The following is a 144,179-nucleotide window of genomic DNA, read 5'->3' as shown; positions in this document are numbered from 1 at the left end:
AACTATGGCTGAAAATAAGAGTTGTAACCAAATAAGGTATATAAAACTTTTATTGCGGTAAAATGGGAGTGCATACAGTGCACGGTAGTATGTCATATATTGCATCGTAATGGTACAATGAATCACAGTCTCATCAAAATAGCCATAAGTACATGTAACATAGTAAATAAATACATAGCATCTTGAACTGACCCTTTTCGCGAGATACACTCGTTTCTTCAGAGTAAATGCATAAGAAATAGGTCTAAAAAGAAAGAGACATGCTTGTATTGAAGAAACGGCAAACAAGAAAACAATAAGGTAAAAAGCGTATAATATATATGAAAAATATACTGTAAATATGAGGAACTCAATAAAGAGTGCCAAATACTCACAGGCCAGTGTATCTGGGATCACAGTGGGCTGGTTGGGGTGGAGGCGGGGAACGTCTGACCCGGGAGCTGAAGGGTCCAAATGGGCCAGGCCAACAAGAAGGCCCATGGTAGATGAGAGACTATGTCTTTCAATTCTACCATTGACTGCAAATAAATAATGTCGTACATAATAAATATTACTAGATATAGTAATATAATAAATAATATCGTACATAATATATATTGCTGGATATAATATTCACATATCGGTAATGGCGTATAAGTTACATATCGGAATAATAGATGTTGAAAGTAATAGTGAGGATAAAAGATGGGAAATTTGATATAACAAGAAAATTAATGTAAGATGCATGAGAATGGGGTGTCAGACATGTGTTAGTCGGCAAATAAAAGGGGGTATATTAGGTGAGGGTGCTATAAAGAGTGGGATATACTTCCAACTCTGTCATAGAACGATAGACTGTTAAATAGTGTGATGTGAAAAAGATCATAATACCAAAGGTGATCAGTAAATGAAATAGTCCATAAATAATGTGAAGATATTGTTGTGGGAATGGGACAAAGGTTAGTGAAGTAAATGTGCAGATAGCTGGGAGGTGCTATTGGACAAATGATGGAGACATGAAATAAGTGAGGGGGAATGTGTGAGAAATGAAAAAGCACCTCTAATGAGAAATAAACAGCGGATAAAGGGACGTGATGTGAAAAGTGCTTACCGTGTTGGTGGATAGCTGATAGCAAGGAAGAAATGTGGGAACGTGAAAAGAAAAACAGAGAAGTGTCCCAGAGGTAATCTATCCATGGGTGTCTCAGGCAGGTCGACTCCATAGGATCCTAGTATCATGTGGCGGGCGGAATGAAAGATGAAAAACAGGGGCTTGCACCGGCCGTGACCAGAAGAGGTGATTATTTTATACTAATCAACTCACAACACATCTAATTATTAATATGTAGATGCACTTTATTTCATGTAAAATAGTGTTTGGTGCACTTTAACTTGAATTCTCACAAGAAACAGACATATATGCACGGATACATTGAGGGTTAGGGTTAGGGGCCACAATGTAGTGCACAGTGAACAAGATTAGAGATGTTTTGGATGAATACTGTTGTCTCTTGACTTTGAATAGAAGTAAAGGATGCTTAAAAATTGGGCCTTTGGTGGTGCCAACGATGCCTTGACACCATAACCCTATGAAAGTACTGGTCATGAAGGCAATAATTGCCTTTGTAAGGAAAAATATTGCAATGATATGCATCTGGGAAACAGGTGCACAAAAATTGTTGTTTGGGTGTTGGCGGAGCCATAGCACTATAAGCCCAAAGAGCTGGTGTTGAAGTAAGCGAAAAAATTAAGAAGATGTGTATCTGTGGATCAGGTGAGCAAACATTGTGTTTTGGGTGTTCGGCGGAGCCTCCCCACTGTAAGTCCAAAGAGCTGGTTTTGAAGAAGGTGTAAAAATTATGAAGGTGTGCACCTGTGGAACAGGTGCGCAAACATGGTATTTTTGGCGTTGGCGGAGCCTCCCCACCGTAAGCCCAAAGAGCTGGTGTTGCAGAAGGCCAAAAAAAAAAATAATGTTTTCTAGTGGAAACTAAAATGAGGTTCTGTGAACCTAAACAGAACGAAAGGAGGGTTGGAGGGTGGCACCCTGGTCCAGGCTTAAACTGAGGCTCAGCTGCCACATCGCAACGATAGACTAGTCTACAAGGTCTGCATCAGGTGCATCACAGCTTGATATCCACGACTGATTCATTTTAATGAATGTCAAACGGTCGACTGAGTCGGTGGAGAGTCTTGTTCAATGGTCTGTGACGAATCCTCCTGCTGCGCTGAATGCCTGTTTCGATAGGACACTGGAAGCAGGGCAGGCCAACAACTCCATGGCATACTGGGCCAGTTCTGGCCAGTGGTCTAATCTTAAGACCCAGTATGCCAGTGGATCGGATTCGTCACATGAAAAGCCCTCTGTGTCACTTTGTGCCCTGGCGTAATCGTCCACCATGTGATGCAGATGCTGTCGATGCGATGTGGCAGCTGAGAGGCCTGGGTGGTGAGGACTAAAAAAAGACCGAAAGGCATCCGTCAACCGCACGCCTTCTCCAACGCTCCTCTCGGGACCCGCAGTAGAGTCCATGGTAGGTTGTCCCCGCCCCTGCACCCTACGGGAGTCGGAGAACCAGAAACCTCTTGAGACTGTCCTCAAGGGATTTGATCCTGTGGACTCTCTGGGTGGATGGGAAAAGCTCAGAGACTTTTGACTTGTACCGGTGGTCAAGTAGGGTGGCCAACCAATAGTGATCAGTCTCTTTAATGGCCTTGATTCTGGGGTCCTTTCAGGCTCTGAAGCATGATGTTTGTCATGCGTTGCAAATTTGCAGAGGCCTGAGAAGCTGACTCCTCGGGGTCACTCAAAACGACATGATCTTGAACGTGGTCCTCCTCCTCCCAGCCACGTACTACTCCAAAGTGTCCCAAGGGAGTCAAACTAGGCCTTGCATATTGCAGCATGTCTTCCTCCTCCTCCTCCTCAAAGCCTGCAAATGTTCCAGAAGAATTGTCGTCCTCCTCCTCCTCTTCCACCCCTGGATCCTGCTCGGGCCTCTGGGAGCTAGGCATAATGGGGTCAGGATAAAGGGGGCCTTGAGAGGCAAGGAAGTCCTCCTCCTCCTCCTGCTGCTCTGCCTCCAGTGCCCTGTCTCTAATGCCACGCAGAGTGTGCTCCAACATAAACAGTACCGGTAGGGTGTCACTGATGCATGCGCTGTCCCGGCTGACCATCCTTGTGGACTCCTCAAATGGCGAGAGGACAGCGCATGCACCCTTAATCAAAAGCCACTGCCGTGGCGAAAAAAAGCCCAGGTGCGCTGAGCCAGTGCTGGTGCCGTACTCGCAGAGATATTCATTGAGGGCCCTCTGCTGCGTGTACAGGTGCTGCAGCATAGTCAACGTGGAGTTCCAGCGGGTGGGCATGTCACAGACTAGGCGGTGTACCGCCTGAAGTGACTGCACACCCTTCTTGTCATCCTTAGCACATCCTGCATTCCCAGGTACGAGTTCAAAAACTGCTGTAGCACGAGATTCAGGACATGCGCCAGGCATGGCATATGGGTCAACTTCCCTGCCGAAGGGCGGCCAGGAGGTTTGACCCATTATCGGAAACCACCATTCCTGGCTGCAGCTGGTGTGGTGTCAACCACCTCTGTGCCTGTGCCTGCAGAGCCCCAAGAATCTAAGGGGCAGTGTGCTGCCTGTCCCCTAGACACACAAGCTGCAGCACTGCGTGACACCTTTTGGCCTGAGACATAGAATAGCCCTTTGAACGCTTACGTGCTACCGCATCATATTCAAAGGACCATTCTGCAGAGGAGGGCATGGAGGAGGATGAGGAGGAGGAGCAGGAGGGGGTAGAAGTGATAAATCTTCCCGGATCAGCAACACCACCAGCTGTTTGCAGACGTGGGGGCAATACTGGCTGCAGCACCGAGCCCTGGCCACAATCCCTTCCGCTGGCAAGCAGTGTCACCCAATGAGCAGTGACAGAAATGTACCATCCCTGCCCATGTTTGCTTGACCAAGTGTCAGCCGTCAGGTGTATCTTACGGCTGACTGACTTGGCCAGGGACGACACTACATTGCCTTCCACATGTTGGTATAGGGATGGCAAGGCCTTACGGGCAAAGTAATGCCGACTTGGAACCTGCCATTGTGGAACTGCACATTTTGCAAAGTCGCGGAAGGGAGCAGACTCTACCAGGTTAAATGGTAAGAGTTGCAGAGCCAGTAGTTTTGCCAAACTACTGTTTAGACGCTGAGCAAGTGGGTGGCGGGGAGTATACTTTTTTTTTCGTTCCAGCATGTGTGTAATCGAAATTTGCCGTCTAGATGTTACAGCTGGTGGTGTGCTGAAGGTAGAAGCGACACTGCGTGCTATATCATCATCCCTGTCAGTGGAGGCTGCCAATAGGTGACGAGTGACTATAGACAGACTGATTTGCAGGTGGAGCACGAGGAGGAGCGCGAGGAGAACTAGGAGGCCGACTGACCGATCTTTGGCCCTTTTGTGGGTTCTTCAAATGCTCCTGCCAATGGGCCAAGTGGCGGGTTGTCAAATGCCTGGTTAAGCAGCTTGTACCCAAGTGGTTGACCTTTTTGCCACGTTTTATTCCCCAATGACAAATCTTGCAGATCGCAACTGTTCGATCTGCATGAGATGTCTCAAAAAAGGCCCAGCAAGAAGAGGTTTGTATAGTGGCCCGGGAGACAACAGGTGTGGCCTTAGATGGAGTGGGCCGTCTGCTCTCCCCTCTTGCTTGCTCTGCCTCCTCCTGAACCTCAGACCCAACATCAGACTCCATAAAGGACTGAGCATTAGGCAGGAGTAGATGGCCGACACTGTGGTCAAATAGCTCAGCTGACTCCTCTGCCATGTCTGAAGTTGGGTCTAAGGGAGGACTTGAGGTGGACATGGACTCATCTTTATTTGCTCTGCCAACTGCAGAAGACTGACCACTTTTCTCTGCCTGGGTCACTGTAGTTGCTGATGATGACGATGATGAGGGGTTGGTAATATCCGCAGCAGGGCCACGTATGCCTTTCCTTGGTCTACCTGACATAGTTGTCACTGAGGCTTTATCAACTGTGCGATGTGAAAATCACCTGCAAGGCGCACACTGCTATGCGACCCAAAGTTGTCGCTAAATAAAGCAGATGTGTGTGACGCAGAGTAGCAAAGCCTTTTGCAGTGGACTTAACGCTTACAAGAAGAACAGGCATTAACTTGTCACTGAGGCTTTATCAGCTGTGCGATGTGAAAATCACCTGCAAGACGCACACTGCTATGCGACCCAAAGTTGTCGCTAAATAAAGCAGATGTGTGTGACGCAGAGTAGCAAAGCCTTGTGCAGTGGACTTAACGCTTAGAACAAGAACAGGCGTTAACTTGTCACTGAGGCTTTATTAACTGTGCGATGTGAAAATCACCTGCAAGACGCACACTGCTATGCGACCCAAAGTTGTCGCTAAGTAAAGCAGATGTGTGTGACGCAGAGTAGTAAAGCCTTTTGCAGTGGACTTAACGCTTACAACAAGAACAGACGATAACTTGTCACTGAGGCTTTATCAATTGTGCGATGTGAAAATCACCTGCAAGACGCACACTGCTATGCGACCCAAAGTTGACGCTAAATAAAGCAGATGTGTGTGACGCAGAGTAGCAAAGCCTTTTGCAGTGGACTTAACGCTTACAACAAGAACAGGCGTTAACTTGTCACTGAGGCTTTATCAACTGTGCGATGTGAAAATCACCTGCAAGACGCACACTGCTATGCGACCCAAAGTTGTCGCTAAATACAGCAGATGTGTGTATCGCTAAAATTAATTTTGCACAATAGCTGACTAGCAAGCACATATACCTGCTGTAGATATATCAGCAGTGTAACGTGCTTACTAGATGGAACCCTGACACCTAAAAGTATCCCTACAAAAACTAGATTATTGAATCTAACTATAGTGGTATATAGTACCCTAACTACAATGCATATCCCTTTCCTCACACTAAAAGAACAGCTCCATACAGCAGAAGATAATTTCTAACTGACACGGGGGGTGATTGGGGGTTGAATGTGTGTGTGCGTGGTGTGTGGAAGTGTGCTTGGTGCAGTACTTACAGTTGATCCTCTCTCCTCTCACGCTGGAATCCACACGCTATGCTACATTACACAGGCACAGCTAGGTCTGTGATTGGCCAGGACCGATCGGCAGGTCCAGGCCAAAAATCATTGGCCTGGACCTGATGACTGATCGGTTCTGAACCGAATCAGACCATCGCGGGGCCAGGGGCATGCGGGAGCGCGCCCCAGGGCCCCGCGAGTGAGCGCCCTACATGTACGGGGCTTTGCCTGTATGAGCCAGTGTGCCACAGTACATCTGCGGTGGCTGGTCGTAACGTGGTTAACACCATCCACTCACAAAATATCACATACCTCTTATGCGATAAGTAGGACCAATGCATTTCCTCTTAAAATAATGGACATCATCAGGATGATGCTCACTTTTCTTGATAAAACTCATTGGGTGGGACTCCATATTGTTGTCACTTCCGCTCATTGGAGTGCACACTGACACCCAGGGAGATGTGGGTGTAGTGGTGGTTCCTAGATATTACAATATACGCTGTCTTCTGGTACTATTTGCAGCACATTAACAAGTGAGTGCATATGATGTATGTTTTTAGAAGCTTAAATAAATGTATTAAGCTATGATAGTTCTGTTTCCTGTTACTTTTATTCCTCCTTATGCTTGATAATGTGGAACCCGGAAAATTAATATCAGACTTACTTAGCACTGGAGTAGCAGTGAAAACTTAAAAATGCTCTGGACAGGAAGGGGACTTAACACGCCAGTCCTCAAGTAGTTAAAATGAGTTGAGGTAGCTACCTGAACTGGAAACAAAGCTGATAAACTACTACTAGGTATTTGTTGAGCATAATTTCATTACCACTTACTGTACTATTAAGTAAAATCGGCAAATATAATTTTATGAAAATGCGGCTGTTTAATTTTCCATAGACTTTTAGTTATAAAGCTTCTACGAATTTGAGTAATAGAAGCAATACTCTGGTAACAAACATACGGCTAGCATGTATAATGAACAGGAACCAGAACTGTAGAAATGTCAACCAAAGTAGAAAATGATACACATTTTACATTTTTATTGTAAAAATAGGACCTTCACATAGCTGCACCACTTCAATGTTATTTAATCCTTTTTTATTGTTTCCATTTAAAGTAATTTTTATTGCATTTCAAAAGTAAAAGTCATAATAAAAGCACATTGCACAGCAGTCTGTGTATATTAAAAACTGCCAACACAATGCAGGGCTTGTGCAACTTAAACAATTCCAAACAATTCCAAATGGAAGAATTTTTATTCTTCTATTTAAATTTAACCACCTCAATACCGGACACTTTCAGATAATAATTTTTTGCAGCACTGAGGTGCAGGGATCACAGGACAGTAGGGAGCACAGCCCAATTGGCATACCTGTATGGAATTACAGACATTGTGAAAGAGGTAGTAGTGCACAAAGACAGGACAACTGGGAGTAAGTAGTAATGCAAAGACACAGTAATCTAGGAGCAGGTGGAAGTGCATGGGGGCATTGAGCAGGAAACAGACTAGAAATACACTGGGAGACACTAAAGCAGACTGCAGACACAGGTGATGCAAATTAATTGGAGACAGGAATTCATAGGAGATCACAGGGGGGCTGGAAGGCCCCTTTTTTTTCACAAATATGTAATTTTAACAATTTATGCCACACACTGAATAGGGATACTTATAACTATACCCAAAACACATTATGCTATGCCTCCTATGGGGATACCACATGTGTGAGACTTTTTACACAGCCTAGCCAAAAAAAAAGGACCCAAAATCCAAGGAGCATCTTTGGGATGCCAAGGAGCATGAATTAAACATACATATTGCATTTAATTTCCTGACTATATATCACAGTTTTGGAGGTCCTGGAGCACCATGACAGTGGATTCACCCACAAAATGACTACATTTTTTCAAGCAAACGCTCCAAGGTTTTTTTTCCAAAAAACATAGTTAGGGCTCTTTCACACGGTCCGCCTCCGCAGGCGGGCGGATGACAGCTTCGTCTCCGCTTGCAGAGCGGAGAGGGAGGTGTCTCAGCACCCGCTGCCCTCTATGGGGGATCGGAGGAGAGCGGACCGCTTGTCCGCTCTCATCAGATCCGATCCGATTACTGAACGGATGGAAAAATAGGGTTTCCATCCGTCCAGATTTCAGCACAGGATCAGATGCGGATGGCAGCGGGTGTCAGCGGAGGTGTCTCCGCTGACACCCGCTGCCCCATAGAGCTGCATGGAGGATCCGATCAGATCCGCCTAAAAAACTGACAGGCGGATCTGATCGGACCGCCCGTGTGAATGAGCCCTAAGTCTTTTGAAAATATCATTTTTGCTGCCACACGTTTTTGGAAAATGCAGGATAAAAATTAATTCTTTTTTTTTTTTTTTACATAGAGTTGTCAATAAATAAGATATTTCTAACACACATCATAGGCATACTTACAATTGCACCCCAAAACATATTCTGGTACTCCTTCCGAGTATGATGATATTGCATGTGTATCGCAAGTCAACCAATGGTATCAAAAGCAATTTCCTGTAATAAAGCTTAGTGTAGAATAATACATAGCAGTGCCGATTTCTAAAAGCCAAACAAGCCTAGTCTACTGGTACATGGCTGCCCCCAGGAATGTCATGTTCACTGCCCAAGAAGTACAGGAGGCAAAAGCAAAAGAGTTCCTGTGGTTCCAGGAGTGAAATTGTCCACAGGGAATGGCTGGGACTAGTGTCTAACAGGAACATAGTCAGTGCAAGTTGGTCAATTCAAGTGCAGGGAGAGACATGGTCAGCATACAGGCAAAAAAATCAGCCCAGGCAACAGGAAGAAACATGGTCAATAAACTAGCAAATCCAGAACATGATTCTAGCTACATTGGTCTGGCGACACTGTGGTTGGTATGATGAGAACTGTGACTGGCTGCACTATTAGGGCTCATTTATATATGCGCAGAGTTGTAGAAAGTACTTGAAAACCCATACTTCAGTAAAAGTACAAGTGCTCGATCAAAAAGTGACTTGAGTAGAAGTGGAAGTGCTCGATCAAAGAGTGACTTGAGTAGAAATACTAAAGTATTCAACATTTTTTGTACTTAAGTATTGCAAGTAGTTTTTTAAAAAATTTTGCTACTCAAGTACTGAAAGTAAAAGTACCAGTAGTTTTGAAAAAAATTGCTACTCAAGTACTGAAAGTAAAAGTACAAGTACTGTATTATGTATTTATTAAAGAAAGAAGTCAAAAGTTTGAACATCATATTGTATTTTATTATTTCAAATGCAGCTTTTATTTATACATACAGTAGCATTTATTTCCGTATGCGCTGATAATACACATGTTTTGAGCTTCATGAAACCTCCCATCTACTGTTCTGGCAGTGGTAATTTTTATAATAGTAACGAGTAACTATGCAGCACAAAAAAAAATATCGGAGTAGAAGTATTGAAATCATCGAAAAAATGTAGTGAAGTAAAAGTGGAAGTAGGAAAAAAAAATTCTACTCTAGGAAAGTACAGATACCGCCTTTCGGTACTTAAGTACAGTAGTGAAGTAGTTCTACTTAGTTACTATTCATCTCTGTATATGCGTTTGAGAGGGCTGTAATTTTTACAGTTGAAACGTGGTTTTACCACGTCTCAACCACTACCCTCTTTAGCTGCAGAGGCAGCAGTTGGGAATGTACACTTGCTGCGGCTGTGATGCTTTGCTTCACAGCTGTGGAAGAAATTATACCACCTGTACACCTGCCGATTGTGACCCATTCAAATGAATAGGGGTTGCTTATGTAGGATCCAAGGTGTTAAAACAAGTAGAGAGGAGATGATACGGGTGCCTCCTCACTGCCTGTGAAATTCTCTCTGAAGAACACTGGGACTGGTGTGTCGATGATAAGGAACACTGTAACTGATGTAGCGGTGATCAGGAACACTGTAACTGGTGTGGTGGTGATTAGGGATAATACGACTGGTGTGGTAGTGATCAGGTACATTGTAACTGGTGGGGCAGCGATCAGGGACAGTGTAACTAGTGTGGCCGGAATCAATGACACTGTAACTGGTGTGGCACTGATCCAGGACACTGTAAATATGGTGGCAGTGATTAGGGACACAGTAACTGTGGCAGTGATTAGGGGGAATATGACTGGTATGGCAGTGATCTGGGACACTGCGACTGGGTGTACAGATTTGTGCACATAGGCGCATAACAAAATGTATTCCATTATTTCAGTTCAAAGTACTTAAATATAATTTGTTAAAGTAGATGAAATTCCAACCACTAAAACTCATTTAAGCTTTAACAGCTGCAGATACTGATTTAAAGGTCCTTATTGGTGTTATGGATTGACAAAACTTACTGGCCCTGTCTTCTACCCTGCCTGAAAATCTCCCTGTCACACTCCTTTCCAAAGGAACAAATAAGCTTCTGTTCACATACACCTTGCCCAGCAAAATTACACTGTTCAAAAAAAAATTCCTTAAAAATATTGCCGTAACATTTTAGAAAATGTAATCCATGAAAATATACTTGCAACCACTTCGCTGTGAAATGCATGTTGATTCTGGAACGGGCTGTGAAAAAATAAACTGCAGCCAACACAAAATACAAAATGTACCCTTTTTAAAAACATACAGTGGGTACGAAAAGTATTCAGACCCCCTTAAATTTTTCACTCTTTGTTATATTGCAGCCATTTGCTAAAATCATTTAGGTTCATTCTTCTTCCTCATGAATGTACACACAGCTCCCCATATTGACGGAAAAACACAGAATTGTTGACATTGTTGCAGATTTATTAAAAAGAAAAACTGAAATATCACATGGTCCTAAGTATTCAGACCCTTTGCTGTGACACTCATATATTTAACTCTACACCTTCATTTGAGTCCAGCTGTGTTTGGTTATACTGATTGGACTTGATTAGGAAAGCCACACACCTGTCTATATAAGACCTTCCAGATCACAATGCATGTCAGAGCAAATGAGAATCATGAGGTCAAAGGAACTGCCTGAAGAGCTCAGAGACAGAATTGTGGCAAGGCACAGATCTGGCCAAGGTTACAAAAAGATTTCTGCTGCACTTAAGGTTCCTAAGAGCACAGTGGCCTCCATAATCCTCAAATGGAAGACGTTTGGGACGACCAGAACCCTTCCTAGAGCTGGCCGTCTGGCCAAACTGAGCTATCTGGGGAGAAGAGCCTTGGTGAGAGAGGTAAAGAAGAACCCAAAGATCACTGTGGCTGAGCTCCAGAGATGCAGTCAGGAGATGGGAGAAAGTTGTAGAAAGTCAACCATCACTGCAGCCCTCCACCAGTCGGCGCTTTATGGCAGAGTGGCCCGACGGAAGCCTCTCCTCAGTGTAAGACACATGAAAGCCCGCATGGAGTTTGCTAAAAAACACCTGAAGGACTCCAAGATGGTGAGAAATAAGATTCTCTGGTCTGATGAGACCAAAATAGAACTTTTTGGCCTTAATTCTAAGCGGCATGTGTGGAGAAAACCAGGCACTGCTCATCACCTGTCCAATACAGTCCCAACAGTGAAGCATGGTGGTGGCAGCATCATGCTGTGGGGGTGTTTTTCAGCTGCAGGGACAGGACGACTGGTTGCAATCGAGGGAAAGATGAATGCGGCCAAGTACAGGGATATCCTGGACAAAAACCTTCTCCAGAGTGCTCTGGACCTCAGACTGGGCCGAAGGTTTACCTTCCAACAAGACAATGACCCTAAGCACACAGCTAAAAAAACGAAGGAGTGGCTTCACAACAACTCCGTGACTGTTCTTGAATGGCCCAGCCAGAGCCCTGACTTAAACCCAATTGAGCATCTCTGGAGAGACCTAAAAATGGCTGTCCACCAACGTTTACCATCCAACCTGACAGAACTGGAGAGGATCTGCAAGGAGGAATGGCAGAGGATCCCCAAATCCAGGTGTGAAAGACTTGTTGCATCTTTCCCAAAAAGACTCCTGGCTGTATTAGATCAAAAGGGGGCTTCTACTAAATACTGAGCAAAGGGTCTGAATACTTAGGACCATGTGATATTTCAGTTTTTCTTTTTTAATAAATCTGCAACAATGTCAACAATTCTGTGTTTTTCTGTCAATATGGGGAGCTGTGTGTACATTCATGAGGAAGAAGAATGAACTTAAATGATTTTAGCAAATGGCTGCAATATAACAAAGAGTGAAAAATTTAAGGGGGTCTGAATACTTTTCGTACCCACTGTACATTGAGCCTGTTTTAACAATAGACAGTGTATGTTGTGCAACTGTAAAGAGCCTGCAGGACACACATAGGCAGCATTATTATGTTAAAGTCCTTCACTAACCTAACTTTCAAATGGCATTTTCTCGCTAAAGGACAATAATGAAGGGTTATATATACTTTAAGACACCAATGCCTACAAGCCGTGCATTAATCTGTCCCTATGTACTTTATCCCCAGCAGTTCCCACCCTTCCCCTTTTCCTAGAAAGCATAAAGTATTTTCAATATGGCTGCTGGAAACTCTGCCTTTCAGTAGTGAGAGACTGGCACACCAGAAAGCCTCCATTATTTGTCATTTTAAGCCACCTGAGCTAAAGAGTTATTAATGCTCTCCCCCCCCCCCCCCCCCCCCGAAAATAGTAATATATTGTAGCTTACCAATCCTTAAATGTGGTGGCTGAGTTCATTTTCTTTTTTAGGCTTTTTCCCTTTTGTTTTCACCATCTGGCCAGTAACACACTTCTATCTTAGGGTGTCTCCATTCTGCTTGGAGGAACAACGAAGGCGCCTTTGGATAGCAATATTGTTAATCTGGGGAGAGAGCAGTATTAGATGCAGTAGCAGATTGCAGGCAGGTTGGGTTTGCCTCATATCCAACCTTGACTCCAACCCATATCGATCAGGAAATTAGATGTAAATGTCAATTTAAAAAATATATATATATATATATATATTTTTAGAATGTTCAGAACTTGTCCTGAATTTAACATCTGTCAAGTTTTCACTACTGAAAGCAAAGTGAAATATATGGTAATTGACATTTACAGTTCATGGTAAAAGTCTTAGTCTTACATGGTCCTAAACTGCATATAGAGGGAACTAAATGCTTTCATGATTGCATTTATTTTGCTACCTTTCCATTCAGCATAAACATCAAAAGCATATTAAAGTTCTTGGTTACCACTGATCTAAATAAAAAAGGTATGGAAGTCAGAACTATTCATTTAGATCTTTGTATTCTCAAATCAGCAGCTGCTTTACCACTGACAAGCTTAAAGTTGTCTTGCATCATATTTCCCTCCCTGCCTCTTAAATCCCACAGCGTAGGTAGATAATCTGCTTTTATTCTCTTCTATTAGCCAAATGTATTGGACGGGTCTGTCAATAGTTACCATAACAACCACTTTCCTCACTGGTAAATAAATACATCCAAATCACCTCGAGCTGTGATGAGGAAAAGGAAGGAGGAAGAAATACCAACTCACACAAGAGCAATATTATTTCATATATATTAAAGATGAAAGAAATGAGGTCTTATTACCTTGCTTGGAATTCTACCAGCTAACTTGTCTGCTGGAGTATTGATTTGCTAGAAAAGAGTGCCAACTCCTAGTGTCACATTAGAGAGCACAGTCCTCTTTGGATCCGCACTCTTTGTAGAGTCCCCTCTAGAATACGTAAAGAAATAAAAAGCTTTGTGAGAAATCATTTCCTGGTACAACAAAAACATCTGAAATATTTTAACATCTGTAAGTATAAGCTTAAGGAATATAAAAAAAAAGCCAAATAGATCTAATATACAGTAACTGAGTGCAGTATAGGGCAAGACTTTTTTCTGTAAAAAAACAAAACAAAATGACAGCATTCCCTAAGATTGACTGTTGTTGTGAATACTATGTAAAGAAATATACAGTAGAAGATCTCCAGCTGTAACTGTTTTTAAAGTGTTTGTGTAAGCAGATGTAGCTCATTTACCTATTATGTTCAGATGTAATGGCATTGGCAGACCCCTTTCTTTCCATTATCCAAAACTCTGTGGGTTCCTGGGCACATCCAGGGAGAAATGTTTCTCTGCTTCACTTCCTCAGTATTAGGTATGGGTGAATGGTTCATGCCGAGCATCATTTTGGCCCCGAACAGCACCCGTTTGGTTGTTTTCAGAACACCCAAATTTGTGGGGCGCTCGACAGGATGTGCGCTGCACAGTGCATTCTAGACCCTGATTGGCTGAAGCACTGCACCTGACCGCTGATCAGTAGGGATGATCGAATGGTTCGGGTCGACCATCGGTTCGACCCGAACATTGGCTGTTCGAGTTTCGGCCGAATTTAGAACTTTTTGCCCAAAAAGTTTGGAATTCGGCAACCAGAACCGACCAAAATGCAATGGGACAGGAAATGGGCTTTAAAAGCCCATGATTGGACCAGAACTATTAGAAAAAGCCAATTGAGGGGGCAGGAGAATGCTAGGAATGTGATTGGAGTGACTAGGGGGTCCATAGGCCAATCAGTAGTGAATACGCCCCCCAGTATATAAGATAGCCCCCGCCAAATTCCTAGCATTGTTATACAGGGACATGGAGAGAGTGGAAGCAGTTCGTGGACTTCTGCTACAAAGTGTCATTTAGCATTTATTAGTGTGAGGAAAGGGATATCTCGTGATAGGTAGGGTGCTCTTTTACACTTTAGTTAGCTTTAATTATTCAGTTTCTGTAGGGAAAGTGTTAAGTGCCAGGGTGACCGTAGTGTAGTGTAGGGTGAACTGACAGTGACTGCTATGGCAGGGTGACCAAACCCTTCCATATCAGGGTGACCGCTATAGAGAAAAGCTAGTTTCTCTGAAGTCACTTTCGCTGCAGTAATATGGCTTTGCCCCTGTCAGCTTGCTTTTTGGCTGCAGGCGTCTATAGGGATTTTTTGAGCACATGTTTGGAGTCAGGCATGACATCTGAACATGTGTATAGGGGGTATATATACACACCCATGTATGTATATATACACCTGCACATATATAGGTGTGAAAGGAGCAGAAAACACTACTTGCGCTAATGAAATAATTAACACCAATATAGTTACGCTCCTATCACACCTATATATGTCTAAGTGTAAAATACATACAAGTATGTGTGTATATATAACACTATACACAAGTTCAGATGTTTTGCCTGCCTCCAAAGAACCCAAAAAAATGCCCAAAAAAACGCTAGCGCCAAAAAAAACGCCCAGGTGTGTTGTTGCAGGCATTTTTTGGGGGTTTTTGGAGGCAGGCAAAACATCTGAACTTGTGTATAGTGGTATATATACACACATACTTATATGTATTTTACACTTAGACATATATAGGTGTGATAGGAGCGTAACTATATTGGTGTTAATTATTTTTTTATTAGCGCAAGCATATATTTCTGCTACTATCACACCTATATATGTCTAGGTGTATATATACATATAAGCATGTGTGTATATATACCCATATACACAAGTTCAGATTTTTGCCTGCCTCCAAAGAACCCAAAAAAATGCCAAAAAAACGCTAGCGCCAAAAAAAAACGCCCAGGTGTGTTGTTGCAGGCATTTTTTGGGGGGTTTTTGGAGGCAGGCAAACCATCTGAACTTGTGTATTGTGGTATATATACACACATACTTATATGTATATATACACCTAGACATATATAGGTGTGATAGTAGCAGAAATATATGCTTGCGCTAATGAAATAATTAACACCAATATTGTTACGCTCCTATCACACCTATATATGTCTAAGTGTAAAATACATATAAGTATGTGTGTATATATACCACTATACACAAGTTCAGATGTTTTGCCTGCCTCCAAAAACCCCCAAAAAATGCCTGCAACAACACACCTGGGCGTTTTTTTTTTTTTTTTTGGCGCTAGCGTTTTTTTGGGTTCTTTGGAGGCAGGCAAAACATCTGAACTTGTGTATAGTGGTATATATACACACATACTTATATATATTTTACACTTAGACATATATAGGTGTTATAGGAGCGGAGCCATATTCGTGTAAATGATTTCATAAGCGTAAGCATATATTTCTGCTACTATCACCTATATATGTCTAGGTGTAATCCTGCTTCAATGGGCAGAGTCCCATCGAACGCCTTCTCTGCTCCTCTCCCTGGATGCGGAGAAGGCGTTCAACTGGGTTCATTGGCTATATCTCAGGGAGGTACTACATATCTTTGGTCTCACAGGTTTTATTAACCCAGCCATCACTGCTTTATACTGCTCCCCCAGCGCAAAAGTATACACATATGGCACTCTGTCACTATATTTTGATATCACTAATGGCTCCAGGCAGGGCTGTCCCCTATCACCAATAATTTTCACCCTGGTCATGGAACCACTCACCCAAGCTATCAGAAGCCATCCTGAAATTCCATGCATAATAATTGGTTCTGCAGAATACAAAATAGATCTATATGCAGATTATGTGATCCTTTCCCTAACCAACCCCACATCATCCCTTCCAGCAGTTACCACACTTTTACAAGAATTTGGTTAACTTTCTCTGTATAGAGTGAACATCTCCAAATCACAAATGCTCTCTGTAGCATTTTCCAACAAATAGAAGGATCGGATAACAATGTCATCCGGCTTCTCCTGGGCCCCACATTCATCTATACAATAAATGAGTATTAAAATAACTTGCCCTAGCTCCTCACTCTGCAAGGCCAACTATGAGTCTCTTCTAAGCAAAATACGACAACAAAAAAGGTCTTACTCTAACTTTCAAAGTCTCTTGGGTGTGTAGATCAGCAGTCACAAAGATGTCTCTATTACCAACGATATTATACTATTTCAGAACATTGCCTATTCCAATCACCATATCGTATCTTCACACTGTCTGCAATCTGCTCTGAACCTATGTTATATGTTATATGAGGAAAACAATGCCCTCCCCACTTTAGGAATAAGATTTTATACAGACCTAAATCAACAACTGGATTGGGAGTGTCCAACTTAAAATTCTATTTACTACACAGTCATCCTGGACTAAGTTCAAGCATGGTGGCACCCACCTCCCGACAAACAATGGGTAAATATCAAAAAAGCAATATTGAGCCACTCATTAAAAGGAATGTTAGGAGCACTGTCATTGGTACTTTCTGCCCCATCGTCCAATTACATCACCATGGAAGCTGCTGCAAAATCCTGGAATTTTAGTGGTTCCTCACAACCTCAACAACCCTCCTCAAATTACAACCCTCTTCCTCTCTGCTCCCTCAAACTCTTCAGTAAAGACCTCTCTCTTAGCAACTGGGTGGAGTCAGGAATCTCTACCATTGTTCACCTTTATGAAGGAGAAACACTAAAGTCAACCTTCCACAAAAAGACTTCTACAAATATCAATGTATCAGACACGTTATTGACTCCATCCGTAAAAGATCAAAATTCTACCAGATCTTCTTTCCTTTATCCAAGACCACTCCACTAACCAACATAGAATATCATACTTCTACCAATGGTTTCTGTCTCCCTCTTCAAAGGAAAAATCTCACTCTATGATGTTGTGGGGAAAAAAGATCTCTCCCAAACCTTCCACACTCTACAATGGTACAACGCCACCAACAATGCACCTAAACATTCAAGATGTACTGCACACTGGGAATCCCAGTTAAAACTTGTCCATCATTGGTACTACACTCCAACACGCCTATCCAAGTTTTCTCCCCATTTTGCTGGAGACAGTGTGGAGAAAAATGATCTCTGCTGCACACGTGGTGTCAGTGTCCTAAATTATTTCCGGTCCTGGGTCAGTGTTTTTCAATTCATCTACTCAGTAATCAGTTTAAAAGTGGATCCAGATCCTGCATCAGCACTTCTCCTCCTAAAATATGAACACTTGCCCAAATGTCACCTCCCTCTCATCATACACTGCATGATCGCAGCCAGGAGATCTATCACATCTCACTGGTAGCAAGCAGAACCTCCGGATTTCTCTTCATTCACAGTTAATCCTAACACTGAAACTCAATTTAAACTTATGTTCTCCATCAAAAATGGCGAAGGCCAAGCCTTCTGGTCTCAATGATCACTTTGGTTACAACATCCATTCTGCACAGCGTGTCCGTAATGATGGCACAATAACACCCAATGTTTCACTGGGAAGCTATCCTTTATGTTTCCCAAGCCTATCTTCGGTGGTTCCCCCTCTTTTAGAAGCACCTGGCTGGGTTCTTCTCCCTGGAGTTGTTAAAACCCGTTAATGTGTATATATATATATATATATATATATATATATATACTGTATATATTTATATATATGTATATACTGTATACGTATACCCTCTTGCATACCTGCTACTGTTTAACCCTTTGTACACTTGAACAGCCCTACAGAACTTTCCATAATATACTACAGACTGTTATCCACACTTTTCTTTTTCTTTTTATGTCAAAATGTTAACTATTAACATATGTCTTAGACTGAATACCATTCCTTGGAATGTTACTATTTGAAATCTATGTTCTTTGCTCATCTGTAAAAACATTGTATTGACAATACTTGTTTATGCACCTTCAAAATTTAATAAAATACAGTTTGATAAAATTTACAAGTAAACTGCAAGTTACAGTTACTCCCTGAATGGTCATTTAGCCTATTCCACTGAAAACAAAAAGATTCATCACAATATCACATGGAATCCTGCCATGTTTTCATTAAAATACCTAAAGTTGAAGTAAACTCTCACAATTCTGCTTAAAGCAAAAGTTAAGGCAGAGAGTGTACGTGAGTGAACATGAAAAAAAAAAAAGTAAGCAGATTTACCATCTTAGACTGCTCTAATGCAACATACTGTATGTCTAGATTGGATGATTTCCCCTCACGTTTTAGTCTAGGGACAACTCTAAAATGTTGTATTTTCAGTCACTTTTAGCTTCAGTGACAATGGTCACCAGGACAAAAAGAGTGGTTAGTCCCTCAAATGAGCACGAACAGAGGGCACTTGTACCCATACTATGGGCATTAAAGTATTTATATTTACTACATATTTGAAAGCTTTGTAATTTATATGTGGTATCCTCATTTTGTGTTCATTTTCACATATCTGCTATAATTGATTGAGTTGGGTGGGCTGTTTTTTATACTTTAGGCTCTTTTTCTAGCATTTTGGTGGTTATACTAAAGCTGTATCGGATAAAATTAGTTTTTTTTGGTTGACATGTTATGTCTAAATGTATATGTGATGTTTATATTTTTTTCATAAATAGTAGGGGTGGGCAAACAGCTCGGCCCGAGCATGAGTTCAGGCCGAACATTTGCCTGTTCGGCCTTTTTTGTCCGAACACCCAAATTTGCACCCTGATGAACCCTGAGTGCTGCAAAGTGCATTCTGTGTCCTGATTGGGCAAAGCTTTGCCCAATCAGGGCGCTTTGTAAGCTGGTCGTTAACCACTTAAGCCCCGGAGGATTTGGCTGCTCAAAGACCAGGGCCTATTTTGCGATTCGGCACTGCGTGATTTTAACGGACAATTGCGTGGTCGTGCGATGCTCTACCCAAATGAAATTGACGTCCTTTTTTTCCCACAAACAGAGCTTTCTTTTGGTAGCATTTGATTACCTGTGCGATTTTTACTTTTTGCGCTATAAACAAAAAAAGAGCGCCAATTTTGAAAAAATAACAATATTTTTCACATTTTTTTATATGAAATTCTCAAAAAAAATGTAAAAATCAACATTTTCTAACATTTTAGGCCAATTTGTTTTCTGCTACATATTTTTGGTAAAAAGAATCGCAATAAGCGGATTTTGATTGGTTTGCGTTTACTAACTACGGGAAAGATTTATGTCTTTTTTATTGTTTTTTTTTAAACGAATAATGTCGGCGATCTGCGATTTTTTTTGCGGGACTGCGACATTGCTGCGGACAGATCGGACCCCTGACTGACATTTTTGACACTTTTGGGGGTACCAGTGACATTACTACAGTAATCAGTGCTATAAATATGCACTGTTACTGTAAAAATGACACTGGCAGGGAAGGAGTTAACTTTATTAGAGATCTAGGGGTTAAGTGTGTCCCTAGGGGCGTTCTTCTAACTGTCAAGGGGCGTGGCTTTTGATTTAACCACAGAGACATACGATCCTACATAGCAGGATCGTATAGTCTCTGCTGTTACACCAGGGAGAATGACAGATGGCTTTGTTTACATTAGCCGCCTGCCTTTCTCCCTCTTCAGCGGGAGATCGCGAGTGACCGGCGGACATCGGAGCCGGCGGTCACTCGCACGGGGATGTTAGGGAACAAGCGAGGGTGGGAGTGCGCCTCTGGCGGCGCGCGCTCGCCCCCTGCGGTGCGAGCTCTCCCCTATTGGCTTGTGGGTGAGTGACGTACCGGTACATCACTTTGCCCAGGAGGGGCTGTACTTGCAGCGGTCGGCAAGTGGTTAAGGAGCGGGACTGAGCTGGCAATGGGTTTCCTCACTGATAGCTGAATAGAGTGCTGGTAAAGAAAAATAAAAGAAAATGGCATGGGGTCCCCCACAGTCCAAACCAGGCTCTTCGGGCCTGATATGAATTTTAAGGGGCCCATGCCCAAACTAAAAAAAAAAAACAAATGGCGTGGGGTCCACCTAAAATCCAAAGCAGACCCTTATCTGAGTATGCAGGCTGACAGGTCAGAAAAGGGAAGGGGATGAGCGAGCACCCAATCTAAACCATACCAGGCCACATGCCCTCAACATGAGGGGGTAGGTGCTTTGGGGCAGGGGGGGCTCTGCTCCCCCCACCCCAAAGCACCTTGTCTCCATGTTGATGGGGACAAGAGCCTCTTCCCAACAACCCTGGGTTGTGGTTGTCAGGGTCTGTGGTCGGCGGGGCCCTGATCCTGCCCCCCTCCTATTCGAATGGATATCGGTACATCGTACCCCTACCCATTCACCAAAAATTTTAAAAAGTAATAACCACAAGAAACAGTTTTGACTAGTCCTTTATTAAAAAATAAAAAAAATAGTGTCCCTAGATGTAAATCCATCGTCAATCATGATGCCCCCCAAACCAAAAAAAAAAAAAATTTAAAATGCTGTCCCCTAATTTTTTTTATTTTTTGGGTACAGCGAGCGTCATAATTGACGAGGGATTTACATCGAGGGACACTATTTTTTTTTTTATTTTTTAACAAAGGACTTGTCAAAATCTGTTTCTTGTAGTTTTTACATTTTGACACTTTTTTGGTGAATGGGAAGGGGTGTCCATTCACATTGGGGGGTGCGGTATCTGGGGGCACTTTTGTTAAAGGGGGGATCCCAGATTCTGATAAGCCCCCGGACCGAAGATCTCAACAACCACAGCCCAGGGTTGACAGAAAGAGGCCCTTGTCCCCATCAACATGGCAGAGCCCCCCTGCCCCAAAGCACCCCCCCCATGTTGAGGGCATGTGGTCTGGTATGGTTGCTCATCCCCTCCCCTCCCCTTTCCTGAGCTGTGAGGCTGCATGCTTGGATAAGGGCCTGGTATGGACTGGGGGGAACCCCATGCCATTTTTTTCCTTATATTTTCAATAGCAGGGTGCCGGCAATTGTAACCGCTAGTAATTTTAAATGGGATTTAACTTTTTTTCTTTAGAAATTTCATTTTTGCTGTAGCATGTTTTAATGCATGCTACAGATGCGCCACTTTACAGGCTCATTAAGGGGACCCCCCAGGCATTAAATTTAAAGGAATTTTACATTTTATTGTTGCACTTTAAGCATAATTTATATCACTGCTCCTAAAAAATGATCGTTCAAAAAAAAAAAAAAATATTGATACATGTTCCGCAGGGCAGTACCCAAACACCCAAATCCCTTTTTATGGCCAGTTGCTTGCATATCAGCCTTCAAAATGGACACTTTTTATCTTTCCTATTCGGCTCCCATAGACTTCAATGGGGTTCGCGGTTTGGGTTAGAACATTTCCCCTGTTCGGGAGTTCTGCTGCAAGCTGAACAGGGGGCTGTTCCGCCAATCCCTAACAAATAGAATAAAAAAAGCATTTAGATATTCTTAGCATGCAGTAAAAGAGGTTTGAAACAAGCTATCCCTGGCTTCTCTAGCTGCTTGTAATGTAAAGTAATTCCGTCTCAAAGATTCTCAAATACCATAACAAAGACACTATTGACGGCTTTTAGTCAGATTTTCAAAGTTTAAAACTTTTGCTTTGTGTTAATTTTGGATGACTCACAGGCTATCAATATTCTGGTGCAATAAAAAAATATTAAAAAAGCTAAGATTTCAGTGCCTGTGTTGGGAAACCTGAAGATTACATTTTCCACAAAGTCTATAGATACTAAGGTGAGTAAGGGCTTTTTTAAAAGCACGTTTACTGCATGTTCAGAATACAGTATGTAGATATTTAAATTATACCATGCCAAGGAGTTTATCAAAATTTGTTTCAAATGCATATTTCTTATTCCTGCATAGGAGGGTCTTCACTCAATATAATCACCTGATCAAATCTTAGTGTTTTAATAAAAGCTACAGGGTCTTCATCCCTTTTAGCAAAAGTCAGGAATTATCACACCATAAATAACAGTATATTTCCAGGAGAAGCCAAACATTTCATCTGTATTATAGTGCTGACTTTTAGAAAAATGAGCGACTCTATTACAGAAATTCGATTTTTTTTTTTGTGGGGGGGGGGGTTGCAGAATGCCTGGATAGTGTACATAATGCCTCTGCATTGCATTTTTGGTCAGTTTAAAAATTACAGGAGTTGTAGGCTGGAATGGAAAGATAATTTTTAATAACAATAAATTAGGAAATGGATTGTGTGTCACATTTATATGCGCTAATATTTCTAATGAGTGCTACTCTTGTCTTTTACTGTGTGGGTATATTTGCTGTTTTTTTTTTTTTTTTCAGAAAATAACGTTTTTCAAGAGGAGAGCACTAGAATTTGCCTTTTTTTTTGGAGGGAGACATTGTGCTAAGCGGGGAGAGTCCTCTGGACTATATTAATTCTGTTATCCTGGAGACCTAATGATCAGAGGCGTAGAGTTTCCACCCATTTATCTCCATTGAGCTTGCGTAGACCTCTTGGAATTTAGAGGTCCATATTGAGGAGAGAAGATATAAGAAGGAAAGTGCTGTTTGGTGGTGACATATTGTGGACATATTGTGAAGGAGGTGTTCATCTACAAAGTGTGCTATTGGAGTAGAGCACTTACAATATTTTTTCTTCTCTTTTTCACTGGATTTCACGGGAGGACCAATTTGCAACTTATTAGGTCAATTGGAAACATGATTGGGTATAAAAAGAGCCTCTCAGAGTGGCAGTGTCTCTCAGAAGTCAAGATGGGCAGAGGATCACCAATTCCCCCAATGCTGTGGGGAAAAATAGTGGAGAAATATCAGAAAGGGGTTTCTCAGAGAAAGAGTTTGGAGTTATTATCATCTACAGTACATAATATCATCCAAAGATTCAGAGAATCTGGAACAATCTCTGTGTGTGAGGGTCAAGACCGGAAAACCATACTGGATGCCCGTGATCTTCGGGCCCTTAGATGGCACTGAATCACATACAGGAATGCTACTGTAATGGAAATCACAACATGGGCTTAGGAATACTTCCAGAAAACATTGTCGGTGAACACAATCCACCATTTGCCGTTGCCAGCTAAAACTCTATAGGCCAAAAAAGAAGCCAAATCTAAACATGATCCAAAATCGCAGGCATTTTCTCTGGGCCAAGGCTCATTTAAAATGGACTGTGTCAAAGTGGAAAACTGTTCTGTGGTCAGATGAATCAAAATTTGTTCTTTTTGGAAAACTGGGAGGCCGGACTAAAGAGGACAAGGACAACCCAAGTTGTACTCAGCACTCAGTTCAGAAGCCTGCATCTCTGATGGTATGGGGTTGCATGAGCACGTGTGGCATGGGCAGCTTACACATCTGGAAAGGCACCATCAATGCTGAAAGGTATATCCAAGTTCTAGAACAACATATGCTCCCATCCAGACGTTGTCTCTTTCAGGGAAGATCTTGCATTTTCTTAACATGACAATGCCAGACCACATACTGCATCAATTACAGCATCAAGGCTGCGTAGAAGAAGGATCCGGGTACTTAAATGGTCAGCCTGCAGTCCAGATCTTTCACCCATAGAAAGATTTGGTGCAAATTTGGTGCATCATAAAGAGGAAGATGCAACAATGAAGACCTAAGACAGTTGAGCAACTAGAAGCCTGTATTAGACAAGAATGGGACAACATTCCTATTTCTAAACTTGGGCAACTTGTCTCCTCAGTCCCCAGATGTTTGTAGATTGTTAAAAAGTCCCAACTTTTTTGAGATGTGTTGATGCCATAAAATTTAAAATCATTTTATTTTTCCCTTAAAATGATACATTTTCTCAGTTTAAACCTTTCATATGTCATCTATGTTGTATTCTGAATAAAATATTGAAATGTGAAACTTCCACATCATTGCATTCTGTTTTTATTCACAATTTGTTCAGTGTCCCAACTTTTTTGGAATCGGGTTTGTATATATACAGTATATATATATATATATATATATATATATATATATATATATATATATGGATACTGTATTTATGGACTGGCACATATATACATATATATATATATATATATATATATATATATATACTGTAAATGTGTCTTTTTAAAGGAATTCAGACTAAATACATGAATTAAGTCTTAGCCTCTTACAGTCTATTGCAAAGAACACAGCACAGGCAGTCAATCAGTTGTGTTGCAATGCATGGAGCATGGTGATAGCTGGAAAAAGAAGAATGATAGAGAAATTAACTCTTAAGTGCGCTCTAACGATCGCGACAATAACTCACATGTGTGGTTTGAATGCTGTGGGCGCGACTTGCATATGCGTTCGCTTCTGTATGTGAGCTCAAAAGGAACGGGGCGATTTTAATTTTTTTTTCTTATTTGTTTTACCTTTTATTTTTTTATTTTTACACTGTCCCTTTAATTAATTAATTTTTTTTGATAACTTGTATTCCTATTACAAGGAATGTAAACATCCATTGTAATAGGAATAAGCAGGACAGGTCCTCCTTATTGTGAGATGTGGGGTCAAAAAGACCTCAGATCTCACATCTACCCTTAGAAGCAAAAAAAAAAAAAAAAAAATTATTTTTTTCAGCAAGTAAAAAAAAAGGGGGCCCCTTAAGGCTGTTGGGAGGAATGTATGATGTCGCTCCGGTCCTCCAAGGCCATAGAGTCGAGTGGGGGCCATCTTGCCCTCACTTGACTTCCTGCCTGGGACATGGACAGATCGGATCATATTCTGATGGCTCCTGTAAGCAGGGAAAGTGACCAGGAATCAGAGGGGGGCACCTCTCCCACCACCTATAAAAGTGATTCCGCTTTTTTTTTTTTTCCTATTTCCCCTTCTTAAATAGATTTTGAAGGCTTAGGGCACTATGGATATGTCATTATTTCTGGACCTGCCTGGGGTCAATAGGCTGCACAGCACCAAGGGGGATAGTATGCAGGATTACATTGAGGGCACATGATAAGTGGCACATGGCACGTGTCCTTCTGTCCTCACGGGCCGAAGGTCAGAGTACACTATGGAATGTAATTATTCTCTTATGGGTTTATGGGGGATGTATATGTTTATTGTATCACGATGGTAATAAATAGGGGTATATTGAGGGTTCACGTGAGTGTGGTTGTTGAAATTGCAGTAAGCACCGAGGTGTTTTTTTTTTTTTTTCTTTCCCTTTCTATTTGTGGTTTGTAACTTAGTGATGGGGGGGGGGGGGGGTTGGGGTGTGGTTGTATATGATGTATATTAATGTATATATGTATAATATGTAATGTATTGGAAAACAATAAAATGGTTGAATTAAAAAAAAAAAAGTGATTCCGCTGTGAATCCCCCACAGGGACCAGTTTTATGTGAAAGAGGACCGTCGGCCAAGTAAGAAAGTACCGGGGTTATGGCAGCTATCTGCTGCCATAACACCAATATTTAACATCAAATTACCGACGTAAAACTGCGACAGGCAGTCCGGAAGTGGTTAAGCTTTTAAAATGAAATAGGAGCTAAATGGTTGCCATGCATGGCTGCTCCAGATTCTAGTTCTTCCAGCTTTGATATATCCCCTTTGTTGTTTCTGATTTGTTTAAAATTCCATTAAAAAAAAATGTAATTTTATTTTATATATACTATAGCATATACTGTATCTTATATTGGCTTATGAGCTTTAGATAGGTGAAAAAAGGCTTAGTCTGCATTTATGTTATGTAACATGTCCATATTGTTTGCATCTTCTTTAAAAGGCTTATAGCTGGTTATTTTGTATAATTCAGTAGATAAAAGATAAAGAATTGATTTATGGTTTAAGCATAGTTCCAAAAAGGAAGAAAGGCGGATTAAATACAGAATTTAAAAAAACAAGAATTATTTTGAGATTTCTTTTTTAATGCAACTCTTTAATGATTTCTCTATGATGCTATTTTACTGCTAACATGTAATTTTCTACACCACTGGTTTCAGATTTTCACATCTGTCTTTGGGTATCCCTAGCAGCATGTGTTAATTTCTTTGGAGAATTATGTGTATCATTAATTTGTTTCTTATTCCATAGTACAAATCCATGTATACCATATTATGTATTATTCAACGTATAACACTTCTGAGCACATCAGAAGATATGAACTGTTATGGGTAATCCATGCTGGAAAAGCACTTTTGTGCAGAAAAAAAAAAACATAGATCAATACAAAGAAATGCTTTAATTTTCAAGTTATAGAAAACAATATGCAGTATACTCTTGGAGGGCATATACACTTAGTACATTAACTCTCCTCTCCACCTAGAGCTCCTAGGCTGTTAAGTTCATGCTCCCAACTTATGGACCTTGCTTTGTGCACTGGTGCACAGTCATGTTGGGACAGGAAGGGGCCATCCCCAAACTGTTCCCACAAAGTTGAGAGCATGATATTGTCCAAAATGTTATGGTATGCTGATGCCTTAACAGTTCCCTTCACTGGAACTAAGGGGCCAAGCCCAAACCCTGAAAAACAACACCACACCATAATCCCCCCTCCACCAAATAATTTGGACCAGTGCACAAAGAAAGGTTCATAAAGACCTGGATGAGCAAGTTTGGGGCAGAGAAACTTGACTGACCTGCACAGAGTCCTGACATCAACCCAATAGAACACCTTTGGGATAAATTAGAGCGGAGACTGTGAGCCAGACCTTCTTGTCCACATCAGGAAGAATGGTCACATATTAATAAAGACACACTCCCAAATCTTGTTGACAGCCTTTACAGGAAAGTTGAAGCTGTTCTAGCTTCAAAGGGTGGGTCAACTCAATACAGAACATAACAGACTAAGACTGGGATGCAATTAAAGTTCAAGTGCATGTAAGTGTAATGGCAAGCGTCCCAATACTTTTGGTAATATAGTGTATAATATAAGAGCTGCATTACTCTGGAAGTGGTGAAGTGTCATGTGATTTGTGACATTCAGGTCACTTTCAGAGTTACAATCTTTTTTACTTATATTGATTATTAGCAGCTGGGTACTGTTCTTATCGATCAGGTGTATTATCGCTCCTGATGTGTCCACTTATAGCAAAAAGGTTGAAACAAATACTGAGCTACGAACAATGTTAGGAAAAAGACCTTTGCCTCCCTCCTTTTTTGATACAAGAATTTGCCCTCACAATTTTAGTTTCAGTTAGACAATTCTTCCAAGCTTATTTTAAAAACTTGACTTCTGAGTAGTGTTGAGCGAACACGGACTGTATTATTCGTGTTCGTACCGAATAATTGGATTTTTGTTACCCGAACACGGACCCGAAAACTTTACTGTATGTTCGCGTTTAAAATCTGTGTTCGGTCATTTTATTTCCGGGTTTGTATGTAATGGCGCGCTTTTAATGGCGGGCTTTCAACAGCCAATCAACAAGCGTTTAACTGGTGTGCCTTAAGCCATCCCAGCCATGCCTACTAAAGTATTAGTAGCTGTGATTGGCCATCTGAAGCATGTGACCAAGTCTTTATAAGTTTGAGACCGAGCGCCGCTGCGTCATTCTGCTGTAGTACAGGGACAGAGCACACATCATATGTGCTGGCTGCTGATTAGGGACAGACAGTCAAAAATTATATTGTGTCTGAAAATAATTCAGGGACAGGTTGGAGTGCTGCAGGCAGGGCGAGTTGTTAGGGCATTTTAGGGCGAGGCTGGAGAATAGGCAGGGTCAGTGTTCTACATCGATTTTGCTGTGTGGGGGGTTTGCAGTGCCAGTGACCGATCTTATCGATCATTTTAGGGTGAGGCTGGAGAATAGGCAGGGTCAGTGTTCTACATCGATTTTGCTGTGTGTGGGGTGGTGTGAACACAATCTTTTTGCCCGCTGAAGAGGAGGGAGAAAAAAATATTTTTTATCAGTCAGTTGTGTGCAGCGTTTTTCCTTCAGTGCTGCTGACTGTGATAATACACTGCTGTGTTCACATGTGCTATTATTGAGTGATTTTAAAATGTATACACTTTTTTCTATTCCACTATTCAATATACACCCTTTTGGGTTAAAAAAAATTAAATTGTGGCATAGTCTGTACAAATCTATTTAAAAATTACAAACTTAAAAGGGGAATTTTCTTTTTTTTTCCCCTTCATAGCCTGCAGCAGAGCTGACTGATATAAGACACTGCTGTGTTCACATGTGCTATTGAAAAATCACCAATTTTATATCATATTTTCTATTCCGCTATTCAATCTACACCCTTGGGGTAAAAACAATTAAATTGCGGGATAGTCTGTATCGGTACGTGTGAGATACACCTTTCCAATTTTTGGGGCGCATCTCATACCGCCGAGGATTGCAGGGTGCTTCAGTGTGCCTCCTGCCTGTTCCGAACTCCTCCTACTCCTCATCCTGCCTTTGGGGGTACAAAAAATAGTAATCAGGGCCTAGTCTGGGTCTGTACGTGTGAGATACATACACCTTTTGATATCATATTTTCTATTCCGCTATTCAATCTACACCCTTGGGGTAAAAACAATTAAATTGCGGGATAGTCTGTATCGGTACGTGTGAGATACACCTTTCCAATTTTTGGGGCGCATCTCATAACGCCGAGGATTGCAGGGTGCTTCAGTGTGCCTCCTGCCTGTTCCGAACTCCTCCTACTCCTCATCCTGCCTTTGGGGGTACAAAAAATAGTAATTGGGGCCTAGTCTGGGTCTGTACGTGCGAGATACATACACCTTTTGATAACATATTTTCTATTCCGCTATTCAATCTACACCCTTGGGGTAAAAACAGTTAAATTGCGGGATAGTCTGTATCGGTACGTGTGAGATACATCTTTCCAATTTTCGGGGCGCATCTCATAACGCCGAGGATTGCAGGGTGCTTCAGTGTGCCTCCTGCCTGTTCCGAACTCCTCCTACTCCTCATCCTGCCTTTGGGGGTACAAAAAATAGTAATCGGGGCCTAGTCTGGGTCTGTACGTGTGAGATACATACAACTTTTGATATCATATTTTCTATTCTGCTATTCAATCTACACCCTTGGGGTAAAAACAATTAAATTGTGGGATAGTCTGTATCGGTACGTGTGAGATACACCTTTCCAATTTTTGGGGCACATCTCATAACGCCGAGGATTGCAGGGTGCTTCAGTGTGCCTCCTGCCTGTTTCCGAACTCCTCCTACTCCTCATCCTGCCTTTGGGGGTACAAAAAATAGTAATTGGGGCCTAGTCTGGGTCTGTACGTGTGAGATACATACACCTTTTGATAACATATTTTCTATTCCGCTATTCAATCTACACCCTTGGGGTAAAAACAATTAAATTGCGGGATAGTCTGTATCGGTACGTGTGAGATAAACCTTCCAAATTTTGGTGGCGCATCTTCCACCGCTGAGGATTGCAGGGTGCTTCAGTTTGCCTCCTGTTTGGAACCCCTCCTACTCCTCATCCTCATCCTGCCTTTAGGGTACAAAAAATTGTAATCGGGGCCTAGTCTGTGTTTGTACGTGTGAGATAAACCGTTTTGTAAATTTTTTTCTATTCCGCTATTCAATATACACTTGATTGAGTGTAAAAAATTAAATTACGGCATAGTCTGTATCGGGACATGTGAGATACACCTTTTTAAATTTGTTTGGCGCATCTCCTTCCACCGCCGAGGATTGCAGGGTGCTTCAGTTTGCCTCCTGTTCCGAACTCCTCCTACTCCTCTTCCTCATCCTGCCTTTAGGGTACAAAAAATTGTAATCAGGGCCTAGTCTGTGTTTGTACGTGTGAGATACACCGTTTTATAAAATTTTCCTATTCTGCTATTCAATATACACCCCTTTGGAGTGTAAAAAATTAAATTACGGCATAGTCTGTATCGGTACATGTGAGATACACCTTTTCAAATTTGTTTGGAGCATCTCCTTCCACCGCCGAGGATTGCAGGGCGCTTCAGTTTGCCTCCTGTTCCTAACTCCTCCTACTCCGCTTCCTCATCCTCTACCGCCTCCACATCCGGTCAGCGTAACACCTTCACCACCAACTTCAGCACAGCCAGAGGTAAACGACAGCAGGCAGTTTTAAAACTTGCCTGTTTGGGGGAAAAACCACATACCGCGCAGGAGTTGTGGAGGCGCATGCAACAGCAGACAAATGAGTGGTTGCTGCCAGCGAGCCTCAAGCCCGGCCTGGTGGTGTGCGATAACGGGCAAAATCTCATAGCAGCTCTGGGCCTAGCCGGTTTGACGCACATCCCTTGCCTGGCGCATGTGCTGAATTTGGTGGTGCAGAGGTTCCTTAAAAATTACCCCGATATGTCAGAGCTGCTGCAGAAAGTGCGGGCCGTCTGTGCGCACTTTCGGTGTTCTCACCCTGCTGCTGCACCCAGGCCAGCTCATGGCCATCACTGGTGCGTGGCTGGGGGGATACAGAGGACACAGATGATTCACCTCCCACAGAGGACAGCCTTTCGTTGCCTCTGGGCAGCCTGGCACACATGAGCGATTACATGCTGCAGTGTCTCCACAACGACCGCCGAGTTGCCCACATTCTAACTTGTGCTGATTACTGGGTGGCCACGCTGCTGGATCCCCGGTACAAGGACAACGTACCGTCCTTAATTCACTCACTGGAGCACGATCGCAAGATGCGCGAGTACAAGCGCACGCTGGTAGACGCGATGCTGCTGGCATTCCCACCTGACAGCGGGGCCACAGTGGAAGCACAAGGCCAAGGCAGAGGAGGAGGAAGAGGTCACCAACGCAACCAGGGCACCGCCAGCACGTCAGAAGGCAGGGTTAGCATGGCCAAAATGTGGAAAAGCTTTGTCAGCACGCCACAACAAACAGCAGCACCAGCAGCTCATATGGAATGTCTTAGCAGGAGGCAGCATTTCACAAACAAGGTGGAGCAGTATGTGTGCACATGCCTACATGTAGTGAATGACGGGTCTGCCCCCTTCAACTTCTGGGTCTCCAAATTGGGCACATGGCCTGAGCTTGCCCTTTACGCCTTGGAGGTGCTGGCGTGCCCTGCAGCCAGTGTATTATCTGAACGTGTATTTAGCACGGCTGGGGGCGTTATCACAGACAAGCGCAGCCGCCTGTCCAGAGACAATGTGGACAAGCTCACGTTCATTAAAATGAACCAGGCATGGATCCCACAGGACTTTTCCGTACCTTGTGCAGAATAGAGATGGATACCGACCTTACCCAGCCATTGTTCTATTTTTGCTCTTTCTCACTCTTTTGGGGTGTACCCTCATTTAAAATGACTGAAAAAAAGCAGTGTTGGCTACCTCGTCCTCCTCCACTGCCGCTTCCACCTACACCACCCATAGGTGTGCGCAGCCTATTGCATTAGGGTGTGCACCCCAAAGTTTAAATACACATGCATGTGTTTGCCTACATGTATATGGCCCCGGTACATTACTCTCCCTGCTGGCAAAGTGAAATAGAAGTGTGTGGCACTTCTCTTATGGCAGAGCAGGTCCGAAGGAGATCTTTCCCATCTCCTCACTGGCAAACAGAGCGATAATGCTAATGTGCCCTAGGTGATTAGGGTGTGCCCAGGCACACCCGTCACACCCTGTGCGCACACCTATGACACCGCCACATCCACCACCACCTCAACCTCCCTCCTACTCCATATGGGCCTCGTCCTTCACAGAACATTGTTTTATTTTTCTGTTTTTTTTTTGTTGTTTTAAGTTATTTCCCTATCCACATTTGTTTGCAGAGCTCTTGCCATGCTCTTAACTACATTTTGCTGCCATTTGAAGCACTCTAGCCCTTTCCATTGGTGTTTTAGAGCCATTTTAGTGCCTGAAAGTTCGGGTCCCCATTGACTTCAATGGGGTTCGGTGTCCGGGTAAAGTTCGGAAAAAGTCCGGGACACGGACCTGGACTTTTTTTTCAAGTTCGGCCGAACCCGCCGAACACGGACATCCAGGTGTCCGCTCAACTTTACTTCTGAGCTCTGGGATTTCAAAAAAATCTGTTTACTTAAAGGACTAATAGCTTTGTTCTACAAAAGGGTGCTCATTCTTAAGGGTCAAAACTTAAAATATAAAATATATGTCATGAAACCACAAAGTGAGCTCTTGTGTGAGCAGGTGATATGAGATTCCCGACGACGCAGAGTCTAAACACTAGCCTGTTTACACCACTGTTTTCTGATGCCAGGTCATTGCCCTCAAGTTCACACTGATGCAGGACACATGATCTAGCAGGAATATAGGCCGGCAGAGATGAAGACAAGATCCAGAAAACTGGCCAAAGGTAAGGGCATGAAGAAAAGAAATCCGCGCTTAGGATAAAATGGTTTGGCTGCGGCCTACCTTCTAAATATAACCCCAGGGTAGGAGGTATATAGAATATAATAGAGGGGACAGTGAAGGTATATGGCGCTGCCTAAAATAAGTGTATGCAAATAGATATCACACAAAAATAGTAAGCAATAAATATGTTATAAAGTGACAAATCTGCAATAAGTGCAATAGTGCAATGTGCAATGTCACTAAGGTATCAAAAAGGTGACACAATGTGCGTAAATAAGTGTACAAAATGAATATATCACTGTAGATGACTAAATAACTAAATAATCAAGGAAATAATAATTCATCCAGTATGCAATGAAATAAACAGAAACCAGGTAAACTGTGATGTAGTGACTGGGTAAATATACAATTTGATAAATTATTAAAGTGACTAGTGCAAAGGTGACCAGGTGCACAACAAGCAAAAGTCAGTAAGGTGCATAAATATGTATTGATTATTGGAGTCCCAAAATTGTAGATCTTGAAATAATCCAAAGGTGACTTCTGTAGGTGAGGAAACAATAGTGCTCCCCTCTTAGTAAAGACCGCACTCACCAGAAATGAGTACCCCTACAGGGGTAATAATATACCCTGTACCTGTCCCTGTAAGGGTACTCATTTCTGGTGAGTGCAGGAAGGAAGGAAAGCCAGCAGTACAAATTAACTAACCTTGAGACAGAGAAGGTTGGGAATACGAGTCACTAGTGCTTGGCGACAAGTCTCTGGTGTATGAAACAAGGAGTCGAGCACATCAAAACAGGTCATTTGAAGAAAAATAAGATTAGAACAAGAAAGGAAGCAAGAAAAAAGAGAGTAGAAAAAACAAAACAAAATCAGACCCTGAAGGAAGGAAGGATCCCATCCCTCAATACCTTGAAATCCCAGAGCTTGAGCCTCCTCTGCCAGAGGGGGGGCATTCCTGCCCTGGAGAGAGAAAAAAGAATATGTCCCCGAGACAGGAGGAGGTACATTAGTAATGCTCCAACCGCGATACACTCCCTAAAAAAATATTAATACTAAGGGCCAAAAGTCCAAGAGATGTATACTGCGCCATATGTTGTCAAACAATCACTAATATAAACATGCCCGCAGCCTGAAAAGGGGGATGGGGGATAGTAGTAGAGTAGAGCCAAAAAGAGAAATGGGGGAAGGGTAAAAGGGGAAATGGAAAATGGGGGATGAGGAAATTAAGTAAATGAGGATGGGGCTCTAAAAGAGAGAGGGTAAAAATAATAACATATAGCAACAAGGAGGGATCATAGCCCAAGTTGGATAAAGTGCATAGGTAAGTAAAACAAAACCAATAAATTAAAATAAGCTTAGTGAACAGGTAATGAAAACGGAATAACGGAGGAGACATATCTGAGGGGCTAGCTAAAAATCATATCCCCTGTACTCATGGGTTTATGTCCTCCAAGGGCAGGAGAACCTACATGAGGAGGAGAAGACTGGTTATTTCCTCATCTACGAGTACAATCTCCTAGACCAGGGGTCTCCAAACTTTTCAAACGAAGGTCCAGTTTATTGTCCTTCAGACTTTAGGAGGGCCGGATTTTTGCCAGTGGGGGCTGAAAATGTCCAGGCCCAGCATCAGTGAGAATAAATATGGCCTCAGGGCTGGTGGTCAGTAGGAGGAGGAGTAGTGCCCTATTAGTAGGAGGAATAGTATCCCATCATTGGTATCAGTGGAGGAAATAATGCCCCCTTGTTGGTGTCAGTGGCAGGGATAGTGCATCATACCAGTTGGAGAAATAGTGCCCTGAGGGCCAGATAAAGGCAAGCAGGGGCCACATCTGGCCTCGGGCCGCAGTTTGGAGACCCCTGTCCTAGACCTAGAGCAACAAGAAACAGTCAACTGAAACAAATAGAGCAAAAGACCAAGCAAAACCTTGACAGGCATAGAGTTCAGAAACAGTTGGAGTTTACAACAGAGGGTAACTGGAAAATTAGAACCTTTAAAGTGAGAAGGGTAGGATTACACTATTATGTCAAAAGTATTGGGACACCTGCCTTTACACGCACATGAACTTTAATGGCATCCCAGTCTTAGTACGTGTCAGGGTGCCAGGAAACTAGACCACAAGAAGATAAAGTAAAATAAAGCCATTTATTTATGCAACAATAATAATCGCACAGCAAGAGAGAGGAGCAAAATCAAGAACAGCCAGGGACAAGTTCAGAAGCGCGTAGTCATCCAAGCCGGGATCAAGTCCAGGAACAGGTAGTCATCCAAGCCGAGATAGAGTCCATAAGCGGGTAGTCTGCCAAAGCTGGGTCGTCGTCTGATGCAGGGTCGTCTGCCGATGCGGAATCCAGAGCCAGTCCTTAGGGTTCAATATTGAGTTGGCCAACCCTTTGCAGCTATAACAGCTTCAACTCTTCTGGGAAGGCTGTCCAAAAGTTTTAGGAGTGTGTCTATGCGAATATTTGACCATTCTTCCAGAAACGCATTTATGAGGTCAGGCACTGATGTTGGATGAGAAGGCCTGGCTTGCAGTCTGTGCTCTAATTCATCCCGAAGGTGTTCTATCGGGTTGAGGTCAGGACTCTGTTAAGGCCTGTCAAGTTCCTCCACCCCAAACCCACTCATCCATGTCTTTATGGACCTTGCTTGTGCACTTGTCCAAATCATTTGGTGGGGGGGGAGTGGTTCCTTGTGGCTGAAAGTTAGGTATAAGATCTTTGATAAAAGAATGAATAGCTTCAGGAATATCCTAATGGTTTCTAGAAGGCCCCTAATCCTGAAGTTATATTTTCTATTTTTATTTTCAAGGTCGTCGTCTAATTTAGAGAGGGATATCTCCAGTTAGGTTTGAAGGTCCTGAATGCAGTCTGTGTTCTGGTTGGTTCTGGCTACTGTTAAGTTAAGCTTGTGTTCAACAGCTTCCATATGGGAGCCCAAATTCTGAATATCAGTTTTAATATCATTTGTGATTTTAGTAGCAGTGCTGGTCAGGTCATAGTCCAGAGATTCCTGCAGGCTGTTCAGAGCACAAGCCGGTCGCATGTGGCAGCTGCTGTAACGGTGGCTAGGACAGGTGCACAAGGGACATATCCTACTGACTGTAAGTTATGCTGATTTTTCTTTTTCACTTAGGCTTTAAAAGATAATAGTTTTCTGTTTTTGTGGCCTTTGTGTGCCAGAAAACTAGGACAAGAAATTATCCTAATTTCATATTCTCATATCCTCTCCCCCCCCCCCCCCCAAGAAAAAAAAAACCCCAGTAGCATTATACAAATTATTTTCCCAGGTCTGCCACTTCCTCTCATTTAAAGACAAATGTGAAAGATCCTAGTAGACAGTGTCCCTTACACCAAAATGTCATCCTTTCCTAAAATGAAAAGCCTTCAGGGAGAAGTTAATGGAGGATCACAAAGCTTTCTTAAAGAAAAACAGCGTTTGCTACAAGTGCTGCTCATCAACTTCTCGCAAAATGTACAGAATGTGGCAGCACAAATAATAATACAGCGTTTTGACCCTGGCCCAGCCCCATGGATTTTTCAATGCACTTACAACACTAGTGAGCATGGCAAGGAGGAAAAACATATTCCTTCCACCACACTAGGTCACTAAGGGATCCACACCTGGCAGGTTCTGCTCTAAAATCTGTCTTGTCTGTAAGACTCAGATAATCCTACTCATTGGGAGAGTCCACACATCAAGAGCTAAGATTAATGGTAACTACAATACTAGTCCTATGTAAAGTCACATGCCAGCAAGGAATTTTGCACTGTGTGAGCTGTCTTACAACAGCCTATTCAATGTGTGCAAGACCAGTCTATGATATGCAGAATGAATGAACCCAAGAAAAACAAAGACACTTACATCATAAACTCCTCAAACTCATTGAGATTCTGACAATGTTCAACACATCTATCACCTATCTGCATGGTTCTGTATGGCTGCTAGTGATGAGCTTCGTGTTCGAGTCAAACCTAAGTTCGACTCGAACACTGCCTGTTCACCCGTTCGCCGAATGGCGAACAAATGGGCTTCTTTGTGGGAACTTCGAGTCCCCGCATCCATAATTAATTTAATAGGTTTTATTTAATATCCATAATTAATATTAATCATCCGCTGACCAGGGACATGAACCCACAACCTCTCATTTGCAAGCCTGTTATTCTAGCACCTACGCCACAGAGCCAGCTTTTTAACCTAAGACTCTCTCTGCCTAACTAACTTCTATCTGAGTTTGACAGCTCTTTTATAGAGCTCTGATGTCACCAGCGCCCCATAATCCACTGCTCAGGTGCAGTGAATAAATTACTGATGTCCTGTCAGAAGGGGCGTAGACAATTAATAGGTTTTAATTAAAATCCATAATTAATATTGATCACCCGCTGGCCGGGGTATCCGAACCGCCAAGCCACTCTTTTCCTAGTTTTCCTAGAATTTAACCCATTGCTTCTATCTTGCAAGCTCGTTATTCTACCAGCTACGCCACAAAGCCAGCTGATTACCCTAAGGCTCTCTCTGCCTAACGAACTTCTATCTGAGTTTGACAGCTCTTTTATATGGCTCTGACATCACCAGCGCCCCATAATCCATTGCTCAGGTGCAGTGAATATATTACTGACGTCAGTAATTTATTCACTGCTCCTGAGCAGTGGATTGTGGGTTGCTGGTAATGTCAGAGCCCTATAAGAGCTGTAAAACTCAGATAAAAAATTATTTAGGCAGTCAGAGAGAGTCTTAGGTTAATCAGCTGGCTTGGTGGCGTAGCTGATAGAATAACGAGCTTGCAAGTTAGAAGCAATGGGTTAAATTCTCCCCTGGCCAGCAGGTGATTAATAGTCACTTGCATTTAAGCCTTTAAAATGGGGACTTGTGATTGTTCGTATGTTCCCTAGAACATTTCCCCTGTTCGAGATGTTCTGGTGGGAACCAAACAGGGGGGTGTTCGGCTCATCACTAACGGCTGTACAGTTTGACAGATACGTATATTGTTACCGTATATTGTGTACCTACCCTGTTTATAAAACCCTGAAATTTCTTCTCAATAAAAGCGAATGAAATAAAAAACAACAAACATTGATATCCACAGAGAGGTCCATTAAGCGGTTTTAAAAGAAGTCCAAGATCTTGAGCCAATAAATGTCTCTGCACCAAAGGTTTAGTAGTGGCTGCCTCCTGTTCTCACTGTGTGAGATGTCCTATAACATCCTATTCTATGTGTGCCAGTCTATGATATCCAGAAAGAATGAACCGAAGAAAACCCACATCACTCACTCACACTCAAAGACACTCACACCATAAACTGCTCAAACTCATTGAGATCCACAGAGAGTCCCATAAGGTAGTTTTAAAAGAAGTCCAAGATCTTGAGCCAAGAAATGGCTCTGCACCAAAGGTTTAGTAGTGGCTATCTCCTGATATTCCACCATTATCTCTAAAAAATGCAAACGCTGTGTGAGATGTCCTATAACAGCCTATTATACGTGTGCCAGTCTATGATATCCAGAAAGAATAAACCGAAGAAAACCCACATCACTCACTCACTCACACTCAAAGACACTCACACCATAAACTGCTCAAACTCATTGAGATCCACAGAGAGTCCCATAAGGTAGTTTTAAAAGAAGTCCAAGATCTTGAGCCAAGAAATGGCTCTGCACCAAAGGTTTAGTAGTGGCTGTCTCCTGATATTCCACTTTTATCTCCAAGACCCCCCATTAAAAGACGTGGAACCTTCAACAGCCCAATGGTCACAGAGCTCATGTCCATTCAACCGCTCTGAAGTCCTTTGAACCACCATCCATTGACATGCCTGAAAACAGAGATGTGCTGCCTCTTGTTCCAGAAAATGGAACCCCTAGGGTACAGTATCTCACAAAAGTGAGTACACCCCTCACATTTTTGTAAATATTTTATTATATCTTTTCATGTGACAACACTAAAGAAATGACACTTTGCTACAATGTAAAGTAGTGAGTGTACAGCTTGTATAACAGTGTAAATTTGCTGTCCCCTCAAAATAACTCAATACACAGCCATTAATGTCTAAACTGATGGCAACAAAAGTGAGTACACCCCTAAGTTAAAATGTCCAAATAGGGCCCAATTAGCCATTTTCCCTCCCCGGTGTCATGTGACTCCTTAGTGTTTTATTAGGTCTCAGGTGTGAATGGGGAGCAGGTGTGTTAAATTTAAATTTAGTGTTATCACTCTCATACTGGTCACTAGAAGTTCAACATGGCACCTCATGGCAAATACCTCTCTGAGGACCTAAAAAAAAAGAATTGTTGCTTTACATAAAGATGGCCTAGGCTATAAGAAGTTTGCCAAGACCATAAAACTGAGCTGCAGCACGGTGGCCAAGCTCATGCAGTGATTTAACAGGACAGGTTCCATTCAGAACAGGCTTCACCATGGTCAACCAAAGAAGGTGAGTGCACGTGCTCAGCATCATATCCAGAGGTTGTCTTTGGGAAATAGACATATGAGTGCTGCCAGCATTGCTGCAGAGGTTGAAGGGTGGGGGGTCAGCCTGTCAGTGCTCAGACCATACGCAGCACACTGTATCAAATTTTTCTGCATTGCTATCGTCCCACAAGAAAGCCTGCAAACAGTTTGCTGAAGACAAGCAGACTAAGGACATGGATTTCTGGAACCATGTCCTGTGGTCTGATGAGACCAAGATAAAATTATTTGGTTCAGATGGTGTCAAGCGTGTGTGGGAGCAAGCAGGAGAACAAATACAAGTGTGTCTTGCCTACAGTCAAGCATGGTGGTGGGAGTATCATAGTATGGGACTGCATGAGTGCTGCCGACACCGGGGAGCTACAGTTCATTGAGGGAACCATGAATGCCAACATGTACTGTGACATACTAAAGCAGAGCATGATCCTTTCCCTTAGGAGATTGGCCTGTAGGGCAGTATTTCAACATGAAAATGACCCAAAACACACCTCCAAACCTCCTTTAGGGCTGTTGGCTTGTAGTTTTCAATGAACTACCATGGTACTGTGAGCATCGTGGTAGTTCATTCTCTCTTCCTGTCAACATGTATCGGCTTCCTCGTATGAGGTACAAGCAAGCCGCTACACTGACAGATCTGCTGGAGACCTGCATGGCACCATCGATTTGCTAAACACTAGTACAATGCTTCACAGGCTCCTTTCCACAAAAATAAAAAATTAACATTTTTTTCACCTGCAAAAAAAATGTGCATTTATTTATTTAAAAAGTGAACTTATCCTTTAACCACTTGCCGACCGCTCACATGGAGCATACTGCGGCAAAGTGGCTCGTTCCCGTCCAGCGACGTAGACCTACTGTTTTCATTCACAGCGGGAGCCGGGCCAGGGGAGGAGCGGCCCCAATCGTCGGGGAATCGAGTGAGGAGATCCGCCCGCCTGTGTAAACAGAGCGGGCGGATCTCCTAAGTGACAGGGACTGACAGATCGGGTGTTCAGCGTAGCTGAACATCCGATCTGTCCTTCTGTCACTCAGTCACCTCCCCCCCACACGTCAGTAAGCACCAGGCATACATTAACCCCTCCCTCTCCAATAAAATTAACCCCTTCACTGCCAGTGTCATTTTTACAGTAACAGTGCATATGTATAGCACTGATTACTGCAGTAATGTCACTGGTACCACCAAAAGTGTCAAAAATGTCAGTCAAGGGTCTGATCTGTCCGCCGCAATGTCGCAGTCCCGCAAAAAAAATCGCAGATCACCGCCATTACGCGTTAAAAATAAAAACACCAAAAATGACAGAAATCTTTCCCGTAGTTAGTAAACGTAATAACTTTTGCGCAAACCAATCAAAATACGCTTATCGTGATTTTTTTTTACCAAACATAGGTAGCAGAAAACAAATTGGCCAAAAATTTTAAAAAAATTAGATTTTTACATTTTTTTGGGGGGAATTTCAAATAAAAAAATGTTTAAAATATTGTTATTTTTTCAAAATAAACGCTCTTTTTTTGTTTATAGCACAAAAAGTAAAAAGCGCACAGGTGATCAAATACCACCAAAAGAAAGCTCTGTTTGTGGGAAAAAAAGGGCGTAAATTTCGTTTGGGTATGGCGTCCCACGACCGCGCAATTGTCAGTTAAAGTCGCACAGCGCCGAATCACAAAAGTGGCCTGGACGTAAGACAGCAAAATCCTCCGGTGGTAAAGTTGTTAAGTAAATTAGCCTTTAAATTTTTAGTCAATGCCTCTAATATCCTCTCCTCAAGTGCGAAAGACAGCACTCTCTATGTGGATAACAAAAGACGAGATATAGCAAAATGAGAGATATGTCTTTGACACTATGGGGTTGATTTATCAAAACTGCAGAGTGCAAAATTTGGTGCTGCCTTGTATAGAAATCAACCAGCTTCCAGTTTTGTTTTGTTTTTTGTCAAAGCTTAATTCAACAAGTTGAAGTTAGAAGTTGAAAGGGGCTACCATGCACAGCTGCACCAGATGTTGCACTCTCCAGTTTTAGTAGCTCAACCCCAATGGAAGCAAATCATGAAGGCATTTATCGACTGCTATTGGTAGTGACCCCAATGAGACATGACATATTAAATGATGATGGGCATCCCATCTGCCCTTATGAACTGAGTTCCCTCTGTTTCATGTCCTCCAGCTCCCTCTTTAGGGCTCCCTAGATGCATATAGCGAAGGTGTTAAGGTTGGTCCTGACCCCCGAGTGGACAATATGAGGATACCAGATATTAACATCAAATCCTCTGAGATCGAGCATTGGTGAATGGAGTAAGTATCTGGTTGTCATTGAGCTTGTAACAACTCTCCATTTTTCCTTGCTCCTTCATACTCATATTCAAACCCAAAAATGTAAACTATACTATTAAAAAATAAAATAAAATAAAATAAATAAAACATCATGGTTGGAGATGGAGAATCCATCATTACTAGTGTTGAGCGAACACGGACTGTATTATTTGTGTTCGTACCGAATAATTGGATTTTTGTTACCCGAACACGGACACGGACACTTTACTGTATATTCGGGTAAAAATCTGTGCTCGGTCATTTTATTTCCGGGTTTTGCATGCTTTGGCGCGCTTTTCAGGGCGGGCTTTCAACAGCCAATCAACAAGCGTTTAACTGGTGTGCCTAAGCCATCCCAGCCATGCCTGCAAATGTATCAGTAGCTGTGATTGGCCGTCTGAAGCATGTGACCAAGTCTTTATAAGTTGGAGGCAGCGCCGCAGCGGCGTCATTCTGCTGCTTAGATCAGGGAGAGAGCACACATCAACGTGCTGGCTGCTGATTAGGGACAGACAGGCAGGAAAAAAACATTTGTGTCCGGATAGAATTGAGGGACAGGTCGGAGTGTTTTAGGCAGGGCGAGTTGTAGGCATTTTAGGGAGAGGCTGCTGCTGATTTTTAGGGAAAGTGTGTTCTACAAACTACAATCGATATTGCTGTGTGGGGTGGGGTCTGCACTCTGCACTCAGTCCCGATCTACGATCTCTTATCAATCCTGTTAGGGATAGAGTTTGCTGATTTTTAGGGAAAGTGTGTTCTACAAACTACAATCGATATTGCTGTGTGGGGTGGGGTCTGCACTCTGCACTCAGTCCCGATCTACGAACGATCTCTTATCAATCCTGTTAGGGATAGAGTTTGCTGATTTTTAGGGAAAGTGTGTTCTACAAACTACAATCGATATTGCTGTGTGGGGTGGGGTCTGCACTCTGCACTCAGTCCCGATCTACGATCTCTTATCAATCCTGTTAGGGATAGAGTTTGCTGATTTTTAGGGAAAGTGTGTTCTACAAACTAAAATCCATTTTGCTGTGTGTGGGCTGCAGTGAACACAATCTTTTTGGGGTGCAGTGAACACAATCTTTTTGGGGTGCAGTGAACACAATCTTTTTGGGGTGCAGTCAACAAAATCCTTTTGGGGTGCAGTGAACACAATCTTTGTGGGGTGCAGTGAACAAAATCCTTTTGGGGTGCATTGAACACAATCTTTGTGGGGTGCAGTGAACACAATCTTTGTGGGGTGCAGTGAACACAATCCTTTTGGGGTGCAGTGAACATAATCTTTGTGGGGTGCAGTGAACACAATCTTTTTGGGGTGCAGTGAACACAATCCTTTTGGGGTGCAGTGAACATAATCTTTGTGGGGTGCAGTGAACACAATCTTTTTGGGGTGCAGTGAACACAATCTTTGTGGGGTACAGTGAACATAATCCTTTTGGGGTGCAGTGAACACAATCTTTTTGGGGTACAGTGAACACAATCTTTGTGGGGTGCAGTGAACAAAATCCTTTTGGGGTGCAGTGAACACAATCTTTGTGGGGTGCAGTGAACCCAATCTTTTTGGGGTGCAGTGAACAAAATCCTTTTGGGGTGCAGTGAACACAATCTTTGTGGGATGCAGTGAACACAATGTTTGTGGGGTGCAGTGAACACAATCCTTTTGGGGTGCAGTGAACACACAATCTTTGTGGGGTGCAGTGAACACAATCCTTTTGGGGTGCAGTGAACACAATCTTTTTGGGGTACAGTGAACACAATCTTTGTGGGGTGCAGTGAACACAATCCTTTTGGGGTGCAGTGAACACAATCTTTGTGGGGTGCAGTGAACAAAATCTTTGTGGGGTGCAGTGAACAAAATCCTTTTGGGGTGCAGTGAACACAATCTTTTTGGAGTGCAGTGAACACAATCTTTGTGGGGTACAGTGAACACAATTTCATACTTCTGAAGATTTGAGGGTGCTGCCTGTTCCATACTCCTACTCCTCATCCATCCTTTTAGGGGTACAAACAATAGTAATTGGGGCCTAGTGTGGTTGTGTACGTGTGAGATACATACACTTTTTTTGATCATATTTCCTATTCCGCTATTCAATAAAAACCTTTGGGGATCAATTAAATTGCGGGATAGTCTGTGTCGGTACGTGTGAGATCCACCGTTCCAAGTTTTTGGGGTTCATCTCATACTTCTGAAGATTTGAGGGTGCTGCCTGTTCCATACTCCTCCTACTCCTCATCCATCCTTTTAGGGGTACAAACAATAGTAATTGGGGCCTAGTGTGGTTGTGTACGTGTGAGATACATACACTTTTTTTGATCATATTTCCTATTCCGCTATTCAATAAAAACCTTTGGGGATCAATTAAATTGCGGATAGTCTGTGTTGGTACGTGTGAGATCCACCTTTCCAAGTTTTTGGGGTTCATCTCATACTTCTGAAGATTTGATGGTGCTGCCTGTTCCATACTCCTCCTACTCCTCATCCATCCTTTTAGGGGTACAAACAATAGTAATTGGGGCCTAGTGTGGTTGTGTACATGTGAGATACATACACTTTTTTTGATCATATTTCCTATTCCGCTATTCAATAAAAACCTTTGGGGATCAATTAAATTGCGGGATAGTCTGTGTCGGTACGTGTGAGATCCACCTTTCCAAGTTTTTGGGGTTCATCTCATACTTCTGAAGATTTGAGGGTGCTGCCTGTTCCATACTCCTCCTACTCCTCATCCATCCTTTTAGGGGTACAAACAATAGTAATTGGGGCCTAGTGTGGTTGTGTACGTGTGAGATACATACACTTTTTTTGATCATATTTCCTATTCCGCTATTCAATAAAAACCTTTGGGGATCAATTAAATTGCGGGATAGTCTGTGTCGGTACGTGTGAGATCCACCTTTCCAAGTTTTTGGGGTTCATCTCATACTTCTGAAGATTTGAGGGTGCTGTCTGTTCCATACTCCTCCTACTCCTCATCCATCCTTTTAGGGGTACAAACAATAGTAATTGGGGCCTAGTGTGGTTGTGTACGTGTGAGATACATACACTTTTTTGATCATATTTCCTATTCCGCTATTCAATAAAAACCTTTGGGGATCAATTAAATTGCGGGATAGTCTGTGTCGGTACGTGTGAGATCCACCTTTCCAAGTTTTTGAGGTTCATCTCATACTTCTGAAGATTTGAGGGTGCTGCCTGTTCCATACTCCTACTCCTCATCCATCCTTTTAGGGGTACAAACAATAGTAATTGGGGCCTAGTGTGGTTGTGTACGTGTGAGATACATACACTTTTTTTGATCATATTTCCTATTCCGCTATTCAATAAAAACCTTTGGGGATCAATTAAATTGTGGGATAGTCTGTGTCGGTACGTGTGAGATCAACCTTTCCAAGTTTTTGAGGTTCATCTCATACTTCTGAAGATTTGAGGGTGCTGCCTGTTCCATACTTCTCCTACTCCTCATCCATCCTTTTAGGGGTACAAACAATAGTAATTGGGGCCTAGTGTGGTTGTGTACGTGTGAGATACATACACTTTTTTTGATCATATTTCCTATTCCGCTATTCAATAAAAACCTTTGGGGATCAATTCAATTGCGGGATAGTCTGTGTCGGTACGTGTGAGATCCACCTTTCCAAGTTTTTGGGGTTCATCTCATACTTCTGAAGATTTGAGGGTGCTGCCTGTTCCATACTCCTCCTACTCCTCATCCATCCTTTTAGGGGTACAAACAATAGTAATATGGGCCTAGTGTGGTTGTGTACGTGTGAGATACATACACTTTTTTTGATCATATTTCCTATTCCGCTATTCAATAAAAACCTTTGGGGATCAATTAAATTGTGGGATAGTCTGTGTCGGTACGTGTGAGATCCACCTTTCCAAGTTTTTGAGGTTCATCTCATACTTCTGAAGATTTGAGGGTGCTGCCTGTTCCATACTCCTACTCCTCATCCATCCTTTTAGGGGTATAAACAATAGTAATTGGGGCCTAGTGTGGTTGTGTACGTGTGATATACATACACTTTTTTTTTATCATATTTTCTATTCCGCTATTTAATTAAAACCTTTGGGTATAAACAATTAAATTGCGTGATAGTCTGTGTCGGTACGTGTGAGATACACCTTTCCAATTTTTGGGGTTCATCTCATACTTCTGAAGATTTGAGGGTGCTGTCTGTTCCATACTCCTCCTACTCCTCATCCATCCTTTTAGGGGTAAAAAAATAGTAATTGGGGCCTAGTGTGGTTGTGTACGTGTGAGATACATACACTTTTTTTGATCATATTTCCTATTCCGCTATTCAATAAAAACCTTTGGGGATCAATTAAATTGTGGGATAGTCTGTGTCGGTACGTGTGAGATCCACCTTTCCAAGTTTTTGAGGTTCATCTCATACTTCTGAAGATTTGAGGGTGCTGCCTGTTCCATACTTCTCCTACTCCTCATCCATCCTTTTAGGGGGTACAAACAACAGTAATTGGGGCCTAGTGTGGTTGTGTACGTGTGAGATACATACACTTTTTTTGATCATATTTCCTATTCCGCTATTCAATAAAAACCTTTGGGGATCAATTAAATTGCGGGATAGTCTGTGTCGGTACGTGTGAGATCCACCTTTCCAAGTTTTTGGGTTCATCTCATACTTCTGAAGATTTGAGGATGCTGCCTGTTCCATACTCCTCCTACTCCTCATCCATCCTTTTAGGGGTACAAACAATAGTAATATGGGCCTAGTGTGGTTGTGTACGTATGAGATACATACACTTTTTTTGATCATATTTCCTATTCCGCTATTCAATAAAAACCTTTGGGGATCAATTAAATTGTGGGATAGTCTGTGTCGGTACGTGTGAGATCCACCTTTCCAAGTTTTTGAGGTTCATCTCATACTTCTGAAGATTTGAGGGTGCTGCCTGTTCCATACTCCTACTCCTCATCCATCCTTTTAGGGGTATAAACAATAGTAATTGGGGCCTAGTGTGGTTGTGTACGTGTGATATACATACACTTTTTTTATCATATTTTCTATTCCGCTATTTAATTAAAACCTTTGGGTATAAACAATTAAATTGCGTGATAGTCTGTGTCGGTACGTGTGAGATACACCTTTCCAATTTTTGGGGCGCACCTCATACTGCCGAGGTTTTGAGGGTGCTTCAGTCTGCCTCCTGCCTGCTCCTCCTACTCCTCTTCCTCATCCTGCCTTTAGGGTACAAAAAATTGTAATCGGCGGGGCCTAGTCTGTGTTTGTACGTGTGAGATACACCGTATTATAAAATTTTTCCTATTCCGCTATTCAATAGACACCCTTTTGGAGTGTAAAAAATTAAATTACGGCATAGTCTGTATCGGTACGTGTGAAATACATCTTTTAAATTTGTTTGGCGCATCTCCTTCCCCCGCCAAGGATTGCAGGGCGCTTCAGTTTGCCTCCTGTTTCCAACTCCTCCTACTCCTCTTCCTCATCCTGCCTTTAGGGTACAAAAAATTGTAATCGGGGCCTAGTCTGTGTTTGTACGTGTGAGATACACCTTATTATAAAATTTTTCCTATTCCGCTATTCAATATACACCCTTTTGGAGTGTAAAAAATTAAATTACGGCATAGTCTGTATCGGTACGTGTGAGATACACCTTTTAAATTAGTTTGGCGCATCTCCTTCCCCCGCCAAGGATTGCAGGGCGCTTCAGTTTGCCTCCTGTTCCCAACTCCTCCTACTCCTCTTCCTCATCCTCCCTTTAGGGTACAAAAAAATTTAATCGGGCCTAGTCTGTGTTTGTACGTGTGAGATACACAGTTTTTTATCCTATTCCGCTATTCAATATACACCCTTTTGGGGTAAAAAACATTAAATTGCGGCATAGTTTGCATATTTGACTGTGAGATATACCCGTGCGATACTGTTGTTCTTTTGTTCCGCTATTCAATAAACACCTTTCTAGGGCAAGATCTTAAATTACAGAAATATGAGGAGACCGTCAAATAAGGGCCGTGGCCTGGGTCGTGGTGCTGCTGGTAGAGCTCCTGTTGCAAGGAGAGGACGTGGTCGATCTGTGCCAGCTACACGCACAAGTGAAACACCTTCCTCAAGTGTGAGTAGGCGACAGAACCTGCATCAGTATTTGGTAGGGCATCATACGCCTCTAGAAGTGATGAGGCCAGAACACAGAGAGGCGATAGTAGATTGGTTTGCTGCTGACAGTGCCTCCAGTTCCTTCACATTGTCTCCCACCCAGTCTACTGCAGAAAGGTCAGAGTTGGCACCTGCAGCCAATGTCCAACCGTCTTTCACCTCACCCCCTTGCAAATCAGGCAAGCAGTCTGAGCCCCAAGCCATACAGCAGTCTCTTATTCTTTTTGAGGACTCTGTCAGCAGGGTTTCCCAGGGCCATCCACCTAGCCCTGCCCCAGAAGTGGAAGAGATTGAGTGCAGCGATGCCCAACCACTTATTTCTCAAGATGAGTACATGGAAGGACCATCACAGCACGTCTCCGATGATGACGAAACGCAGGTGCCAACTGTTGCGGCGTTCAGCATTGTGGAGACCGACAAGGAGGGCAGGGGTGAAGACTGGGTGGAAGATGATGTGGAGGACGATGAGGTCCTCGACCCCACATGGAATGAACGTCATGCAGATGACCTGAGTAGTTTGGAGGAAGAGGCGGTGGTCGCACAGAGCCACCAGCACAGCAGAAGAGGGAGCAGGGTGCAGAAGCGGAGCGGCCGTGCCCTAGACACTACGCCTGCTACTGCCCAACGCAGCAAGGGAACGAGCGCACCAAAGTCAGCTCAAAGGAGTTCTCTAGCGTGGAAGTTCTTTAGAAAATGTGCTGATGACAGGACACGAGTGGTTTGCACCCTGTGCAATCGGAGCCTGAAGCGAGGCATAAACCTTCTCAACCTGAGCACAACCTGCATGATCAGGCATGTAAGTGCAAAGCACGAGCTGCAGTGGAGTACACACCTTCAAAACCAAGAAACGTCTCTGGCTCCTCCTGCTTCCTCTTCTGCTGCAGTCTCGGCCGCTCCAGCCACATCTGTAGTCATACCGGCACCTGCCACCCCGCAAACAGACGATCTGTCAGCAATACCACCACCTGGGTCACCAACAACCATCTCCACAATGTCCCGTGGAAGCGTTCAGCTTTCCATCTCCCAAACACTTGAGAGGAAGAGGAAGTACCCCCCTACCCACCCGCGATCCCTGGCCCTGAATGCCAGCATTTCACAATTATTGGCCTTTGAAATGCTGTCATTCCGTCTGGTGGAGACGCACAGTTTTAAAAAGCTTATGTCGGTGGCTGTCCCACAGTACGTCGTGCCCAGCCGCCACTACTTTTCCAGGCAAGCAATCCCTTCCCTGCACAACCAAGTGGGGGAAAAAATCAGGTGTGCACTGCGCAACGCCATCTGTGCCAAGGTCCACCTAACTACCGATACGTGGACCAGTAAGCACGGTCAGGGGCGTTATATCTCCCTAACGGCACACTGGGTAAATGCAGTGGCGGATGGGCCTGAGGCGGATGGCAATTTGGCGCATGTCCTTCCACCACCGAGGATTGCAGGGCGCTTCAGTTTGCCTCCTGTTCCTAACTCATCCTACTCCGCTTCCTCATCCTCTACCGCCTCCTCATCCGGACAGCGTAACACCTTCACCACCAACTTCAGCACGGCCAGGGGTAAACGACAGCAGGCAGTTTTAAAACTTGCCTGTTTGGGGGACAAACCACACACCGCGCAGGAGTTGTGGAGGAGCATGGAACAGCAGACAAATGAGTGGTTGCTGTCAGCGAGCCTCAAGCCCGGCCTGGTGGTGTGCGATAACGGGCGAAATCTCATAGCAGCTCTGGGCCTAGCCGGTTTGACGCACATCCCTTGCCTGGCGCATGTGCTGAATTTGGTGGTGCAGAGGTTCCTTAAAAACTACCCCGATATGTCAGAGCTGCTTCAGAAAGTGCGGGCCGTCTGTGCGCACTTTCGGCGTTCTCACCCTGCTGCTGCTCGCCTGGCAGCGCTGCAGCGTAACTTCGGCCTTCCCGCTCACCGCCTCATATGTGACGTGCCCACAAGGTGGAACTCCACCTTGCACATGCTGCAAAGACTGTGCGAGCAGCAGCAGGCCATAGTGGAGTTTCAGCTGCAGCACGCACGCGTGAGTCGCTCTGTGGAACAGCACCACTTCACCACCAATAACTGGGCCTCCATGCGAGACCTGTGTGCCTTGTTGCGCTGTTTTGAGTACTCCACCAACATGGCCAGTGGCAATGACGCCGTTCTCAGCTTAACTATCCCACTTCTATGCCTCCTTGAAAAAACAATTATGATGGAAGAGGATGTGGCACAGGATGAGGAGGAGGAGGAGGAGGATGAAGAGGTAACATTTCCAAGGCTTTCAGGGCAGTCATTCGCAAGGGGCTCCGAGGGTGGGTTCCTGCACACACAAACGCCAGGGACACAATTGTCCAGCAGGGGCACAGTTCTGGAGGATGAGGAGGATGAGGAGGAGGAGGAGCTGGAGGAGGAGATGGAACCATGTTCACAGCAGGGTGGCACCCAGGCCAGCTCATGGCCATCACTGGTGCGTGGCTGGGGGGATACAGAGGACACGGACGATACACCTCCCACAGAGGACAGCCTTTCGTTGCCTCTGGGCAGCCTGGCACACATGAGCGATTACATGCTGCAGTGTCTCCACAACGACCGCCGAGTTGCCCACATTCTAACTTGTGCTGATTACTGGGTGGCCACGCTGCTGGATCCCCGTTACAAGGACAACGTACCGTCCTTAATTCACTCACTGGAGCGCGATCGCAAGATGTGCGAGTACAAGCGCACGCTGGTAGACGCGATGCTGCTGGCATTCCCATCTGACAGCGGGGCCACAGTGGAAGCACAACGCAGAGGAGGAGGAAGAGGTCGCCAATGCAACCAGGGCACCGCCAGCACCTCAGAAGGCAGGGTTAGCATGGCCGAAATGTGGAAAAGCTTTGTCAGCACGCCACAAGAAACAGCAGCACCAGCAGCTCAGATGGAACGTCTTAGCAGGAGGCAGCATTTTACCAACATGGTGGAGCAGTATGTGTGCACACGCCTACATGTAGTGAATGACGGGTCTGCCCCCTTCAACTTCTGGGTCTCCAAATTGGGCACATGGCCTGAGCTTGCCCTTTACGCCTTGGAGGTGCTGGCGTGCCCTGCAGCCAGTGTATTATCTGAACGGGTATTTAGCACGGCTGGGGGCGTTATAACAGACAAGCGCAGCCGCCTGTCCAGAGACAATGTGGACAAGCTCACGTTCATTAAAATGAACCAGGCATGGATCCCACAGGACTTTTCCGTACCTTGTGCAGAATAGCAATGGATACCGACCTTACCCACCCATTGTTCCATTTTTGCTCTTTCTCACTCTTTTGGGGTGTACCCTCATTTAAAATTTGTGAAAAGAAGCAGTGTTGGCTACCTCGTCCTCCTCAGGGCCAGATTAACGTAGGGGCTATTGGAGCTGCAGCTCCAGGCCCCTACCTTTTATATAGGCCCCGGGTTGGCCATATTCACTGTTACCGCTCTTCTGTCACTTGTAAACACAGAAGTCTGGCTTCTATGCTCGCTTCCCCAGGCAGCACTCTCAGAACCTCCCCACACAGCGCGAAGGCCGGACAAGGAGGGACAGTTGCCGATGCATGGATGTGTTTATGGGCTTCAGAGACAGCATCCCATGTTGAATTAGGCATGCATGGCTGCACCCTTCCTCCTCTGGGTGCATGCCAAGGCACGGCCCTTAAGGCCCTTCAAAATCATCAGCACCAAGCCCATGATGCTCTTAATCCGGCCCTGGTCCTCCTCCACCGCCGCTTCCACCTACACCGCCCATAGGTGTGCGCAGCCTATTGCATTAGGGTGTGCACCCCAAAGTTTAAATACACATGCATGTGTTTGCCTACATGTACATGGCCCCGATACATTACTTTCCCTGCTGGCAAAGAGAAATAGAGCAGAGAAGGTCCGAGGGAGATCTTTCCCATCTCCTCACTGGCAAACAGAGTGATAATGCTATGTGCCCTAGGTGATTAGGGTGTGCCCAGGCACACCCGGCACACCCTGTGCGCATGCCTATGACACCGCCACATCCACCACCACCTCAACCTCCCTCCTACTCCATATGGGCCTCGTCCTTCAGAGATGAAGAACATTGTTTTATTTTTCTGTTTTTTTTGTTGTTTTAAGTTATTTCCCTATCCACATTTGTTTGCAGAGCACTTGCCATGCTCTTAATTACGTTTTGCTGCCATTTGCAGCACTCTAGCCCTTTCCTTTGGTGTTTTAGAGCCATTTTAGTGCCTGAAAGTTCGGGTCCCCATTGACTTCAATGGGGTTCGGTGTCCGGGAAAAGTTCGGCAAAAGTCCGGGACACGGACCCGGACTTTTTTTTAAAGTTCGGCCGAACCCGTCGAACACGGACATCCAGGTGTCCGCTCAACTCTAATCATTTCACATCATTGGAAACGTGCAGCACCCTGAGTTTAATATGTCATTATAAGTTTACAAAAGATACCAATTCATGTTTCGTCATGTCTTATAAATGTAACATGGTTAGGTCTATAAACCAAGATTCATAGATAAAGCTTTCAATTTGAATAGCTCCTATTACATACTATGTTGACAGGGCAAGCTTATTTTGATTTAATGAAGCTGGTATAAGATTTATTCATTACATAATGCAAGTAATATCTAGCCTGTATGTAAGTTGATGTTACCATGGAGCCTAACACTTTCTCAGAATGTCTGGATCACGCATTATGCTTTAATCAGGTCATTTATATGATTTCAGAGTCACGTAACTTGTCTATTTTACACCGTTTGTCTTCCAAGTTTATTACATATCATCTAAATTATTTATAGATGTTTTTTTCCTTTAGAGCAACCTCAAGGACTTAAAGCTGAACCGAGGTTTCTTCAATATAGAAGGGTAGCTGTTTAGCAACTACATAAAGAAATACATGCATTTATGTTATTCACCATGTGTGCAGATTAAATGATGCTAAAATATTTCTTTACAATCAAGATGCACTTTTCATATCAGGTATTAAATTATTCTTTGAAAATATAGCCTTTTTCAATACAAATTTGTTAGTGTTTAATTCACCTGTTTTATAGTGGTAGCACTTTAATACAAGCACTAAATACAAAATAAATCTTAGTTTTTAACTGATTAAATTTATGTGACAATTGCCATTTTTTATCTTTTTTCAAAGACAACTCAATTGATCAATTCAAAAATGAGCACAGTTCCGATTTCAGTACGCAATAAAATAAGTGACAAATATGATGATTTTTAGTTGTTTAACACTCTGGCTATTTTACCAGCTGTGGACTATGGATGTACTATGTATCCCCCAAAAAATATTCATCATAAATAAACAGGGCTCTCATAGCACACATTGTCCCTCTTCTGCTGTTGCTATTCCCTGCATTTCTGTACTGTATTTATTCTTACATTATTATTCTATTGCACTTAAATGGTTCTATTGTAGATCAAGTGTTCAAGTGACTTTTGATCTATATCTGATCTGTCAGGTAATCCCCCAATATGTTAGGAAAATTTGACATCTATTATGTTTCAGGTCAAATGACCAATGCAAACCAGTCAAAGAAAAAAAGAAATTGACAAGAATATTAATGTTGCCCAAATGACTATTAGTCAAGAATAAAATAAACTAATTGTGATGTAATTAAACTAAAAAAAAACATGTAAAATACTTTGTTTCTTTGCAACATATAACTATATCAAAATATGATTTTATAATTTACAGGTAGTTGGAAATCTCAAAAACATTTATCCCTTTTTAATTTTTTTTCACTTTTACTTTTTACAATCAACAAGTTGGACCATAAGTGTGAGTTTGGTTTTTACCAATGTATTTCTTCCATTTCACACATGTTGTACTGGTCTTGCGGTCCAGACAGAGTATGCTGGTCTGACACATTGCACATTTTCTGCCAGCATTTGTATTTATAGGAGCTAATGTGGAGGAGGTCTCAGATGCTCTAGCTTTATCTATCTTAACCAGTGCCCGCCTGGTCCAGTCATATGACGTCCTCCGGTTAACGCCACCCGTGGGCGTGCCCTTGGGGGGAATGCAGCATGGCGATTGGTGTGAGCCGTGTCCTTTGAACATACCACATCACTGATCAGGGTAAAAAGCCAATTACATTTAATCTCCAAATATTTAATCTCCAAATATGGAAAAGTTTCTTTACAGTAAGAGCTGTGGACATGTGTAATAGACTCCCTCCAAGAGGTGGTTCTGGCCAGCTCAAGAGATTGCTTTAAAAAGGATTGGATTCTTTCCTAAATATACATACAGTGATATAACTTGGTATTAACATTTATAGGTAAAGTTGATCCAGGAAAAATCAGATTGTCTCTTGGGGGTGCTTTGCTGGGGTTTTTCACCTTCCTCTGAATAAACTGTGGGTATAGTTTTGTGTATTTGGGATTGTATGATTTTTTTTAATTGGTTGAACTAAATGGACTTGTGTCTTTTTTCAACCTGACTAGGTAACTATGTAATTATGTAACTGTATAGGCATTAGCTGGCAAAGCATTTTTTTACATTTAGGACTTTGAGGATTGATTTTTGATTACAAATATTGTGAAATATCACCAGTGGCAAAACAGTTATTAATGGTCTACTCTTTATTTTTAGGGATGAGCTTTGAGTTTGATTCAAACATTGGCTGTTCGCTTGTTGAAAAAATTGTCTTTTTCACAGGAACTTCAAGTTCCCGCATTATCATGGACTCTGACCTCCAATGCCACATGCCCTCAACATGGGGGGTGGGTGCTGTTGGGCTGGGGGGCTCTGCCCCCCAACCCCAAATCACCTTGCCCCCATGTTGATGGGGACAGGGGTCTCTTCCCGACAACTGTGGGCTGTGGTTTTTGGGGTCTGCGGGGGGAGGCTTATCAGGATATGGAAGCCCCCTTTAACAAGTGGGCCCCCAGATCCCGGCCCCCCCCATGTGAATGGATATTGGGTACATCGTACCCCTACCCATCCACTAAAAAAATATACAAAAAAAATAAAGACAAAAGCCAGTTTTGGAAAAGTCCTTTATTAAAAAATAAAAAAATAGTGTCCCCAATGATCAAGTCGCCCGCCCAAAAAATAATCAAAACAGAAAAAAAAGAAGCTTCCCGCGCTCTGAGCTGTTTTGATTGTGACAGCTCTTTTTTAGGGATCTGACGTCACAAGCCGACCCACAATGCACTGCTCAGATGCAGTAATAAATTACTGATGTCATGTAATTTATTCACTGCACCTGAGCAGTGCATTGTGGGGCAGCTTGTGACATCAGGTCCCTATAAAAGAGCTGTCACAATCAAAACAGCTGAGAACGCGGAAAGCGTCTGTAGAAGCAGGAGCTTCTCTTTCTTTTTTCAAATTTTTCGGACTGATCATCGGGGACACTGTTTTTTAATTTTTTAATAAAGGATTTTCCAAAACTGGCTTTAGTTTTTATTTTTTTATACACTTTTTTGGTGATTGTTTAGGGGTACGATGTACCCGATATCCATTCACATGGGGGGGTGGGATCTGGGGCCCCCCTTGTTAAAGGGGTCTTCAAGATTTTGATAAGCCTGCCCCCACAGACCCCCACAACCACAGTCCACAGTTGTCGGGAAGAGACCCCTGTCCTCATCAACATGGGGGCAAGGTGCTTTTGGGTGGGGGGCAGAGTCCCACCTGCCCCAAAGCACCCACCCCCCATGTTGAGGGCAGGTGGCCTGGTATGGTTCAGAATGGGGGGGCACTCGCTCGCCCCCACCCCCATCCTGGCCAGCCCGGCTGTGTGCTCAGATAAGGGTCTGGTATGGATTTAGGGGGAACCCCACGCCATTTATTTTTTAAATTTTGACGCAGTTTTTTTTTCATATGTATTGCCGGGTGCCGATAATACATTACAGCCGCGAGCAAGTTTAATTTTTTCCTTTAGAAATGTCAGTATTGCTGCAGCAGGCTACAAAAGGGGGGCCCCCAGGCACGATATTTAAAGGAACTTTTCATTTTTATTGTTTCACGTTAAGCATTATTAACATCACTGCTCCTGTAAACACGACAGTTTTTTTCAAAAAAATGTTTGCATTGATTCATGTCCCCCAGGGCAGTGCCCAGACCCCCATACACTTTTTTGGCCCAATAACTTGCATTTGAGCCTTTTTTCATGTTTGTGTCCTATATACTTTAATGGTGCTTGCATGTTCGCTAGGACATTTTCTCTGTTCGGGATGTTCTGGGGCGAACTGAACAGGGGGTTGTTCGGCTCATCACTATTCATTTGGAGAAAACTAGTTGTCTTGGATCATATAAGGCTTCATATTCTCCCTTTTGCTCAGAAATGTATCAAGTTCTTCTCAAACATTGTAACAAACTGTCCAAATTTGGATCTCATATTCTACTTGTGAATGGGACAAGTGATTTATCCACTGTAAAATAAGGTCCAGCATTGTACATTATAGGTAGAATTTCTACCTATTCATCCCATACATCTTTGATGGCTGTTACCTTGTTTCAGATCTAGTATTGCGGTTGTCAGGGCAAATAACTCATATTATCTTGTGAAATGATTCAAGAGACATGGGCTAGATAAATTATGTACTCTCTGTACTCCATGAGATAACTGCTGATTCTCCATTTAATTTGTGCATACATAAAAATAATAGCAATCCTGGGGCTTCCACTTGTCATGAAATACACATATACACATATTCTCTCCAGAGCCTCATGCACACTGGGCATTTAATGTTTAGGTGCAGTTGGAAGGCCTGTAAACCTCCATGAGAGGCTGGCAGCTGCTGTCCCTGAAGGGGTCTGCCTGCTTGCAACTAGTTGTTCTGTGTGGATGGAGCCAATAGTATCACTGAATACATGCAATCTAAACCTCAATGTTGGGGCAAAACACTTACAATTGTTAGTACACTTTGTTTTTTTTTTTTTTGTGGTTTTGTATAAATAATAGGATTTTACACCACGCAGCACTTTTTTGTTCTCTGTTTACGATCTCGAGGAAAGTGAAGGAGGATTTGAATAGGAGAGTGGACTGAGTTGACCCATTATTGGCTGGATTAAGCAGATTGTATTACCTATTGTATTAGCTACCGTAAGACAACAAAGATGTTGCTTCCTGAATACTTTTTGGTGCATCCCATAGATTTTGCTAATCCCAAACATAACCTGTAATGTAACCTATCATGTTTTATAGAAAATATGTGTTTTTGCACTTTGCAATACCTATTGGCTATGCTGCACATATGAACAAGAAAGAAACATATAAAACACGGAACTGGAAGCACATCCAGTACACCAAGTACAAGTGAAATATCTGTGGAGCTCCAAAAGTGACGCTGCCTCTTGCAATGAAGCTCAGTTATACCAAGTACTGTGGGTACATAGGCAAATGGAACAGCTGTGCAAGAGAGTCACGTTACATTAAAAAGAAATGACCACTACAAAAGAATTAAAATCCAGGACAGAAAAATTAACAAATTGTTTACTTGAAAGATATATTTTTACTTCCACTTCCCATACATCTGAAGAAGGTTTCGTCATTTGAGACAGATATTTCCAAGAATAACTGATGTCTAGATTGAGGAAGGCGTGTTTGTTTGTCCATAGATCAGATACGTTATCAGTGACAAGTGGTTTGAAGATTTGATAGTAGGGCCATAGAAGTTTGCTTTCAAGGGTGTCATTGAAAATTTTCTTGGCAACTACATAGCGCCAAATCAGCTGACTGACAAACTACTTACAGAATACAAGACCATGAAGTGCAACATTTAACTGAAGATTCGTTTTCTGCATTCACCACTGGAATTCTTTCCTGAAAATTAACATGCATTTAGGGACGGACATGGTAAAAAGGTTTCAGCAGGACATTGCCACAATGGAAAAATAGCATCAGAGCAAATTAAATCCATCAATGCTGGCTGACTTTTGTTGGACACTGCAGAAAAAATGAATTGGACACTAAGTACAAAAGAAAATCAGCAGCAAAATTCTTTAGCCCTGTTGCACTCATACAGCATGTCGGAAACATTATGCAATTAAATGCAATATTGTGAATAAAAGTTACATTCATATTTCTCAGGACTCCTACATGATACAGTCATATTGAAATTATATTTGTGTTCAGTTTGAAGGGGTCTGTCATATTAACCAAAAGTTTTTCAGAAAGGAGCACTTGGTTAAAAATGTATATATTGCTATTTGGGCATATTAAAATGTTTTAAATGGGTATATTAATATAGTATGGCATTGTGTTGCTCTGATTTTTATTTACCTCCTTCGATTTCCAAGTTGCTCCCATGGAACTAGACATCTCTTTAGCTCAGCCGCACCTTCTCTAGTAACACCAAAGGGAAATTAGCTCTTAGGTAGAAATGGACTCCAAGCGGCTGAAGCTTAGAATACCATATATTTATAATTCAATTATTCCTTCACATTTTACCTCAACAATAAACACTTCCCTAATTTTTTTTTTTACAAAATAATGGTTAGTTTAGCAGGGACTGAATTCATTTTTATCAGTGTATAACTATCCCCACCTAACAGAAGTAAATTTTTTGCGGATTTCTGTCAAAGAGACATGTATGATGTATACCCTAAGAATTTTAGTGAGGTTTGTCAGGCCTCTTGCTTAATTTCCTTCTAACAAATTAATCATGTATGTGTGATAGCAACTGCTTGATTTCACACTGATTATGTACTCAGATGGATGGTCCTGTATGTCTCTTACATGCACAATCACATCCACCTGTGCAACATAAACCCTGAGCTTTAGTTCCTAACTCCCCAGCTCAATGCTAATTGGTTACTTCCATTTTAAATAGAACTCGCCTACTCTCAGTAGTTGCCTAGTACAGAGTTTGTTTGTTTGTGCAATGAACGCAATGTGCCCATCATAGGATCAAAACCAAATAGATGGCTGATGCGTTTCGGGGGACAGACCTCCTTTCTCAGAGTCCGAGAAAGCATTGGTGTTTTATGCATATTGCTTTGAATTGTCTGTGAGTATCCATTTGTCTTGCGTGTTGGAATAAATCTGTCTATGGTAATGCACAAGGAGTTTGCGCCCTCTTGTGTGTTTTTTACAGTTTGTTGAAGATTTCCAAGTCTGAGGAAGGCTGCACCCCAAAGAGGTAATGTACATTGAAAGAGAAAAGAAACCCCTGAATTTAGCACTGGAGTGTGTTTTGAAATGTTTTTGTGACATAAAGCATACCTGAAAGGTGGCTGTTATGGGTAAAGTGCCATCAGACCATAGCAGAGACCTGAACCTTGCTAAGCTTTTTATGATATAATTTACTCCTCCAAATCCCTTATCCTATTAAGTAATACCTGGCCATATACATTTAGATCATACTTCAAATATCATAAGAATGAATAGTATCCCATTTTAAAATCCTAGCTCAAAGGATTTATCATTCTCAAGTATCATATCAAGTACCTCATAGATATTAAGTTTGCTTGAAAATCTCTGTGACTATACACTTGCTAATACTATTAATAATACACCAATGATAGTTAAAATTGTATAGTTTGTGACATAACACACCCAGTCATACTTGTAAATGTGCCTTTTATTATAAAAAAAAAGTAACCAGTGGTTTAAAACTGCTCTGTTGTGCCAATATGATAAATGTTTTTGTATGTATCTATTTCCAAATGTAATTAAACCACCAGCATTTCCATCTAATCACTGCTGGCTATATTTATATAGAGCATTTTATAAATATCTGCTATAATTGGACTGGTTGAATTAAACTTTTAAATAACAATAATCTCTGCATGTTACAGTTGGTCCATTATAATCATTTGCAGACAGTCAAATCAAGGGATAATCCATTTTCATTTAGTCTAAAACTGGAAGAAATATTTGTATTACAGATTTATTAGTCATACTAGATATATGCAATGTTCAGAATTTGTTTCTTATGTACAGACATTGAAGTCATTTTTGGTACAGTGAAAACCTTCCTTAACGTTCAGTTTAAAGCAATATAACATGAGGGATGGACTCGATGTTCGAGGCAAATGCAAGTTCCACTTGAACATCGGGTGTTCGCTGAACACATGAACAAATGCGGCACCCAGCGGGAAGTTCCCCCACTGACGAGCACCTCATAATGCACTGAGATCTTGCAGTTTATTGGCTGCTGATGATTGACCAAAGCATGCACCTGACCTGTATGTCAGAGCCATAATTGGCCAAAGGTCCGCACCCCACACTAAATAAGGCTTTTTACATGGCAGCTGTGTATAGCGCGTGTTAGTGGCGATTAGGCAGGTAGTTAGTGGATCGTGTGTTCAGTCAGCTTAGTGCAGTCAGTGTAGTGAAGTGTTGTGATTCTTTTGAACAACACAGTGTAGTGGTGCCACTGAAGTGTTGGTGTGTACAACACTTCTGTGTCACCCCACTGATCCCATTTTTTTTTGCAGCATCAGGTTCTGTTGGGGCATTATTACTACTCCCCCATCTGTTACACAGGTGCTATTCCTTCTGCATTAGATGGGTTTTTCTTTTTTTTCATGGCGCAACAGCACTAATAATATATATGGCATAATCGCTGTGCCCACTTCTGCATCGCAGGTGCTATTCCTTCTGTGTCAGCAGTGGTTTCCTTTTTTTTTGTGGTGCAGCAGCACTAATAATATTTAGGGCATAATTGCTGTCCCCCTTCTGCATCGCAGGTGCTATTCCTTCTGTGTCAGCAGTGCTTTTCTTTTGTTTCTTTTTCTTTTCTTTGTAGGGCAGCAGCAATAATAATATTTAGGGCATAATCACCGTCACCCCTTCTGTGTCACAGGTGCTATTTCTTCTGCGTAAGCAGTGGTTTTCTTTTATTTTGTGGCACAGCAGCACTAATATTATTTAGGGCATAATTGCTGTCCTCTGCATCTCATGTGCTCCTTTTTCTGTGTCAGCAGTGGTTTCCTTTTTTTTCCACAGTAGCACTAAAAAAATTTAGAGCATAACTGCTGTTCCTCCATTCTGCATTGCAGGCATTTCTTTCTCTGCGTCAGCAGCGGTTCCCTTTTTTTTTTTTTTTTGGGGGGGGGGCTTTCTAAATGTTTTCTTTATTAAAAAAAGCTATAATAAACGAGTTTATAGTGCACCAAGCACAAAAATATTGCACCCAAGAGTCTAGTATGGATTTTGACGAGGAACCCAGCGCCGTTTTTTTTTTTACATTTTGGCGTGGGGTTCCTCTTAAAATCCTTACTAGACCTGAAGGACCTGGTATGGACTAGGGGAGGGGGGGCTTACTTCTTTTTTTAATTTTTTTTATCTGTGTTGCTGGGAGTTGGCAATACATTACAGCAGCGAGCAAGTTTGAATGACATTTTTTCCTTTAGAAATGTCAGTATTGCTGCAGCAGGCTCTATACATCGTACAGATGCGCCTTTTTACAGACAGACTAAGTGGACCCCCAGGCACGATATTTAAAGGATTTTTTCATTTTTATTATTTCATTTTAAGTATCATTGCTCTTTTTTAAAAAAAATGTTTTTGCATTGATGCATGTCCCCCACGGCAGCACCCAGGTTCCCATACATTTTTTATGGCAGTAACTTTCATATAAGCCTTTAAAATGAGGACTTTTGATTTTTCATGTTCCTGTCCCCTAGACTTTTTTTATAGAGTTCTCATGTTTGCTAGAACTTTTTCCCTGTTCGAGATGTTCTGGTGCAAACTGAACAGGGGGGTGTTCGGCCCATTCATAGTAAACATGTGGAAAAGAGTTCTGCAATTCAAATTGTGATTGCAAATGTAAAAATATAGGTGTGATAGGAGCGTAACTATATTAGTGTTAATTATTTCATTAGCGCAAGTAGTTTCTTCTGCTCCTTTCACACATATATATGTCTAGATGTATATATACATACATGGGTGTGTATATATGCCCCCTATACACATCTTCAGATGTCATGCCTGACTCCAAACATGTGCTCAAAAGATCCCTATGGACGCCTGCAGCCAAAAAGAATGCTGACAGGGGCGAAGCCATATTACTGCAGCGAAAGTGACACAAGAGAAACTAGCTTTTCTCTATAGCGGTCACCCTGATATGGAAGGGTTTTGTCACCCTGCCATAGCAGTCACTGTCAGTTAACCCTACACTACACTACTCCCCTTACACTTAACACTTTCCCTACAGAAACTAAATAAATTAAAGCTAACTAAAGTGTAAAAGAGCACCCTAACTACACTAGATATCCCTTTCCTCACACTAAAAATTGCTAAATGACACTTTGTAACACTTTGTAACAGAAGTAACAGAACAGCATTCCACTCTCTTCCATGTCCCGTATAAGAATGCTAGGAATTTGGCGGGGGCTATCTTATATACTGGGGGGCGTATTTACTAATGATTGGTCTATGGACCCCCTAGTCACTCCAATCTCATTCCTAGCATTCTCCTGCCCCCTCAATTGGCTTTTGCTAATGGTTCTGGTCCAATCATGGGCTTTTAAAGCCCATTTCCTGTCCCATTGCATTTTGGTCGGTTCTGGTTGCCGAATTCCAAACTTTTTGGGCAAAAAGTTCTAAATTCGGCCGAACCTCGAACAGCCAATGTTCGGGTCGAACCGATGGTCGACCCGAGCCGTTTGATCATCCCTATTCAGCACTAAAGAAATCAAATCAAAAAGTTTTCATTTCTTTTAGTGGGGAAATAATAATATTTTGAATACAATTTTTTTATGTCTAAGTGTAAAATACATATAAGTATGTGTGTATATATACCACTATACACAAGTTCAGATGTTTTGCCTGCCTCCAAAAACCCCAAAAAAATGCCTGCAACAACACACCTGGGTGTTTTTTTTGACGCTAGCGTTTTTTTGGGCATTTTTTGGGGTTCTTTGGAGGCAGGCAAAACATCTGAACTTGTGTATAGTGGTATATATACCACTATACACAAGTTCAGATGTTTTGCCTGCCTCCAAAGAACCCAAAAAAATGCCCAAAAAAATGCCTGCTACTAAACCGGCAAGGTGTGAAAAGCGAGAAGCCACTAACCTCTTCTATAACTGACCTAATACAAACAATCTTTTTTTTTATGGTTCTGGACATGCTACAGAGCTGAAAAGGTACACCTTTTAGACCCCCCAGACACAAAATCACACAAAAAAGTTCTTAAAAATGTTAATTTTTGATAGAGAGCCAATTATTGAAAAAATTAAAAAAATAAATAAAAAAAAAAAATAAAAAAAATAAAAAAATTCTTTGGATTTAGTATCTGGGGGGTCTAAAAAGTGTACCTGTGAAGTTTCAGCTCTGTAGCATGTCCAGAACCATAAAAAAAAAGATTGTTTGTATTTTGTCACTTATAGAACAGGTTAGTGGCTTCTCGCTTTTCACACCTTGCCGGTTTAGTAGCAAGCGTTTTTTTGGGCATTTTTTGGGTTATTTGGAGGCAGGAAAAACATCTGAACTTGTGTATAGTGGTATATATACACACATACTTATATGTATATACACACCTAGACATATATAGGTGTGATAGTAGCAGAAATATATGCTTGCGCTAATGAAATCATTTACACTAATATGGTTACGCTCCTATAACACCTATCTATGTCTAAGTGTAAAATACATATAAGTATGTGTGTATATATACCACTATACACAAGTTCAGATGTTTTGCCTGCCTCCAAAAACCCCCCAAAAATGCCTGCAACAACACACCTGGGCGTTTTTTTTTTTTTTTTTGTCGCTAGCGGTTTTTTCAGCATTTTTTGGGGTTCTTTGGAGGCAGGCAAAACATCTGAACTTGTGTATAGTGGTATATATACCACTATACACAAGTTCAGATGTTTTTCCTGCCTCCAAAGAATCCAAAAAATGCCCAAAAAAACACTTGCTACTAAACCGGCAAGGTGTGAAAAGCGAGAAGCCACTAACCTGTTCTATAAGTGACAAAATACAAACAATCTTTTTTTATGGTTCTGGACATGCTACAGAGCTGAAAAGGTACACCTTTTAGACCCCCCAGACACAAAATCACACAAAAAAGTTCTTAAAAATTGTAATTTTTGATAGAGAGCCAATTATTAAACAAATTAAAAAAATAAATAAAAAAAAATAAATAAAAAAAATAAATAAAAAAAAAATAAAATAAAAAATCTTTGGATTTAGTATCTGGGGGGTCTAAAAAGTGTACCTGTGAAGTTTCAGCTCTGTAGCATGTCCAGAACCATAAAAAAAAAGATTGTTTGTATTTTGTCACTTATAGAACAGGTTAGTGGCTTCTCGCTTTTCACACCTTGCCGGTTTAGTAGCAAGCGTTTTTTTGGGCATTTTTTGGGTTATTTGGAGGCAGGAAAAACATCTGAACTTGTGTATAGTGGTATATATACACACATACTTATATGTATACACACACCTAGACATATATAGGTGTGATAGTAGCAGAAATATATGCTTGCGCTAATGAAATCATTTACACTAATATGGTTACACTCCAATAACACCTATCTATGTCTAAGTGTAAAATACATATAAGTATGTGTGTGTATATACCACTATACACAAGTTCAGATGTTTTGCCTGCCTCCAAAAACCCCCAAAAAATGCCTGCAACAACACACCTGGGCGTTTTTTTTTGTCGCTAGCGGTTTTTTCAGCATTTTTTGGGGTTCTTTGGAGGCAGGCAAAACATCTGAACTTGTGTATAGTGGTATATATACCACTATACACAAGTTCAGATGTTTTTCCTGCCTCCAAAGAATCCAAAAAATGCCCAAAAAAACACTTGCTACTAAACCGGCAAGGTGTGAAAAGCGAGAAGCCACTAACCTGTTCTATAAGTGACAAAATACAAACAATCTTTTTTTATGGTTCTGGACATGCTACAGAGCTGAAAAGGTACACCTTTTAGACCCCCCAGACACAAAATCACACAAAAAAAGTTCTTAAAAATTGTAATTTTTGATAGAGAGCCAATTATTAAACAAATTAAAAAAATAATTTTTTTGGATTTTTTCATTTTTATTATTTCATTTTAAGTATCATTGCTCTTTTTTAAAAAAAATGTTTTTGCATTGATGCATGTCCCCCACGGCAGCACCCAGGTTCCCATACATTTTTTATGGCAGTAACTTTCATATAAGCCTTTAAAATGAGGACTTTTGATTTTTCATGTTCCTGTCCCCTAGACTTTTTTTATAGAGTTCTCATGTTTGCTAGAACTTTTTCCCTGTTCGAGATGTTCTGGTGCAAACTGAACAGGGGGGTGTTCGGCCCATTCATAGTAAACATGTGGAAAAGAGTTCTGCAATTCAAATTGTGATTGCAAATGTAAAAATATAGGTGTGATAGGAGCGTAACTATATTAGTGTTAATTATTTCATTAGCGCAAGTAGTTTCTTCTGCTCCTTTCACACATATATATGTCTAGATGTATATATACATACATGGGTGTGTATATATGCCCCCTATACACATCTTCAGATGTCATGCCTGACTCCAAACATGTGCTCAAAAGATCCCTATGGACGCCTGCAGCCAAAAAGAATGCTGACAGGGGCGAAGCCATATTACTGCAGCGAAAGTGACACAAGAGAAACTAGCTTTTCTCTATAGCGGTCACCCTGATATGGAAGGGTTTTGTCACCCTGCCATAGCAGTCACTGTCAGTTAACCCTACACTACACTACTCCCCTTACACTTAACACTTTCCCTACAGAAACTAAATAAATTAAAGCTAACTAAAGTGTAAAAGAGCACCCTAACTACACTAGATATCCCTTTCCTCACACTAAAAATTGCTAAATGACACTTTGTAACACTTTGTAACAGAAGTAACAGAACAGCATTCCACTCTCTTCCATGTCCCGTATAAGAATGCTAGGAATTTGGCGGGGGCTATCTTATATACTGGGGGGCGTATTCACTAATGATTGGTCTATGGACCCCCTAGTCACTCCAATCTCATTCCTAGCATTCTCCTGCCCCCTCAATTGGCTTTTGCTAATGGTTCTGGTCCAATCATGGGCTTTTAAAGCCCATTTCCTGTCCCATTGCATTTTGGTCGGTTCTGGTTGCCGAATTCCAAACTTTTTGGGCAAAAAGTTCTAAATTCGGCCGAACCTCGAACAGCCAATGTTCGGGTCGAACCGATGGTCGACCCGAGCCGTTTGATCATCCCTATTCAGCACTAAAGAAATCAAATCAAAAAGTTTTCATTTCTTTTAGTGGGGAAATAATAATATTTTGAATACAATTTTTTTATGTCTAAGTGTAAAATACATATAAGTATGTGTGTATATATACCACTATACACAAGTTCAGATGTTTTGCCTGCCTCCAAAAACCCCCAAAAAATGCCTGCAACAACACACCTGGGTGTTTTTTTTGACGCTAGCGTTTTTTTGGGCATTTTTTGGGGTTCTTTGGAGGCAGGCAAAACATCTGAACTTGTGTATAGTGGTATATATACCACTATACACAAGTTCAGATGTTTTGCCTGCCTCCAAAGAACCCAAAAAAATGCCCAAAAAAATGCCTGCTACTAAACCGGCAAGGTGTGAAAAGCGAGAAGCCACTAACCTCTTCTATAACTGACCTAATACAAACAATCTTTTTTTTTATGGTTCTGGACATGCTACAGAGCTGAAAAGGTACACCTTTTAGACCCCCCAGACACAAAAATCACACAAAAAAGTTCTTAAAAATGTTAATTTTTGATAGAGAGCCAATTATTGAAAAAATTAAAAAAATAAATAAAAAAAAAAATAAAAAAAATAAAAAAATTCTTTGGATTTAGTATCTGGGGGGTCTAAAAAGTGTACCTGTGAAGTTTCAGCTCTGTAGCATGTCCAGAACCATAAAAAAAAGATTGTTTGTATTTTGTCACTTATAGAACAGGTTAGTGGCTTCTCGCTTTTCACACCTTGCCGGTTTAGTAGCAAGCGTTTTTTTGGGCATTTTTTGGGTTATTTGGAGGCAGGAAAAACATCTGAACTTGTGTATAGTGGTATATATACACACATACTTATATGTATATACACACCTAGACATATATAGGTGTGATAGTAGCAGAAATATATGCTTGCGCTAATGAAATCATTTACACTAATATGGTTACGCTCCTATAACACCTATCTATGTCTAAGTGTAAAATACATATAAGTATGTGTGTATATATACCACTATACACAAGTTCAGATGTTTTGCCTGCCTCCAAAAACCCCCCAAAAATGCCTGCAACAACACACCTGGGCGTTTTTTTTTTTTTTGTCGCTAGCGGTTTTTTCAGCATTTTTTGGGGTTCTTTGGAGGCAGGCAAAACATCTGAACTTGTGTATAGTGGTATATATACCACTATACACAAGTTCAGATGTTTTTCCTGCCTCCAAAGAATCCAAAAAATGCCCAAAAAAACACTTGCTACTAAACCGGCAAGGTGTGAAAAGCGAGAAGCCACTAACCTGTTCTATAAGTGACAAAATACAAACAATCTTTTTTTATGGTTCTGGACATGCTACAGAGCTGAAAAGGTACACCTTTTAGACCCCCCAGACACAAAATCACACAAAAAAGTTCTTAAAAATTGTAATTTTTGATAGAGAGCCAATTATTAAACAAATTAAAAAAATAAATAAAAAAAAATAAATAAAAAAAATAAATAAAAAAAAAATAAAATAAAAAATCTTTGGATTTAGTATCTGGGGGGTCTAAAAAGTGTACCTGTGAAGTTTCAGCTCTGTAGCATGTCCAGAACCATAAAAAAAAAGATTGTTTGTATTTTGTCACTTATAGAACAGGTTAGTGGCTTCTCGCTTTTCACACCTTGCCGGTTTAGTAGCAAGCGTTTTTTTGGGCATTTTTTGGGTTATTTGGAGGCAGGAAAAACATCTGAACTTGTGTATAGTGGTATATATACACACATACTTATATGTATACACACACCTAGACATATATAGGTGTGATAGTAGCAGAAATATATGCTTGCGCTAATGAAATCATTTACACTAATATGGTTACACTCCAATAACACCTATCTATGTCTAAGTGTAAAATACATATAAGTATGTGTGTGTATATACCACTATACACAAGTTCAGATGTTTTGCCTGCCTCCAAAAACCCCCAAAAAATGCCTGCAACAACACACCTGGGCGTTTTTTTTTGTCGCTAGCGGTTTTTTCAGCATTTTTTGGGGTTCTTTGGAGGCAGGCAAAACATCTGAACTTGTGTATAGTGGTATATATACCACTATACACAAGTTCAGATGTTTTTCCTGCCTCCAAAGAATCCAAAAAATGCCCAAAAAAACACTTGCTACTAAACCGGCAAGGTGTGAAAAGCGAGAAGCCACTAACCTGTTCTATAAGTGACAAAATACAAACAATCTTTTTTTATGGTTCTGGACATGCTACAGAGCTGAAAAGGTACACCTTTTAGACCCCCCAGACACAAAATCACACAAAAAAAGTTCTTAAAAATTGTAATTTTTGATAGAGAGCCAATTATTAAACAAATTAAAAAAATAAATAAAAAAAATAAATAAAAAAAATAAATAAAATAAAAAAAAAAAAAAAAATCTTTGGATTTAGTATCTGGGGGGTCTAAAAAGTGTACCTGTGAAGTTTCAGCTCTGTAGCATGTCCAGAACCATAAAAAAAAAGATTGTTTGTATTTTGTCACTTATAGAACAGGTTAGTGGCTTCTCGCTTTTCACACCTTGCCGGTTTAGTAGCAAGCGTTTTTTTGGGCATTTTTTGGGTTATTTGGAGGCAGGAAAAACATCTGAACTTGTGTATAGTGGTATATATACACACATACTTATATGTATATACACACCTAGACATATATAGGTGTGATAGTAGCAGAAATATATGCTTGCGCTAATGAAATCATTTACACTAATATGGTTACGCTCCAATAACACCTATCTATGTCTAAGTGTAAAATACATATAAGTATGTGTGTGTATATACCACTATACACAAGTTCAGATGTTTTGCCTGCCTCCAAAAACCCCCAAAAAATGCCTGCAACAACACACCTGGGCGTTTTTTTTTGTCGCTAGCGGTTTTTTCAGCATTTTTTGGGGTTCTTTGGAGGCAGGCAAAACATCTGAACTTGTGTATAGTGGTATATATACCACTATACACAAGTTCAGATGTTTTTCCTGCCTCCAAAGAATCCAAAAAATGCCCAAAAAAACACTTGCTACTAAACCGGCAAGGTGTGAAAAGCGAGAAGCCACTAACCTGTTCTATAAGTGACAAAATACAAACAATCTTTTTTTATGGTTCTGGACATGCTACAGAGCTGAAAAGGTACACCTTTTAGACCCCCCAGACACAAAATCACACAAAAAAAGTTCTTAAAAATTGTAATTTTTGATAGAGAGCCAATTATTAAACAAATTAAAAAAATAAATAAAAAAAAATAAATAAAAAAAATAAATAAAAAAAAAATAAAATAAAAAATCTTTGGATTTAGTATCTGGGGGGTCTAAAAAGTGTACCTGTGAAGTTTCAGCTCTGTAGCATGTCCAGAACCATAAAAAAAAAGATTGTTTGTATTTTGTCACTTATAGAACAGGTTAGTGGCTTCTCGCTTTTCACACCTTGCCGGTTTAGTAGCAAGCGTTTTTTTGGGCATTTTTTGGGTTATTTGGAGGCAGGAAAAACATCTGAACTTGTGTATAGTGGTATATATACACACATACTTATATGTATACACACACCTAGACATATATAGGTGTGATAGTAGCAGAAATATATGCTTGCGCTAATGAAATCATTTACACTAATATGGTTACACTCCAATAACACCTATCTATGTCTAAGTGTAAAATACATATAAGTATGTGTGTGTATATACCACTATACACAAGTTCAGATGTTTTGCCTGCCTCCAAAAACCCCCAAAAAATGCCTGCAACAACACACCTGGGCGTTTTTTTTTGTCGCTAGCGGTTTTTTCAGCATTTTTTGGGGTTCTTTGGAGGCAGGCAAAACATCTGAACTTGTGTATAGTGGTATATATACCACTATACACAAGTTCAGATGTTTTTCCTGCCTCCAAAGAATCCAAAAAATGCCCAAAAAAACACTTGCTACTAAACCGGCAAGGTGTGAAAAGCGAGAAGCCACTAACCTGTTCTATAAGTGACAAAATACAAACAATCTTTTTTTATGGTTCTGGACATGCTACAGAGCTGAAAAGGTACACCTTTTAGACCCCCCAGACACAAAATCACACAAAAAAAGTTCTTAAAAATTGTAATTTTTGATAGAGAGCCAATTATTAAACAAATTAAAAAAATAAATAAAAAAAATAAATAAAAAAAATAAATAAAATAAAAAAAAAAAAAAAAATCTTTGGATTTAGTATCTGGGGGGTCTAAAAAGTGTACCTGTGAAGTTTCAGCTCTGTAGCATGTCCAGAACCATAAAAAAAAAGATTGTTTGTATTTTGTCACTTATAGAACAGGTTAGTGGCTTCTCGCTTTTCACACCTTGCCGGTTTAGTAGCAAGCGTTTTTTTGGGCATTTTTTGGGTTATTTGGAGGCAGGAAAAACATCTGAACTTGTGTATAGTGGTATATATACACACATACTTATATGTATATACACACCTAGACATATATAGGTGTGATAGTAGCAGAAATATATGCTTGCGCTAATGAAATCATTTACACTAATATGGTTACGCTCCAATAACACCTATCTATGTCTAAGTGTAAAATACATATAAGTATGTGTGTGTATATACCACTATACACAAGTTCAGATGTTTTGCCTGCCTCCAAAAACCCCCAAAAAATGCCTGCAACAACACACCTGGGCGTTTTTTTTTGTCGCTAGCGTTTTTTTCGGCATTTTTTGGGGTTCTTTGGAGGCAGGCAAAACATCTGAACTTGTGTAAAGTGGTATATATACCACTATACACAAGTTCAGATGTTTTTCTTGCCTCCAAAGAATCCAAAAAATGCCCAAAAAAACACTTGCTACTAAACCGGCAAGGTGTGAAAAGCGAGAAGCCACTAACCTGTTCTATAAGTGACAAAATACAAACAATCCTTTTTTATGGTTCTGGACATGCTACAGAGCTGAAAAGGTACACCTTTTAGACCCCCCCAGACACAAAATCACACAAAAAAGTTCTTAAAAATTGTAATTTTTGATAGAGAGCCAATTATTGAACAAATTAAAAAAATAAATAAAAAAAAATAAATAAAAAAAAAATCTTTGGATTTAGTATCTGGGGGGTCTAAAAAGTGTACCTGTGAAGTTTCAGCTCTGTAGCATGTCCAGAACCATAAAAAAAAGATTGTTTGTATTTTGTCACTTATAGAACAGGTTAGTGGCTTCTCGCTTTTCACACCTTGCCGGTTTAGTAGCAAGCGTTTTTTTGGACATTTTTTGGGTTATTTGGAGGCAGGAAAAACATCTGAACTTGTGTATAGTGGTATATATACACACATACTTATATGTATATACACACCTAGACATATATAGGTGTGATAGTAGCAGAAATATATGCTTGCGCTAATGAAATCATTTACACTAATATGGTTACGCTCCTATAACACCTATCTATGTCTAAGTGTAAAATACATATAAGTATGTGTGTGTATATACCACTATACACAAGTTCAGATGTTTTGCCTGCCTCCAAAAACCCCCAAAAAATGCCTGCAACAACACACCAGGGCGTTTTTTTTTTGTCGCTAGCGTTTTTTTCGGCATTTTTTGGGGTTCTTTGGAGGCAGGCAAAACATCTGAACTTGTGTATAGTGGTATATATACCACTATACACAAGTTCAGATGTTTTTCCTGCCTCCAAAGAATCCAAAAAATGCCCAAAAAAACACTTGCTACTAAACCGGCAAGGTGTGAAAAGCGAGAAGCCACTAACCTGTTCTATAAGTGACAAAATACAAACAATCTTTTTTTATGGTTCTGGACATGCTACAGAGCTGAAAAGGTACACCTTTTAGACCCCCCAGACACAAAATCACACAAAAAAGTTCTTATAAATTGTAATTTTTGATAGAGAGACAATTATTGAACAAATTAAAACAATAAATAAAAAAAAAAAAATAAAAAAAAAAATCTTTGGATTTAGTATCTGGGGGGTCTAAAAAGTGTACCTGTGAAGTTTCAGCTCTGTAGCATGTCCAGAACCATAAAAAAAAGATTGTTTGTGTTTTGTCACTTATAGAACAGGTTAGTGGCTTCTCGCTTTTCACACCTTGCCGGTTTAGTAGCAAGCGTTTTTTTGGACATTTTTTGGGTTATTTGGAGGCAGGAAAAACATCTGAACTTGTGTATAGTGGTATATATACACACATACTTATATGTATATACACACCTAGACATATATAGGTGTGATAGTAGCAGAAATATATGCTTGCGCTAATGAAATCATTTACACTAATATGGTTACGCTCCTATAACACCTATCTATGTCTAAGTGTAAAATACATATAAGTATGTGTGTGTATATACCACTATACACAAGTTTAGATGTTTTGCCTGCCTCCAAAAACCCCCAAAAAATGCCTGCAACAACACACCTGGGCGTTTTTTTTGTCGCTAGCGGTTTTTTGGGCATTTTTTGGGGTTCTTTGGAGGCAGGCAAAACATCTGAACTTGTGTATAGTGGTATGTATACCACTATACACAAGTTCAGATGTTTTTCCTGCCTCCAAAGAATCCAAAAAATGCCCAAAAAAACACTTGCTACTAAACCGGCAAGGTGTGAAAAGCGAGAAGCCACTAACCTGTTCTATAAGTGACAAAATACAAACAATCTTTTTTTATGGTTCTGGACATGCTACAGAGCTGAAACTTCACAGGTACACTTTTTATACCCCCCCCCCAGATACTAAATCCAATTTTTTTTTCTATTATTTCAATAATTGGCTCTCTATCAAAAATGACAATTTTTAAGAACTTTTTTTGTGTGATTTTGTGTCTGGGGGGTCTAAAGGGTGTACCTGTAAAGTTTCAGCTCTGTAGCATGTCCAGAACCATAAAAAAAAAGATTGTTTGTATTTGGTCAGTTATAGAACAGGTTAGTGGCTTCTCGCTTTTCACACCTTGCCGCTTTAGTAGCAGGCATTTTTTTGGGCATTTTTTTGGGTTCTTTGGAGGCAGGCAAAACATCTGAACTTGTGTATACTGGTATATATACCAGTATACACAAGTTCAGATGTTTTGCCTGCCTGAAAAGACCCCAAAAAATGCCCAAAATAACGCTTGCTACTAAACCGGCAAGGTGTGAAAAGCGAGAAGCCACTAACCTGTTCTATAAGTGACAAAATACAAACAATCTTTTTTTTTTTGGTTCTGGACATGCTACAGAGCTGAAACTTCACAGGTACACTTTTAAGACCCCCCAGATACTAAATCCAAAGAATTTTTTTTTAATGTTTTCAATAATTGGCTCTCTATCAAAAATGACACTTTTTAAGAACTTTTTTTTGTGTGATTAATAGTCCCTGGGGTATGACTCAGAACCCTAGGCACTTTTTAGGGGCATTTATTGGGTTTTAGGGCTTCAAAATGGTGTTTTTTTATTACCGAAGTTCGGGTCCCATTGATTTCAATGGGGTTCTGAAATCCTGGCCGAACTTTCGGGAAGTTCGGATGTTCTGGCCGAACCGAACTTTTGAAAAGTTCGATCATCCCTAGTGCTGAATAAAAAAGAAAATGGGAAATAACATATACAGTATACAAAAACACTATATAATCCCTTTAAATAGGAATTGAGTAATCCAGAAAAAGTTCAGCATAGTTTTACCAGGCTGTGTTGTAAATATAGAATTTATCATTATAGGCAACATACAGAAGACCTCTACCCGTGCCACATCACAAATCTCAAATAGAAAATGTTTGCAAGAACCAGTCCTGCTGCTGGTGGACTTTACTGACACTTTATCATTATAGGCACTGCCATTTACTTAGTGATTTACATTCTGTACATTCATCCCTCCTCTCAAGAAGCTTACAATCTAAGGTCTCTATCTCCCTTGCATACATACATACATATACTTGGGGCAATTTAGACATGAGCTAATTAATCTACCAACATGTCTTCGGTATGTGGCAGACAACCAGAATACTTGAAGTGAACTTTCATGCAGCTAGTGACCTTTCTGGGATATAAACTGAGGCCTCCAGTGTTGCAAGGAAGAAATCCTAAATAGGGTTGAGCGAACCCGGACTGTATTGTTTGTGTTTGTACCAGACTTTTTGGTATTCGGTACCCGGACATTTCACTGTATGTTTGGGTACTGTCCGTTGTTCGGTAACATTATTTGATGTTTTGGTGTGGTTTTAATGGCGCGCTTTCAACAGGTACAAGGCAGCCAATCAGCAAGCATTTAACTAGTGTGCCCTAGAAGCCATCACAGCCATGTCTACTAATGGCATGGCTGTGATAGGCCAGTGCAGCATGTGACCCAGACTCTATATAAGCTGGAGTCACACAGCGCCGCGCGTCACTCTGCTATAACTACTGTAGGGAGAGGTTCCTGACTGCTGCTGAGGGAGAGATAGGAGTTTACTATAGGGCAAGGCTGCAGAGATTGCTTGTAGGGAAAGCATAGGATAGGAACAATATGCTTTAATCAGACAGCTATCTACATTGATTGTATTGTGTGGGGGTGCAGTGAACGATCTTTATGCCCTGACCTGAGCCAAGTAAGGAGGAGAAGGGAGGAACAAAAAAATGTTACCAGTCTGTTAGGCATGCGGTGCTGCACATTTCATGCAACCTCAGTGCATATGTGTCTGCTTAATCTGCATTTTAATGAGAAAAAAATCATTTTTCCTTCAAATATTTCTGTGACTTACATCGTTTAGACAGACACTGCATTTCAAATCTGCTATTCAACAAGCACCAATTAAGGGGACAATTATTTTTCAGTTTTTCATTCATACATTACAGTGCGATACACCCATTGCATACTGTTGTATTGTGCCTTGCAATAAAAAAAAACATTTAGGGGCAAAAAAAGTTGATTGCGGCCCTGTCCGCGTATGTTAGAGTGAGATACACCCATTGCATACTGTTGTATTGCGCCTTGCAACAAAAAAAACTATTTAGGGGACAAAAGAGTTTATTGCTGCCCTGTCCGCATATGGTACAGTGAGATACACCCATTGCATACTGTTGTATTGCGCCTTGCAACAAAAAAAAAACTATTTAGGGGACAAAAGAGTTTATTGCTGCCCTGTCCGCATATGTTACAGTGAAAAACACCCATTGCATACAGTTGTATTGCGCCTTGCAATAAAAAAAAAACATTTAGGGGCAAAAAAAGTTGATTGTGGCCCTGTCTGCGTATGTTACAGTGAGATACACCCATTGCATACTGTTGTATTGCGCCTTGCAACAAAAAAAAATTAAGGGGACAAAAGAGTTTATTGCGGCCCTGTCCGCATATGGTACAGTGATATACACCCATTGCATACTGTTGTATTGCGCCTTGCAACAAAAAAAACTATTTAGGGGACAAAAGAGTTTATTGCTGCCCTGTCTGCGTATGTTAAAGTGAAAAACACCCATTGCATACTGTTGTATTGCGCCTTGCAATAAAAAAAACATTTAGGGGCAAAAAAAGTTGACTGCGGCCCTGTCCGCGTATGTTACAGTGAGATACACCCATTGCATACTGTTGTATTGCGCCTTCCACCAAAAAAAATGATTTAGGGGACAAAAGAGTTTATTGCTGCCCTGTCCGCGTATGTTACAGTGAGATACACCCATTGCATACTGTTGTATTGCACCTTGCAACAAAAAAAAATGATTTAGGGGACAAAAGAGTTTATTGCGGCCCTGTCCGCATATGGTACAGTGATATACACCCATTGCATACTGTTGTATTGCGCCTTGCAACAAAGAAAAACTATTTAGGGGACAAAAGAGTTTATTGCTGCCCTGTCCGCATATGTTACAGTGAGATACACCCATTGCATACTGTTGTATTGCGCCTTGCAACAAAAAAAAACAATTTAGGGGACAAAAGAGTTTATTGCTGCCCTGTCCGCGTATGTTAAAGTGAAAAACACCCATTGCATACTGTTGTATTGCGCCTTGCAATAAAAAAAAAAACATTTAGGGGCAAAAAAGTTGATTGTGGCCCTGTCTGCGTATGTTACAGTGAGATACACCCATTGCATACTGTTGTATTGCGCCTTGCAACAAAAAAAAATTAAGGGGACAAAAGAGTTTATTGCGGCCCTGTCCGCATATGGTACAGTGATATACACCCATTGCATACTGTTGTATTGCGCCTTGCAACAAAAAAAACTATTTAGGGGACAAAAGAGTTTATTGCTGCCCTGTCTGCGTATGTTAAAGTGAAAAACACCCATTGCATACTGTTGTATTGCGCCTTGCAATAAAAAAAACATTTAGGGGCAAAAAAAGTTGACTGCGGCCCTGTCCGCGTATGTTACAGTGAGATACACCCATTGCATACTGTTGTATTGCGCCTTCCACCAAAAAAAATGATTTAGGGGACAAAAGAGTTTATTGCTGCCCTGTCCGCGTATGTTACAGTGAGATACACCCATTGCATACTGTTGTATTGCACCTTGCAACAAAAAAAAATGATTTAGGGGACAAAAGAGTTTATTGCGGCCCTGTCCGCATATGGTACAGTGATATACACCCATTGCATACTGTTGTATTGCGCCTTGCAACAAAAAAAATGATTTAGGGGACAAAAGAGTTTATCGCTGCCCTGTCCGCGTATGTTACAGTGAAAAACACCCATTGCATACTGTTGTATTGCGCCTTGCAACAAAAAAAAAATATTTAGGGGACAAAAGAGTTTATTGCTGCCCTGTCCGCGTATGTTACAGTGAAAAACACCCATTGCATACTGTTGTATTGCGCCTTGCAATAAAAAAAAACATTTAGGGTCAAAAAAAGTTGATTGTGGCCCTGTCCGCGTATGTTACAGTGAGATACACCCATTGCATACTGTTGTATTGCGCCTTGAAACAAAAAAAAACTATTTAGGGGACAAAAGAGTTTATTGCTGCCCTGTCCGAATATGTTACAGTGAGATACACCTATTGCATACTGTTGTATTGCGCCTTGCAATAAAAAAAACATTTAGGGGCAAAAAAAGTTGACTGCGGCCCTGTCCGCGTATGTTACAGTGAGATACACCCATTGCATACTGTTGTATTGCGCCTTCCACCAAAAAAAATGATTTAGGGGACAAAAGAGTTTATTGCTGCCCTGTCCGCGTATGTTACAGTGAGATACACCCATTGCATACTGTTGTATTGCACCTTGCAACAAAAAAAAATGATTTAGGGGACAAAAGAGTTTATTGCGGCCCTGTCCGCATATGGTACAGTGATATACACCCATTGCATACTGTTGTATTGCGCCTTGCAACAAAAAAAATGATTTAGGGGACAAAAGAGTTTATCGCTGCCCTGTCCGCGTATGTTACAGTGAAAAACACCCATTGCATACTGTTGTATTGCGCCTTGCAACAAAAAAAAAATATTTAGGGGACAAAAGAGTTTATTGCTGCCCTGTCCGCGTATGTTACAGTGAAAAACACCCATTGCATACTGTTGTATTGCGCCTTGCAATAAAAAAAAACATTTAGGGTCAAAAAAAGTTGATTGTGGCCCTGTCCGCGTATGTTACAGTGAGATACACCCATTGCATACTGTTGTATTGCGCCTTGAAACAAAAAAAAACTATTTAGGGGACAAAAGAGTTTATTGCTGCCCTGTCCGAATATGTTACAGTGAGATACACCTATTGCATACTGTTGTATTGCGCCTTGCAACAAAAAAAACTATTTAGGGGACAAAAGAGTTTATTGCTGCCCTGTCCGCGTATGTTACAGTGAAAAACACCCATTGCATACTGTTGTATTGTGCCTTGCAATAAAAAAAAAACATTTAGGGGCAAAAAAAGTTGATTGTGGCCCTGTCCGCGTATGTTGCAGTGAGATACACCCATTGCATACTGTTGTATTGCGCCTTGCAACAAAAAAAAACGATTTAGGGGACAAAAGAGTTTATTGCTGCCCTGTCCGCATATGTTAAAGTAAAATACACCCATTGCATACTGTTGTACTGCGACTTGCAACAAAAAAAACTATTTAGGGGACAAAAGAGTTTATTGCTGCCCTGTCCGCGTATGTTAAAGTGAAAAACACCCATTGCATACTGTTGTATTGCGCCTTGCAATAAAAAAAAACATTTAGGGGCAAAAAAAGTTGATTGCGGCCCTGTCTGCGTATGTTACAGTGAGATACACCCATTGCATACTGTTGTATTGCGCCTTGCAACAAAAAAGAATTTAGGGGACAAAAGAGTTTATTGCAGCCCTGTCCGCATATGGTACAGTGAGATACACCCATTGCATACTGTTGTATTGCGCCTTGCAACAAAAAAAAAAATATTTAGGGGACAAAAGAGTTTATTGCTGCCCTGTCCGCATATGTTACAGTGAAAAACACCCATTGCATACAGTTGTATTGCGCCTTGCAATAAAAAAAAAACATTTAGGGGCAAAAAAAGTTGATTGTGGCCCTGTCTGCGTATGTTACAGTGAGATACACCCATTGCATACTGTTGTATTGCGCCTTGCAACAAAAAAAAATTAAGGGGACAAAAGAGTTTATTGCGGCCCTGTCCGCATATGGTACAGTGATATACACCCATTGCATACTGTTGTATTGCGCCTTGCAACAAAAAAAACTATTTAGGGGACAAAAGAGTTTATTGCTGCCCTGTCCGCATATGTTACAGTGAGATACACCCATTGCATACTGTTGTATTGCACCTTGCAACAAAAAAAAATGATTTAGGGGACAAAAGAGTTTATTGCTGCCCTGTCCGCGTATGTTACAGTAAAAAACACCCATTGCATACTGTTGTATTGCGCCTTGCAATAAAAAAAACATTTAGGGGCAAAAAAAGTTGATTGCGGCCCTGTCCGCGTATGTTACAGTGAGATACACCCATTGCATACTGTTGTATTGCGCCTTGCAAGAAAAAAAAATGATTTAGGGGACAAAAGAGTTTATTGCTGCCCTGTCCGCGTATGTTACAGTGAGATACACCCATTGCATACTTTTGTATTGCACCTTGCAACAAAAAAAAATGATTTAGGGGACAAAAGAGTTTATTGCTGCCCTGTCCGCGTATGTTACAGTGAGATACACCCATTGCATACTGTTGTATTGCGCCTTGCAACAAAAATAAATTTAGGGGACAAAAGAGTTTATTGCGGCCCTGTCCGCATATGGTACAGTGATATACACCCATTGCATACTGTTGTATTGCGCCTTGCAACAAAAAAAACGATTTAGGGGACAAAAGAGTTTATCGCTGCCCTGTCCACGTATGTTACAGTGAAAAACACCCATTGCATACTGTTGTATTGCGCCTTGCAACAAAAAAAAAAATATTTAGGGGACAAAAGAGTTTATTGCTGCCCTGTCCGCGTATGTTACAGTGAAAAACACCCATTGCATACTGTTGTATTGCGCCTTGCAATAAAAAAAAAACATTTAGGGGCAAAAAAAGTTTATTGCTGCCCTGTCCGCGTATGTTACAGTGAGATACACCCATTGCATACTGTTGTATTGCGCCTTGCAACAAAAAAAATTAAGGGGACAAAAGAGTTTATTGCGGCCCTGTCCGCATATGGTACAGTGATATACACCCATTGCATACTGTTGTATTGCACCTTGCAACAAAAAAAAACTATTTAGGGGACAAAAGAGTTTATTGCTGCCCTGTCCGCGTATGTTAAAGTGAAAAACACCCATTGCATACTGTTGTATTGCGCCTTGCAATAAAAAAAACATTTAGGGGCAAAAAAAGTTGATTGCGGCCCTGTCCGCGTATGTTACAGTGAAAAACACCCATTGCATACTGTTGTATTGCGCCTTGCAATAAAAAAACATTTAGGGGCAAAAAAAGTTGATTGCGGCCCTGTCCGCGTACGTTACAGTGAGATACACCCATTGCATACTGTTGTATTGCGCCTTGCAACAAAAAAAAACATTTAGGGGACAAAAGAGTTTATTGCTGCCCTGTCCGCATATGTTACAGTGAGATACACCCATTGTATACTGTTGTATTGCGCCTTGCAATAAAAAAAAACTATTTAAGGGACAGAAAGATATTAAATTGCGGCTTAGTCTGTATCTGTATGTGTGAGATACACTCGTTGTATACTCTTGTTCTAGTCCGCTATTCAATAAACACCTATTTAGGGAAAAAAAATTAAATTGCGGCCTAATCAGCATATGTTACAGTGCAACAAGGCACACAGGTCTCACATGGAGGCCCAGTTACTGGTGGTGAAGTGGTGCTGTTCCGCAGAGCTACTAATGCGTGCGTGCTGCAGCTGAAACTCCACTATGGCCTGCTGCTGCTCGCACAGTTTGGCCAGCATGTGCAAGGTGGAGTTCCACCTTGTGGGCACGTCACATATGAGGCGGTGAGCGGGAAAGCTGAAGTTCTGCTGCAGAGCTGACAGGCGAGCAGCATCAGGGTGAGTACGCCGAAAGTGCACACAGACAGCCCACACTTTCTGCAGCAGCTCTGACATATTGGGGGAATTTCTAAGGAACCTCTGCACCACCAAATTCAGCACATGCACCAGGCAAGGGATGTGTGTCAAACCGGCTAGGCCCAGAGCTGCTACCAGATTTCACCCATTATCGCACACCACCAGACCGGGCTTGCTGTTCAATGCCCCTCCACAACTCCTGTGCGGTGTGTGTTTTTTTTCCATCAAAATAGGCAAGTTTTAAAACTGCCTTCTGTCGTTTACCCCTGGCTGTGCTGAACTTGGTGGTGAAGATGTTACGCTGACCGGATGAGGAGGCGGTAGAGGATGAGGAAGCATAGTAGGAGGAGTTAGGAACCGGAGGCAAACTGAAGCGCACTGCAATCCTCGGTGGTGGAAGGACATGCGCCAAACTGCTAATCGTTTCAGGCCCAGCCGCCACTGCATTTACCCAGTGTGCTGTTAGGGAGATATAACGTCCCTGACCATGCTTACTGGTCCACGTATCCGTAGTTAGGTGGACCTTGCCACAGATGGCGTTGCGCAGTGCACACCTGATTTTGTTACCCATTTGGTTGTGCAGGGAAGGGATGGCTTGCCTGGAAAAGTAGTGGTGGCTGGGCATGACGTACTGTGGGACAGCCACCGCCATAAGGCTTTTAAAACTCTGCGTCTCCACCAGACGGAATGACAGCATTTCAAAGGCCAGGAAATTTGAAATGCTGGCATTCAGGGCCAGGGATCGCGGGTGGTTAGGGGGGTACTTCCTCTTCCGCTCCAGTGCTTGGGAGATAGAAAGCTGAACGCTTCCATGGGACATTGTGGAGATGGTTGTTGGTGACCCAGGTGGTGGTGTTGCTGGCAGATTCTCTGTTTGCGGGGTGGCAGGTGCCACTGTCACTACAGAGGTGGATGAAGAGGCCGAGACTGCAGCAGAAGAGGAAGCAGGAGGAGCCAGAGACCTTTCTTGGTTTTTGAGGTGTCTACTCCACTGCAGCTCGTGCTTTGCACTTAGATGCCTGGTCATGCAGGTTGTGCTCAGGTTGAGAAGGTTTATGCCTCGCTTCAGGCTCTGATTGCACAGCATGCAAACCACTGGTGTCCTGTCATCAGCACATTGTCTAAAGAACTGCCACGCTAGGGAACTCCTGTGAGCTGGCTTTGGTGTGCTCGGTCCCTTGCTACGTTGGGCAGTAGTAGGCGTAAGATCTAGGGCACGGCCGCTCCGCTTTTGCACTCTGCTCCCTCTTCTGCTGTGCTGGTGGCTCTGTGTGACCACCACCTCTTCTTCCAAACTACTCAGGTCACCTGCTTGATGTTCATTCCATGTGGGGTCGAGGACCTCATCGTCCTCCACATCATCTTCCACCCAGTCTTCACCCCTGCAACCCTTGTCGCTCTCCACAATTCGGAATTCTACAGCGGTTGGCACCTGTGTTTCGTCATCATCCGAGACGTGCTGCGATGGTCCTCCCATGTACTCATCTTGAGACATAAGTGGTTGGGCATCGGTGCACTCAATCTCTTCCACTTCTGGGGCAGGGCTAGGTGGCCCTGGGAAACCATGCTAACAGAGTGATCAAAAAGAAGAAGAGACTGCTGCATGGCTTGGGGCTCAGACTGCTTGGCTGATTTGCACGGGGGTGAGGTGAAAGATTGATGGCCATCGGCTGCAGGTGGCAACTCTGACCTTTCAGCAGAAGACTGCATGGGAGACAATGTGAAGGAACTGGAGGCACTGTAGCAACCCAATCTGCTATCGCCTGTACTTGTTCTGGCCTCCAAATTTGTAGAGGCGCATTAGGCCCTGCCAAATACTGCTGTAAGGTTCTGTCGCCTACTCACAGCTGAGAAAGTTGTTTCACTTGTGTGTGTAGCTGCCACAGATCGACCATGTCCTCTCCTTGCAACAGCAGCTCCACCAGCAGCACCACCACCCAGCACTAACATGGTGGAGCAGTATGTGTGCACACGCCTAGATGTACTGAATGACGGGTCTGCCCCCTTCAACTTCTGGGTCTCCAAATTGGGCACGTGGCCTGAGCTTGCCCTTTATGCCTTGGAGGTGCTGGCCTGCCCTGGAGCCAGTGTATTATCTGAACGTGTATTTAGCACGGCTGGGGGAGTTATCACAGACAAGCGCAGCCACCTGTCCAGAGCCAATGTGGACAAGCTCACGTTCATTAAAATGAACCAGGCATGGATCCCACAGGACTTGTCCATACCTTGTGCAGAATAGACATGTATACCGGCCTTACCCAGCCATTGTTGTATTTGATCTTTCTAACTCTTTTGGGGTGTACCCTAATTTAAAGAGAAATAAAATTAAAAACAAAAACCAGTGTTGGCTACCTATTCCTCCTCCACCGCCGCTTCCACCTACACCGCCACATCCACCGCCACCTCAACCTCCTACTCCATATGGGCCTCATCCTCCTCCTCCACCACCACCGCTGCTTCCACCTACACCGCCATATCCTCCGCCACCTCAACCTCCTACTCCATATGGGCCTCGTCCTCCTCCTACATCATTTAAGATGATTCTTTTTATTTTTATGTTTTTTATGTTCTTTTAAGTTATTTCCCTATCCACATTTGTTTGCAGAGCACTTGCCATGCTCTTAAGATGAGTTTGCTGCCATTTGCAGCCCTCTAACCCTTTCCATGTTTGTTTTAGAGGCATTTTAGTGCTCAAAAGTTCGGGTCTCCATTGACTTCAATGGGGTTTGGGATCGGGACAAAGTTCATGTTAAGTCCGGGTCACGAACCCAGACTTTTTTTTCAAGTTCGGTCGAACCCGAACATCCAGGATTTTCACTCAACTCTAGTCCTAAACACTACAGGGTGTATTTATAAAATATTTGCAGAGCTACTTGACCTGCAAAAGTGCATGTACTGTGCTAATGCCAGCAAAGTTGGATGTTATTGGGCTATTTTCTTCTATCATAAGAATATCTTGAATCAAGAAAATACTGCAGTATTACTGGCAGATGCAGGTAATGATAATAGCAAATATGTATTGCATTCCTATAATCATCAGCTCCATCTAGTGGCCATATTGTGGTATTTTCCTGATTTATCTTTGTCTTATGAATGAAAAACAGCCAAACTGGAGAGAAAATAGCCTAGTAAATGTGCTGCCTTATTGTAACAAAAATCTTTTGTGCCAGCTGAGATTTTTATCAGGTCATAAACATGCAAATGAGTTTCCTGTTAAATCCAGCTACTAATTTAATGAAATGTTAGTGCAGATGCCTCAAAGCAATCTCTCAGGTTAGGAGGAAATTATGTTAATATGATATTCTCAGTAGCCCTTTTAAAATAACTGTAAATTGTATACTGCTATATGCGCAGCACCACCCAATTACCAAAGGAAACAGGCGCAGACCATTCTTTTGGATGGAAAAATCTGTCTCACTTTTTTGTATGTTTCAGACCTATCACCTAAAACCTGCAGAAGAAGAGGAATAACTGTAAAAGGATTTAGGATTATATATTTCTGTGCCTGTAGGGTGTTTTGAGTGCAGTGGAATTTTATTAGTTGGAAAGATTAGACATAAGTAGTGTTTCCAGCATTTCTTTAACGTTTAGGTAGTGTATCACATTTGGTAAATATCTATATCTATGAACAATAAAAGGAGTGTAATCAGTCCAGTTACTGGCAAAAACATTCTCACCGTGCTTCTTTTGAATTTCCTTTAATGACAGCAGTCTTCTAGCAGAAACTACAGACCTCCTAATAGCTCTGGAATTACACTTATGCCAAAGTGTTTACATAAGCATTAATGAAAGATAAAAGGAAGAGAACATGTTTATATATTAAACAGTGGAAGGAGCAAAGTGTCAAATGTGAAGTAATATTAGCATGCAGGTGACCTTGGGTGGAAAAATTCATTCTGAATGGTTATTTTTGCATGCTGCACTTTGCCTATAGCATTTTACTGGTTGTATTTTTTGAGAGCAGAGATTAGGGGAACGTTCCTAACTCTAGTTTTAAGTCTATAAAGCCTAAATCTGGTTTTCTTGTGACTTTATATAGTGTGTTTTGACCAAGCTGGATCACCTTAGCCAATCAAAAAAAGTCCTGTATTCATTGATGAAATAGAATGCTTCCTGTGAATGGCTAAGCAGCACTCAATTTTGTTCCAGGAGCGGGACAGGAAGTCCCCGTCTCATTGCCGGGTGCTACATGCAGTTTATTCTGTGCTCCCAGGAGCCGCATCTGTTAGTAAAGCAAATACCTCTGTGGAGCAGCTTAGTCCAAATAAACTATTTAAATTGACAGGAAACATTAAGCTTTAAAATAATTTCTGGCTGATTCTACCCAATAGGCAGGAGGTGTGTCAAACAAAGAACACGGGGAGCTTGGCACTGCCCTGGATGACATTTACCAATGCATTTAAAAAAAAAACCTGTTAGATGGAGAGTAGTTATTTTAATAAGACTGAACACTGAAACAAAAAAACAAAAACAAAAACAAATGCTTTTAAATAACATGAGTGGGGATTTCCTAAACCCGCCTGTGAAGAGACACATCTGTAAGGTGTATTACAGCAAATGTGACATATACAAAGAAAAAAGAATGTTAGTACGTTTTTCTACAGTTTTTTTGTTTAAACAATGGCATGGGGACTTCTTAAACCAAACAAAGGGCATGGGGAGCAGGGCACTGCCATGGGAAACATGTGCCAGTGTAACTTCTACCTCAGACCCTTAACCAAACATACAACCTGGCTGGCCATGAAAAGGGGAGTAACCTGCATGCGACTCCCCTTCTGGATCATCCAAGGCTACAGGCCAGCCATAGGTGGTTTGAATCTCGGCTGGTTCAGCAGAAACTGGCCAAGATTCGAACCGTGTATTGCCAGACTGTATATATTAAGTTGATCAATTGATATGACCAGCCTGCCAGATTTTACTTGCGATTATCGCTAGCCACTGCTATAGCCACTAAGAATATTTTACAATGTCTCTGCTGAGGGATTCCCCTGTCAGCACTGTCTTTGTTGATGGGGGAATCATGCAAATTTCTATCCTGCAGCCCATGGTTGCAGGAAAGAAATTTGCCCTGCCTCTGGCCTTCATTACCCTAATGTATATTTATTTATGCACAAATACTTTTTTACGTACTGTATATTAATCACAGTCCTAATTATGTCAAATGATCCTATAGGAAAAATAACACAATATGTAATAGCAGTAAGGAGGTGTGTTAATTCAAGGAGTGATTTAATAAGCAGCACATAGATATACCAATCCTAGAAAAACAGAAATCAATAACAAAACTGCACATTTGTAAAGATTAGTGGTACTTTACAAATGTTCTGTGCATTTAATTTGCTTTATTACTCTGAAGGAAACAAAGTCATATTCAAAATAATTCAAATAAAGCTAAGTCCCAAGACCTGTCAAAGTTTTGTGACATTCTTTACTTTCAATGTTCTCTGTAGCATCACGAAGGGAACAAATACTGCAAGCTTCACACTGTACTGTGCACTCAATGAATTAATTTTAAAAAATGCAGAACGCAGTGAAAGTATGCACTGTGATGTCTATTGTAAGCAATGAGTGGTAATTGCTCCTTTATTACTGTGCCCCTAAGTGGTTCTGGTTCAGAAAGGACTGCAAATTCTTTCAGAATTTTACTGAAAAAAAGTTGAAAAAGATCTTTTCTTGTTATTAAGTAAAAGGAAGAAGTGATCGGTTGCTATGGTTAAAAAAATCAGCTCTACAGACACATTAAAAACTTATGATCTAGTATTGGATAATGGTCATAGCATATAAAATATGTTTGCATGAGTTCTGATTCTTACTTTAATTTAAAATATAAACCCACAAAAAAATTAAAAAATAAACCACACCTAAACACCTGAAAAATTACTTCATTAAGTGTTTTTACTTCTAACAATGAGCAGAATGTGGGCACTCATTTGTTTTATATGTTTATCAAAAATTGTGCAAGTGGAGATAAAAAAATAATTTGCTTTTCTAGAATCCCATAAACCTGTAAAATCAATAGAACCTAAGGCAGCAGGCATTTATTTGTCCAGTTATTTGTGCTCAATGGTAAAGGTTTGACAGAAGAACCGTGATAAATTAACCTAACTGACTTTGAACATCGTCAGAAAAACAAGGTTACTCTCCACAAAGTAACTGCAGAAGTCTTAAAAAATCTGATAATGAGTGTCCAATTTTATTAGCTTTCAGGGTAATAAAGGCTGCTAGCTATCATCTGGAAAATTGCCAAAGGACAAATACACTAGCACATCTAACATTTCATTTTTGTTACAATGACAAATACAAAAAAATGAACAAAACAAAAATAATTCATTTATTTGCTTTTTAACTAGAATATCATTCATACTTAATGCAGATTTTAAGTGCACACAATTAAAAGCTGTAATTTAAATTGACAGTGAGTATGGATAAAATGATAATAGTGAATAATAAATAAAATGGTACAGTGTATCTGGATCTAATCGAAGTATAGACATGAAAGAATATGTGCTCAAATTTAAGCAGCAAATTTAAGCAGCAAATGCTTGTAGGAAAATGCCAGGTCACTGACTAGGCTTTCTCATTCACTAGGTCCCATTAAACTATACCAATATGTTTGTCAGTTACAAGACCTCATTAGTAGCTCTTCTTAGCAAGCATTTAAATGATACAATTTGGGGCATAGTTAAAATATAGTGATATATATATATTTAAAAATGTTGTTTGGGTGGAGTGGAGATATTTCCCCTCATTGTTTTGTCCTCACCATAGGTGATCAACAAGACAAGATGTCCGGAATAATCTTTCAAGTGGAGATACAGACAATGATAAAAATCTGACAAAGATGACAGAAAATACAACTGCCTATAGGGTCACATGTAAAGGCAAACTGAGGGAAACAGGTACGGAATAATCAATTTTCAACCTGATACAACGTTTTCTCCTGCCTCTGTGGGTCAGTCATTTTGCATCACAAAATACAGCTAATAATTAATAATATAGACAAGTGGATGTAATGTCTTGACTTGGCCAGCTTTGCAAGCAAAAATGATGCCCCTTATTTTTCCTAGTAGCAATTTACTTTTTACATTGATCTCTTTTTTTTGGGGGGGGGTGGACAAGGTCCCTCCCCAAACAGGACAGTGCACTAAACATGTAGGTAAGGGGGTGTGGCTAGCGGCCGAGATGTAAACAGCGTGGCTTCAGAGCTCCGGCAGCACCAATCGATCCTGCAGAGATATTTGCACAGATCCTGACTTCTGAACCCCACAGGTTGTCTTATTTACCAGCCTACCACCTCCTGCTGCCCGTGCCATGGTGAAAATCGGCTCGCAGGGGACGAAATCCTCCATGGCCTTTTGGCCCAGCCCAGGCCAGGAAGCCTCCCAAGATGGCGCCAGACCGTCCACACTACCTGCGCTCCCACCCAGGGAGAAACAGAGCTGCACTGGACAAGGTAACTCGCAGATCAGCGCACCCTCTGGAAAGCCTGGCACCACACCCCTGAAACCTCGACCCCACGCCACTATAAGGGAACACTTTGCGGACTCTTTTGTGTCATCCTGTGGGATTTCCGCAGCCTCCCCAGGCCTGATTAAGGGGCCAGATCCCTGGGACACTGTAGAGACGTGGGATGTGGGGGTACCCCATACTGCTGCTATCCAGGACGGGATTGCAGATGTGGGGGAGTCTGCAGATTCGGGGCTCACATTACAACATAAGAGGCTATACATAATTGTCAGGCTACCCTGACTTCACAGATAGAGACTGTCAGGCTGGACCTCTCCATAGTTAAACATGATATGCAAAAAATCCATGCTAGGATTTCTACTGCTGAACAGAGTATCAATGATGTTGAGGATACTGTTAACCCTCTGATTGCTGAAGTTCGTTCTCAACAGCGGGATCTGAAAGACCATTCTGATAAATTGGGAGACCCGGAAGATCGCATGCGTAGAAACAATCTTCGCTTCATTGGCTTCCCTGAAAAGTCTGAGGGCAGAGATGCTGAGGATTTTTTGGAGACCTGGCTAAAAACTGTGATTGGCGTAGAACACCCTTCCCCCCTGTTTGCTATAGAGAGGGTGCATCGGGTTCCCATACACTCCCTCCCCCAAGGTGCTCCCCCAAAACCTATGTTGGCAAAATTTCTTCATTTCCGGGAGAAAGAAAATATTCTGCGAGCCACCTGTAATATCCCTGACCTTAAATATAATGGTGTCAAGATTGCTATCTTTCCGGATTACTCGGCCTCTACCCAGAAGCAGCGCATGGCCTTCAACGCAGTCAAGCGTCAGCTCCGGCAAATTAAAACCATAGAGAAAACCAGTAAATATCACAGTAGCTTTCTCATTGTTTGGGTATATTTGTAGCCAAGGCAGCATTTTTTCCAAGCTCACCGGAGTTACCGCTCTTAAGAAAAAGCTGCTCCTTGTTAGGCTGTGCAGTAAGAGAAGCATTTCTCTTAAAGCACTTAGAAACAGGGTGAGTCCCAGCACAATGAGAGCATTCATGCTTTAACTTACATATATGAGGCCATTTACACTGATCATCATTGAAACCAAAACAAACACCCTTACGATGTTGTTCAAAATTATTTGGTTTCTGAAAAGTAGTTTGCCTCTGAGGTAATAACAAATTAGGTCAGAGGCCAACGTCCTTAACACCCCATTTGAGGGACTTGTGAATGGAAAGCTTCTGACGAAAGGATTCGTCATAAGCAAACCATGAAAGTCCAGGGAAATATTTGTAGGCTTCAAGCACAATGTCCAAGAGTTTGAACAGCCCACTACTAGAGATGTCGAGAACATGAAAATTTCATGTTCGCGAATGGCGAACGCGAACTTCCGCAAATATTCGCGAACGGGCGAACCGGGCGAACCACCATAGAATTCAATAGGCAGGCGAATTTTAAAACCCACAGGGACTCTTTCTAGCCACAATAGTGATGGAAAAGTTGTTTCAAGGGGACTAACACCTGGACTGTGGCATGCCGGAGGGGGATCCATGGCAAAACTCCCATGGAAAATTACGTAGTTGACGCAGCGTCGGGTTTTAATCCATAAAGGGCATAAATCCCCTAACATTCCTAAATTGTTTGGAATAACGTGCTTTAAATCATCTAGTGTGTGAATACGATCAGGTATGATATCACACTGTATGGTTTCAGGCACCCTTGCTTGCCACCACCACACAGTGCTGGGAGAAGTATCTGAAATTCAGACTCACCAGACGCCTATGCCTAACCACTCTCATGGACTAGCCAACAACAGCATATAGTAAAATTCGATTTCCTCCAGATCTCTGATTTGTGCTGCAAAGACTCCTCTGGAAGATTTCCTGGTAAATTTATAGTGAGTCTGAATTTCAGATACTTCTCCCGACACTGTGTGGTGGTGGCAAGCAAGGGTGGTCTCCGTAAGTCGCACCTGTGATCCTTCATGTTTGCACTTTCATTGCTCTATTAGGTACAGGGTCAAAGTTTGCTCAATGATGATGTATAGGGGGCGGACCGAACATGGCATATGTTCGCCCGCCGAGGAGAACGCGAACAAGCGATGTTCGCCGGGAACTGTTCGCCGGGGAATAGTTCAGGACATCTCTACCCACTACACAAGGTAGGTTGTCTTTCCCCCAAAACACTAGCAAATATACAAAAACCCTGGAGCCAGTTATTAAATGATTGGGGGGCAGATCTAGCCCTATCATCACTTGACTTGTCCCCATCAAATTTGGAAGGCCTATTTCTAGGCAACAAAGATAATTTATCAATATATTCTCCTCTCCAAATGTTTTCCTTCATAGCATCTTTTAAATAAAAATCCCAATGGGGAAATATCACAAGGCAAAGCTTCCTTAAGTGAAGATTCAGGAATTGACTGAGAGGACATAGGCACATCAATATTGCTAGTCTGCATAGATGTAGTCAAATGATTCCATAAATCTGAACGTGAAGTGTCACTAACTACTTCAGTACTCCATACATTGCATAAAGGGGGGAACAGTAGCAGAAACTGTGTCAAAAGAATTAGTGTTAGCAATACTAGAGACATTAGTACAGGTTACATCATTAGCACTAGGCAACATTTGTGAGCAAAAAGATTACAGTAACTGAAAAAATTCCTGCAATACCATATTGGATGGTTGCTCACCTTCAGTTACTGGGTCATTACTGACCACAGTAACAGTAGCAGGAGTCAGGCGGGTAGCAGCAACCGTTGAGGCGGAGGTTGAAGGCGCAGGTACCAATCCGGAGACCACTGGAGCACTTGATTGCCGAAATCCAACCGAACCTTCACCCTGTTCAAAAGTAAAATTGTTAGCCCGAAGGTCCACCGGAGCCTGGGCACTAAAAGTACCTTTATTAATCTTTCCCTTTTTTGCAGCGCCGCTCTTGGACGAAGCTGGGGCCACACCGAATCTTCCTGGCCGCTTGGAGACCCTCTGTGATCTTCTTTCGGTGCTTCCTGCAACAGACGTCGATCGGAAATGACGTTCGTGGAAATCATCACTGGGGTCAATCATGGCAGCTGCTTCCATTCTTCGGTCATGAAGAATGGAAATTGCGTCAGCGGGAAGGTCAACTGGAACAGGAACTCCATCAATAGAAGGGGACAAAGATGGCGGACGAGTCTGCATCGGAACCGGCACTTCAGGCGGAACCGAGAGGCACATCATCATCCAGGCTTCTCCATCAGCACCGCCGGCTCTCTCTATCAAATTTCACAGGAACAACTCCATGACCAGGTAAGAGACGACTCTTCTTCCTCTGCTCCGCTGGCTGAATAATCTAACATATTTCTCCTTCTTTTTATAGGGAAACCTCTTGTGTCTAGGTGGCTGATTCTGTAAATTTTGACCAATTAAAGCTAAGTATTACTATTGACCAATTGACTTATTACTTTACTGACCAATTAACTGTCTTTAGTTACTGACCAATTAACTGTTTACATTTTGTTTTTTTATATTGTCATGCCACTGCCCCATATATGTAGGTGGGTACAATGTGACCCACTCTACATTTTCATTCTCCAAAAAAAGACATTAATGCTTGAATTCCAGATTCAGCCTGCTTGCTCTTCCCCTCAAAAATAGAGACCTATGCAAGAAAGGCTTAAAAGGTGTGTGTCAAATCAACACAGTTTTCAGTCTTATAAAGTTGAGAATAATTTATTTATAATATCCGTACTGTTTCTAATTAAGAATAAGCTCAGAGTTCAGTCTAAATGTAAGTTCAGACGAAACACTGGTTGTTTGAACGTTTGTCTGAACACTGAATGCTTTCGGCAGCAGGTGTATGCACCTGCCATGTTCTTACCAACCACGGACGCCACCTGGCCTATTCACTTAAATCTCTGAAGAAAAATGGGCGAGAAATCGAGTGGGTTACATTACTTTATAGAAAAATTTAGCAAGCAACCCAGTATGTTCCTAATTCTTTATTACATTAAAAGCGGTACAAAATCACTAACATGTATCAGCCATGACAGCTTTCTGCGAAGCATGCTTTAAAATGAGAAATTATACATTTTATTATTACAAAAAGTATGCTCCACAATCAATGAATTAAGAAGATAGATCCCAATTCAACATAATTAACACTATAAAAACAGAAAGGAAGAAAAAAACACAGCACAGTGAGACAAATGTTGTCAGTTTGTTGCATAACATGCCTTGGGAGCACATGCTCCAGATATGAGCACCAAGCCTTAGAAATCTATGTGGTAACAGAACAGTTGAGCTTGGTTAATGTTTCTTCAGTTTGGGTTACATTACTGCCTAAATATGGCTACATAACCCTCACAACTATTGACTAAGGGTTGTGGGGAAGTGGACCTTGTCTTCATCAACATGTGGACAATGTGCTTTACCAGGGGGTCCCTTCAGACAAGGCAACCCCCTCCCCCAGCTGTTGGCATGGGGTCTGGTATAAATTAGGAGGAAGGGGGCCACATGCTTGCATCCCTCATTTCCTGACCAGCTAGGCTGTATGCTCGGATTAACCACTTTACGACTGCTCACAGTAATATTACTGCGGCAGAGTGGCTCGTTATCGTCTGACGACGTAGTACTACGTCGTCAGACACTCCCCCTTCTGGGCGGCGCTTGCGCGCCGCCGGAGGCTCGCTCCCGCTGTTTTCATTCACAGCGGGAGTCGGGCCAGGGGAGGAGCAGCGGCGATCGCCGCTGCTCTTACCCGATCATCGGGGATCGAGTCTGGAGATCCGCCCGCTGTGTGTAAACACAGCGGGCGGATCTCCATAGTGACAGGGAGTGACAGATCGGACTGTTCAGCATAGCTGGACATCCGATCTGTCCATGACTCACTCAGTCACCTCCCCCCCCCCCCACACGTCAGTAAGCACCAGGCATACATTAACCCCTCCCTCTCCAATAAAATTAACCCCTTCCCTGCCAGTGTCATTTTTACAGTAACAGTGCATATATATAGCACTGATTACTGCAGTAATGTCGCTGGTACCCCCAAAAGTGTCAAAAATGTCAGTCAAGGGTCCGATCTGTCCGCCGCAATGTCGCAGTCACGCAAAAAAAATCGCAGATCGCCGCCATTACGCGTTAAAAAAAAAAACACCAAAAATGACAGAAATCTTTCCCTTAGTTAGTAAACGCAATAACTTTTGCGCAAACCAATCAAAATACGCTTATTGCGATTTTTTTTACCAAACATAGGTAGCAGAAAACAAATTGGCCAAAAATTTTTTAAAAAATTGGTTTTTACATCTTTTTTGGGGGGAATTTCATATAAAAAAATGTTAAAAATATTGTTATTTTTTCAAAATAAATGCTCTTTTTTTGTTTATAGCGCAAAAAGTAAAAATCGCACAGGTGATCAAATACCACCAAAAGAAAGCTCTGTTTGTGGGAAAAAAAGGACGTAAATTTAGTTTGGGTACGGCGTCGCATGACTGCGCAATTGTCAGTTGAAGTCGCACAGCGCCGAATCGCAAAAAGTGGCCTGGACGCAAGACAGCAAAATCCTCCGGTGGTAAAGTGGTTAAAGATGGTTTTCTTTGGGGACCTCACACATTTTCATTTTGTGAGGTACCCCCTTAAAATGTATACCAGACAAAAAGGTTTGCATTTTGGGGAGGAATTATACACCATTTTTTTTTGTTCTTGCTATAGGATGTGCTACTGAAAAAGTGACATTTGCAAAGAAAAAAAATGACACAGCTCCTTAGAGGTCTACTATGTATTTTGAGGGAACTTTGGGGACTGTATACTGTTTTTTTCTTTAACCATTTCCATACAGAGCAGTTACACCCCCTTCCTGCCCAGACCAATTTTCAACTTTCAGCACTCTCACAATTTGAATGATAATTACTCAGTCATACAATCAAATTTGTTATCATTTTTTTTCACACAAATAGAGCTTTCTTTTGGTAGTATTTAATCACCACTGGGCTTTTTATTTTTTTGCGATATAAGTAAAAAAAGAGCGAAAATTTTGAAAAAAAAAACACATTTTGTTTTAGTTTCTATTATAACATTTTGCAAATAAGTATTTTTTTTTCCATAAATTAGGGCCAAAAGTTATACTTCTACATATCTTTGGTAAAAATAACCCAAATTAGTGGTTATTATTTAGTCTGTGTAAGGGCTCTTTCACACGGGCGATCAGTTTTTATTCTCCGCTCCGGTCCTTTTTTTTTTTTTTTCACGGAGCGGATGACACTTGTGTCATCCGCTCCGTATGTCCGCATATTATCCCATCCCTTTGCGGATGATATACGGACAGAATGTAAGTCTATGGGCATTGCGGATGTCATCGGATGACACCGCTGACATCCGATTTTGCTTCCTTTCCGTTTTTTGAACGGAGGAAAAATAGGGCTCTGTTCCGTTCCAAAAAATGGAACAGAACTGAAAGGAAGAAAATCGGATGTCAGTGGATGGTATTCCGCTGACATCTGCAATGCCATTGACTTACATTATGTCCGTAAATCATCCGCAAAAAAATAGGATGATTTGCGGACATACGGAGCGCCCGTGTGAAAGGGCCCTTAAAGTTATAGAGAAAATTGATCACACCTGATGTACCGATGGCCTATCTCATTTCTTGAGGCCCTGAAATGTCAGGACAGTACAAATACCCCCCAAATGACCCCTTTTTGGAACGTAGACATTCCAGGGTATTTAGTAAGAGGCATGGTGAGTTTTTTGAAGTTGTAATTTTTTTCCCACAATTCTTGGGAAAATTAAGAAATATTTTTCTTTTTTTACACACAATTGTCATAATAACAAGTTATTTCTCACACACAGTATATGCAAACTTGCACTCCACATACAGAGGCCCAACATTCAAGGAGCACCGTCAGGTGTTCTTGGAGCATAAATTACACATATAATTTCCTAACGACCTATCACACTTTTGAAGGCCATGGAGCACCAGGACAATGGAATTACCCACAAAATGACCCCATTTTGGAAAGCAAGCACCTCAATGTATATTCTATGAGGCATAATGAATCTTTTGAACATGTGATTTTTTTCCACAAGTTTTTGGAAAATGTGGAAAGAAAATTAAAACTTGTTTTTTTTTTACACAAAGTTTTCAATTAATAAGATATTTCTAATACATAGCATGTACATAGCAAAAATGACACCCCAAAATACACTCAGCTACTCATCCTGAGTATGGCTTTACCACATATGTGGGACTTCGTCACAGCATAGCGACATACAGAGGCCCGACATTCAAGGAGCACCGTCAGATGTTCTAGGAGCATAAATTACACATATAATTTCATTACAACCAATCACACTTTTGAAGGCCCTGGAACCCCAGGACAATGGAAACCCCCACAAAATGACCCCATTTTGGAAAGCAAACACCCCAACACATAATCTAGGAGGCATGGGCTGCAGATAGGTACTCAGGTACACTGATCAGCTTCAGAAAGGTACTCGGGTACTCTGATGAGCTTCAGAGAGGTACTTGGGTATTCTGATGGGCTAGAGACAGGGTACTCCGATGACAGGTACTCGGGTACTCCGATGACAGGTACTCAAAGTACCCAAGTACCTGTCATTGGAGTACCTGAGTACCTGTAACCAGCCCATCAGAGTACCCGAGTACCTGTCACCAGCCCATCAGAGTACCCGAGTACCTGTCACCAGCCCATCAGAGTACCCGAGTACCTGTCATCAGAGTACCCGAGTACCTGTCATCAGAGTTCCCGAATACCTGTCACCAGCCCATCAGAGTAACCGAGTACCTGTCATCAGCCCATCAGAGTACCCGAGTACCTGTCATCAGAGTACCTGATGGGCTGGTGACAGGTACTCGGGTACTCCGATGACAGGTACTTGGGTACTCAGATGACAGGTACTCCGATGACAGGTACTTGGGTACTCCGATGACAGGTACTCGGGTACTCCGGTGACAGGTACTCTAAGTACCTGAGTACCTGTCATCGGAGTACCTGAGTACCTGTCATCGGAGTACCCAAGTACCTGTCACCAGCCCATCAGGTACTCTGATGACAGGTACTCGGGTACTCTGATGGGCCCGAATACCTGTCACCAGCTCATCAGAGTACCCAAGTACCTGTCACCAGCCTATAAGAGTACCCGAGTACCTGTCATCAGAGTACCTGATGGGCTGGTGACAGGTACTCGGGTATTCTGATGGGCTGGTGACAGGTACTTTGATGGGCTAGTGACAGGTACTTTGATGGGCTAGTGACAGGTCCTCTTTATTGGGGGGGGCAATCAGTGTGTTTTGGGGTGCACTATGATGGGTAACTAGCTGTTACCACAATCTCCTCCTCACACAGGATCAGTGTGTGAGGAGGAGAACACGGTAACTGCTAGTTACCATGTTCTCTGTTGACATTCTGTGACCGGCTGTGATTGACAGTCGGTCTTGTGGTAAAAAGCCAATTTCATTGGCTCTTTACCTAGATCGGGGATGGGCTCTGTCCGAGGGACGAGCTTTGTCTTCGATCGCCGCGCTGCGCGCCCCCGCTCTGGAGCCGCTCATGTGATCGGCTGAGATTGACACAGCCGATCATGTGGTAAACAGCCAATTTCATTGGCTGTTTACCTTGTTTGGGGATGGGCTCAGTCCGAGGGATGAGCCTCATCCCTGATCGCCGTGCTGCGCACCCCCCGGAGGCGCGCAGTAGCGCCAAGAGCGGGCGGACGTCATATACGGCCACCCGGATCGACAAAAGCTTCCTGCCGGCGTCATTTTACAATGGCCCGGTATGGAAGTGGTTAACAAAAGAAAAAGAAGCCAGGAGGGAGATGTCATTTGCTGACAATTTAAAAATCTCTTTTTCTTTGTAAATGCCAATGCTTTAAAAAATAATTGCATTGAATTCAATTTTTTTGTATTGATTTATGGTACATTGATACACCACAGCAGTGCCCCTCTCCTAATGCTATGTCTTTTACGCTTTCTTGCATATTAGACTGGAAAATGGGCATTTTTAATTTGACAGATTCAGCTCCCATGAAGCTAATATTGTCTTTTTTATGAATTGGTAGGGGTAATATGTATCCCCCTTATTCATTCACAGTGGTGGGTAGGTGGGTATGTTTAGAGGGGGCTTTCAGGTTCCAAAAAACCCCTGCTCACAGACCCCCACAACCACTGGTCCATGATTGTGGGGAAGAGGCCAATGTCCTCATCAACATGGGGACAAGGTACTTGTACAAGTTGTACAAGTTCCCCCATGTTAGGGGGCATGTGGCCTTGTAAGATTTAACAGGGAGCCCTCAATTGTCCCATCTGTTCCTGGCCAACCAGGTTACATGCAAAGTTAAGGATCTGGTATGGATTTTAAAAGGGAACCTCCACGTCTTTTTTTTTTTTTTTTTGTAGGGTCCCAACAAAATCTATACCACCAAACAGTTTTTTCCTACATTGTTTCTATTCAGCTGACAATTGTAAATCCTTGGCTGACAGCTGAATGTGCTGTGTGGGAGATAAGTCATAGTAAATATAATCACCCTACCTCCAGCTTCCACACAGTAAGGGATGACATTACCAACCTTCTGGCTAGATCCTGTATAATGCTGTTAAACCAAATTGCAAGAGCAGGCTCTTCTGGCAGAAGCAAGGGGTAGTTTTTTTTTTTTTTACATCATTGCAGCATATTGGCATGAAGGGTGGGGGGTGGGGGCATGAATAACCAAGAAGTCTTTTAAAAGAGCAAAGTACAATTTAGGTGCTGCATTAATGTTTTAGTGTGTGTGTGTTCAATAAATCAGATATTTTTTGCTCTCGTTCCATAAAAATATAATGTTATTGTGTTTTGCAATTCATCCTTGGTTTTACTATTTAGAAACAGTACTCAGTACAGGGCCATTCACAAGCATATATCTGAGACTAGTGACATCCACAGTTTAAACCTTATCTTTTCCAAAGCAACAGCATTCCTCTTGAAAATCCAGCACTGATATAAAATGAACATAAATCTGAAGTGGATACATTAGAGATTCATGTAATCTCATCATCACTTTCCCTGGAGCTTTACAGCACATAAAAATATGTTGCTTCTGTGCAGCTCAACCTTCCCAGTGACCTTATTTATGTCGTCTAGCCATCTATTTTTCGAATGTTCCACTGGGTATTTTTGTAGGAATGCCTTTATAGGTATGTGTTTATTGTAGTTATATACATGTGTTTGTAGCTTCGGTGTTTTTTTTTTTTTTACCCCTAAAAGACCCTGCACAGTAAAAATCATTTGATTGAAGGCCAAAACAGAAATTTCAATCTGCTACTTTGTTGAGAATGCATAAGAGTTTAGATATAAATGGAACATTTACTGTATTTATCATCCCAAGAAAACAATTCTACCGTATATATTACTGCAGTGTCAGATTTGAAATTTTTAAGAATTAGTAACATTATTGTGGAATGAAACAGAAATAATCACCCGTGCCAGGAACCACCTCTATAAGGTTAGATGTTAAGGAAAAATAGTGTATGTCTAAAGTGATAAAAAAAATGGTAACAGAAATAGTGAGCAGCTGCTAGGCCCCCTCCTGCTATGGAAATAAACTTGATAGAAAAAATGGGGGAGAAGTGTGAAAAACACCTACCCCCATGGGTCTGCGCTTGCTGGAAAATAAACCAATATATGTGAAAAAAATTAGATAGCAGTTCAGTCCTCTTCTCCTGGGATTCACACATTATTGTGGAACAACATAAAGAATGCATTATGTTAAAACACTGTGCTTCATAATCAGGTGCATGTAAACAGGAGCAACAAATGAGATGTTACCCATAGCAACAAGATTCCTTGCTTTTTTTACAGTCTGATTGATTGTCGTGGATAACAACTTCTTTTTTTTTTGCTCCATTTTCTTGCTAGCTTGCTAAATCAGGCCCAGTGATTTAGTCCAGTGGTCCTCAACCCTGGCCTACAGGGCCCACTAACAGGCCAGGTTTGCAAGATAACTGAAATACATCCCAGGTGATATCATTTGCTGCTCAGTGATTGCAGTATTCTAGTCTGCATCTCCCCAAGGTAATACTTAAAATCTGGCCTGTTAGTGGGCTCTGAGGACCGGAGTTGAGGATCACTGATTTAGTCAATTGTTTGTGACAAAGAATCAGGGGCTTTCAATGCCAACCTTGATACAACACAGCCTAATAGCTTAAATCCAAATGAAGATCAACACAAGTTTGCAAGGTTTTAACTCAGGGGCTTATTTATAAATCTGTAAAGTAAGCATCTAAATTAAACACCTCAACTCTACTGCTGGTCACCACTGTATGCCCTACAAATGTGATTTCTGCTTTGCTTCTTTAAAGATTTCTCTGAATAGAAAAAAGTGCCTGTCAAAGTCATGTGACAGCTGTCTTCCTATTATGGATGTTCTCTGTAGCATTACGCAGGGCACAACCTAAAAGCACATTTCAGGCTTTCCAATGCACTCTGTGTAAAAGGAATAAAACATAAAATGTATATACAGTGTAGAGAATTTATTCTCAACCCTATTTACCAATCAACCCTTGTGAAGCAAGACGAAAAGCACAAGCCAGCTACTCATTGCTTCAATGCCAATGAGACGAATATCAATGGTCTATAAACTTAAAAAAAAAAAAAAAAACAGTTCACTGTCCACCTGACTGTTTGGGGGTCAAAATGTGGTCATAGGCATAAAAATGCTCTGGGTCCAGAGGTAAGTGGGAGTAAATAAAAGCCCCTTGGTAGACAACAGAAGTAATAAATGCACCTGCATCAATGGTCAGTAAAAAAATACCTCTCTGTCAGACATCAGCAGTAGCAAAAATATGCCCTGAGTTTGGTTGTCATTTGGAAAAAATGCCCTTGTATTCATGGTTAATGAAAACACAAAATGTTCCTGTGAAAATAGCCTTCGGAATTAGTAAATGGACCTGCAGTGGAAGGTATGGTGTTCCATCATTAGTGTTAGTGGCAGTAATAAAAGTTCCCCAATCATTGGTGTCAAGGGAAATCAAAAGGCATCCTCAGTTCATTCATTAGTGTTATTAGGCATAACAGGAGCCCTCCAAAATGTATGTCGTGTGAGACCCTCACAACACTAGTATGAGTAATAATCAACCCCTCCATAGCCATAGTGTCAGTAGTAGGGCTGCAACTAACGATTAATTTGTCTGTCGACTAATCTATTGATTATTTTTACGATTAGTCGACTAACCTAACGATTATTTTTATTTTATTTTTTTTGCTTAATTGAGTGTTTTTTTGCCCTCCCACCTAGTACAGACCACTTACTAAGCCCCCCCCTCCCAGTGCAGACCCCTCAGTAAGCCCTCCCACCTAGTACAGACCACTTAGTAAGCCCCCCCCCCTCCCAGTGCAGACCCCTCAGTAAGCCCTCCCACCTAGTACAGTATGTACTAGGTGGGAGGGCTTACTGAGGGGTCTATACTGGAAGGGGGGCTTACTAAGTGGTCTGTACTGCACAGACCACTTAGTAAGCCCCCCTCCCAGTACACTAGTACAGACCCCTCAGTAAGCCCTCCAACCTAGTACAAATCCCTTAGTAAGCCCCCCCTCCCAGTGCAGACCCCTCAGTAAGCCCTCCCACCTAGTACAGACTGTACTGTACTAGGTGGGAGGGCTTACTGAGGGGTCTGCACTGGGAGGGGGGGCTTACTAAGGGGTCTGTACTAGGTGGGAGGTCTTACTGAGGGGTCTGTACTGGGAGGGGGGCTTACTAAGTGGTCTGTAATGTACAGACCACTTAGTAAGCCCCCCCTCCTAGTGCAGACCCCTCAGTAAGCCCTCCCACCTAGTACAGTACAGTATGTACTAGGTGGGAGGGCTTACTGAGGGGTCTGTACTGGGAGGGGGGCTTAGTGGTATGTACTAGGTGGGAAGGCTTACTGAGGGGTCTGTACTGGAAGGGGGGCTTACTAAGTGGTCTGTACTGTACAGACCACTTAGTAAGCCCCCCTCCCAGTACACTAGTACAGACCACTCAGTAAGCCCTCCAACCTAGTACGAACCCCTTAGTAAGCCCCCCTCCCAGTGCAGACCCCTCAGTAAGCCCTCTCACCTAGTACAGACTGTACTAGGTGGGGGGGGGTCTTACTGATGGGTCTGCACTGGGAGGGGGGGCTTACTAAGGGGTCTGTACTAGGTGGGAGGGCTTACTGAGGGGTCTATACTGGAAGGGGGGCTTACTAAGTGGTCTGTACTGTACAGACCACTTAGTAAGCCCCCCTCCCAGTACACTAGTACAGACCCCTCAGTAAGCCCTCCAACCTAGTACAAATCCCTTAGTAAGCCCCCCCCTCCCAGTGCAGACCCCTCAGTAAGCCCTCCCACCTAGTACAGACAGACTGTACTAGGTGGGAGGGCTTACTGAGGGGTCTGCACTGGGAGGGGGGCTTACTAAGGGGTCTGTACTAGGTGGGAGGGCTTACTGAGGGGTCTATACTGGAAGGGGGGCTTACTAAGTGGTCTGTACTGTACAGACCACTTAGTAAGCCCCCCTCCCAGTACACTAGTACAGACCCCTCAGTAAGCCCTCCAACCTAGTACAAATCCCTTAGTAAGCCCCCCCTCCCAGTGCAGACCCCTCAGTAAGCCCTCCCACCTAGTACAGACAGACTGTACTAGGTGGGAGGGCTTACTGAGGGGTCTGCACTGGGAGGGGGGGCTTACTAAGGGGTCTGTACTAGGTGGGAGGGCTTACTGAGGGGTCTGTACTGGGAGGGGGGCTTACTAAGTGGTCTGTACTGTACAGACCACTTAGTAAGCCCCCCCTCCCAGTACAGACCCCCCAGTAAGCCCTCCCACCTTGTACAGGCCATTACAAGCCGGTGTAGCGCCGCACATGTGACATTTTTAAGTAGCTGGGTGATCGGGGAGGATGGCGTTGCGGCAGAAGCTGTGGCGGAGTATAGGGGTGCTGGAGATGGTCAGCGCTCACCTCTTGTCTCCGACATCGGTGTGGACAGAGCCCGGCGGGGGAATTTCAAGCGGCGCGGCGGCCGGCCAGGGGGCGTGTGACGTCACGCGTTGACGCGTCTAAGCTTTTCACGCACGTCGACGATTTTTTGTAGTCGACGTAGTCGACTACGTCGACGCGTCGTGGCAGCCCTAGTCAGTAGTGGGGTTTAGAATATCCAGCAGTGATGTCAGTTGGAGTATTAAAAGCCTCTCCCCCAGAATTGATGTTAATGGGAGTAGTTAATGGCCCCCAGAGCTGGTGTTACTGGCAGTATTAAATTACCTTCTTGACATAAATGCGCAGTGATCACCTACGGCAAGCCCCATGTCCCAAGTTGTTCATTTTTGCAGTTCCTTGTTGCAGGCACCACCTGCCAGAAGATCATTCCATCCAATAACACCGACAACATTTCTGGATGCTGAAACTTTCTCCAGTGTGCAATAAAACAGTTCAACATGCAGGCTTCTTTGTGCAGGGCAGTTATCAACAACCAGTGGGCTGTAACCACCACAAAGGCCATCATTTAGGGGCCACTGTTATAAGTATTATCTCAGTGCTATATAGGGTAATCTTCCCACTACCTGTCAGCTGTCATTAGTGTAGTTTATCCATTGCAATTGTTACTACAATGTTCATATCAGTAAAAACCTTCTGTGTGCAGTAGCCCCCCCCCCGCAGCCCCTCTAATACTTACCTGATCCCATCTCTATCCAGCAATGTTCCAGGAGTGCCTCAGCTGCCTTGGACTCCCCTCCTCATTGGCTGAGACAGCAGCAAGGCACAATTGGCTCCCACTGCTATCAATAAGTCAGTCAGCCAATCAGGAAAGAGAGGGGGCAGGGCCAGGTTCTGGCTCTGTGTTTGAATGGACACAGGGAGCAGTGACTCAGCTCAGGTGCCCCCCATAGCAAGCTGCTTGCTGTGGGGGCAATCAACAGGAGGGAGGGGCAAGGAGCTCAGAAGAGGGACCCGAGAAGAGGAGGATCCAGGCCACTGGAGCAAAACCAACTGCACAGAGCAGGTAAGTATAACATGTTTGTTATTTAAGAAAAAAACAAAAACAAGACTTCATAATCACTTTAAGCATGGCTGCTTTATTGTGCAGTTTTAACACTAGAAATAGGACCAATATTCATGTAGCACTGCCCCCTAGGGAGCTGCTGGGAATTACACCTTCTGGATTACCCTTAGCAATGGATTGCAGACAAATAGCATTTCAAGTCCTTGGCTCAGTCAATAAACAGTCCAGGGGATGTTGGTTTTTGTGTTTTATTTTGGAACTGGGATGGGAGAAGGGATGAGTGGGATACTCCAACTTGAACCATGCACAGTTCTGAGGACGACTGACTGTAGTGTGTGCCGAAAGGGCAACTGCTTCACCTTGCCACTGAAGTGAAGACAAAGAATATGAACTCTTGTTTAGGATACTCTTCAGGGTCTAACTTGGCACCCTCTTTCTCACTTGCTGTGTGTGTTGACCTCCTGTCCACTGACACTCTACTGGAGTGGTCCCCTTCCAGGGAAGACCCCTGGCAAGCTTCCCGGTACTCACAGACACTGTTTTTCCCTGGGTTGCTCTGCCTCAATCTACCTTGTCAGCATCCACTGGACCTCCTGGCTCAGCTCCACGCATCTGGTCCACAAGGCCAGCCACCTGTGACCACCTTCCTCAGCAACAGGAGGAGAGACAGCTGTCACCCTCCTCCTGGGACCTGGCTTTCCACCCAAATACACCCTGTCACATGGCCCTTGGCTTTTATAATATATCCCAAGATGCACCACTGTTCTACTAACCCACTGGGATAGTCATAAAAGCCTGTGTGTCACTGGCTGGGTTTCCACCACTGTCCAACAGGCTCCCCTATTGGATACAGTGGGGACACTCCCTCAGACCAGATGAATCACACATGGACACATGCAACAGGCAAAAGTAACAATCAGACTCCCCTGATAAGCAGATAGAGCTGCTAAGCTTTTATCCACCTAGCACCTACTTAGGAGGGTGCTACATCCACAATAGATAATAACAACTTCAAGGCTTAAAATTAGACATGCAAAAGCCTAAAGTTTGGATGTGAAACCTAGCAACAGATCATATTGCAATTGGAAACATTTATAAATACCACCTTCACTATTAAAAGAAGGTAAGTGTTAAGAGATAGGCTTCAAAAACAAGTCCAATTTAAATTAGAGCACACAAATCCACCCTATTTAGCCTTCCTTACCTAGATAAAATCCAGAACCCTCCCATTCAGTTTCTTACTTACCTAAGCTGGACAGCCAATGTCTCCTCAGATTTTTACCTCTTCTGATTAGAAATCTTCTAACTTGTCGAAATATAGCTTATGCAGCTTAAGCTATGTAGTACATTTAAAGTCAGATTAAAAAAGAATACTGGGTGCATTTAAAAGTTGTCACATCATAAATAACAGGAGGCTATTTTTAACCACTTGAGGACCTCCATTCTAAAAAAAACTCAACAAAGTTTCTAAAGAGTATCTCCTATGTTTAGTTCCTTTCCTCCCACTGCCCCTCCCCCAGCCAATATTACCAGCAATTTCAAGAGTAATACAGTAACAATGTACTATTATATTGGAGTTTATTTACTAAGACAAATAAGCAGTTCACATTTCAAGAGAATTTTCACTAGAACTCATGTGAATGTGGTGAAATTTCACTTTGCAAATAATATCTAATCACACACTAAAAAATAAATTTTTATGTGAACAGTCTTTTTGCTTTTAGTAAATCAACACTATTGTATTTATTATTTTACTCATTTGCAGATCAAAGATATGACCTTTGATCTGCATATAACATCAGTTAAGGAAAATATATATTTTAACAGCTTCCAGCCCAGCAACTGCATACACATAACTGGAAAGGGCAAGCGTTGATCTGGGGAGACGAAACCGTACATCACAATTTAGCACGATTGTGTGACCCCTGTGACCACCTGACACAGCGGATTACCGATCCGAGTACTGAGCAGCAGTGCCTCACCCTGGTGCCATATGATTGCTGTTTTAAAAACAGTGATCACATGTCCAGTAGTAAAGATGCCTGCCATTCATACAACCATATAGAACTACTGCGATCTCTGTGATTGGTCACAGCTATCACATGGTACAGGGCAAAAGCACCAACTACCTGTGCCATATGATAGCTGTAGTTGTAAATGTAGATAATCACATCTTATTACAGTTATTCCCAAAATCTGCAGGAATTCAGCCAAAAAGTGTCAGAAATGATAGCCAGCATGACTGTAAAAGCAATCATAGTGAAACAAAATCACAATCACTTCCCTAAAGTAGTATAATGTTCCCAGTGGTTTAGACATTAATGGCTGTGTGTTGAGTTATTTTCAGGGGGGACAGCAAATTTGCACTGTTATACAAGCTGTACACTCACTACTTTACATTGTAGCAAAGTATCATTTTTTCAGTGTTGTCACATGAAACGATATAATAAAATATTTACAAAAATGTGAGGGATGTACTCACTTTTGTAAGATACTGTATCTATACATATAAATATATATATTCGTTTTAGTAGATTGCAGATTAGTGGCTAAATGACTAGACTTAACTGCCCATGAAATATATAGCCTGACAGTCGGAGAATGTTTTTTTCAATCAGAACATTTGAGACAGATGCTTAGTTTTCCAACAGATTAGCTATAAAGTGCATTTGCCACTCACCCTATCATGCTGCCATTTACTTGGTTTGATCAGTCTATTTTAACACTGAAGTTGAATATAAGGTTTAATATGTCCTTTTGGGCTGCGGCAATGTTTAAGTAATGCACACATTGTATTTTTATAATCCTCGGTAAACCAATTGCAAACCACAACGTATATATACATATTGCGGTCGGTAAGTGGTTAATGACTGACTTGGTATAAAAAGGATTGGCACAAGGCCAATGTGGTGCCTATATTATTTAAAAAGGGATCAAGGTCTTTACCAAATAACTACAGGATAGTAGACTTTAGTCTTTAGTCAGGAAGCTACTTAACAGTTTGATAAAGAATCACATAAATTAATTTTTGCTTGAAAACAATATTATAAGTGATAATCAGTAAGAATTTGCAAAACACAGAATTTGTTAAATCTACTGCCTTTTTATGAAGTGAGTAAAAACTCAGACAATGTGGGGATGGTACATAGTTGCCAGCAGTCAGGGATTTTCAGGGACAATCTCAAAAATCCAACTGACGTCCTGGACAGAGCTCAGTAGAATCCTGATAATGTTGCTCTGTCACGGACATTCAGACAGGGAGATCCCTCCCTCTACCTCCTCCAAGTTAAGGAACGAGTTTCTCCTGTCACTGTTTCTGTCTGAAGCTGAATTAGTGCTGCGCTTATTGGAAGAAGCAGAGTCTGAAACCAGGAACTTCAAAGTCTGACAAGAGGAGAACCCCAAGCATGGTGAATACACCGACCTGTCACCTACCTAGCAGCCCCCACCCACCTCTCCCCCACTCAGTGTCCCCAGCCCAACCACTTGTACAGGTCTGGTGCCAGCAGGGGGTAGAGAGAGAAAGCCTGGAAGGAGAGGGGGGAGAGACATCTATCCCCTGGAACTGTGAAACAGGAGGGCACCGTCTGATGAAAGATATGTGAGGATAAAAGCAGTAGAAGATGCACGGTGCTCACGTTCCCATCACCATCCTGCACATTCATAAACCATGTTTTATACTTGGCCAGGCATTGTGACCATATTGTATCCTTCCATTTATTTAGCCTTTGTTGATTGTTGCCGTGCCCTTCCTCCCCTGACCTGTGGTTTGCCTTACATCATGCTGATTTATTGGGCAGGAAGGATAGATAGGAGGCACTCATCTACCTTCAGAGCCTGTTTTGTCTCTTAGTGTAATGTCAGCTCTCCCAAGAATGTGTGTGATGGGGATGCTGCACAGGCTAAAGTGTGCAGGGAAGTTGTGATGGGGGTGCTGGCACAGGCTAAAGTGTGCGGGGAAGTTTGGAGGAATGTGAAGTGTTCAGGAGTGTCCGGGCTTACAGTGTTGTGGTATGGAACTGCTCTGCAAGCTGCATGTGGTGAGGAAGAAGAAACTCTCTTATGTCTGAACAGTAATTGAAGGTGTCTCTCACCCTCTCTCTCTTTTTCTTTCTATCTCACTCTTTCTCTCTCTCCATTCCCCTTTCTCTATATATTATCAGGTTCTCCACTATGTAAGGCATCTCAGACTCCATTTAACCACACCCCCTCAGCCACACCCAATATTTTGCATAATTTAAACCACACACTTTCTAGGTAGGCTACACTCACAAATGAATGCTCCATCTACATAAAAAAGTGCCCCTAAAAATTTTTTGAGAAAGTTGGCAACTATGATGGTAAACGTGGACTATGCAGATGTTTAATATGTAGGGTAAGGTCTATAGGCTTAAAAATCCCAATCTGTAAATGGATAGAAAACTGGCTTAAAGGAGTTCTATGGTCACAACATACACTTTTAATTTAATAACATCAGCAGTTTCTTGTAATACAGGCAAAAGTTATTTCTTTCAATCCAAGCTTTCATTTTGTGAGGATGTGGTTCTGCTTGTCAGCTGGCAATCTCTTTCCACAATTCACTGTAATCCCTGAATGCTTTGTAGCCAATCTCTGATGTTTACTTTCAATTTCTAAAGACTACATAACCCATACTACCTTGCTGCCCACATTCAGTGATTCCTGTACTGGCTCTGCCTAGTGAAACTCATATTCTTAGCACTCCTGTAGCTCAGAAGGCAGGCTCAGAGAAATATGGGACACAGCAGTGATTACTCACTGGGCATAGTGAATACACAACATCACAGAATTCAAACAAGTAAATGTGTGGGGATCTTCACAAGCAAATTTTTACAAATTTCAAGATCATTCAGAATAATAGGTGTAGACTAAAAATAATTGAACTACAATGTGGAAATTAATATATGATTTTAAATTTTGACCATAGATATGCTTTATGACCACTGTATAAGATTGTTAGTTCTGTACCCGAAGGTTCAGTGTTGTGATCTTATGTTTTAACCCATTTATAAATGATATGGGGTACTATTTCTGTGTCTGCATATAACACCAAGCTATTTAGTGAAATAAAGCCCACTCAAGATTTCTTCAAATTACAAGAAGACCTGAATCTTTAATTGGGCAGCTATGTGGCAAATTAAGTTTAACATTGCTACGCATGCACTTGGAAACTAAACACATCCATGCATCATACATTCCGGAGAGGCACATGGGGCAAAAGTTTGAGAAGGATCAGGGAGTTCTGGTAGATCACAGACTTAATAATAGCATATAATTCAAAACTACTGTTTCTAAAGCAAGGGAAATACATTTTTGTATTAAAAGAGGTATAGACTCCAGAGAGAGAGACATCATGTTTTCCTTGAAGAAAGCATTAACAAGACCTCATGAAATATGCAGTTCCGTTTTGTGCACCTGTTCACATGAGGGATGTTGAGGAACTGGAGAGAGTGCAGAAAAGTGCAGTTAATTTGATAAGAGGCATGGGTGACCTTATCCAGAAAGAAAGATTAGCCAAACTACATTTATTACCTTGAAAAGAGGTGATTAAGGTGGGATAAGACCAATGTAAATGAAAAAGAGGTTTGACCGCACTCCAGTGGATGAAGATAAAATGATCCTTTATTAAGATTGTAAATCCAACAAGACAAAACAATCGAGCCACAAACAGTTGAGGTGGGATAGAACCATCATGCAGGATTATATACAAAATGGCCCTTTTAGTGAGCAAAGGACAAAAAGCAAAAGAGATTTAACATGATCATACATGGGCCAGTTTTTCATTCAGCCAGTGGGTTGAACAGAAAAAAAACTTACCAAATTCTCTTATCCACACATTCAATGAAATCCTCCAAGCTGTGTCACTCTAATAGTGGAACTCTTCTGCCATCAGAATACACTAATCAGCACTAGAGCTCATTGGCTGAAAGCACTGCATAAATAGAAATTTTCCAGCAGGACCGGTCATAGATGGTTTAAAAGGAATTTCAATCCATGTATGTCTAGCTTTAACTCCACATACAGAATGGTGCTTTCAAAATTAAGAGTTGTGAAAAAGTGGAATGGGCTTACTCAGAAACTAGTTCTAGACAGCCCAGTTGATTTTTTAAACTAGATATTACCATTTATAGTTAGAGCAGTAGTAAATAAAAAAAAATAAAAAAAATGGTTCAAGACCCCTGCAATGTAATAGTATAATGTGTTAGCATGCATTGCAAACTAGCACATTATGAAAAACTTACTTGTAAAACAAAACCCTCCAGCAATGCGATTTTACCGTTTCCATCTTCACCTGGTCATCCTTCCGGGCCCATGGGCTCCAGTCTCTTGAATGGCCAAGCTCCGATGATGTCACTCACATGCATGTGAGCAGGAGTCACACCTGTGGCACAGTTTTGTCAATGGATGATGCATCGTGTGCATGTGCCAGTGACATCAATGCTGCTACTCATTGGAGTATCTCCTAAACGGTGTACGTTTAGGATTAAGAGATATTCATTTTTACCTACAGGGATGCTTTATTATAAACTTACCTGTAGATAAAAGTTGCAAAGCTGACTTTTCTACTGCTTTAAAAACACCAGAGATTGTTAATCCAATGAATAATGTATTGTTTTAGTACAACAGGGAGGATTTTTTTCCCCTGTTGGAGCGTATTCTCTAATACTTTAGAAAAATGCTCTACTTCATTTTGCAATTAACTTTGCAATGCTTTGTACCAGAACTTTAAAGTAATTTCAAATGGAACAAATAATAATAATTATACAGTAATACTAATTTTGTTTTTATACTAACATGAATCAATATAGGAAAAAGTGCATTTTTTATTGTTGCTGTGTTTTTCATCTATGTATTGCATAAAAAATAAAATAATTTGTGCAAGACAATACCACCAAAACAAGGTCTTGTGTGTCCTAAAAACAATATATATTTATAAAGATATTTTCATTGTATATTACTTTGTCATCTTACATATTAACCATTACGGACAATTTAATAGGCTCATAGCAGAAATGTAATAATTGCTTTGGTCCATAGGTGATGTAAAGGTATAAGAGGTGAGGAAAATAATTTTGAGCATACATCGAAACTTATATAAGTCTACAGCAAACTGAAATTAATTGAATTCAGCCATGAGACAGAAGACAAATCCCTTTTTACTTCTTCCTCACAAGCTGACAAAACTCAGAGAAAGGTTTATATTTGGGGTTTTGTGTGATCTCCTTCCTCTGTACGCTGAGCTTGCAACGTAAAGGATTTTTGTTATCTTGACCCCACTGGGGTGGTTTACATCACCCCTCAGATTCTGTTAATGACTTGTAAGATTCTCCACCAGAAAAACAAAGAATTGGAAGCCAACAAACTGGTAGCTATGCATTATGCAGAGAGATGCCACCAAATCCATGTGTTCATGAATCAGCTAATTGAGCCTACAGTATATCTAACCTCATATGGTAATTAGTTAACAGTGCTAATTTTCTGCAAAGACATTCTGGTTATACACATTGAACACAGTGGTTTTAATGCAGCCCATTCATTTGCCTGTTTTCTTGATGAAAGGTAAATAATTAGCTTAGTTGTTTTTCTGTTTTATTCGGTCACCCTTTACCTTTCTGCAGGTAGTGTAAGTACTTGTTGATACAAACCTATTTTTATTGGGTATATTTACCATAATATTTTATATAATAAATAAATAATATGTATGCTATTTTTAAAGGTTTGCTGTCACCATGTCTACAAATAAGTTACTATATCTTTTTTACTACATTTTTATTATTACTTTTCCTCCCACATGTGACTAATGGTCACAGTGATATCTTTAATTACTGCGCTCCACTTCTTCCCCTACCACAATATAGCCCCCCAAGAGTAATATTTATGGTCTCCTGGGTAATTCTGCAACCTTATTAGTTGTTGTCTGTTCATGACACTGCCCTGTGATTGGCTAGCAACCTGGGACTAGGTGTTCTCTGATCCCATTACTTACCCCCCAGTGGCATCATCTTTGAGTGGACAGCAACTCAGGTGATGTCACTTCTGGATGGAAAGCAAACTTGACAATGGCAAACCTAAGGCTGTCAGCTGATGGTGTGAAATGGAAAGTTTCCTATGTGGGTGTACAGTGGGAGACTCTATGTTGATCACTCATTTTGTGAATTAATTGCTTGTGTGCTATTGTGTAAGGGTTTATGCACACTGGGCCTAAAAAAAAAAAAGCCAGTTCTTTTGGCAGAAAAAAACGCTTATATTGAGTGCTTATGTACAGGCGTTTAGGAGTGTTTAGCATTTTTTCAGCCAGAAATCTCCTCTCAAAAACACAAACTAGAAGGTTTTTTTTCTGCCTCTAAATGCTGAGCTTAAAGAATGCCTCTAAACGTTCTAATGTGCATGGACACATAGAATAACATTGACTTGCTTCTACAGGCAAAAGACAAAACTCTCGTAGCAGCAGCATTTTTTAACCCAGTGTGCATGGACCCTAAGAGTGGTTTTAACCACCTTGGCGGTAATCCCGAGCGTGACTCGGGGTTGATTTTTCATATCAGGAGCGGTAACCCTCACGCTCGGGGTGGATTGCAGAGAGCGCAGCGGTGTTCTCTTACCTTATCCTGGCGATCCAGCGATGATCTCTCATTGCTGCGACCGCCAGCCGAGAGTCCGGCCGCTCCTCCGTCCCTCCGTCGGTGTGATCACTTCCTAGTTCTGTTCCCTGCAGCAGCAATGCTGCATGGAAGCGGAACTAGGGAGGGAAATTCAAAAAAAAAAAAAAAAAAAACGTTGCACAAAACACAAAACACATTTTATATTATATATATATATATATATATATATATATATATGCATATATATATATATATATATATATATATATATATGCATATATATATATATATATATATATATATGTGTATATATACACACACACATATATCTATATATAATATATAATGCATGAATTATAATCTAATCAATAATATAATTTTATTATATATATTATATATTAAATAATAAAATAATATTATTGATTCAATTATAATTCATGCATTATATGTGTTTCAAATTTATCCCATCTGGAATGTCTACTAGAGTCTTGTTTTGGTCAGGTTTAAGTCAGTAATTACTAAGAATTGTAGGCCTATAATACATAACGCCAAATTTCCAGGAAAACAATTGTACCGCTTTTGGTATGTAATTCCTGACATAATCATACCGCCAGGGAGGTTAATGCATCATGGGCAAGGGGGGGGGGTCTCACTTTTTTGTCCTTGCCTGTATATATTGAACTCTGGTTTCTATCAGAAGCCTGCACGGATGAGGGAGACTCAGTGCTCTAGAATATCACTTACACTATGATAAATAAATAGCTGTATTCTGAGCATATGATGTTATAGTGCCACTCAACATTTGACGGTTCTTTTTTCCTTCATTTGTGTACAAAAGCAGTGAAGTTATTGGCAGTATACATTTTGGGGTTGATTTAATAAGTAGAGGCTCTTCATTTAACAAAGTAAGGAGTGTACTAGTCTTTTTGGGAGACTGGACTTTATGATGATCGATCATTTTGTGAATTGTTTGTGTTCTATTGTATGGGAGTTATTGTGTCATGGTGGTGGTGGGGGGGGGGGTTAGTTCTCTCTCTTATATCCTTGTGTGTATACACTGAACTCTGGCTTGTAGCACAATTGTCACTCTCTACCTGATGAAAAATTAAAAAGCTAAGGGATCCAAAATGAATGTGTGATCAATAAATATCTTTACTCTGAGCATACGATGTGCTGGAGATTCCTCATTGTGACACTGTCTGCTGTTATATATCACTGCTCTATGTATCAAGAAGAATAGAAATATTGCTTATGCTACCCATGCATATGCACTGAACTAACACACCTTCCCAAAATAAATTCTCATTTAACAATTAAAGCCCAATACCTAACATGGCGTACTAAGCTCATACAAATGCTTCATAGATGTAACTTTGGCTGCTTTATATACACTCACTGTATACCTAACACATGAAGAACATAGTACAAAGTAGGTTATCCAATATATAGCCCAGGACATGAGGGAGTGAGGTAATTATATCAACATTCCAGTGGAATCTGCCTTTTTTTTTTTATACCTTTCCTCTCTTTAACAATTTTACTGCCTGCAACTTGAGGCATACAACAGAACCTCTTGCAGCCAGGTAGTCCATTATGCCTTATATTGATTGCATTCCCCACTCTGCTATTAGTTCATGAGCACTTCAGCAACAACAAATTTAAAACAGGAGGTCCCCCAGACCCTGAATGGTAGCCATACCTAGCAAAATGTGACAGCTGCTACTGCAACCACTGCCATACCCACAATGTGTGACTAATCCTTCCCACTGTTTAATCATAATCATCTTCCCTCCCGAAACCCTGTATTGTGTATGCCTTCCTTCCAATCACCACTACTCTCCTGCCACCTGTAACAGCAGAGAAAGGAATTTGCAGAGGCGAGAAGACTGAGGGCACCCAGCAGGAGGATTATTTTGAGATGGCAAGCAGATGATAGGTAAATTACCACTCTTTTGCCTTTTTCTAAATGAACACTGGAGCACTCAGTTCTAAACATCCTTGAATTAATTGATTAAACATAAATGGCAGACATATTTTATTATTTTCTTCTATTTGTGAATGAACAGGAAGCTCCCTGCATAGAATACTCTCTGTTCAATAATATGTGCAGGGCTGCAGAAGATCACGAGTTTCAGAATTCATTGTCCACAATTTCTTTCTCTATCTCAAAAGTGAAATATCAACAGCCTGTTCAGACATCTGATAAAGCCATCCTACAGTCATGTTAAAAAAAATTAAATAAATAAAAATAAAAATGTTCACAAATATGAAAAATAACAATAAAACAAAAACTGTGTGATGCAGGAATGCACTCAAAATCACATGATTTTCCACAGTGCATAAAAATGTATTACTTGTGTTACTTGTGTTAGTATGCTATGGTGTCATTTATTACTAATGGCCCCCCAATGGAGCTTGTGGTCCTGGGTTTTGCATAGGGGCCCCGCTCAGGTTACCAAAGTCCTGTGAGATAGATGTTTATGAAGGGTGCAGGCTGGGGATGAGTCCCTCCTGACTCAAAAACACACAAAAAGAGATGGGGAGAAGTGCCCCACTCGCCGCATATCTCACACCATCAAGGCTGTGCCCCTAACGCGTTTCACCACACCCCCGGGGCTTTATCATGATCAGACCCGGGGGGGGGGGGGGGGATTCATTGGAGCGTGGCCCTGATGGAGTGAGCTGAGGCTGCTTTTATCTGCTAACCATACATCCCTTGGGGGCAGTGACTGGGATACTTCTCCTCATATCCTCTACCCCATTGCAGTGTGTTGATGCATGTGCGTTTCAAAGTAGCACAAAGCATGCTTAATTACAACCATACATTGTGGTGTGCTGCATCTTAAAAATAGTACATTCATTTTTTAATGTTTTTTTTTTTTTTTTTTATGTTGCATATTTGTTATGTTGACATTGGTGAGGGCAGAGGATCTGGGTTCAAATGCAGGCATTGATAACAGATCTCCCTGGCACCTTATCAAAAACCAAAATTCTTATAGAATCCACAACAAAAACTCCTTTCATTTCTTTCTATAGGAATGGTTCCAATTTTAGTTCACCATTTATTTAGAAATCAGAATTATTGAAGAATTGCTGCAGTGAGAGGAATATTGAGGGAGCAGTAAAAGCAGAAGCAGGCACCAACACCACCATGTAAATGGAAAGTAGAATTGGGCGAACGGTTCAGGCCAAGCTAAAGTTCGGCCCAAACATCGCCTGTTTGCTCATTCAGTGAACACTTGAATTTTCAGGGCGTTCAGTGGTTTTTTGGCCCACCAAATCCCCTGAAATGCACTGCGCGCTGAACAGTGCATTCTAAGCCCTGATTGGGCAAAGCTTTTCCCAATCAGGGTGCAGTGAATAGCTGGTTGTTAAGGAGTGTGGCTAGGAAGTCAGCGCGGCGTCTGTAACAACCGTTGAATCATCAGCTGTTAATAGGCTTACCCGCTGGCAGCTGATTAAAAAAAATATTGTGAAAAAAAAACGGCGTGGGGTTCCCCACAAAGCCCAGGATTGTGTCGAAGAGGACCCCCTGCCCAAAAGTGCCCCCTATGTTGAGGGCATGTGGCCTGGTATGGTTTAGGAGGGGGGACGCTCACTGGTCCCCCTCCCTTCCTGGCCCACCCTGCTGCATGCTCTGATAAGGGTTTTGTATGGATGTTGGGGGGGGCCCGATGTTGTTGTTTTTTTTAATTTTGGCGTGGGGTTCTCCTTAAAATTCATACCAGACCTGACGGGCCTGGCATGAATTGGGGGAGATCCCCACACCATTTTTTAAATTTATTTTTCTATTGCCGGCAATGGTATTATAAAAATGTTTTTTTTTTCTTTATAAATGGCAGTTTTTCTGCAGTAGGTTATATTCACGGTACAGATGCACCACTTTACATGCAGCCTAAAAGGACACCCCCAGGCACTATATTTACAGGAATTTTTCATTTTTATTGTTTTACTTTAGGAATCATTAAAATTACTGCTCCTGAAAAAACTATATTATTGATACATGTCCCCCAGGGGAATACCCAGACACCCATACCCTTTTTATGGCCACTAACATGCATATAAGCCTTTTGATTTTTCAAGTTTGGGTCCCATAGACTTTAATAGGGTTCGCCATTCAGGTCAGAACTTTTTCTCTGTTCAGGAGTTCTGGAACAAACCAAACAGTGGGGTGTTTGGGCCATCTCTAATGGAAAGTGTGTGCTCCTAATTTTGTAAACATATGCTCTTTCACAGGCAAATAGATTAATCTGCAGGTGTCAGCTGTCAGGGGTTAAGAAGACATCTGAGATCCAAGCCTGGTTCATATTGATAAAATTCATGTGGCCGCTATTACTTGGGAACAGACAGATGTATCTCTTGGTCACCAGTCTTCCTTCCAGCTATTCAGAGCACCCTGGCTGATATGTCACTTGCTGAAGAGCAGGCCAGCACCTGTAGTACTTCCTTTTCAAGCTCCAGCCATTGATCCATCTTTGACACCTAGTAATTCAATGGGGTACTTTTTACTTCTGAATTTCTTGCTAACTGAACCTGACCTACTGACCATCATGGACAAGTTATGCCTATGAGTGATACCTGGGGCCAAGCCTGCCCACTGCAGACTAAAAAAAGGTTGCAATACCTCTGTTAGATGTTAGTTTCTTATGGTGGTGCTTTTGTCACCAAAAAATGGCGCCTGGAGTTCATGTGGAGATTTCTGTTTCTTCCTGTATAGGATTTTGTGTCCCTGCTAATTATTGGCCACTGAATGGCTTTTGGTGCCCAGCATATAATGGTATAGCCTGTCAAATTTACCTGTGAACATGGTGGTTGTTTGGTTCAAATATTCCCCAACTGAAAATTGGAGAATTTCACTTTTACCCTAACATAAACAACATCACTAATTAAAATATAATGAATTGCTCTTTTTCCTTTGACAAAAAATTATAGACTTATTTATGAATGCAAATAAAAGAATAAATGTATGTAAAGATGTACAATTCATGTCATTATATAAAGCTTAAAGCATGGTTTTTTGCCGTTTCAAACTATAAACAGCAAGTTCATTAAGACCAAAATGACAGGTGGTAGAGGTACTGTAAAGAACTGACAGGTAAAAGAAACACCTGCCATTTTGGTTTTAATAGTTTAATAAAAGTAGATTTTTGGTGTGCAGCCATCCAGATTTTTCTTGTTCTATATTGTGCCTAAATGGTGCCATTCAAATTGTAAAAAATATCAGTTAGTTGCAGTTAAAATGTGATCTTGGTAAATGGCCACTCATCTTTGATATATAGTGCATTTGCAAATGTTTGTACAAAAAACTCAGTTTGACAACTTTCTTTAAAAAGAATGGTTTTCAAGACAGAGTGAGAAGTTCAGAAATATTAATCATTACTCAAACTGTAGGCAAGTTTCTAAAATATATGTACGGCCTAAAGCAACAATAAACCTTTGAGATACAATGGCTTCTAGGGGATCTATAATGAGGTTGCTGCTTTCATGGCAGTTTTCTGACTAGAAATTGTTTTTTTACTTTTTTTTTTTTTTTAGAAAAATATTTCTTGAATGGACTTTTTCGTTTTGAACAAAGTATTACATAATTGCACTAAAATTACATGAATGTGTACATTTACACAATTGCAGATAAACTTTACCATGTTTTTCCTGTGGGATAACTAGATGTAATTTTCCACGTGTGGGCATAAACCAGATTTGAATACACAACTGCAAAAATGTAACAGACTGCAGCTTAACCACTTGTTGCACAATCACGTATGTATAAGTAATTGTGTTCAAGTGGTAATACCGGGGCTATGTCTGCAACTGTCAGCCATAACGCTGTTATTAACATTTTCAGCTGATTATTCCCTACCCCTTTAAAAGTGATCTGAGTGGCTAAATGGCTGCTGGATCACTTTTATAGGCAGCGAGATTAGGCTTCCTATATGGGAGTCTGATGCTGGGTGTAAGGATGACTACTGAGAAACTGTGTTTAACTATTACCTTTCTAACTAAAAGTGATGGAATAACTTTTTTGCACTGTTCCTCGGTGTCCCTGCCTCAAGTAAAAATACTGCTGCAATTACCATTTGAGCCTGTCACCCTTACAAATGGATGCTTGGATGCAGGCAGCACCATAAAGAGACAGGCACATTACTGAACAAAATAGAGGCGCTTGTAAAACAAATGCTAACCAGCAACAGTACAATGGTACCCAATAGCAGACTAATCAGCTACTGCAAGAGGCACATGGAGGTGAGGCATTATCTAGTGTTGCTAAACACAACTTAAGCCGACATACGACACAAAGATGCATGTACTGCAGTAAAAAATATGTTTAGGGAAACACGCTGATGGGGAAGGGGCAGCTTCTGGAGGGTGGCCTACTGAAGGTTTACAATCTATAATATAACTAAAGAAACCACAATCGAGAATGGACCAAGTATTAGACAGATAAGTACACAAGTAAATGAAATGTGCACCTAATATAAAATACTGTACAAATATGTGTTTTGTGTATTTACAAAAAAAAAAATCAAGAAATATTGTATTGTAATGTCTAGTATTTAAGCACTTTTAGTAGGCTGAGGTTTCAAAGGGAGACAAGTCACAAAAATTGTACTAACTCCATGAACAGTATTTAAAATAGAGCTAGCGGCAAAACCTTCTTTTAAACTTTGGATAAAATAAGGGAGGATTATAACCTTTGTTTTTTTCTTTCCCATTTGTGTGCCCATTGGATAGATTTCCCTCCACTTCCTGTCCCATAGTCACAACAGAAGTAGGAGGAAATCTCTCCAAAGTAAGGGAATCCCTAGCTGTCACCAGAATGAATGTCCCATTCCAGTCCTGGTGACAATCCACAATTTGGGATGTTATTCACTTTCTGTCACATACCTGATTGGAAAAAAAAAGGACATCCAAGGGGTGCTGGGATTTTTATATACGCTTGTACAAAGTAGTGAGAGGGCAAAAATAGTTAAAGGTTAGGCTGCTCACAACAGACAAGGCTACCCTCCAATATCTCTCCCAGCAGGTTACCAGAAAAAAAAATTGTACATACATGGAAGGAGCGCCAGACCAAAAGAATAAAGAGTCCAATTTCATTTATTGGTATTGTGCTAAAAGACAGCCAGGGATACAAAAAAACATAATATAATGTAAATATAATTGTGACTGATAAAGTCATGAGCCTATCAATCAAAAAACATAATTAATAACATAAATCTACATATGTGTACACATATTTGCATCCAAAAATACCCACATCTACACCTACATGTATACATGCAAAAAAATTAAGATAAAGCAATCAGATCAGAAGGTTAATTTTTGGAAATAATGTTATCAGATTCTTCATAGCTTGTAGATTGCACCATTTTACATATAACTGAAATAATAGTGGTCCGTATAGTGAACTAGGTGTAGACTTATTCACCTTAATGTCATCACAGAGGACAAGGGGGCACTCTTTACATCTGGAGGAAAAGAGAATTAATCTCCAAATACAGAAAGGCTTTGCCACTGTAAGAGCTGTGAAAATGTGAAATAGACTCCCGCAAGAGCTGATTCTCGCTAGCTCAGTAGATTGTTTTTAAAAAGGCCTGAATTATTTCCTAAATGTACATAATATACATGGATACTAACATTTATAGGTAAAGTTCATCCAGGAATATTGGATTATCTCTTGGGGGATCAGAAAATCATTTTTCCCCTGCTGGAGCAAATTGGATCAGGCTTTATTGTTTGTTTTTTTTCGCCTTCCTCTGGATCAACTGTGGGTATAGGTTAAAGGAGAAAACTATATTGCCCCTGGGACTTGTGCCAAAATAAATTGATTAACCAAATACTAAGAAAATATGCATTTTATTCCACATAAAATTTAATATCCAACAAATTAGACACTACATGTGTAAAAAAAACAGGAATAATATACATAAACTACTGAAAGTAATATATATGCAATGTACACTTTTTGTGTGTGCAATGTACATTCAGGTTGAAGCACTTATGAACTGGAGTCTCTAAGAATTTTGTGGAACAGTGTCCTCTTCATTAGGAGACAGCCATAACATTTTTGCATCTCTGGAAAGACCATGTCATAAACAAAGATATATACTGTAAAGTTACATGTTACATAATTCATAGGTGATACACTGGCAAAATGGACATACTTTCATATAAATAAAAGTGCAGAAGTCACTGTACAAAATGGTCCCAGTAAGGTTAATAAGTCATGGATCACTCCAGCATGGAAAAGAAACCAGAAGGTGTTGGCTCCGTCCTGGAGCTGATAGAAGAGCAGGCACAGGGCCAGGGTACAGCAAAGGGTAAAAACCTTAGAGCCAAATAGGGGTACCGTGAGTTTAAAAAAAGAAAAAAAATTGAATAGGGTACAACATAGTAATGTTGCACAAGCCAAGGGTGTATTAACAGTGGAAAATAATGATGCATAAACACACATCCATAGGTGAATAAGCCAAAACTAATATATAGAGAGTGCAGAAAATGTGAAAAAAAGGTGAAAAAACGTAAAAGCTATAGCAGTATCCCAACTGAGATATCTCAAAAAATCTATATGCGGCATGGGTAAATCGCAGCTTGGAGGTCATTTAACCTATGGGAGCACTCAACCTAAAGGGTCATACACACTATGTAAGCTTTTTTCAACTTCTTATGTTGATTTAATGTTGGTAAATATACCTTTATTGTATGCAACTTTAATGTAATAATTATATATTGCAGAATTGGTAGAAAAATCCCTGAAGAAGATTCTGTTACATATTTAGAAATGTGTCAGATACTTTCCTCACTGTGAAACACCCATGCTGTTGCCCCTTTTATGGACTTGGACAGCAGCCAGTTGGGGAATCCCACTTTGTAACTGATCTTGCATCTTTTTGCTCATATTGCTTCTAATGTTTACAAATGTAGCTAAATATCACAAATACAGAATGCAAGAGGCAGGGGCATAACTTCAGGGGTTGCAATTGCAACTGGGCCCCATTCTCCAGGGGGCCTGTTCGGCTCCCCCATACACCTGGATAGGAGGGGGGCGGGGGCAGCATGTAGAGATAACTGTGCTCCTTTTTCTTTTTCCTCCTGTAGCTGCAGGAGGAAAATGGAGGAGACTGGTTCCTTTGTATGCTGGTCTTGCCACTCCTCCTATCCAGTTCACTTGTGTTCTGCTGTCTTTGGGCCTCTGTTCTCCTGGTCCCCCCCTTACCGTGCTGCCCCCCCCACCTCCCCCCTCCCCACTGTGCTTTCTTCCCTCTCCTGTCGGATGCTGCAGGGGATGTGTCACAACAGAGAACCAGGAAGGGTTTGGTAAATAGGTAATTTCCGAAGCCATTCCACATTCGGATGAGGGGAATCTCACTCTGCAATAGTGGAACAAGCCCAGGGACAGCTGTTGCAGTCCCCCCTTTCCCCCAGTGAGCAGGAACGGCAGGTGTGGGAGGACTTAAGAGACATTTTTTTCAGTAAGTACTAAGAATCTCTTCCTTACCCTGTATCCCTGCATCACATTATCAGCCTTAAACTTTTTGGCTCTTGGCTACGGCTCTTATACCTTTCTTTTAAATAATTTTTTGAAGTTAGGCATCGGAATTAGACATGTTTCAACAATCCTTGTTGCAACACTATGGGTAAATTGCAGCTTGGAGGTCATTTAGCCTATGGGAGCACTCAAACCAAAAGGTCGTACACACTATGTAAGCTTTTTTAAACTTTTTATGTTGATTTAATGTTGGTAAATATACCTTTATTGTATGCAACTCTGAAGTAATAATTATATGTTGCAGAAGAGGTAGAAAAATCCCTGAAGAAGATTCTGTTACATATTTTGAAACACGTTGGATACTTTCCTCACGGTGACACACTCATGGTGTTACCCCTTTTATGGACTTGGACAGCAGCCAGTTGGGGAATGTCACTTTGTAACTGACCTTGCATCTTTTTGCTCATATTGCTTCTAATCTTTGCAAATGCATATCCGTTTTAAATTGTTTTTGTTTTAAAACGTTTAAAATAAAATATTTGTTCTTATATAAATTTGTTTGTATTGCCTCCAAAACCCCACCTAATGGGGTTTAAAATACTTTTGATGATTAATTAGGGATATCAAGGTATGCGATAGGTTTAGCCTATAACTAAGTATCATTTGGAGATAGGTGTAAGGGTAACAGCATTACGTTTTTAGTATGATATGGCACTAAAGTAATCAAGTATTGCCTGTATGGATAAGAGGGATCTCAATGGGTTTGTGACCATCAGGAAGACATCATCTGCAAATAGACTAAGTTTATGCTCAACCTTGTGGAAGGGAATACTGGTTATTGAGCGGTAAGAGCGGATTTCTGATGCAAGGGGTTCCTTTAGCAGTGCAAAGATAAGTGGGGACAATGGGCATCCTTGTCTGGTGCCAATGGTAATGTTAAAGGGGACAGAGAGGGTGCCCGAGGTAAGAACTTTTGCACTAGGATTGGAGTAGAGGGAGGGTATTGCAGAATGAAACCACCTTTGATGACAAATTTGTGTAGGACAGCTTTAAAGAAGCCCCAATGCTGCAAGCATAACTCTCTCTTTAACCTGAAAAATGTGGATGAGAGCAATCCTTAGGTGCAAAGGCGGGCAGGAAGGCCAGGTTAGGAACCCTGTGAGCCCTATCAATGGTCACCTCAAGGTCCATTAGGGTTGGTATAAGGGCCCTCAATTATTGTTAAAGGAAGAAGGTCAATTCAGTCTGTGGGACAATTTCAGAAATGTTTCGGAATTTTATATTATTCCTGCACGAGCTTTAGTGGACCTTCTGGGCTTCCCAACTGTATCTGGCTGCAGGTACCTTATGGAGAATGTTAGCGTACGCATTGACTCATATCTTCAATCCCATGTTTTGCATATTATGTCACACCTGCTAGAACAGCTAAATTGCATAATTGTCCTTCCATGGACCTACTTTGAGAGGGTATATATTTAAGCTTTACACTTTACACTGCAGTATACCTTAGCAGAAAGGTTTGGAAGCTTTTTGAGTGTTAGGTAAAGTAGAATATTTTTATATTTTTAGTTTTGAAATTTGTATTGCTATGCAACACTTTAAAGTTTGGTTCTTACCATAATCACCAGATATAGGGTTTTGCCATGGCCATTAGCTGTATCCCATTTATGGCTTTGGACCTGGGGTGGTAAGTAATATTTTGATTTTTTTCAGCTTCAGGATAACTGTGCCATGTTCTAGCATAGTATAGATATATCTACAATATTATTTTTAATTCTGGAGAGGTGACAGGGACAACCTAATTGAGTTTGTGGAGGGATTAAATGGTAATTATTAGAATCATTAGACAGCTCAAAATGTAAATGAGAAAATATGAAAGTCAAACTAAAAGCAGATATCCTAACTTAATATTTAATCTTATTCCACAAATAATTTTCTAAAACCAAATATTATGGTGTAGACATAGGGGTTGATTTAATGAAGGCAAATAGGCTGTTCACTGTGCAAGTGAATTTCTTTTAGCTTGGTGAATGAGGTGAAGCTCTGCTGACTTCCGTCTTTAAATTATGTGCAAGCAAAAGTACAATTATTTTTTCTGTGATTGGTTGCAACATCTAATGTTCTCAGTTGAACCTCCTCTTTTGACCTAAAAAAATAGATACAGACTTTTACTTATACTGATGGCAACTTGCTTGAACGTGTATTCTTCTACCCATCTTCTCCAACAATCCTTTCCCCCTCCCTAATCACTACCTTATCAGATCCTCTCTCTCCCTGCCTTCCACCTCCTTTCCCTCCAACTGCCTAAATGGTACAGTACCTAAAGAAACCTGCACCACTTTAGCCCTTCTCTCTATTCTGCAACAGACTATTTCTATGACAAGATCTTACCCCTTTCCTGCCCCAACCTAGCCACTTCTATCTACAGCATTCCACTGTGATGAAATGTCAATAGAAGCCACAAAAACTGTGCACTCATATGTGGCGTAAGAGTAAGAAGGCTCCTTGCTCCCTTTTACCTCTAAACTCCTTGAACACCTAGTCTACAACTGCCAGAGTTACCACCTCATTGAAAATAACCTTCTTGATCCCCTTCAGTCTGGATTTCACCAACAACACTCCACAGAAACTGCTCTCCTAAAAGGTATCAGTGATTTACTAACTACTAAAACCAATGGTCACTATTCAGTACTCTTACTCTTGAACCTCTCTTCTGCCTTAGACATGGTTGAGCTCCCTCTTCTCCTTCACTCTCTTGGTCTCCATGACTGTACTCTTTGCTGGTTCTCATCTTACCTATCTCACTACACCTTCATTGCCAGTTACAAATCTACCTCCTCCCCTTCTCTTCCTTTTTCTGTCGGGGTTCCCCAAGGCTCTGTCTCTTTTTCTCAATCTACATCTTTCCCTAGGTTAGCTGACTTTCAATACCATTTCTATGCGGCCAACACCTAAATCTGTCTTTCTACCCCTCAGATTACCATCATCACATCACCATTATCAGTATCCTCATGCATCAGTAATTTACAAATCTACCTCCTCCCCTTCTCTTCCTTTTTCTGTCGGGGTTCCCCAAGGCTCTGTCTCTTTTTCTCGATCTACATCTTTCCCTAGGTTAGCTGACTTTCAATACCATTTCTATGCGGCCAACACCTAAATCTGTCTTTCTACCCCTCAGATTACCATCATCACATCACCATTATCAGTATCCTCATGCATCAGTAATTTACTAACAGACATATAATTATGGATGTCACATCACTTCCTCAAACTCAATCTACCCAAGACTGAGCCCATAATATTTCCTTTCCTTCGTGCCCCTTCCCCTAACTTCTCTGTCGAGATTGATGGTACAACTATTAGTCTGTTACCACATGCCAGGGCATTGGGTGTAATCCTGGACTCTGAACTCTCCTTTTGGCCCCACATACAATTATTGTTCAAATCTTGCCTCCTCAGCACCACTACATCTACATCTCCAAAATGTGGCTTTTCCTAACCAATGACACCACAAAGTTCCTTATTTATTACCTGGTTATCGCTCACCTTAAAGTGGTTCTAAAGGCTCAAGGTTTTTCAACCCTAATGCATTCTAAAACCTTCTGTGCAGCTTCCCCCTCTGCCTCCCCTTATACTGAGCCCCACCTCAATCTAGCAATGTGCATGAGAGCAGCGGCTCTCCTGGATCTCTCTCTCCTTATTGGCTCACACAGCAGTGGGAGCCATTCGCCCCTGCTGCTGTCAATTAGGAAAGAGTGGGGGCGAGGCCGAGACACACTCTGTGTGCGAATGGACACACATGGCACGACTCGGAAGTGAGCTTGCTCGAGTGCTACTATAGCAAGAAGCTTGCAGGTGGAGGAGCCAGGATCTTCGGCAAGGGAACTCCAAAAGAAGAGAATCAAGGATGCTCTGTGCATAGAGAAGGTAAATATTACATGTTTGGAATTTGAAAAAAAATCCTTTAGAATTACTTTAACCGCTTGCCAACTGCCCACAGTATATTTACTGCGGCAGTCAGCCCTTCCTGGGCAAAGCGACGTAGTACTACGTCGCTCGCTCAGGAGCCTGCAGGGGGCGAGCACGCGCCGCCGGAGGCGCGCTCCCGCCCCCGCTCGTTCACGGGCATCTCCGTGTGAGTGACCGGCAGCTCCGATGTCCGCTGCAGAGGGAGAAAGGCAGGCGGCTGATGTAAACACATGACCGCCTGTCATTCTCCCTGGTGTAACTGCAGAGATCATACGATCCTGCTATGTAGGATCGTATGTCTCTGTGGTTAAATCACAAGCCACGCCCCTTTACAGTTAGAATCACGCCCCTAGGGACACACTTAACCCCTTGATCACTAATAAAGTTAACCCCTTCTCTGCCAGTGTCATTTCTACAGTAACTGCATATGTATAGCACTGATTACTGTAGTAATGTCACTGGTACCCCCAAAAAGTGTCAAAAATGTTAGTCAGGGGTCCAATCTGTCCGCCGCAATGTCGCAGTCCCACAAAAAAATCACAGATCGCCGCCATTACTAGTTAAAAAAAATAACAATAAAAATGACATAAATCTTTCCCTTAGTTAGTAAACGCAATAACTTTTGCACAAACCAACCAAAATACGCTTATTGCGATTTTTTTTACCAAAAATATGTAGCAGAAAAAAAATTGGCCTAAAATGTTAAAAGATTTTGATTTTTAAATTTTTTTTGGGGGAATTTCATATAAAAAAAAATGTGAAAAATATTGTGATTTTTTTCAAAATTGATGCTCTTTTTCTGTTTATAGCGCAAAAAATAAAAATCGCACAGGTGATCAAATACCACCAAAAGAAAGCTCTGTTTGTGGGAAAAAAAGGACGTCAATTTAATTTGGGTACAGCGTCGCACGACCAAGCAATTGTCCGTTAAATTCACGCAGTGCCAAATCGCAAAATAAGCCCTGGTCTTTGAGCAGGAAAATCCTCCGGTGGGCTTAAGTGGTTAACTATGGCAACTCCCGCCTCATTAGATTACCTTTACATAGGTTATCCTCCCCTTCATTCCATCATGAATGCTGCTGCCAGACCCATCCACTTTACCATTAGTGTCTCCTACCCCTCTCTGCCAATCCCTCCCCTGGCTTTCACTCACCAAATTAATAAAGTTAAATATACTAACAACAACTTACAAAGCTATCCACAATTGCGGCCCCAGCTACATCACTTACTTTGTCTCAAAATACCAACCAAACTATATTCTTCCTAACCACTTCAGGCCCAGAGGATTTTACCCCTTAATGACCTGGCCATTTTTTTGCGATTCACACTGCGTTGCTTTAACTGACATGTGGCGCCATACCCAAATACAATTGATGTCCTTTTTTTCCTACAAATAGAGCTTTCTTTTGGTGGTATTTGATCACCTCTGCAGTTTTTTTTGTTTTTGCGCTATAAACAAAAAAAGAGCATCAATTTTTAAAAAACACCAATATTTTCTACTTTCTACTTTCTGCTATAAATTTAAATTTTTTTTTTTTTTTTGTAGTTTAGGCCAATTTGTATTCAGCTACATATTTTTGGTAAAAAAAAATCCCAAAAAGCATATAATAATTGGTTTTGCAAAAGTTATAGCGTTTACAAGCAACAGCATGGGATAGATTTATGGACTTTTTATTTTTTTTAATAGTAATGGTGGCGATCAGCGATTTTTATTGGGACTGTGACATTGCGGCAGACAAATCTGACACGGGAAGTGACACTTTTTGGGGACCGGTGACATTAATACAGTGATCAGTGCAAAATAATATGCACTCTTACTGTATAAATGACACTGGCAGGGAAGGGGTTAACACTGAGGGTGATCAAAGGGTTAAATGTGTTCCATAGATGTGCTTTCTAACTGTTTTGAGGTTGGACTGAACAGAGGCAGAGAGAGATCAGTGATTCAGCTTAGCTGAATCACACAATCTTTCCCTGCCTCTCTGACAGGGGAGCCATCTTACATTGTTTACATTCCAGACGGCTCTCCTGTCAGTTTTGCTGACACAGTGTTGCCTGTTGATCGCTGCCAGCCTCCGGCGGTCCACCTCCCGATGTGTCTAATCACAGCTGGAGCGCGACTCCAGCGGCACGCACGCGCCGCCAAAACCGCGTGCACATAATCACCTAGATCTACGTGATTATGCGCAGCCGAGCTACCCTGCCATAGTAAATCTGCTTGGGGTGGTCGGCAAGTGGCTAAAAAAGGTAGTATAACCCAGGCTATGGATTTTTTGATTAGTGTACTATCAATTAAAGTGTATACATAACCATGTATGGTTACCACTTATTTAGAAAAAAAAGCATGTGCATAAAAAAAAAAAAAAAAAAAAATCAAAAAATTAATTAAATAAGTTGAATAGAAAGTGAGCTGCTGTTATTATGAAAGGTTATGGAACCTCAAACAATAATCAAAAATGAGTTTGCTTCCTTAATTCAATAAACATTTGAATATTACATAGTGTGTAAATACAATCAATAATATATAAAGTGCCAGTGCAATCAATGATGCATAAAGTGATAATGCAATCAAATAAACAACAGTCCTTCAATAATATTTTAGTGCAAAGTGCTAGTAATGTCTTCTCAAATAGGATTCCGGTGACACTCCATGCTCGTGAGTAGGAGTTGGAGAGAGACCCCTATTTGGAGTGTTGCATGTTTGCTGGAAGCTGCCAGATAGCCAGACTGGGACTTTGCTAACCCTGGGCATACAGGTGGCAAGCCAAGTGATATTTTGCAGTGACGGATATCAAGCCATTTTAGACACTGGCACCACTTTGATCACAGATCCATCAGGGGATATTGAACAACTTCAAAATTATATTGGAGTCGCAAGTTCGAATGTAGAGTATGGTGTAAGTTGTTCTACCCTGAGTCTAAAGCCTTCCATCAATTTTACAACCAATGGATTAGTCACTGACACCTGAACAATATATGCTTCAGATTGAAGGAACTAGATCCATTCATCTATATACCACGCTGATTTTGATCTTATTGTTGACCATCTTTGTGCTGACTGCCTTGCACACTGCCTAAGATGGAAGGAGTTAGATCCATCCATCCATATACCACACTGATTTTGATCGTATTGCTGGTGAGTGGGGACTCAGGAGGAGAGCACGGAATGTCACCTGAATCCTATTTGAGAAGACATCATTAGCACTTTGCACTATAATATTATTGAAGGACTTTTGCTTGTTTGATTGCATTATCACTTTATGCATCGATTGCACTGGCACTATATATTATTGATTGTATTTGTAATATTAACATGTTTATTGATTTAAGGAAGCAGAGCTAATTTAAACTCTTTTTTAAAATATCTCCTTCACTCATCACAAGACCTCCTGCTCTCTAGCTCCCTCATCACCCCCTCCCATGCTCGCCTTAATAACTTCTTCGGAGCCTCTTAAATCCTCTGGAAGTCCTTACCACAATTGGTGCAAATATCTCCTGCTCCATCCACCCGTAGGCAATTCCTGAAAAACCCATCTCTTTAGAGAAGCTCCTCTGCCTGAACTTAACAAATATTTTTTTTTTCTCCATCAGTCCTCCCCCCTCCCCCTTTTGTATCACGTGACCCTTCCTTTTGGATTGTAAGCTCTAATGAGCAGGGCCCTCTGATTTCTCTTGTATTGAAATATTTTGTAACTGTACTGTCTGCCCTCACTTTTTAAAGCACTGCATAAACAGTTGGCGCTATATAAATCCTGAATAAAGATAATAATTGATTGGTTATTGTATGCAATGTGAATTGCACATTTACTAAGCTAAAGGGAAGCTTCCCTTGCATAGTAAAAATTCCTTTACAAAGCAAACAGCATATTTTTCTTCTGTAAATGAAACCCCATATTCTGCTTTTTAATGTTATCTGTATGAAACGATTCAGGCTAACTAAGCGATAAGTCTGTCACACTATCATTTAATTTAGCTAGTACCACCATACCTATGTACAGCCGGGTCTACAGTGTACTTCTATTATTATTATTATTATTATTACACCTGTGCCCAATTGGTGGACATCAATGTTTTACATATTCCTAACCCTTTTACTGCCATGTATATAAGGTTATGTTGGAACAGAACAACTTACAGCTGACCAGCTCAGAAACCATTTTATCCAAAGAAATTTCAGGGGCTGTAAGCAACCAAAATCTTACAGCCAATTGGTGCCCTGGGCTGTCTATAATTATGAATTAATGTGATCAGTGGCTAGAAAATTTCTGATGATATCAGTTCATACAATTTACAGCTTTGTTGCTGCAGTCATTCTCCAGGGCTAGAAACAAAACAAACATGGGGGGACATTAAAAAAATATATAAATGAATGTGCTTCTGCTGTTTGTTTCTATTCCTGTGGAACTGCTGTGGTGGCATGGGAAAACAGGTAGATTGGTACCCATTACTCTAATGTTTACCAATCCCCTGCATTGTAAAACTGAATTGGAAGTGTTCATAAATTAATATGGGGTTTTAATACCTATAAATACATAAGGGGTCCATATAGTGAGCTTGGTGTTGAGTTATTCACTTTAAGATCAACACAGAGGACAAGGGGGCACTCTTTATGTCTAGAGGAAAACAGATTTCATCTCCAAATACGGAAAGGTTTCTTCACCGTAAGAGCTGTGAAAATGTGGAATAGACTCCCTCCAGAGGTGGTTCTGGCTAGCTCACTAGATTGCTTTAAAAAAGCCTGGATTCTTTCCTGGGTGTACATAATATAAATGGGTACTAATTTTTATAGGTAAAGATGATCTAGGGAATATCCGATTGCCTCTCGGGGGAATCAGGAAGGAATTTTTTCCCCTGCTGTAACAAATTGGATCAGGCTTTGCTGGGGATTTTTTCGCCTTCCTGCGGGTAAAGGATTGTGCATATGGGATTGTATGGTTGGGTTTTCAATACTGTTTTTTTATTGGTTGAGCCAGATGGACTTGTGTCTTTTTTCAACCTGGCTAACTATGTAACAATGTAACTATAAATTCAGTGCTTGGGGAAAATAAACCTGAGGATGCTGTCTCTCACTTCCTTTTTCCAACACAAAAAAGGACACATCAGGGGACTGTAAATTGCCACCTAGTGATAATACTTAAATTAACAATAGTTAAAAAATAAAATTTACACAAACCCCCCCATCCACACAATTTTTACACTGTGTTGTGGTTAGTTACTGTCCATGTGTTAATGTGCATTATTGCATTGCATGAGCCTATTCAGTCTTAAAGTGGTTGTAAGCCCTAAACATTTTTTATCTTTAATGCATTCCCTGCATTAAGGTAAAACATGTTTCGGGGTGTGTATTCTCCCTTCATTCCCACTTTTACTTACTTGAATCCAGGGTTTTTTCAGCCGGAACGTGGGGGGAACGAAGTTCCAGCACCTCCAGCCATATGTATGTATGTAACGGCATTGGGAGCAGGGTCTATTGATGCTAGCTGCTAGGGGATCTATTGTTGCTGGAGAGGATCTATATTTTCAGAGGTGTTCTATTGTTGTTGGGAAAGTTTATCGTTGCTGGTGGGGCTCTATTGTTGCTGGGTGTGTGATCTACTATTGAGGGAGGGGTCTATTGAAGGTGACTGCAGGGAGATCTATTATTGCTGCTGGGGATCTTTTGTTGCTAAAGGCGGGGATATTTTGTTGCGGGTGATCCATTGTTACTGGGGGGGGGGTATTGTTACTGGCTGCATGGAATCTATTTTATTTGTTCTCTTGTTATCATTAACAATTTTTTTTTACAAATGACTTTGTACCACAAGTGTTACTTAGTTCTGTATTCTCTAAAAGGGGCAGTACTGGGAGGTAGGTAGGGGTGGAGCCGAGGAATGGTGCAGGAGGTGGATAGAGGATGGAGACAAGGGGTGAAAGGGGGAGTTCCTGCACCTATTATCTGAGAAAAAAAGCTCTGCCTGGGTCCTGTAACGATCCAGCACTCTGCCATTTTGTAGTGACTCCATCCTCTTCTCCCCAATCTCACAGGCTTTGCTGAGGCAGCGGGATCCAGTGACATTCTTTTCTGTCAGTCAAATCCTGTTGCAAGAGCAAGGAGCAGGACCAAGCCACGTTGTCTGTGTCTATAGCCTATTTACATTTTTATGATGTTTTAATATGTGTTGTGTCACATTAGTTTTACCACATTAATGTGCTCCCTGACAAAGGTGAATACCTTGGGTATATTCACATCAGATGTGCTGGGGTGCATTTGTGAGTGCATTCCCAATGCCTGGCAACCCAAAAATAATGGTTCCCTATGAATTCTATGAGTTCACCCCAGTGAGTTTCATTGTGTTGCATTTGTTAAGCACTGAAAAAAAAATACAGCATACAGCACAATTCAGCACAGCACAATGGAATGCGTTCAAATGCAGGTAAATGTTTACATATGCTCTAAAAAGCAGCGCACTGAATGGGCAAAACCAGGCAAAAAAAAAAAAAAAAAATCCAATGCATGTGCAGCACACTCCAAGGTCAGGTTCTAGAAGTGAGGCATATTTGGTTTTTGGCTCTGCTGTTAGAAGTGGAGACTTGATTGTGTTTTGCCTACTCTGAGTTCTGCAGCTGCAGGTTTGTTTGTCTTGCCCCTGTCTTTCCAGAATTTTCAGGAAACATAGTGAGAGGAAAGGACAGGGTCTGAGCTGGCCCTGGGTACAGCTTCAGCCAATACCTGGTTGAGAAGAAAGGCCAGCTGGGGGCTGGCAGGTTATAAGGTGGAAAGCAGAGAGTTGCAGGGTCATTTTGCCTGTGGAGAGCGACCCAGCCTGCAAATGCTGTTAAATCTTTCAAGGCTTAGGAGATGCTTTAAGAAGTTCTGGATTATTCTTGCTCAGTAAGGAGACATAGGAGCACCTCTAAAGTCACAGGAACATTCAAGGCAACACTCAGAGGGGATCCTCCAGGGAGAATTCGTGCAGAGTGGAGGTCTTCAGATTGCCTGGGTCACAGTAAGAAGGCCTTATAGAATTCTCACGAGAGAGAGACTGTTGCCTGTACATCCCTTCTTGTTAGAGGGATTGTTCTAGAATTGCTGCCAGAGTGTGCCTTGGAGAAGAAAAGGCCTCTGTGCTACAACTGTGTGCTACTTTTATGTGGAGGCAAATTCTGCTTCATTTCCTTACCTGTTTCAAGCTATCCTTATTGAAGTTGTTTAGTTCTAAGTATCACAAAGCTCTTCCAAATTTCTATCCAAGATCTAAAAAACAATAAAAACAAAGATGCTATCTAATACTGATTACTGTCTGAAGACAGTGAAGAAGAGAGAGTTTTGATGTGTCTGGCTAAACAAATACCCTGTGCCTGGCTGCTTGCTCCATTAGGAGTCAGAACCTGGGATCAAATCTGCAGACCAAGTCAGGCGTCCGTCCACTACACAGGTACAATGCACCTCAACACATTATAACACAGTACAAAAAACACAGCACACTGCAACGCAATGCGTATTTGTTACAGATATGTTGTGGTGGGAATGAGCCCTTATTAGTTCATTTGAGTGCCATTCAAAATTATTGACACTGCAACTCATTTCATGACAGATTTGAATTACCACAATGCATAGGTATAATCCCAACCTCAAGGTTTTTAGCTTAACCCCTTACCACTAACATTTAAACATCTAGGCATTTCCTGGGTTCTGATCAGAAGACCAATGTGATCAGCTGTCACAGTGATCACATGGGGGTTGATTTACTAAAACTGGAGAGTGAAAAATCTGGTGCAGCTGTACATGGTAGCCATCAGCTTCTAACTTCAGCTTGTTGAATTAAGCTTTGACAAAAAAACTGGAAGCTGATTGGTTTCTTTGCAGAGCTGCAGCAGATTTTGCACTCTCCAGTTTTAGTAAATCAACTCTGCGAGGTTACATTATCAGAAGCCCATCCTATCTGCTGCCAATGTAAATAAAAACTGTGAGGTTCTAGTGACACCTCAGTCTTAATGCTGGGGGAACATGATTGAGCACACTTCCAGCACAAAACAGTCATACTGGCTGTATGCATATACTGTAAGTGGTGGCATGGCATAAAGCTGCTACATATATGTGCACAGCTTGTGGCAACAGGTTAAAGTGTATGTAAAGAAAAAAAAATGTTTTTTGACTATACATACTGTATACTTTAAGTCACTTGTTTACAGTTTTGTCATCTTTGGGCGGGCATAGTCAGAGTGAAGTCAAGTGAATGGAAGTGCTTGCGCCAGGTCCAAGTGATTAAAGCAAGTGATGACACCACTTGTCAAATACTCTCTAAAGAGCAAACCAAACATGAATTGTCCTCAGAGAGCACCGCACATATGAACGAAGCCTTATGGTGACATTGGGACTGGTGTGGGGGTAAATGAGAAAACTGTGCCTTGCTGCTCCTTTTTTTCCACCCCCAACCTCCATTTAGCTGCAGGGGCAGTGACCTAGGTTATATACATGCCATTACTGAAATGCTTTTCTTCACAGCTGTAGCAGGAAACATTTCCCCTGTCATTCTCTGTACGCATAGTGCCTGCTGATTGCAACCTATTCAAGTGAAAAGGGGTGCTTGTGTAGGGTACAAGGGGTTGAAGCAGGCAGTGAGGAGACAACACACTGTCTCCTCACTGCCTGTTAAATGCTCTCTGAAGAGCAATCTAAACATAGATTTCTCTTCAGAAAGCACCACACATGTGAATAAGGCCTTATAGTGACACTGGGACTGGTGCAGTGGTTCTTCAGGACATTGTGACTGGCTGCACTGCTAGGGCTCCATCACACATGAGGTTGGGGAATAGTAATACCTCACGATTGAGTAACATTTTTCCACCCCCAACTGCTCCTCCCTTTAGCTGCAGAGGCAACAGCCAGGGGTGTACACATGCTACAGCTGAAAAGTCTTTGCTTTGTAGCAATGGCAGGAATCATACCCCTGTCGCTTTCAGTGGGCATAGCACTCAAGATTGTGATCCATTCAGGAGAATGAAGGGATTTGTACAGGGCCAAGGTATAAAAATGTGAGGTGAGGAGACACTACAATGCCTCCTCACCGACTGTCAAATATTCTCTGAAGAGCAATTAGAACTCATGTGAAGGAGGCCTTATGGTGACTCTGGGAATAGTGTGGTAGTAATTGAGGACACTGTGACTGGCTGCCCTGGTCTGGGGACATTGTACCTCTGTGGGGTGATCAGAGACAATGACTGGCTACACCGATGACAGTAAGCACTCAGTTTCCTCTCTCAGCCAATGGCTCAAAGAAATGGCTCAAAGGATGCAGGCATGCACCCTTTGTTTACATGTGTGCTTGGTCATTGTGATCATATGGCATAGGGCCAATTTCATTGGCCCTGTACATTGCTCTGTGATCTGCTGTGTCCAAGAGATACAGCAATTGCAAAGCGCACTGCTGTGAACCCTAGAAAGACGTATTGTGTATTCTCTAGTGTTGCACTAGGTGCAGGTTACGAAGCCTACATTTACTTGGGTCAATCTGAATAGTACATGAGGCCATGACACCTTATTCTCAGAAAAATTGTGTTATATACTTGTATAATATGTGTGTAGAAGATTCAGCGCTGAATAAATTAACTTGCAATGAGACCAGCAGCTGACACTCAAGGGCAATCCAACTCCTTCAATGAAATAAATAATAAATAGTGTAGCGCAGTCTATGATAGATTTTTGGGATTCAATCATTGGATAAAACACTTTAAACCAATAATAAATATATTAAATATATTAAAACATGTCTAAAAAGGAGATAGTCCATATAAGAGGCGATAACAGTCGGTAGAGGTAAAAAGTCCACTTGTGATATGGTGAAATAATAACAGGTGTGACTCTGGTGCTCAAATCCCTCCACCAAGCAATATCTGCCTCTCACCTCCAAAACATGACCCTGCAGGGCCAGAAAGCATAAACAATCTCCACAGATAACCAACTCGTGTTGCTCCGATACAGGCAAGACCAAGACTCCAGCACTTGTCAGCACAAATAAGGATATCGCTGCAGCAGGTACAACTCACACTCGATTCCAAGTTTCCCAAGATATATAAATAAAAGAGGGGGAGATCTAGTGCTCTCTGTTGTAATACTGAAAGCTTTAATTCACTCAAAACATATTGCACTTACATTGTATCCGACCATAATAGGCATAGTAGTTGCAGAGTGTGCAGCGTGCTGGATGGTGCCTGGTTACTTCCTGGTTAACAGCCGTAGGACCAGACTTGTATAAAGTACTCAAAATTTCTACTTGAGTAAAAGTACAAGTGCTCGATCAAAAAATTACTTGAGTAGAAGTGGAAGTGCTCGCAGAAAAAGTTACTTAAGTAGAAGTACTAAAGTATTCAACATTTTTTTTACTTAAGTATTGCAAGTAGTTTTTTCAAAAAATTTGCTACTTAAGTACTAAAAGTAAAAAGTACCAGTAGTTTTGAAAAAAAAATTCTACTCAAGTACTGAAAGTAGAAGTACAAGTACTGTGTTATGTAGTTATTAAAGAAAGAAGTCAAAAGTTTGAACATCATATTGTTTTTATTATTTCAAATGATTTATTCAAATGATTAACCTGTGTTTGTTAGTAGTTTCTTGATGCACTTTAAGCGCTGTAGCACCATTTATTTGTTTGTTTCATATTTTCTTTTTATTGGAAAGATTTGGTATAGCAGCTTTTATTATACACAGCCTTTATTTTCGTATGCGCTGATTTACAAATGACATTATACACATTTTTTTGAGCGTTATGCAACCTGCCATCTACTGTTCTGGCAGTGGTAATTTTTTTAAAAGTAACGAGTAACTATGCAGCACAAAAAAAAAATACTTGAGTAGAAGTATCGAAATCATCGAAAAAATGTAGTGAAGTAAAAGTAGAAGTAGGAGAAAAAAATTCTACTCTAGGAAAGTACAGATACCGCATTTCGGTACTTAAGTACAGTACTTAAGTAGTTCTACTTCGTTACTATACATCTCTGCGTAGGACCGATTGACCAATCCCCCGTACGCGTTACGTCAGGTGGGCGTAGACTTCTTCAGCGGGGATGGTGATAGGTCGAAGGTCCGGCTTTTTATATTATCCCTAAGCTCCGCCCACTATGTCTCTTCCGGCGTTTCACCATCGCCATGGAGACAAAGTGTCTCCTGAGACAGAGAGATAGAGGGGCGGGCTAAAAGTAATGATATTCATTCGGCCGTGTTTACAATTACATTTGTCACTAAGGAGACATACATATATCTCGGAGATCGGCCGAAGGATCACTTATAACAGCAGACTAATATTGTATGTCTTTCTTTACAGGAAGAACCATTTAGAAACTGCTCAAAGTTTTTTAATATTATTAAAAAACGAACTTATACTCAATCATTGATTTGTACTGTGTTGATCTTATAGGTCGTACGGCTATATTAGCAACCAGACACCAGATGGCAGCACTTTTGCTCACTTACATAGGGAACAGTGTTAAATACAATAATATACATAAAACACATTATAACCACATAAAAACATATAAAATCGTACATAAACCCCAATAAAATAGTATAAAATTTACTAAATAAGTATTTAAAATTTAAATATCATAAAAAGAAAAAACAATGACCATAAAAAATTATCTGTCTGAAATAAAACAATTCAGATCAAAGTCGACATTCAATCCTAGGGGCGTTAGGACTTTAGCCTCATAAATCCAAAAGGATTCGCGACGACTTAATTGTCTGATGAAATTACCACCCCTCCAATGGTAGCTTACTTTTTCAATCCCCCAGAATTTTAAGGTGCTTGGATTTTTATGATGATAATTTTTAAAGTGCCTAGATACACTGTGGGTAATAAGCCCCTTCCGTATGTTGTTGACATGTTCCCCAACACGTACGTGTAGAGCCCGCGAGGTGCGTCCAATGTATTGTAACCCACAGTCACACTCTAACATGTAAACCACACCTTGTGTGGCACATGTTATTAAATTTTTTATCAAATAGCTTTTTTGTGTGACCGTGGATACAAATTCCTTGCGTTTTTTGATATTTTTCCTGCAACTTTTACAAGTAGCACACTTCCCGCACGCATAAAAACCTGCCAGGAAAGGGAATATACCATTGCTCTTCACCTGGGGTGGATCAACTACTCCCGGGGCAACTTTGTCTCTGAGGGATGGAGCTTTCCTGTAAACAAATTTGGGCTGCTCTGATAAGACAGGGCCCAATACCCTATCCTCTCTCAGAATGGCCCAATGCTTACGGATGATTTTTTCAACTTTTTTATGTTGGATATTATAATCTAAGACCATTCGGAATTGCGTATCCACTTCTCTAGATCTGGAATTATCCAAAAGGCGATCCCGACTTGTGTTTTTAACCCATTCAAGCTCATTTTTCACATTTGTTTTATCGTATCCCTTTTCTAAAAACCTTCCTGTTAAAACCTCTGACTGTGTAATAAAATCCTCCTCAGTGGTACAGTTACGCCTTAAGCGTGTAAACTGTCCACGAGGGATATTACACAGCCACTGTCTGTGATGGCAACTGTCAAGGGGGATAAAAGAATTTCTGTCTGTGGGTTTAAAATAATTACGGGTTTTAAAAACACCATCTGCTTTGTACACTTCCAAGTCTAAAAAAATTATACTCTCATATTGCAAATTCCATGTAAGAACAATATTCTTTTCATTGTTGTTTAATTTGTTCATAAACGCTTCCAAACTCACCATGTCCCCCCGCCATACCATGAATAAATCATCGATATAGCGACGGTAACATATGAGCTGTGGGGGCAAATCTTCAAATACAGTTTCTTCCTCCCAGTGGGCCATAAATAGGTTGGCCACACTGGGAGCAAACTTAGCCCCCATCGCAACTCCTTTGACTTGCAAATAAAAACTATGGTTGTACCAAAAGTAGTTCTTCTCAAGACAAAACTTTAAGCTCCTCTGAAGAAACCTAATTTGCTTTCTAGGTAACTGTGAATGAGATAGACCCCATTTAACCGCACTCAGTGCATCCGAGTGGTCAATAATGGTGTACAATGATCCAACATCCGCTGTAATCATTATACATTCAGTGGAGCTTGGTATTGTATTAAGTATTTGTATAATATGTTTAGTGTCTTTAAGGAACGATTTGGTTTTTTGTACAACCGGCTGGAGGAAAAAATCTATGTATTGACCCAACCTGGCCGTGATGGAATCAATCCCATTAACTATGGGGCGGCCAGGTGGGTTTTCCAGCTGTTTGTGTATTTTTGGCAGAAAGTATATTATAGGCCTCCTACAAAATAAGGGGTCTAGATACTGGGCCTCTTTATGAGTGAGGACTCCACTCCGTTCGCCTTTAGTAGTTAGACCATGTAGTTCTTCTTTGAACTCTAACATGGGGTCTTTAGACAAGATCTGATATGTGGATTGGTCACTCAGGAGTCTCAACATCTCATTTTTGTAATAACTCCCACTGAGTACCACCAGACCCCCCCCTTTATCTGCCGGACGTATAACGATATCACTCCTTTTTTCCAGAGATGCAATACCTCTTTTGATACACAATGGGTCATACGCTTTTTTATACTTCAATTTATCAAGGTCACTACACACCATGTGTTTAAACACATCTAGGTGCTTAGTGTCCTGTCCAGGCGGATTGAAGGTTGATTTATTTTTTAGGGAGGAATGGTGGTATGTAGAGGAGGCGGAGTTGCGGGTAACAGGATTAGACAAGAAATATTTTTTAATGCTTAATTGTCTAGTAAATTTCTGTATATTAACATAAGTTTGAAATTTGTTCAAATTCCTGATAGGAGCAAATTTTAGCCCCTTATCCAAGACTTTGAGTTCGTCCTCCGTGAGGGGAACTCCACTCAAGTTATATATTCCTGTACCTATCGTGGCCTCTGCCTTTTTGGTTCGTCGTCCTCCTCGACATCCTCTCTGTTTTTTCTTTTTCCTACACTCTGATTGGCGTTTTCTAGTTGGTATTGGTTCCCCCTCCAATTGTAATTCTGGATTGGGGTTCTTGGGGCTGGGGACTGGAATTGGGTCCGTGGTCCCCTCCATGGGGACCTCCCTTCCTCTAAAAAATATTGTTGGTCAGCATCCTCAATATCACGGAGGGGGGTAAACCTATTCTGTGAAGGTATTTCTGAATAAGGTCTATACTGGGCATAATTTCCCTGTTGGGGTCTGCCTTTTCCTCTCCCTCTTCCTCTCCCTCTGCTTTTTCCTCTCCCTCTCCCTTTTACCACCTGCCAACCCTCACCTCCATTGTTGACAAATCTCTGAGGATAGTTATTATTGGAAGGGGGAGGGTTAAAGGAACTCTTTCTCCCTCTTCCACCTCCTTTCTTATTGTAATTATTCCAATTGTTTCTGGGGGTGTGCTGGTCATGGGGAGCTGGTATAGGGACATAATAAGTTTTCTTATTAGGAACTGTCTCTAATACCCCACTATTACTAGTGCCTTGGGAAGGTTCACTTATTTCCACTTGTGGAGACTCTTGGCTTATATGGAACGATAGTTGCCATTTGTATATATCCTTTCCATTAAAATCTGCCAAATCTCGCTGAAATTTATTTTTCTTTTTTTCCTGTACTTCTCTATCCCATTTTTCCATTTTTAGTTTCAAGTCATTTGTTAATTGAGTTAAGTCTGGGTGGTCTTTAACCAACTCCACTTTATCTTTAATATCTTTTATTTGGGTTTCTAATGTGGTCATTTTTTTCTTTTTCCGATTTAATAAAAATACTAAGAGCTCTAAACCCTTATTGGTAAAGAAATCCTCCCAATCTTTTAGGGACTCGTTATCCAATAAACCATCGTTAGGAGGGACATCCCACCTTAAACGACGTGGAATTAGCTTAGCGGCGATGTAGTGTTCAAAGGACACTATGTCCCACCATACTTTAATTTTCTTTTCAAACAAAAAGCCCAGCTTTCTAAATAAATATGAAAGATCCCCCGGATCTTTAGATATGGTTGGTTTGTTTGAAAAGATCTCGTTAATTTTAATTTCCCGTTTTTCTAAATATTGGAAAATCTCCATAATTCTGCTGCTGAATCACATAGATTGAAAACTAGTATAATATGTGTGTAGAAGATTCAGCGCTGAATAAATTAACTTGCAATGAGACCAGCAGCTAACACTCAAGGGCAATCCAACTCCTTCAATGAAATAAATAATAAATAGTGTAGCGCAGTCTATGATAGATTTTTGGGATTCAATCATTGGATAAAACACTTTAAACCAATAATAAATATATTAAATATATTAAAACATGTCTAAAAAGGAGATAGTCCATATAAGAGGCGATAACAGTCGGTAGAGGTAAAAAGTCCACTTGTGATATGGTGAAATAATAACAGGTGTGACTCTGGTGCTCAAATCCCTCCACCAAGCAATATCTGCCTCTCACCTCCAAAACATGACCCTGCAGGGCCAGAAAGCATAAACAATCTCCACAGATAACCAACTCGTGTTGCTCCGATACAGGCAAGACCAAGACTCCAGCACTTGTCAGCACAAATAAGGATATCGCTGCAGCAGGTACAACTCACACTCGATTCCAAGTTTCCCAAGATATATAAATAAAAGAGGGGGAGATCTAGTGCTCTCTGTTGTAATACTGAAAGCTTTAATTCACTCAAAACATATTGCACTTACATTGTATCCGACCATAATAGGCATAGTAGTTGCAGAGTGTGCAGCGTGCTGGATGGTGCCTGGTTACTTCCTGGTTAACAGCCGTAGGACCGATTGACCAATCCCCCGTACGCGTTACGTCAGGTGGGCGTAGACTTCTTCAGCGGGGATGGTGATAGGTCGAAGGTCCGGCTTTTTATATTATCCCTAAGCTCCGCCCACTATGTCTCTTCCGGCGTTTCACCATCGCCATGGAGACAAAGTGTCTCCTGAGACAGAGAGATAGAGGGGCGGGCTAAAAGTAATGATATTCATTCGGCCGTGTTTACAATTACATTTGTCACTAAGGAGACATACATATATCTCGGAGATCGGCCGAAGGATCACTTATAACAGCAGACTAATATTGTATGTCTTTCTTTACAGGAAGAACCATTTAGAAACTGCTCAAAGTTTTTTAATATTATTAAAAAACGAACTTATACTCAATCATTGATTTGTACTGTGTTGATCTTATAGGTCGTACGGCTATATTAGCAACCAGACACCAGATGGCAGCACTTTTGCTCACTTACATAGGGAACAGTGTTAAATACAATAATATACATAAAACACATTATAACCACATAAAAACATATAAAATCGTACATAAACCCCAATAAAATAGTATAAAATTTACTAAATAAGTATTTAAAATTTAAATATCATAAAAAGAAAAAACAATGACCATAAAAAATTATCTGTCTGAAATAAAACAATTCAGATCAAAGTCGACATTCAATCCTAGGGGCGTTAGGATTTTAGCCTCATAAATCCAAAAGGATTCGCGACGACTTAATTGTCTGATGAAATTACCACCCCTCCAATGGTAGCTTACTTTTTCAATCCCCCAGAATTTTAAGGTGCTTGGATTTTTATGATGATAATTTTTAAAGTGCCTAGATACACTGTGGGTAATAAGCCCCTTCCGTATGTTGTTGACATGTTCCCCAACACGTACGTGTAGAGCCCGCGAGGTGCGTCCAATGTATTGTAACCCACAGTCACACTCTAACATGTAAACCACACCTTGTGTGGCACATGTTATTAAATTTTTTATCAAATAGCTTTTTTGTGTGACCGTGGATACAAATTCCTTGCGTTTTTTGATATTTTTCCTGCAACTTTTACAAGTAGCACACTTCCCGCACGCATAAAAACCTGCCAGGAAAGGGAATATACCATTGCTCTTCACCTGGGGTGGATCAACTACTCCCGGGGCAACTTTGTCTCTGAGGGATGGAGCTTTCCTGTAAACAAATTTGGGCTGCTCTGATAAGACAGGGCCCAATACCCTATCCTCTCTCAGAATGGCCCAATGCTTACGGATGATTTTTTCAACTTTTTTATGTTGGATATTATAATCTAAGACCATTCGGAATTGCGTATCCACTTCTCTAGATCTGGAATTATCCAAAAGGCGATCCCGACTTGTGTTTTTAACCCATTCAAGCTCATTTTTCACATTTGTTTTATCGTATCCCTTTTCTAAAAACCTTCCTGTTAAAACCTCTGACTGTGTAATAAAATCCTCCCCAGTTGCCCCGGGAGTAGTTGATCCACCCCAGGTGAAGAGCAATGGTATATTCCCTTTCCTGGCAGGTTTTTATGCGTGCGGGAAGTGTGCTACTTGTAAAAGTTGCAGGAAAAATATCAAAAAACGCAAGGAATTTGTATCCACGGTCACACAAAAAAGCTATTTGATAAAAAATTTAATAACATGTGCCACACAAGGTGTGGTTTACATGTTAGAGTGTGACTGTGGGTTACAATACATTGGACGCACCTCGCGGGCTCTACACGTACGTGTTGGGGAACATGTCAACAACATACGGAAGGGGCTTATTACCCACAGTGTATCTAGGCACTTTAAAAATTATCATCATAAAAATCCAAGCACCTTAAAATTCTGGGGGATTGAAAAAGTAAGCTACCATTGGAGGGGTGGTAATTTCATCAGACAATTAAGTCGTCGCGAATCCTTTTGGATTTATGAGGCTAAAGTCCTAACGCCCCTAGGATTGAATGTCGACTTTGATCTGAATTGTTTTATTTCAGACAGATAATTTTTTATGGTCATTGTTTTTTCTTTTTATGATATTTAAATTTTAAATACTTATTTAGTAAATTTTATACTATTTTATTGGGGTTTATGTACGATTTTATATGTTTTTATGTGGTTATAATGTGTTTTATGTATATTATTGTATTTAACACTGTTCCCTATGTAAGTGAGCAAAAGTGCTGCCATCTGGTGTCTGGTTGCTAATATAGCCGTACGACCTATAAGATCAACACAGTACAAATCAATGATTGAGTATAAGTTCGTTTTTTAATAATATTAAAAAACTTTGAGCAGTTTCTAAATGGTTCTTCCTGTAAAGAAAGACATACAATATTAGTCTGCTGTTATAAGTGATCCTTCGGCCGATCTCCGAGATATATGTATGTCTCCTTAGTGACAAATGTAATTGTAAACACGGCCGAATGAATATCATTACTTTTAGCCCGCCCCTCTATCTCTCTGTCTCAGGAGACACTTTGTCTCCATGGCGATGGTGAAACGCCTGAAGAGACATAGTGGGCGGAGCTTAGGGATAATATAAAAAGCCGGACCTTCGACCTATCACCATCCCCGCTGAAGAAGTCTACGCCCACCTGACGTAACGCGTACGGGGGATTGGTCAATCGGTCCTACGGCTGTTAACCAGGAAGTAACCAGGCACCATCCAGCACGCTGCACACTCTGCAACTACTATGCCTATTATGGTCGGATACAATGTAAGTGCAATATGTTTTGAGTGAATTAAAGCTTTCAGTATTACAACAGAGAGCACTAGATCTCCCCCTCTTTTATTTATATATCTTGGGAAACTTGGAATCGAGTGTGAGTTGTACCTGCTGCAGCGATATCCTTATTTGTGCTGACAAGTGCTGGAGTCTTGGTCTTGCCTGTATCGGAGCAACACGAGTTGGTTATCTGTGGAGATTGTTTATGCTTTCTGGCCCTGCAGGGTCATGTTTTGGAGGTGAGAGGCAGATATTGCTTGGTGGAGGGATTTGAGCACCAGAGTCACACCTGTTATTATTTCACCATATCACAAGTGGACTTTTTACCTCTACCGACTGTTATCGCCTCTTATATGGACTATCTCCTTTTTAGACATGTTTTAATATATTTAATATATTTATTATTGGTTTAAAGTGTTTTATCCAATGATTGAATCCCAAAAATCTATCATAGACTGCGCTACACTATTTATTATTTGTTATATACTTGTAGCAAGGTTTCCAGGCCTGTGGCCTAATGTGGGTCTGCCATCAGAACCGGTACTCTCTTCAGCCCATGTGAGCTGTGACCCTGGGTGCGACAACTGAAGCAGCGACAACTCCGACATCTTTGTTTGTGGTTTTTATTTGGTTTAAAAGGGGATGGGAGAAGGGAATGAGTGGGATACTCCTTGAGGCTTGAACTAATTACATGTGGGACTGTACTCATGAAAAATGCCCGTTGGTGCTTCCTTGACGCCAGCCGGCGCCAGCCAACTCTCACTAACACTCTAAATATCCTGTAGAACACAGAAGTGCTGAATCCTCGACTATTAGTCCAGAAGATCCAGGACTGAGAACTGTAGAACTCCTGACACTGTTGTGCTGTGGAAGTCACTGAATACTGTTCCCCGCTTTCTCTAGCTTGAGGTAGTATGAAGTAAAACTCTGTATAGCTGTACTTGCAACTGACACACTCTGTACCATTCAGGGCCCAACCGCAGTCACCCCCTTTAGCTTGAACTCTTCAGGGTCCACTGACTATGTACCCCCTCTGTAGCTTCAGGGTCCTCAACCTAGGT

Source organism: Pelophylax lessonae, assembly GCF_965119305.1.
Source record: "Pelophylax lessonae genome assembly, chromosome: 3".
Classification (NCBI taxonomy): Eukaryota; Metazoa; Chordata; class Amphibia; order Anura; family Ranidae; genus Pelophylax; species Pelophylax lessonae.
This window is presented reverse-complemented; position numbering follows the sequence as displayed.